This window comes from Sarcophilus harrisii, chromosome 5 (genome assembly GCF_902635505.1).
Source record: "Sarcophilus harrisii chromosome 5, mSarHar1.11, whole genome shotgun sequence".
Classification (NCBI taxonomy): domain Eukaryota; kingdom Metazoa; phylum Chordata; class Mammalia; order Dasyuromorphia; family Dasyuridae; genus Sarcophilus; species Sarcophilus harrisii.
In genome coordinates, this window is record NC_045430.1 from 15229969 (window position 1) to 15372585 (window position 142617).

At 46.0% G+C, this 142617-nt stretch overlaps 2 protein-coding genes across 5 annotated transcripts; both read left to right on the plus strand.

Moving 5' to 3' along the window:
* The first annotated feature begins 37915 nt into the window (after positions 1 to 37915).
* On the plus strand, positions 37916 to 115038 carry MYH9 (myosin heavy chain 9). Of its 2 annotated transcripts, XM_031938143.1 has the most exons (39): positions 37916 to 38018; positions 67702 to 68053; positions 73186 to 73342; positions 84086 to 84113; positions 85542 to 85635; positions 89559 to 89651; positions 90207 to 90270; positions 91189 to 91287; positions 92087 to 92230; positions 93151 to 93246; positions 94047 to 94165; positions 94840 to 94992; positions 95461 to 95634; positions 96558 to 96731; positions 97226 to 97340; positions 99194 to 99387; positions 99641 to 99762; positions 101060 to 101129; positions 102187 to 102347; positions 102748 to 102856; positions 103278 to 103409; positions 104438 to 104644; positions 105351 to 105488; positions 106070 to 106193; positions 106655 to 106826; positions 107400 to 107612; positions 107894 to 108038; positions 108423 to 108629; positions 109882 to 109986; positions 110150 to 110302; positions 110817 to 111065; positions 111175 to 111387; positions 111682 to 111894; positions 112187 to 112348; positions 112455 to 112796; positions 112952 to 113160; positions 113256 to 113364; positions 113450 to 113622; positions 113727 to 113844. In XM_031938143.1, the coding sequence occupies exons 2-39, from the start codon at positions 67721 to 67723 to the stop codon at positions 113842 to 113844; spliced, it is 5883 nt and encodes a 1960-aa protein (XP_031794003.1). In that variant the 5' UTR covers positions 37916 to 38018; positions 67702 to 67720. The 2 variants fall into 2 exon arrangements, with proteins under 2 accessions (XP_031794003.1, XP_031794004.1); XM_031938144.1 differs by lacking the exon at positions 37916 to 38018 and having other exon boundaries at positions 67721 to 68053; positions 113727 to 115038.
* A 12281-nt stretch (positions 115039 to 127319) lies between these two features.
* LOC105750685 (apolipoprotein L3) lies at positions 127320 to 139717 on the plus strand. 3 transcript variants are annotated; one of them, XM_023504464.2, is made up of 2 exons: positions 127320 to 127502; positions 138819 to 139717. In XM_023504464.2, the coding sequence occupies exon 2, from the start codon at positions 138832 to 138834 to the stop codon at positions 139615 to 139617; it is 786 nt and encodes a 261-aa protein (XP_023360232.1). In that variant the 5' UTR covers positions 127320 to 127502; positions 138819 to 138831; the 3' UTR covers positions 139618 to 139717. The 3 variants fall into 3 exon arrangements, with proteins under 3 accessions (XP_023360232.1, XP_012406117.1, XP_012406118.1); XM_012550663.3 differs by lacking the exon at positions 127320 to 127502 and adding an exon at positions 134811 to 135058; XM_012550664.3 differs by lacking the exon at positions 127320 to 127502 and adding an exon at positions 135080 to 135594.
* The last annotated feature ends 2900 nt before the right edge of the window (positions 139718 to 142617 follow it).

A 142617-nucleotide genomic window follows, 5' to 3' on the forward strand; every position in this document is an offset into this window, starting at 1 on the left:
ATTCAATAAATGCTTGTCGAACTGAATAATCTCCCCTTCTTCCTTATTTGTTTCCTTCCCACTTGACATTCTGTCATTCCTATGAATTGACTGCCTCCCTTTCCTCCTCTCACTCACTCACTCATTCACTGGGACCTGGGGCTATCGGGACTCTAGTTGTGGTGGGGAGGGGGGGTGCAGAGAGATGAATAAGACCTAGTGTCAGATCTCCAAGAGCCCACAATTGGCTATTGTTTTCACTTTTTGCCCAGTGAACACAGAGGTGATACTATTTCTCCCATCGACTGTGAAGATTGTTCCTGAGATGGTGAGTGAGGTTTAGTGAGGGCGAGTAGGCGGAGCCTTGGGGGCCAGCCTCCCCAGCCCTCCCCATTCACTTTGCAGCTCTGTCATCTACCCCTAATGCCTCCATATAGAATGGAAGCTTTTTACATGTTTTCTCCCCCCCCCCCCCCCCAAGGCAATTGGGGTTAAGTGACTTGCCCAGGGTCCCACAGCTAGGAAGTGTTAAGTGTCTGAGGTCAGATTTGAACTCAGGTCCTCCTGATTTTAGGTGCCGGTGCTCTATTCATTGCACTATCTAGCTGCCCCAGAATGGAGGCCTTTTAAGGGCAGGGACTGTGCTCATTTTGTCTTCCTATGCCCAAAGATACTCAGTGAATCGTTGATAAATGTTTACAGATTGGGAAACCTCCAGTAAGTCACTTATTTAGCCTCGTGGACCCTAGCTTTCTCACCTACAAATGTTCGAACTAGATAAAGGCTCTGAACAATTAGGCCAATTTGGCTGGAATATAGAGACTGTTGGACTGAATAATCAGCTTTGAAAGGTGGGTGGGAATAATGTATGATCAGGCTGAAAATATTCTTTGGAGCCAATTGGTGACGGTTTTTTTCTTGTTTTCCTCCTTCTTTTCTTTCTTTCTTTCTTTCTTTCTTTCTTTCTTTCTTTCTTTCTTTCTTTCTTTCTTTCTCTCTCTCCTGCTCTCTCCAGCTTTCTTTCCCTCTCTCTCCCTCTCTCTTCCTTCCTTCCTTCCTTCCTTCCTTCCTCCCTCTCTCCCTCCCTTCTTTCCTTCCTCCCTTCCTTCCTTCCCTTTTCTTTCTTTCTTTTGCTTTTTTTTTTTTTTGGCTATGGCAATTGGGATTAAGTGACTTGCCCAGGGTCACACAGCTAGGAAGTGTTAAGTGTCTGAGGTCAAACTTGAACTCAGGTCCTCCTGACTTCAGGGCTGATACTCTATCCACTGTACCACCTGGCTGCCCCTGGTGAAGGTTTCTTAATGCCAAGCAGAGGAGTTTTTATTTTATCTGAATCAAGAGGGAGCCACTGACACTTCCAAAATAGGGAAGCACCACGGTTACAGCTCCTTTTTAGGAATGGTTCTTCAGCAGATGGTAGAGTATGGATCAGAGAGGTGAGAAGCTGGATGTAAAGGGACTGATAGAAGCTGTTGGAATAGTCCATTCTTTTGTGGCCTCAGCCTCTGCCCTTCCTGCCTTTATGGCATCCTGGACACAGCCTCTTTTCACTCAGCTCCACAGCAAGAACTTCATCCCTCATCTCTGGTACCCACAGCTAACACTACATTCCATCGAGTCCCTGAAGACTGACTTTCTCTGCTGTTTTATGAAAGAGATCTTGCACAAGGAAAAGTAAGAAGGGAAGTAAATTTAGAGTGATAGTGGTAGAAAGGGAGAAGAAAGGAAGAGAAATATTGGGAAGATGATTGGAAATGGAGAAAGGAGGCTGGGGAGGAAGGGAAAAGGCTAGGAATGAGTCTGTTTTACCCCTTGGGTGACTGGGAGAATTGTGCCAGAAATAAAGATGGGAAGGGTTGGGGGTATGTATCCTGTTTAGGACATGTTTAGTTTGAGATACCTACGGGATGACTGCCTCATCTCGAGATGATCCCAGACATCTCTCACTTCCCATTAATAACCTGTTGAGCAATCTCTGAAGACAAGAGAGGAAACTTGAATCACTCCCACTGGTTTCTACATGCCTGGGATGCTGCAGCTGCCACAAAACTGTGATCTCAAAGGGATGTGGTTAAATGGAGCCATAGTCTTAGAGCAAAGGATTCTGGGAAATTATAGACTCAGAAGCAGCTTAGAGATGGAAAAGCTTTTTTCCATCTAGACCCCGTTTGCACATCACTAGCATCTGGGAAGTGAGGAAGCTCACACATGGCAGAGGTGGGGGAAATGAGGCTAAGAGAGGGCAAGGGACTCGGGCACAGTCACACAAAAAAGAGTCCAAGTCCTAGGACACCAGAGGAATGACTGGCTGGCCTTTAGCCACTGCCTGTGGCTCTTCCCTGTGCAAGATCTCTTTCATGAGACAGCAAATAGTCAGTCTTCAGTGACTCCATGGAATCGAGTGTTAGCTGTGGGACCAGAGATGAGGGATGAAGTTCTTGCTGTGGGGCTGAGTGAAAGGAGGCTGTATCCAGGACTCCATAAAGGCAGGAAGGGCAGAGGCTTGAAGCCACAAAAGAAGCAGTGAGGGAAAGGGGAGGGGAAAGGAAAAGCTTGGAAGAGGAGAAGGAACTGGAGAGAGAAAGAGCCTGGGGGAGAGGAGGAAAAGAAGGAAATTTAGTGGAGGGAGTTGTGGGAAAGAGAATATTGAGAGGGGAAGATGGGAGAACAGAAGCAATGGAAAGATGGTGCCTGAAGAGTAGAGATTTTCACTCTTTCCCCTTTCCCTGCCCAAGTATCCTTAGTGTCAGAAAGGGGTGAATGGAAAGCACACTTCAGAGCAAGAGGTAGAACTAATGAAGTCTTTCCTTTGACACAAACTGGTCATATGATGCTAGTTTGGAATTTTGCTGAGTCATTGTCAGTCTTGTCCAACTCTTTGTGATCCCATTAGGGGTTTTCTTGGCAAAAGCACTTGGAGTGGTTTGTCATTTCCTTCTCCAGTCCATTTTACAGATGAGGGAAACAGACTGAAGTGACTTGCTCAGTCACACAGTTAATAAGTATTGCCATTTCCTTATCCAGCTGATTTTACAGATGAGGAAACTGAGGCAAATAAGGTAAAGTGACTTGCCAAAAGTCACATAGGAAGAATCTGAGGCTAGATTTGAACTCAGGCAGAGAAGTTTTCCTGACTCCAGACCTGTCACTGCATCTAGTAGATCACCTCGCTGTCCCTATGATGCTAAGCAAATCCTTTAAACTTTCAGGGACCTAAATAATTCTTAAAGATAAGTAATAATAAGGTAGAAGCTTTAGTAATAGTAAGGTTACAGGGCTTTCCTCAACAGGATCTCCCTAAAGAAATGTAATCCTAAATCGAGGCCAAAAAGAAACTCCCCAAATGATAATTCAGTACCTGGCACATAGTAGGTGCTTAATAAATGTTTAGCAATTGATTGGATATAGAGGGAAGGGAAGGAAACGGGGAGAGAAGGGAAGAGAAAAAATAGGATTGGGGCAGAGAAAGGGGAGAAGATATTGGGGGGGGGGAGAAAGAAACAAGAAATAGGAAATGGGAGAGAGAGAGAGAGAGAGAGAGAGAGAGAGAGAGAGAGAGAGAGAGAAGAGGATTGGGAGATTGGGAAAAAGAAGGAAATGGAGAAATAGGGAGGTAGGAATGAAAAACATTTTGAGGCAGAGGAAAGAAGGGAAGTAGAAAAAGAAAAGGGGATGATCTGCGTGACGACAGAGAATGTGTAGATCATAGTTTAAGCAGCAGGATGGGATGGGGAATAAAGGGCCAGGCTTGGGGAAGGAAACTCTGGATTCAAACAATGACCCTCCGTTGGCTCTATGACATTTTATTTCCCAGAACCCCCAGGTAGATGGTCAGTTGCTCAAAAGTTACCAATCCACATTGATGACTCTACTTAGAGTTTACTACATCTGTGGAATCACAGGTTTGGACATAAAGAAAATGAAAAATCAGTCTCCACAGACTAGGAGCGAGGGACCAGGGACATTGGCAACGAGCCTTTCAATTTCAGAAACTTCCCTTTGGAGCTTGTCCATCACCGGGAACTACAGGACTTACAAAGGTCATTTTGTCTTTCTGACCTCATTTTCTACTCTTGATCAATCAATTAACCATCAAGTATTTATCGGTTCCTATATTATGTCAGCTATGTGGCTCAGCGGGTAGAGTGCTGGGCTGAGTCAGGAAGATTTGTGTTAAAATCTGGCCTCAGATACTAACTGTGTGACCTTAGGAAAGCTATTTAACCTATTTGTTTTAATTTACTGGGGAAGGAAACGCTAAACCAGTCCGGTATCTTTGGCAAGAAATACCCACGGACAGAATGGTCCATGGGCATAAAGAGCGGGACGTTACCGAGTGACCGAACAACAATTATGTGCCAGTCACTACTGAAGGAGATGGAGTGAGATCTCTAAAAGGCTGTTATGAAAATCGAGTAAGGCTTCATCTACCCCAGAGTTGGAGTAGGCCTGAAGGTAGTTCTTGGGCTCCGACCCAAGGACATGCGTCCTTCCCCTTCTTCTTCCATGACATCATTTTCTACGGACCTCAATCAAATACGGACAGCTATGTACTTATCGGTCAAGGTTCAATTTCTGGAGTTTAGAATTTAAGACCCTCAGCCAGTGAGGATGAGGGTCAGTGGTGGGAGGGTATTTGTGTGGGGGGCCCTATGTCCAGAAGTGCTTCCTCCTTTCAATTGCTTGGAGGGAAGCCCCTCTTCTCACAGGAATGGGTAATAAACCTTGGTTTTGCTCCTAGAGATATCTCCAGCTTTTTTATTATATATATAAATATATAAAGAATATAGTATTATATGATAGACATAAATATATTATTATATGATATATATAGAAATACATATTATATGATATAATATGTATCACTCACCATGAGATGCAATCATAGAAGTGTCATAGTCCCTGCCCTCAAGGAGTTAACATTGTCTGGGAGACAAATGTGTCTGAGGGGTAGAGGTGGGTCCGTCCCCTTCACCTGTGATGTTCCTGCCAAGCCAGACCACTCTCGGTTTCCCACATCTGAAGCTTCTCCCTCCAAGGCAACCTTCCCCCAGCCCCTTCCCTCAGCTTCCAATGCCTCCCCTCCCCCTTGGTTTTCTTAGAATATTTTTTCCCTTGTTCTGTGCTTTCTTGACATCCCAGTTGACCTTCTGTTCTGGTTTTTCTTACTCCTCTCCCTGTCTTTCCCACCAACTTCTATCACAGCTTTCCCTTCCCCTCCCCCCAGCTTCTCTCCTTATTAGATCAGAGACTAGAGGAAGAAACTTTAGAACCCAAGCTCTTCATTTTTACAGATGGAGTAACTGAGGCACAGAGGATTGAAGAGATTTGCTCAAAGTCACACAGATCATGACAGACCAGCCGGGGACCGAACCTGGGTCTCCCAGGGCCAAATTCAGTGATCTTTCCACGGCTAATTCATTGGAATCTGGGACACCCTAAGCACTTACTAAGTGTCTTTGTTGGACTGAGCAAAGCGGAATGGGTTCGACTGGGTGGATAGACAGCCCTGGGGCATTGGGTGGTGGGATCCTGGGAATGAGGGCGGTGGAGGGCTGGGAAACAGCCTAGGAATGGGGGAGGGGTTTTTCCTCTTTGCCTTGTCCTTCATCTGAGCAAAAAGAATGGCCCTGAGTCCCTCTTAACTCAGGAATCCCAAGCATTTCTTGCCACCGCTAAGAAGGGGAGGAGGCCTCCGCTCCGAGGCTGAGAAATATTTGCCAAACCACAGAGCTGGGAGAGGTCTGAGGGGAAACTGGGGTCTGGAGCGTGGGGGCCAGAGATCCCAGCTCTGATTACCATTTCTCCAGGAGGCTTTGAAAAGAAAGTTATTAATGGGAGGGGGAAGGGAGAAGGAGAAAAAAAATCCCCAAAGGGCCCAGGGAGGATGGAGGACGAATGGAATGTCCGAAGAGGAAGGGGGACCGTTTAGCCCAACACTTTCATGTTATGGGAGGGGAAAGTCAGCTTCGGAGCGAGGAAGGGGCTTGCTAGCTGGGAGCTGGGCCTAGGATGGAGTTTTGCTTGCTCTTGTCTGCTGCCCCATCCTTGCCCCGAAAGAAGGAAGGGATAAAGGGAGTCATGTCTTGCACAGCCTTGGCTGATCCTAGACAGGGTGGGGGCACTTCCCATGGCTCTCCCATGGCTCAACACCAGGTGCAACTGTGCTCTGATGGAGTGAGCACTGGATAAGGAGTGAGGAAGGCGCAGCAACTGTGCCCGGTACTGGGTCCATCTGACTTCCTTTGACTATGGGAAGCTTGGATTGGGTAAGAGCAGGAGTGACTTCCTCAGCCACTTAGGGCTCGGAGCTCTTATATCAAGGGATTCTAAGGGGATGCCCCATTAAGAACACGTAGTGGGTAATAGAGGGAGCATTGGCCTCTGGTCTACAGAGATCTGGGAGGTTCAGGCTGGGATCTGGAGTTGATAGGCAATGGGATCATAAGTCCCTTATCAGGGAAAGAATAGAGGTGTGAAAAACCAAATGTGTGTATCTGAGGAAGAAGGGGGTGGAAGGGAAGGAATGAAACCATGTTGGAAGCCGTCTGTAATGGACTCCCCTAAGGACGAGGAGGGAGCCACATGATGGCCAGAGAACTAGCTGAGGAAGAAAGGCGTGGGAGAGGACTCAGATTCCCTTGTGTCCAGATGCCTGGATGGGAAGGGAAGCCACACTTCCCTTTGGAGTCTCTGGGGAGCTAGCACTGTCAAAGCCCAGCTGCTCCCCTTTTCTCCTGGTCATATGTTACAGAAAGGACACAGAAAAGAGAGGAGAGGAGAAGAGAAGAGAAGAAAGGGCAGGAGGAAAGGAGAGGAAGACAAGGGAAGGAAAGAGGAAAAAGGAGGAAAGGAAAAGGAGAGAGGCAGAAAGAGAGAAGGGAGAGAAGAGTATAGCAGGGAAGGAGAACAAACCATGTGTAGGAGAAAAAGAAAAGGGAAGAAAGATAACAGAGAAAAAGAAAGCAAGAAGAGGAAAGGAGGGAAAGAGAAGATGAAAAGGAAAGGGGAGAGGGAAAAGGAAAAAGGAAGAAGAGAAAGAGAAAGAAGGAAGAGAGAAGAGGACAGCAGAGCAGAAGAGAGGAAAAGGGGATGGAAGGGAGAGGAGGCAGAAAGAAAAAAAGGGAGAAAGAAGTAGCAGCAGAGAAGGAGAGGAACACAAGGGAAGGAGAGAGGAAAAAGGAAAAAAGGAATAGAAGAGAGAGAAAGAAAGAGAAAGAAGGGAGAGAAGAGGATAGCAGGGAAGGAAGAGAAGAAAGAAAAAGAGAGAGAAAGAGAAAGAAAAAAGAAAGAAAGAGAAAGAAGGGAAAAAAGAAGATAGCAGAGAAAGAGAGAGGAAAAGGGGGGAAAGGAAGAGAAGAGAGAAAAAGAGAGAGAAAGAGAAAGTAAAAAGAAAGAAAGAAAGAGAAAGAAGGGAAAGAAGAAGATAGCAAAGAAAGAGAGGGAAAGGAGGGAAAGAAAGAGGAAAGAAAAAGAGAGAGAAAAAGAAAGAAAGAAAGAAAGATGGGAAGAAAGAAAGAAAGATGGGAATAAAGGAAGGGAGGGAGGGAGGAAAGAAGGAAGAAGGAGAGAGAGAAGACAGGAGGGAAGAAGAGGACAATAGGGGAAATTAGAAAAAGGGGGAAAGGAAAAAGAGAGAGAAGAGAGAAAGAAAAAAGAAAGGGAAAAGAGAAGGGGGGAGAGAGAAGTCAGCATCTTTCTCTGGGATCAGATCGCCTACACCATCCCTCTGGATCAGGGGTCATGGAAGAGCATTGATGAGATAACTGATACTAATTTCCTCAAGAATTTCTTTGCTGATTCTCTTCCTCTCCCATTCTGCTCCAATCTGGCTCCTATAACCAGGGGTGGAGGGAACTGAGAATGTTTAATTTGGAGAAGAGACGACTCAAGAAGGACTATGACATGTTCTAACGTTCTGTTACAGGGGAGAGGGGATAGATTTGATGTGCTTGGTCCCAGAGGACAGAAGTGGGAGTGAGGAGTGGAACTTCCAAAGGGGAAATTTTAGAGTTGATGTAAAGGAAAAACAAAAAATCCAGAAACATCTTTTACTCAAAACTGGTCAAAAGTGGACCAGGCTTCCTTGGATGGTAATTATAATAATAAAATCATAGTTAACATTTATAGAATTCTTACGATATGCCGGGTACTGAGCTAAACACTTTATAATTATTGTCTCACATCATCATTGAGCTATCATTTTATATAGCACCTATTATGTGCCAGACTTTGCTTTATGATTATTATCTCATTTGATCTTCACGACAACTCTGGGAGATGGCTGCTGTTATTATTCCCATTGTACAGATGAGGAAACTGAGGTAATGGGTTAAGTAATTTGCTCGGGGTCATATAAACTAGCAAATATTTCTGAATCCAGAGACATTTAGGTATCAGTGGATAGAGTGCTGGGCCTGAAGTCAAAAAGACCCTAATTCAAATATGGCCTCAAATGCTCCTGGGCAAGTCACTTTAATCTCCCCCTTAATCCACCAGAGGAGGAAGTAGCAAACCCTCCAGTGTTTTTGCCACGCAGTGGGTACCTCCCTTCCAGACCCCAGAAACCAGCCCTTCTACAGCTTAGCAGTTGGTCAACCATGATGGAAAAATGAACATCCTCCTGATGAAGAGCTCGTCTGTCCTTAATGGGCCTCCAGTGACAGACAGAATCCATCACCCAGTCATCATTGAGCACTGAGCACTGAGCACTATCTACGTCCCACAATAAGGAAGACTCAGTGGAACCTTTTAAAATCTGAAGCCCAACACCCTCCCACCACACTCCAAGGTATTTTAAGGATCAGATTTTATTCCTCTGGCAAGGAGGAGGCTCGAAGGACCTTGTTAACAACACATAACCATGAGTCGAGAAGCGTTAGGTCTTTGAGACGCATCCACTGGATGCAATAAATCCAGGGCTGAGCACACTGGGTGGGGACACACTAAGAGCCCCACGCGCAGTCCATGTTCCTACAGTCCTTGGGGCTGAGAGAACCTCATCATTCATTGGAGGAAATTCTCTTTGAACTCAGCAACTCAGAGGAAGGAAAGAGAGAGAAACTGGGGCCTTAGGGCCTGAAATTTGGTGATACAATCTTAGGTGGATTGTATAGATGTGTTCCTTATACAATTCATTTTATTTTTTTTCTAGTAAATTTGTTCGTTTTTAATACACGTTACTTTATGAATCATGTTGAGAGAGAAAAAATCAGAACAAAAGGGAAAAATCATGGGAGAGATGAAAAAACAGAAAAAAAGAAGTGACCCTAGCATGTGTTGATCTACATTCAGCGTCCTTGGTTCTTTTTCTGGATGCAGATGGCGTTTTTTTTGTCCAAAGCCTATTGGGAGTGTTTTGGATTGCTGAACCTAGTCTTTCATAGTGATCGTCGCCCAGTTTTAATGCAAGCAATTTTTTTTAAAAAAGAATGAGAATGCTACAGGTTGAGGCGAAACTCCAGTTGTTGCTATGGCTAAGGGGTATGGGAGGAGCCAGGAAGGAGAGGTGCCAAGAAATGGCAGCCGTGCCCTGACAATGCTAAGAGTGCCGTTGATGGTTAAGAGCAGAGTCAAGGCTCTTGGCAAAGAAGATGGAGTTGAGAAGCTTTGTAGGAGGCAACCTTATGGCTCCTTAGAGAAATCAGCAGTGCCCTGGAGGCCTCTGCTGCACTGAGAGGGAAAGGGAAGTAACTAAGGGAGTAAATGATATGTTTGTTACATTATAGGTAATAGGAAGGAGTACAGAATACAACCTGTTGTCGGTATTAATCCCTAACCCCTTTCGGTGAGAGGCCAGATCTGTCCCTCTCTGAGTTGGGGAGGTAGTTGGCGAACACTCTCAGGAGGCATTTGGGTGTGGCAGCCATTTGGGAACAGTTTAATGCTTAATCAAATTCCTTACAGTTACCTTGCCGTGGTAGAAAGATACATAATTGGGGGAGTCTCGGAATTGTGGCTTTGAATAGACAGCTTCCAAAAAATTCCATGAACTTTGGCGTAAGTGAAAAGGGAGCCGTCTTTCCCTAGGGGTCGAGGCTCTCCCAGAGAAAAGCAACAGAGTCCCTGAGCTCCAGTTTAGGGGCCTGTTGGGGTGACCAAATAGAGAAGAATCCCCTACTTAGGCCCAGCTCAGCCGCTAACTCACTGCTTGAAGCGAAGGCATCTTTATCCATCTCTTCATCTGTGAAATGAGGGGTTGGACTACTCATCTCAGTGTCTCATTGACAAGAAACAGTTAAAGGATGAAATAAACCCCAGTAGAATCAAGGGCAAAGACATTTTCATTCAGAGAGAGAGTGCTGGAGGGGCCAGAAAATGGGGGATGTGTGTGGGCTGAAGGCTTCTGGGAGAAACAGGTGCTTGTCATTGAAGGCCTGGCCAGCTAAGAGCAGAGGGGCTCTTTCTGGTATATGCAGGATATGCAGAGGATGAGGGGATAGACAGAAAAGTGAGAGGATGCTGAAAGGACAGATTGTGAGGAGGGCAGAGAGAACACTGGTGCATGTGGGGTACCTGATACTCTCCCTCAAAGAGAGCTACATTTGAAATCAGAGAATCTAGGTTTAATCTTGGCTAGGTTGCTTACTATTTGTATGATCTCAAGTCACTTCCCCTCTCTGAACCTCTAAGAAAACTCTATATCTAGGATCAAAATCACAGGCCCAGGCCTTAACCCTATAATATATGTATATATATATACCTGGGTATACATGTTTCCCCTGATTAAAAGCAAGTGGGTTAAGCTCTGTGTGTCTGTGTGTGTGTCTGTGTGTGTGCATCTTTCTCTCTGTGTGTTTCTGTGTCTCTCTGTGTCTGTCTCTGTTTTTGTCTATCTCTGTGTATCTTTGTGTGTTTCTGTGTCTCTCTGTGTCTGTCTGTTTTTGTCTGTCTCTGTGTCTCTCTGTGTGTCTCTGTCTGGCTGGCTCTGTGTGTGTGTGTCTGTGTCTCTCTCAGTCTTTGTGTGTTTGTGTGTGTCTCTGTAGTCTCTTTGTGTCTCTTTCTCAGTCTCTCTCTGTCTCTCCCTTTCTTGAATACAGCAAATAATAGAAAGATTTATATGAATTGATATAGCATGAGTTAATCAGGTCAGACTAATAGAGGAGTATATATATATATGTATATATTTACATATTATGTTAAATAGAGAGATAACTTTGTAGCTAGATAATAGATGAACTGACTTCTGTTTAATTCACTCTGTTCAGTTCATATAGCTTCCAACTCTCTGTATTCTTCATTTATTCAAGTGCTGTAATTCTGCCTTACATTTAAACATCACAAATTGTTTGTCAAGAAGTTCACCTCTCTGGTATGCTATGACTTATCAAGAACTTTCCCCACAGTTTGGGGGAGTGAGGACCAGGATCTTTACTTGGGGGTTGGACTCAGTGACCCCGGAGATCCTTTCTAGCGCTAAATCTATGGCCCCACGCTATTATGATCCTATCTTAAATGACGAAATTGTATTGTAGCTCTGAGAGGGGAAGTGGTTTGACGGAGTCGGCCCTGACTGCAGGTCTCAAGTGCCCTGTACTGCACCCAGCAAGGCTTCCTCCCCTTGGGTGGCTTGACCACTCTACACTGGATGTTAAGAAACTCCCTTGAAAGTGTCCCTTTTGGAAAGGGACCTGTATGTGCACGAATGTTTGTGGCAGCCCTTTTTGTAGTGGCTAGAAACTGGAAACTGAATGGATGTCCATCAGTTGGAGAATGGCTGAATAAATTGTGGTATATGAAAATTATGGGAATATTACTGTTCTGTAAGAAATGACCAACAGGATGATTTCAGAAAGGCCTGGAGAGACTTACACGAACTGATGCTGAGTGAAATGAGCAGGACCAGGAGATCATTATATACTTCAACAACAATACTAGATGATGACCAGTTCTGATGGATCAGGCCATCCTCAGCAACGAGATCAACCAAATCATTTCTAATGGAGCAGTAATGAACTGAACTAGCTATGCCCAGAAAAATAACTCTGGGAGATGACTAAAAACCATTACATTAAATTCCCAATCCCTATATTTATACACACATGCATTTTTGATTTCCTTCACAAGCTAATTGTACAATAATTCAGAGCCTGATTCTTTTTGTACAGCAAAATAATGTTTTGGTCATGTATACTTATTGTGTATCTAAGTTCTATTTTAATATATTTAACATCTACTGGTCATCCTGCCATCTAGGGGAGGGGGTGGGGGGGGGTAAGGGGTGAAAAATTGGAACAAGAGGTTTGGCAATTGTTAATGCTGTAAAGTTACCCATGTATATATCCTGTAAATAAAAGGCTATTAAAAAAAAAAAAAAAAAAAAAAAAAAGAAAGTGTCCCTTTTCCTCTGCCATTCAGCCAATGACAAATCAGGAACCCTACTCAATCAGGCTTCAATTCTAGTTCTACTTCTGTGTCTCACATCCAGACTAAGAAAGTGACCACAGTTTCTTTTCAGTTCACTGTCTTAGTCAAAAATGGGAAGAAGTTTTGGGGTGAAAAGGGAAGAAATGAGAAGCATCTTCATTGAGTGTCAAGATAGTGGCTAGGTGACTCAGTAGATAGAAGAAAATAGCTTCAGATCCTGGCATTTATTGATACTATATTTACGGTATATATCTGGGTCCTCCTGGAGTCAGGAAGGCTCATCTTCTTGCATTCAACTCTGGACTCAGATACTTGCTAGCTATATAACCCTGGAAAAGCCACTTAATCTTGTTTACCTCGGTTTCCTGATCTGTCCAATAAACTGGAGAGGGAAATGTCAAAACTCTCTAGTATCTTTGCCAAGAAAACCCCAAGTGGAGTCATAAGAGAGTCAGACGGGACTGAAAACAACCCAAGAGCAATACTACTGTTTGGAGCCTGGGGACACAAAGACAAAAATATCATAGAGCTGCCCTCAAGGAGCTTTCATTCTATGTACAAGGCACTGTGCTATGTGCTAGCTTATGTGTTCCAGCTTCATGTGCTAAAGCCGGAACAGAGATAGACAAGACCCCTTGACCTTGAGGAGCTTCTGATCTAGTACTCTAGTCCACACAACAAGCATTGATTAAGTGCCTACTATATACTAGGCACTTTGGGCTAACTATTAAAATACAAAGAAAGGCTTCAAAACCAGTCCTGCCCTCAAGGAACTTCTGATCTAGTACTCTAGTCAACACAACAAGCATTGATTAAGTGCCTACTATATACTAGGCACAATGGGCTAAGTCTTGAAAATACAAAGAAAGGCAAAAACCAGTCTCTGTCCTCAAGGAACTGACACTAATGATAAAGCACATACAGAAATAATATAACTGGGTACCATGAGAGGTATGATCAGAGTACCAGGGGAGATCTGAGGAGAGAGAAACTACTAGTCAGGATGATTAGAATGATCAAGGAAGTCTTCCCGGAGGAGTCAGCCAGCCCCTGACAGGGTATGTAGGATTTGGGTCACACAGTAATTTTTTAAAAATTAAAACTGCTTATTTTCAAAATATATGCATAGGTAATTTTCAACATTCATCTTTGCAAAACCTTGTGTTCCAATATTTTTTCCTTCTCTTCCTCCCACCCTCTCCCCCCAGATGGCAAGTAATCCAATATGTTAAACATGTGCAATTCTTCTATAGAGATTTCCACAATTATGGTGCTCAAGAAAAATCAGATCATAAAGGGGAAAAATGAGAAAGAAAACAAAATGCAAACAAACAACAATTTTCATAAAAAGATGAAAATACTATGTTGTGATTCATCCACAGTCCCCACACCCTCTGTCTGGGTGCAGATGGCTCTTTCCATCACAAGGCCATTGGAACTGGTCCGGTTCATCTTGCTGTTCATTGTATAATCTTGCTGTTGCTGTCTCACAGTAAGTTAAGAGAGATAGGTACCACACAGACAATCCCACAAACACCATGAGCCTATTTGTAGGACTTTGGAAGCAGACCTAAAGAAGCCTCAAACCAATGGCCTCATTTGATAGATGAAGAGATAGAGGCCCCAGAGGCTGTGACGTGTCCCACATCATACAGGTCCCACTCCAGACCAAGATTGCACCCTAGGACTTGGGAATCCACCTCTATTGACTAGTTGCTATTCCTTGCTGCCTCACGCTCACAACGGAATCTCTGAGTAGACAGATTTGGCCAAAGTCACAGAGCTAACGTGGCCTACCTGGGAGTTAAAAGCAGGTGCTCATCTTACAAATCCAGGGCTCTGGCCCATGTTACCCTGCTGCCTCCCCTCATAACGGCGATAATCAAAGACTCATAATTAGATTTTTGGAATTGTGAGAGCCCAGGGACTAGACCTGAATCACAACTTATATCTATAACTTTCCCCTATGGAAAGAAGGAAGAAAGAAAGGAAAAATAAAAAGGAACAAGCATTTATACAGCATGCTCGTACATGCCTGTTACAAATGTACTTATGTGCACGTTACAAATATCAGATATCAAACCAGAGCAAGTTTAATCCATCTTCTACATGACAATACTTCTACTACTTTAAAAGTGCAATTCTGCCCCTACCCCACCTGATTTCCGCCCTTTTCCAGCCTAGAATTGCCTCTTTCTTCAGTTGCTTTTCACAGGGAGCGATTTCCATTCCCCTCAGCCTCCTGGTCATTGTTTTATGGATACAACTCTGTTAATTGTCAGTACTAAAATGTGGTGTCCAGAATTGGCTGCTAATCTCAATGTGGTCTGACCATTGTGGTCTGCCTAGGACAGAGCACAGGGACTATCAGTTCCCTCATTCTGGATGTTAGGTCTTTTTTAGCAACATAATTTAAGTTCACATGAACATTTTTAGTTGTTATATCACACTGCTGATTCATGTGGAGCTTGTAGGGAACTAAATTTGGCTCTTCTTCCTATGAACTACAGAAGGTCTGTGTCTAGTGTGCTGTTGATGTTGTAAACCCAAATATATTTACTTTTATTTAATTTCAGCATATTAGTTGAGGCACAGATCCAAAATGGTTAGATGGTTTTGGATCCATCCCCTCTATGATTTATGATATTCATATATTTGATAAGCACATCATCTATGATATCTTCCAAGTCACTGATAAAAATGGGAAATCAAAGAATGACACGACAGAGCCTTCTGGCACTCTATTAGAGATACACTACTTAGGTTCACATCATTCTCTTAACTGCCATTCCAATGTCTAGTTGGTTCATCAATCAAGGATTTATCTAAATTTAGTATCATCCAGTCCTTACCTCTCCATCTTATCCACAAGGAGGTTGTGAAAGAATTTTGTTAAATGTCAGGTTGAAATCCTGACATATTATTTCTTTAGCATTCTCCTCTCCCACCTTCACAAAGGCTGTTAGTTAAGGGCTGGAACAGGCTCCTATCTAGCTGTTTGATAAATTTCTTGAAGGGAGTTTCAAGACCAATAAATCTCCTCTTCCCTGATTCTCTCTGCAAGAAGTAATTCTTTTTTTTTTTTTCTTTTTAAAGCTTTTTATTTTCAAAACATATGCATGGATAATTTTTCAACATTGAATAGCCTTGTATAGCCTTGTGTTTCAGATTTTCCCCTTCTTCCTTCCACCCCCTCCTCTAGATGGCAAGCAATCCAGTAGATGTTAAACATGTTTAAATCTATGTAAAATCCAATATGTATAGACATATTTATACAATTCTCTTGCTGCACACAAAAAATCAGATTAAAAAAAAAGTAAATGAGTAAGAAAACAAAATGCAAGCGAACAACAACAAAAAGAGTGAGAATGTTATTTTGTGATCCACATTCTAGTTCCCACAGTCCTTTCTCTGGGTGTAGATGGCTCTCTTTGTCACAAGATCATTGGAATTGGCCTCAGTCATCTCCTTATTGGAAAGAGTCATGTTCATCAGAATTGATCATCGTATAATATTGTTGTTGCCATGTACCATCTCCTGGTCCTGCTCATTTCACTCAGCATCAGTTCATATAAGTCTCTCCAGGTTTCTATGAAATCATCCTGCTGGTCGTTTCTTACAGAACAATAATATTCCACAACATTCGTATACCACAACTTATTCAGCCATTCTCCAACTGATGGGCATCCACTCAGTTTTCAGTAAGAAATAATTCTTCCTAAATGAATTATTTGTAAAAAGTGCTTAGCACAATGACCACATAGTAGGTGCTCTATAAATGCTTATCCCTTTCCCTATCCTTTTCCTTTCTTTTCTGATCCCTCATTTCTTTCTATTTGAACTCCCCCATTCATTCTTCAAATTTTAACTCATAGTATAGGGATTTGTATATGTCTCTGTCTCTACTTAGATTTTAAGCTTCTTGAAAACAGAGACTATGACATTTTTCATCCTGGTATACCCCTAACAGTTGAGTAAATATTAAATTGAACTGAATTGAACTATCCAATCTAACCACCCAGTAGCCATATTTATAAAGTATTCCTATCATCTTAAACCCAATAAAATGGCAAAACCAGCAAAAAAATAATAACTTTGGTGAGGGGAAACTAGAATTGTAATGGATGATTACTGAAAGAACTTAAGAATGTACAGATGTTTTAGAGGGCAGTATGGTAACATGTAATAAGAATCACAAACCTGATCATTTATTTCAACCCAATGACTCCATTTTGAGTATGTTATCCCCAAGAATATCATAATAGAGGGAAAAAGTATCTATCTGCATGAAAATATTCATAGCTGTTCAATTTATTTTGACCAAATTTTGGAAACAAGTCATGTATCCAAAACTTGAAGAATATTTCTACAAATAGTTAGTGATATATTAATGACAAGGTATATTGTATTGACATGAAGATGATGAACATGAATCATACAAGAAAAAAAAAATGGAAAGATTATACAAAATGTTGCAAAGTGAGATCTGCAAACCAAAACTTTTCAATATATCAAGACAACTAGATAACAGACTTGGAGGGGGAACCAAATAAAACCTTTTCTTTGCTTTTTTGCTAACTGATTTGCTTCTGCCCTTTTAAAGGTGATTGGTTTTCTATAAGATTTTTTACTCTTCCACCTTTGTTGTCACTTGCCACCCAACTCTCACCTGTGGTTCCAAAAAGTGTCACATACAAAATAGTACACACCTGTATATGTGTGTGTGTGTGTGTGTGTGTGTGTGTGTGTGTAGAGACAAAAATGTATACACACACATCATATACACTCTCTCTTTTATTTATTTTTTTTTGGCAAGCCAATTGGAATTAAGTGATTTGTCCAAGGTCACATAGCTAGTAAGTATTAAGTATCTGAAACTGGATTTGAACTCAAATCCTCCTGACTTCAAAGCTAGTGTACTGTGTAGCTGCCCTAAAACTGTCTCTTTGGATAGGCTAAACCAAGTTAAGGGTAACTGAGGTGAGGTGAGAGGATGTCTACCACAATCACTTGAAGATTCCCCCTCCATGAAATAGGCAGAAGAGAACAATTTGTTCCTACATGTATAAAGGTGGCTGAAGCAAACCCTTACAGCTTGGTCAGACACAAAAGATACCAAGATCATCCACTGCATCCCAGATCGTCACCACTCATCTTGAGTTTTGTTCTGCCACCGAACTCTGATTACTCTGGAAGAGAGAATGATGCTAACAACTATGGTACTCTGTCTCACTTAAATCCAATTCATACATTATGTCATTGATCTTTGAAAATGAAAGGCAGACACCAATAACAAGTGTCCTTGGATCCTTCTTTGATGATGTGCTTTTGTTAATGGTGATTAATTTATAACAAAGCAAACTTTTTCTTAAATCAGGAAATGAATTAGTCTGAAATAACTTCAATCTTAATGAATGGCTCAGAATAACCACCCCTTCTTATTGATTGAACAGTCAATCTTATTGATTGTTTCAGCCCACTAATGTTTCCCAGCCTTGCCTAATTGATTAGGCTATTAGTGCTTCTTTCCTTTAGTTTATTTCTATTCAAGTGCCCCATGTAAGGGATAGCACTTGAACTGGTTCCCATTAATGTATAGTTTAGTATGAATGAGTTTTGTTATTATTTTGTGTTAGGACCAGAATTCAACAATGAGTAGGAGACAGGGATTGGAATTATAATTTATTTTTTAAATTTGGTTTATTTTTTTCTGATTAAACATGTATATTAACTTTTTAAATGCAGATTTCTTTATGAATCATGTTGGGAGAGAAAAATCAGAACAAAAGGGAAAAATCATGAGAGGAAAATAAAGAAAAAAGAAATGAATATAATATGTGTTGATTTACATTCAATGTCCATAGTTCTTTTTTCTGGATGCAAATGATGTTCTCTAGCCAAAGTTTACTAGGTTTGCCTTGGATCACTGAACCATTGAGAAGAATCAAGTTTTTCACAGTTGATCATCATACAATCTAGCTGTTATTGTGTACAATGTATTCCTGGTTCTGCTCATTTTATTCAGCATCAGTTCACGTAAATCTTTCTGGGCCTTTCTAAAATCAGCTTGTTCATCATTTTTATAGAACAATAATATTCCATTACCTTCATATATCATAGCTTATTCAGCCAGAATTAAAATTTCTTCATTATATAGAGTTTCTACACGAGGAAGCTCCTCATTTCTTATTCCTCCTCCTTTTAGGCTGGCTCTTTATCTATACTACCATGTAGTTTTTTACAATCAAAAAAGTAGAAATTGAATAGGGGAAAACTGCAAAGTCCTTTACTTGGGTTCAAAAAATCAATTGCACAAGTACAGACAGGAGGAACTTTTAAGAAAAAGAACTAGAGGGAATTGCAGAATTCAAGCAAGTCAACTGTGTGAAGTACCAGTCCCCAAAGCTCATGTGATCTCAGGCTACACCAATAGATAGTATTCAGAAAGAAGGAAGTGATAGATTCACTGTCTTCTGTCCTAGTCAGATCCCATCTCCGATACTGATTCTATGTACAAAAGATCATGGCTTTGATAGACTGGAATATTCCATTGGGTAGCCAGGTTGACAAGAGAGCTGGAGATCATATATCTTAATCTTAGCTGACATTTAAATGGTGCTTTAAGATTTATGGAATGTTTTACATACACTGGATTGCATATGATCTTCACAACATTCTGTGATGGGCACCATGGACATTTTTGCCTTTGTTTTTAAAATGGGGAAACTAAGGCTCACTGAAGTTAAGTGATTTTTTCATGCCGTATAGGTATTTTCAGAAAGAGGATTCAATTGAAGACCTTTCTTTCCTCTAGGTGACAGGTCTTTCTACCATATCATGCTGTCATCTTTTGAGAATTGGCTGAAAGGGTGGGTGTGTTTAGACTGCAGCTATAAGTCATGTGAATGTGCAACTCTTATGCTAGGCCTCGTGGCTTTTCCCGGGAACTAATTTTTCCCCCTTCTATATGTGGAAACTGCCGGGACAGGAGGTAGGATCCTGAGAGGTCTGAGTGACTACCTGTCAGATATGTCGTACTAGGGCTAGGGCTGTGTTTTAGTACAAGCTCATTAGGTCCCATTCCAACTATTATTCTGTGATCCTATGAGACTACTTGGGGTTCACATATCCCCATTTCTGACTGGGCTCTGTCCTTCCTGTCTTTAGAATTGGAATCCATAGTCAGACAGCAGGAAAAGGAGACATTAAATCTCACAGGCTGAGCATACCTACTTTCCAAATGCTACTTCAATTCTTACCCTCCCACACTACCTTAATCAAGTTTTGTCTTAGAGGGCTACCTACTCTCTCTAGAAATCTGCACCAGATACCACCCCCACCCCCATCAGTCCTCCCAGAATTCACAGCTGAACAATTCCCCCCTCACTCACACCATGTCACACTCTCTCACACTTTCTGATTTGCTATAATCTCCAGACATCATCTCTGAAACCACATTATATGTGATTTTCTGCACGCTCACACTCTACTCTCAACTACATACCCGTCCCAAATACCCAAGTCTTGGCTTTGTAATATAGCTACTCCATCAAATGCTCCTGATTAATATCAAGCAGCTACGAGACCAGAAGAGCATCAACATATGTTGGAAGTCCTCTGGCCCCAGCTCAATCCCTTCATTCTACAGATTTGAAAACTATAGATCTTTTTTACTCCAAATCTAATGTTTCTCTTGACCAAACCATACCTAATTGTTATTTCTTCAGTATTCAGAGTCAGCATATAGAGGATATATTATTCAGTCTCTGTCTATAAGTTGATGAAGGACTGTCTTGTGGAATAACATTGAGGTTTGTGCTATTCAGTTCCAGGTGCAGGTTTCTTGTAGGAATTAAGGACGAAGTTGTAGAAAGGCAAATTTCACCTCTAACTCCCAACAACTGAAGGTTCTCCAAAGTAGAATGGACTGTTTCAAGAGCAAGTGGATTCTCAATCACTAGGGGGAATTTCTTATTTTTTTTTCCTATCAGATTTGTATATATTTCACATTCATTTATATGTTTATGTGTTGTTTCTCCTTTTAGAATAGAAACTCGTTAAGGGCAGGTACTGCTTTGTATTTTGCCTTTGCATCACCTGTGTCTAGCAAAATAGCTAGCATATAGTAGGTATTTAATATATGCTTGTTAGTAAATAGTCCCTGAGGGATTTATAGTGGAAATTCAATACATATGTGTTGGGGATGCATTATAGGAATTCTAGTTCTAGAGCAAGCTGGATCAAATGAACTCCCTTTCATTTTCTGAGCTTCTGAGATTTTTCTTTTAAGAGGAGAAAGAAGGGAAGCAGGGTCAAGGCACTGAGGCTTGAGGAAGGGTATCAACCAGAGGAGGAAAAAAACACAGCTTTGGTAGATTAGCTTTACCTTTCCTAATTTCCTAGTTTGGGCCATGGGCCGCCCACCTGGCTAGCCAGCCTTGGGGCTCCTGGGAAAGACTGAAATGGTCCCCACCTGCATGGGAAAGAACAGTTTGCTACTTTCCCAATGCCTTTGAACCTCAGGGGTACTGGGCTTTGGACAATTTAGTCTTGGCAGACCTCACTTCCCACTTCTAGGGAAAAAAGCTCCAAGAGTTTTGTGGACATTAAACAGCTTTGTGCAAAACCACCCTGGGATGCATTCAGTGAGAATGATTTAGAAACATATGGATCATATTTCTCTAGAAGTTAGAGACCCTGAGTAAGAACCTCCAGGCACAATGTGGCTAAGGCTTTGTCAAACCCAAGCTGCCTTGGAAATCATTTGGGGGGACCTAATACAAAGGGTCAGTTTCCTTCTCATCTCAATTTACATTGTCTTTTCTTTTTTTCCTGGCATCCCTCCCCTTCCAGGTCCAGCCTATGAGCAAGCTCCTCCATTAGTCTTCCATGGCCACCCCAGTCCACCATGATCTCTCTTCTCTGAAGTCTTAGGACATCTTTCACTTGGCCTGAGGATATACCACCTCACCCCATTATCTATGTTTCAGCTCCCCAACCTTGCAATGAACTTTGGAGGATACGGGGACCTGCCCTTCTGACTTAGTACACAATGGGATCTGGATGATGTTGGACTCTGGTAGATAACAAGATAAAATCAGAGCTCTGACTTGGAGGGGCCTTAGAGGCCCTTTACTCAAATCTCTTATTTTACAGATAAGGAAACTAAGGCCCAAGGATATTTATAGAACTAGAAGTTACCTCAAAGACCTTCTAGTCAACCTCTCTCATTAGGAAACTGAGACCCAGAGAGATTAATGAAGATATTAGGAGATTAGAAGATTGTAGTAGATAGAGAGCAGGAATAGATCTGATCCAATCCTCTCATTTGAAAGATGAGATTGAAATCCAGAGCAGAGAAGTAGAGATGGTAGAATTTAAATACAAGTTCTCTTATTCTGGGACCAGTATGCTTTCCATTGGGTCTCCCTTCATTTTTCAGTGTCTCCATGTTTTCATTTCATGAACAGATGCTTTCTGATATCTCTTCTATCTTTAAAAAAGTCTATAAGTTATGAATCTCTCCTTGGAGCATCTTTTGATCCTTGGGATCTCGTATAGTGCTTTTGGTCTCTGGTTAGAGGAATGGTTCTTGGATTTTTCATTGTTATTGTTCAGTCTTTTCTTTTTATCACGAGTATTTTTATTAATAGACCATTAGAAAAATAATCGTGATGTGATGATCAATTGTGATAGACTTGGTTCTTCCCAACAATGGGGTGATCCAATAGACTTGGGATACAAAATGCCATCTTCTTCCAGAGGGAGAACCGTGGAGACTGAATGTGGATCAAAGCATAGTATTTTCACCTTTTTTGATTTGTTTGTTTGTTTGTTTATTTGTTTGCTTGCTTTTTCTTTCTCATGATTTTTTCCCCTTTGGTCTGATTTTCCTTGAATAATATGACAAATATGGAACTAGATTTAAATAGATTGCACATGCATAACTTATTTGTTTGCTGTTTGCTGGGTAAGGGAGGGAGAGAGAAAATTTTGGAACACAAAGTTTTATGCAAATGAATGTTGAAAACTATCTTTACATATATTTGGGGAAAATCAAATATTATTAAAAATGAATATTGAAAACTATCTTTACATGTATTTGGAAAAATAAAATTGAGGGAAAAAATTATCATGGCAGAGATCTTTAGTTCATTCTTCTAATAAGCCTCTTGATCTGGTCTTCCCTGTTACCGGAATCTTCAACTTTATTTATTTTTTGCTGACATAATTGGGTTAAGTGACTTGCCTAGTCAAGTGTTATCTTAGGTCAGGTTTGAACTCAGGTCCTCCTGACTTCAAGGCTGGTGCTCTATCCACTGCACCACCTAGCTGCCTCTGGCATCTTCAACTTTCACCAAACATATGGTCTTTTTTTTTTTTTTCATTCTGCCCTGTGGAGAAGGTAATTTGAAGGGTCACAGAAAGTCGTTGGTAACTTTGAAGTGCTTGCCAGCAGTGTAAATGTCACGGATCAAGTCCTCCGTGAAGATAATTCCATATTTACCCAGATATTTTGCAATAAGATCATCATCAATCAGGATAAGTTTCTGTTTCTTGATCTTGCCATAACCATATTTGTAAATCAAGTCATCCACAGACTTCAGGTTTGGGCAACCCCATGCAATGTATGGTTCTACAATCTTCAGCACATTGATACAAGCCTTGTTACAAGTTTAGCAAGTGTCATTGAATATTTGGTGAAGACAAAAAAGTTGCAATTTTTTTTGACCTTTAACCTAACATCATTGATATTAATAAGAGATCAAAGATCTCTTATTCTGATCATATAGTTGCCACTTTTATATGCCATTATAACTACCCAGATTCTGCTTCTTTACATGTCTATACACTTTATGGTCGGCTCGAGCTTTTTCATAGATATATTTTCTTTGTATTTATGGAGTTTTAAAAATAGGCATCTTCTTCCTAATATAATAACCTAAATAGCCTAAAAGGCATTTGGCCTTTACTATTGCAAAAATCTTTCACTTTTTCAGAAGGGACTCTGAAACAAATGGTAACTTCTTTTCTTCTGGGCCTGCTATGATTCTAGGTGGAAGAGAAGCCCATTTAAGATTTTCTTGACAAAGATACCAGAGTCATTTACCTTTTCTTTCTCTAGTTCATTTTATAGATGAGGAAACGGAGGCAAACAAGGTAAATTGATCTATCTAGGCTCATGCAGCTAGTGTTTGGGGCCAAATTTAAACTCAGGTTTTTCGGAGTCCAGGCTTGGCTCTCTATCCATTGGAACATCTAGCTGTCTTTAGAATAGATGGGAGAAAAGGGTGTTTCTAATCTTAGTATATATATACATACCCATACATATACACACACATGTGTGTAACACTTAATAAATACTTGATTGACTAATTAGTCTGTACACCGAAAGGTAGGATGATATGATCCCTAAAGTCCACCCCCATTGTGATCAATGACAAATGTCTGTCATGGGAATAGACCAGTAACTAGCAATGGACAGAATGGGCTTTGTCTCAGGGCAAGAAAATCCAGAGTATGATGGAATGTTTGTGTTTCTTCCCCAAATCTCCTCTGACTTTTGCTGATATATGATACGAATGCTCCCAGTTTCACCTCACTGTGGTTCTCTTTTGCCCCCTGCCTTCCCCCCGCCCCATTCTCTCCATATCTTGGTGTAAATTCAAGACTCTCTCCTAGCTTGACTGTATCTGTAGTAGGACTGTCCTTTGCCACCTGCTGATGTTCCATCACATAATATTCTATAGTGTCTCATTCTCCTCATGACTGTTTTTACTCCAAGTGAAATCATTTCTAGTTTCCACTCTTGGTAGAAAAGCCAATAAGACCTCTCTTCCCAGATTTCTGCTTCATTCAATAAATAATTTATCTAATACCATGCTCGGTCCTGGAAAAACACACGCAGAAGGATAGCTCCTGTCCTCAAGGAGGATATTTTCTACTGGGGAGACAATTTGTACATATCTTTTTTTAAAAGTTTTTTTTATTTTCAAAACATGCCCATGGGTAATTTTTCAACATTGATCCTTGCCTAGCTTGTATTTCAGATTTTCTCCTCCTTCCTCCCCATCCCACCCCTAGATGGCAAGTAATCCAATATATGTTATACATATTAAAATATATGTTAAATTCAATGTGTAAACATTTATACAATTCTCTTGCTGCACAAGAAAAATCAGATAAAAAAGGAAACAAAATGAGAAAGAAAACAAAATACAAGTGAATAACAACAAAAAGAGTGAAAATGCTATGTTGTGATCCACGCTCAGTTCCCATAGTCCTCTCTCTGGGTGTAGATGGCTCTCTTCATCACAAGATCATTGGAAGTGGCCTCCATCATCTCTTAGACAACTTATACATGTCAAGTAATATTCCTTAAATGTGTCTAAAGCAATGTGCCAATTATTGGTGATACAAAGAATGAAACAGTTTTGGTCTCTGGAATAGCTTAGTAGGAATATACAAACTATGTACAAAGTAACTTGGGGGGGTTGAGCGTTGGAGAAGACGAGGGGAAGCCTAAAGGAGCAAGAAAGTTTTAGGTAGGAGCTGCTGTGCCTCAGCTGAGCTTTGAAGAGAATTAGGGACTTTAAGAGAAAAAGAAAAGGAGAGAGAGAATTCCAGGCTTGGGCAGATGACCTGTATGAAGAAGATCATAACAAATAAAGAAACAAATAAAAAATGACAGCTATAATTATAAAACACTTTAAAGTTTGCAAAGTGCTATACAAATACCATCTCATTGGACCCTCCCAACAAGCTTGCAAAGTAGGTTCCATGATTGTTCCATTTTACTGATGAGGAAACTGAGATTCAGAGAGGGTCACATAGCTAGGAAGTATTTGAAACTATTCTATCCAATATGTTGGGAGTTGAGAGATGGAGTGTAGAGGAGGTAAAGGGTATGTACCTACATAAAGGATACATCAGGAAATGTTGGTAACATAAAAACAAAAGATATTGATAAAAATTTACCTTTAAAAAAAGCTATTTTGCCTGGATTATTCATGAAGCAGGTTGGGAGGGGTGAGTGCCTTCTATGGTCTGGGCCCTGTACCAGGTACAGGGGTCTGGGGGTTAAAGTTCCTCTACTCTTTGGCTTCTGTTAGACTGTTAACCTTGAGGTAGGGTCTGTTTTTGCCTTTTTTTTTTTGTAGTCCTAGTACCTAGCACAGTAGGCACTTAATAAGTGCTTGTTGATGTAACCTGACTCGACTCCAATCTAGAATGGGATCTGATGGATGCCAAGGCAGTGCCCTGCCCCACCCAAGCTGGGTGATGTCCCGTCAGGGACAGCCCCTGATGGAGGAGGAGGAGGCCTGAGCCCCGGAGCTCAGCGGCAGAAGCCTTTTTGCTTGTGACACTCCCCGGCATTGCCGAGACATGTGGTTTCTGTACATAAGTCTCTGTGGTTAGCATTTAGCAATGTACTTTCATCTCTGAAGTAAACATTTTTTTCTCTCCATTTTTCTCTATATCTCTGAATATCTGATTGACTGCAATCCAAGGGCCCCAGAAGGGCAAAAGTTCTCCTTCAAACATGGCTTAGCAGATGCTCTTTACTAACATAACTTTCATCCTGGTCAACATGACCAGCTTTAGGCTCCCAGGGATTATATTCCTCTGGTCCTTTCAAAAACAAAAACAGCTGGAGAAGCACTGTACAATTTGTTCCAGTCGCTGTTTGGGGCCTAAATAGAGCAGTATCCTAAAGCATCAATGATCTGGGGACTTTGGGTGAACAACCCCTAGGCAAAGGGACTGGGGAGCTGGAAAAATCCAATCGCTGGCTTTAAAAAACAAACAAACTTAAATACAGCTCACTAAATAGCTGTGTGAGTCCAAACTAGCCACTGAACCTCTCTGAAACTTCATTTCCTTGTCTGTAAAATCAAGGCTCTTTCATTCATCACAGTTAGTGTGTTTTGTTGAGAGTGTAGAGCTCACTGCTTGGCATGTGGTCCCGGTCCCAGAATGGGAGCCACATAATGGAAAATAGATTGATTAGAGAGTTTATAGTCCCCTGTGGATTGTCTGCAGGGCCAAGGAAGGATAGGAGGCAACCTAGCTCCCTCCATTGATGTATCTCTTTGCAGCCACTGTGGAGCCTAATTCATTAATGGAAAGTGAAGTTGGAGCAAGGGGGTCGCTGTGTAGGAGAGTGATAGCCAAGGTTACTGAGAGAGAAACCAAGCTTGGACTGGGTGGAAGGCAGGAAGGAAGGAAGGAAGGAAGGAAGAATGGATGGATGGATGGATGGATGGATGGATGAAGGGAGGGAGCAATAGATGGATGGATGTAGGGGAGAGGGAGGGAAATGTGGAAAGATTAATGAATGAATGAATGGAGGGATAAATAGATGGAGGGAAGAAAGGAAGGGAAGAAGAAATGGACTGATGGAAAGAGAGAGGGAAAGAGGGATGGAGGCATGGATGCTTAGAAGAAGGGAGAGAGGAGTGGCTGGATAGATGAATGTAAGGAGAGAGGGAAGGGAGGAAGAGGTGGTTGGATGAAAGAGACTCTAATTTTACAATCCCAATGACCTGGGAATTATGAGATAGATTCATTGAGAAGTAGTTTTATATAGAGTCATAGGATGGTAGATTTAGGGCCAAAAGTGACCTCAGAGGTTACCTAGTCCAATCTTTCATTTTAATGGACTAAGGCCCATGGAGATGAAATGTTTTCCTAAGGTCCCATAGTTAGAAAATATCAGAGCTAGGATTTGAACCCAAATCCTTTGGTACCAGAACTGGTGCTCTTATTATATTTTACTGCCTCCAGAGAAGGCTGGTCTTGAGGCCAGAGTTTGGAATAGGGAGGTAATCAGAGAAGTGAATGAAGGCAGACTTCTGTGTTAGGGAAAGGTCAGGCAGGCTCCTTATAGCCTAAGAGTGTGATCTCCCTTGTTTTTCTGATACTTTGGCATCATGGGAGAAAAACTGGAAGGCAGGAAGACTTGGTGTGAATCCTGACCCTGACACTTAGTAGCTGTAAGACCCTGGGCACATCAATCAGATTCTCGCAGCCCAAATTTCCTTGTGTAAAATAAGAGTTAAATGATCCCTGTTGCCGCTCTGTTGGCGGTTGTTCTAAGGTACAAAGAAGGAAATATAAGTAGTGGGTTTTTCAAATATGTACATGTGTACACACACACACACACACACACACACCGCTTATTGATGATATGAACCTGATCAAATCCTTTAACCTCTCAGTGCTTCAGGAAACTCCTAAGGACTATAAGAGGAGGTCAACCTGTGTTGGGAGAAAAAGTTTGCTCCCTGTGCCATTGAGATGAAAAATCCAATCCTCATCCCTATTTTTGTGTCTGTTCCTTAGCTGGTCAAGGATTAGTTTACCCCTTGTATGTGCCAGAGCTGTGAACCAATGGGGGTGGAGAGAAATGAAGGCATTGATAGGAGGTATCGGACTATAGATGAGCTCAGGAACCGGATTGGGTACCGAGTGAAAGAGTTTGGCCAGGTCCACAAAGACAGCTGCTGAGTCCTTCTCCTTACTGGGACTCTGCGGCCAGAGGAATGTGACTGGTGAGTCACCCAGAACTGTCCAAATGGAATCCACGGGCTAAAGGGGTCAGATCATTTCCTCAACTGAGCAAGGGCCTCCAGGCTCCTCAGGGCCACTCAAGGATGGACACCTCATTCCTATAGAAAGCACTGACATAATCCTCCGGGTCTTAATGTGTTTGCTCCAGGAATAAAAACAAATCAATGAGCTTGGCTGAGAAGCCCCATCCTGGCATGTGGTGGAACCAGGTCACTTAAAGACACACGATCCTATCAACCAAGGACCCTTTCTGAGGGGTGACACTATCGTGAAATCATCCTTCCAAGGGGATCTCGAGGAGATAGGAGCCTGGTTTTGTGCTATTCACAGGAAGTCCCTGATGTTCTCAATCCTGAAAACAAAAGCAATTTCATGTTATATGAATGAAAAACTAATTTGTGCTCCACAGCAGAGAAAAGGGTAGCCTTCATCTGCTCCTTGGAGAGCTCTTCTCTCCCCATCTGGACAGCCCCATTCATTCTTTCTAGACCAAAGTATGTTTGGATGTGGGTGGCCACCACCCACACTGTGTGACCCTGGACAAGTCACTTAAACTTTCTGATTCTGTTTTGCTATCTGAAGAATGGGGGATAATACTAGCTGTGGTATCAATCTAACAAAGGACAGGTGGTCATCTCACAAAAGTGGTAGGGAGGGGAGAGACAGACAGAGGCAGAGAGACAAAGGGGGGGGGGAAGGAGGGGACAGGGACAAAAAGAGAGACAGGGAAAAAGAGAGGAGGAAAGAGAGAGACAGAGACAGAGAGACAGATACCGAGACAGAAACAAGGATAGAGAAGAGACACACAGAGACAGAAATAGAGAAATTGACAGAGAGACAGAGACAGAGAGGGAGGGAGAGAAAGAGAGAGGGAGAAACAGAGAAAAATGGAAAGAGGATGAATATGGATTGAAGTCCAAAGAATAAAATGGATTTGGAGTCAGGGTACCTGGGTTCAGATCCCAGTTCTGCCCCTCCCTACTCTGGGTAGTGCCCTTTGCTGAGGTTTAGGTTCCCCCTCTGTAGAGTGAGGGGGTTGCTGGAGGCAGCCTGGTCCAGTAGGAACAGCACTGGCCCTAGGGCTAGAGGGCCTGCATTCTGCCTCTGCCTCTTACTACTTTGTGATCTTGGGTGAGTCACAACATTTAGGGGGCCTCTGTTTCCCGAAACAATGTATCTGAAATCCCTTTCATCCCCCAGGTTTTCATCCCAGGGATGATGCTATCATCCATAGGACCTTGGGAGGATCTAGCTCCAAAGCCCTAATTAGGAAGTTAGCTTTGAAAAGGAAGAGAGGTTCTTCTTCTTTGGTGAGAAGGTAGTAGGAGGAGGAGTTAGATAAGAAGAAAGTTGAAGATAAGCGGAGATTTGAGGTCCAGAGGCCACCTTGGCTCTCCTTCATCTCTGTAAGTGGGAGGTGAGATCATCAGTTGAGAATAAAAGGGGCAGGTGGGGATGGGGGCTTGAGGACAGTGCAATAGATTTCTAACAGCTGCTTGGGGAATTCAATAGAATGTCAACATGAGATAAATAAGGAGCAGTGAGCAGCTCACAGGACCCAGCTGAGGTTAAATAGCATAAATTTGAGTGGGCACCATCAGCAGGGCCTTGATGACCTTGACCAGTAATGTTAGATGGCCTGGGAAAAGGGTCAGAGGAAGCAAACAAGGGACCCACTGGGCCTGGTCAGCAGCAGGTCCAGAATATCAGAGGGTCAAGGAGGAATGGGATTCCTTGAGTAGACTCAACCAAAAGTCATTTCTTAAGTCTCTGTTTTGTACCAGGCACTGGACCGGAGGCTAGAGAGGCAAAGCAAAAAATGAAACAGTCCATGTCCTGGAGAAACTTATATTCTATAGGGGGATATATGTATAATATATACATGTATTGTAGAAATGGCTAGCCTTGAGTCCCAAGCTACAGAAAAGCACTGCTCTGATAGGGAAATAGGGAACAAGGAATAAGCATTTGGTGACTTATTTGCTTCATCTTTTTTTAAAATCATGATTTATTTATGACACTCATTTTTTTTAGCATTGACATTTTTCTTGAACTCCTTTTAAAAAATTTAATAGTATTCTATTTTTCCAAATACATGCAAAGATAATTTTCAATATTCACCTCTGTAAAACCTTGTGTTACAGAGTTTTCTCCCTCTCTTCTCCTCTCTTCCCCTCCCCAAGATGGCAAGCAGTCCAATATAGGTTAAACATGTGCAGTTCTTCTAAACATTTCCATATCTGTCATGCTAGACAAGAAATCTCATATCAAAAGGGAAAAAAAAACACAAGAAAAAAAAAAAAACCAAGGAAATCACCACCAACAACCACCACAAAAAAAAAGGTGTTGTGATCCACATTCATTCCCCACAGTCCTCCCTCGGTGTAGATGGCCCTTTCTATCCCAAGTCTATTGGAATTGCCTTAAGTCACCTCATTGTTGAAAAGAGCCAAGTCCATCATAGTTGATCATCACATAATCATGTTACTGTGTACAATGTGTTCTCTTGGTTCTGCTCATTTCATTTAGCATCAGATCATGTAAGTCTTTGCAGACTCTTCTGAAATCATCCTGATCATCAAGAAATAACTAGCCTTGAGTCCCATGCTACAGAAAAATCATGCTCTGGTAGGGAAATGGAATAAGGAACAAGCATTTGTTGATTTTTTTTTAATGTTTTCTTCATTTTTTTAATTTTTTAATCATTATATATTTATGCTATATTGATATATTTTGATATATTTATACTTTTTAAAAGATTTCCAAATTCCCTCCCTCCAGCCCTTTGAGAAGGGCTTTTGAGAAGAAGTCACTGAGAAGGCAATCATTATGATATCAATTATACATAAGAATAAGCATTTATTAAGCACCTACTATATGCCAGCACTTTAGAAATATTATCTAAATATCTAAAATAATCTGGGAAGGTCAAGGGACAGAGAGGAGTGAGAAAGCAGAAAAAGAAAAAACCAGAGAGGACCATTTCATAGTCTAAGGCAGGAATCCTCAAACTTTTTAAATAGGGGGGGGCAGTTCACTGTCCCTCAGATTGTTGGAGGTCTGGACTATAGGAAAAACAAAAACTTTATTTTGTGGGCCTTTAAATAAACTCATAGCCCTGGGTGAGGGGGATAATCATCCTCAGCTGCTGCATCTGGCCCTCGGGCCATAGTTTGAAGACCCCTGGTCTAAGATCTGAGAGTTGGGATGGCTTCAAGTGATCAAGAAATGTAAAGTGGGCATGGAGCAGTGGTCCTTGGGCTTCAGGAGCAACTATAGAGTCCTCATGACAAAATGGTTATGAAGTTTCTGATTTGGGGCTCTGTCCAATTGGATATGGGCTGGAGTAAAAATAACTGTGATCCTAGGATCTAGAGTTGAAAGGCCCACGGAGGTCATCCAGTTCAGTTCCCTTCATTTTACAGAAAGGGAAACTGAGGCCCAGAGAGGCCACATGTCTTGTCCCAAACCACATATTAGTAAGGGGCAGAGTCAGGCTTCAAACTTAGGTCTTCTAAATCTAGGTCTCTTCCCATGATGCCAGCCTGCCTCTCCCTCACCCCACGTAATCCTGGACCTTTGGACCAGACACGCCTCTGCCACATGGACATCACTAGAATAGTGTGGCATGTTAACTCTTTCTCCACCTTAAACAACAACCCTACCGGATGTGGTCTTATCTTCCCCAACTCCCCATGAGATGAACACTGCTGTCCTCTGCTCTGCCTTTTTTATTTCCTTCATTAATTTCTTACTATTTTTGCCATTTGTTGACACCGAAGACATTTAGCCATGAGTCTCTTTCATCATATTTGCCGGCACCTCCCTATCTTGACCAAGACATTCTGTGGTTTTGTTACAATTTCCTTTAGTTAAAGATCGCAGAAATGGAAGTGAGTGCTTCTCTTGGGCAAGATGAGAGCTTCCCCAATTCCTTGCCTTCCTGTTGCCCTTCTATGCACCTGTGCGTAGGGACAGAGGTATCATGTGCAACCTTAGCCATAGCTGCCCAAGAACTTCTAATCCATCCTTACCTTAAACTGCTCCAACTCCCACTCTGACTTGGGGTGATACATCTTTTCCCAGACTGCTCAGTAGCTTCCCCCTCATCAGAATATGGGCTCCCTGTCCATGTTGGCCCATTTTCCTTTCCTTCCTTCAGTGAGCTATTTGCTCATGGTAACAGTACAGTCATTACCGGTGCCACTTGCCTGAATTGGGTGACGGTCAGAAATGGTTGAAATTTGGTGTCACAATATAAATCCCAGTGTTCTTGGATCACAAAGTTTGGAGATGGTAGGGACATCTGTCTCTGGTTAAATGCTGGCTATACCACTTATCAGCAAGGTAACTTCGAGCTAAGATGCAATGTAGACAGATAATAGAGGACTGATCATTTTTTGCTTTTCTTTGTATCCCTAGCACTTAGCACAGTACCTGGCACAGGGTATGTGATTCCTTTTTTTTTTTTTTTTTTTTAATTTAATAGCCTTTTATTTACAGGATATATGCATGGGTAACTTTACAGCATTAACAATTGCCAAACCTCTTGTTCCAATTTTTCACCTCTTACCCTCCACCCCCTCCCCCAGATGGCAAGATGACCAGTAGATGTTAAATATATTAAAATATAAATTAGATACACAATAAGTATACATGACCAAACCGTTATTTTGCTGTACAAAAAGAATCAGACTCTGAAATATTGAGGGTATGTGATTCCTGAGTTTATTGGGGAAGTGTTGGGAATATCTGACTTATCGGCTGTATGATCCCAGATGATTCTCTAAAACTATCATTTATGGACCACTCACAGATCTTCATAAATAGTTTCCTCACTAGAAATCCACAGAAATGAAATTCCAGATCTAGACAGAAACAATCCAAACCAAAGTGTTGAGACACTTGCCTGCTTTTTCTGTAGCTTCTCTGGCTTCAAAATAAAGAAGTTGCCCTAATATTAGATCTTGGACTGATTGGATAGGTCTCCTTCAACGCCAAAATTCTGTGATCTTATTGACCAATCTGAGTGTAGTGAGGGCCTTCTAGAGTCTGTGAACTTGCTGAAAAAACCCCAACATTTTGGTAATTATCTCACTATAATTGGTTCCCTGAATAATCCTATGGGATTTATTTTATGCACTTAAAATCATGATCCTGAGAGGGTTCCATTGACTTCACCATATTGACAACCCAAGGGATCTGAAACATAACAGAAGGTAAAGAGGGAAGGCCAGCATTAGGTTCCATATGTCTAGACTCAACTCCAGAGCCCTTTTCTGCTTGATATATTCTCTCATTATGACAATCTTCATTTATCCATTAAATCAATTGATTTTACAGGGATCCCCCTTTTGGGGATCTGGATATTAATGAGTTAGGGTTTCCATCCTCAAGGAGCTTATAATAGAGGAAAGAAGTTCAGTTTGATACCCATCTAATGGGGGTGAAAAGCAAAGAAAGGTAGATCTGAGGAATTTAGAGGCTGACTTGACCTGGGCAGTGAGGGAGAAAGAAGCAGGCAACAAGGACTGCGGAATAGTAGAGTGGTTAGAATAGCGGTGTCTTTGGCAGAAATAGGGAAGTCAGTGGGAGGAGCAAGTTTGGGGAAGGAAGAGAAAATTGAATTTGAAATGCTGGGATGACATCCAAGTATTCTAGAAATATTTAGTGGGTAACTGGGAATGTAGAACTGGTGTAAGCTGAGCATATTCATTTGTGAATCATTCACATAGAGATGTTAGGTGACTCTTGGAGCAAAGGAGTCTCTTCTTTTAGGGAGAAAGACTCAGAAAGAGAAAGAGATAAAGAGGCAAGAGAGAAATAAAGAGTTATAGAATTTGTAAATTGGAGATTTGAGCAGTAAAGGAACCAGACCCATCCATGAAAAGAATCCCTTGTATACTAGACCTATTCAGTGGACTCTGAATATCTGCTTAAAGATTCCCAAAGAGGGCACAGCTCTCACTGGAGAGAAACCAACAGAAAGACTTTGGGAGGTCCATATTTGGGGGAGTAGGGAGTCCAGCAGACAGAGTAGAATCCAAAGCTCTGCTTTCATTTCATTCATGTTCCCCTTTCCTTGGGTCTCAATCAATGGCTTGCCAAAGAAAGCTGAGTGATCTATCTCCAAAGCTCATTTTTTGTCCCTGGATCTAAGTTCTCTCATCTGTAAAACGGGGAAGTCCCTTCCTGGTTCTAGATCTAGAATTCTGTATGGCTTGTTCCTTCTAGCTTATCTCTGCATGCCTTCTTGCTCCTTTCATCTTTCCATCTGTGCTCCCCGACCTAGTTTCTATAGTCATTCTCTTTTTCATGAGGGCAGTCTGACATCAGGGAAAGAAAGGAAACCTTTAAGTCCTCAGAGATCTGGTTCAAACCTTAACCCCGACACATTAGTTTTGTGACCATGGGCAAGAAATTTAAACTCCATTTAAAAATATTTATTTTCTCTTTTCTTCTGTTGGTGCCATCCTTTCATTTATTACTTGAAATTTTCTTACCCTAGAGGTCTCAGCCCATGAAATGGCTTCTTTTGATTCAAGTTTCCTGTCATTCCATCTTTTCCAATTCTATGTTCCTTCTGAACTTGGTCTTTGTTATTATGACCTCCCATCTCTTGATTTTCCTCCATTTCCCCAGGAAGACTCATAATATTTTATTCTTCTAAGCTATTTTTTAAAAATACCATTTTTTTTCTCCAGCCTGTTGCCACCTTTCCTTCTAAGGTATCGCTTCATTTCTCACCTCCTATGCTGGCTTCACTTCTAGAAATTCATAGTCTATATTTAGGGACTCCGGTGTTTTCCACCCACTCTGTCCTCCCTAGTCTGACTTCTGGTCCCATCATTCTACTGAAACTTTGCTTTCCAATCACTGATGACCTCTCAGAGGGCAATGGGGATGTAATGGTTAGAACTCGTTGTCTGAGTATAAAGACCATGAATCTGGATTTTATCTTTATGTAATGCAACATTTAGTATCTTTCTAAAAGTTTAAGTCATTAAATATAAAGTTTTGTGACTAACTTTAAGGGGATTTTCATTTCAGTTTTAGTTTCTTTAGTTGTTTTGATGACTAAAAATAGCCTTTATTATTGGATAGTCACCAAATATTCAACTTTTAAAAAAACAAGTAAAAATCTGTCAGTAAACACCCCCAGGAAATGTCCTGGGATTACCTCAGATCATTTTTAAAATAAGGGGTTTGTTCAGAGTCCCTGATTTGCCTTGAGGCTCAGCTCAAGTGACACTTTTGATAAGAAACCTTTCTGGATTCCTGCATTTACTGTTGTCTACTCCCCCATTACCCAATCACCCTATATCTTTTTAGATCTACCTGGAAGCATTGTCTCTGGGCTTACTTCCCTAACTCACTCTGTGGTTGATTGAGACCCCACACTTCTTATTCTCACTTCAAGGTTCTAGAAGTAACCCCAAGGGGCTGGCTTTCTAGTGTCACTGCTCACAAGCCCTTTACAATGTGCTTCCCCTGGATCAAGGATCCTCAAACTATGGCCCGAGGACCAGATGAGGCAGCTGAGGACTATTATCCCCCTCACCCAGGGTTACAAAGTTTCTTTATTTAAAGGCCCATAAAACAAAGTTTTTGCTTTTACTCTAGTCCGGCCCTCCAACAGTCTGAGGGACAGTGAACTGGCCCCCTGTTTAAAAAGTTTGAGGACTCCTGCCCTGGATTATTAGCCAGAATGAAATTCCTTGGTAAAAGGGGGCTCATCTGTGCCTCCTTAGCCACTAGACTATCTTAATTCCTAGAGACTTTGCTGTTTTATTCAAATAGCTTGCTTCCAGGTGTGTATGGAATTAAATCTTGATATATCATCCAATTATCAAAACATTTGATGCCTCTTAAATTAAGGGTTTCTTGGCATTGTTCACACTTATGATTGATCGATCTCTTAAGTGTCTGGGCCTTTTGAGATTACATTGTGTTCAAGGTGGACACAGAAATCTAAAGTTTCTGCTTTGGAGGAATTTCTATTCTGATTGTTGATCAATCCTGTCTGCATCTAAGGGACTCCATAGAATCTTCCTGGCAAAGATACTTGAGTGGTTTGCCATTTCCTTCTCCAGTGAGTACCCATTTTACAGATGAGGAACTGAGACAAACAGGGATTAAATGACTTGCCCAGAGTCGCACAACTAGTGTCTGACCGATTAGAACTCAGATCTTCCTTACTTCAGCGTGGGTGCTCTATCCCCTGCACCCCCTAATTGCCGCTAATTCTAATGGGAATGAAAACATATGAAGGATGCGCAGAATATGAAATGTCCCAAACTTCGGGGATACCCATTATGATACAAAATGAACACTAAGTTGTCTTGGGACCCGACGACGTCTCGGGGATGTCTCCCTAGGGTCGCATAAGATCAGAGGACAGATGCCCGTGTAACAACTGGAAAGACAAGAAGCGGTAAGGTTTGGGACGGCTTTCTTTCAGGGCCACCCAAGCTGAGTAAGAATTCGCGTTTTGTCCTAGTGGTAATAGGAACTAGGTGGTAGCGGTGACAGGGCGTCCGTCCCCTTTAGGAAGGCCCCCGTTGGCAGCTTGGTGGGGGTGGACGGGAACGAGGAGAGCCCCAAGGCAGGCGGCCGCCGATCAGTGAGAGGTGCCAGTACTACAGGGGCTGGGACTTGTGGCAGTGGAGAGAAGGGCGCGCGTGGGAGGGTGGGGAGCAGGCGAGGACCCCCCGACTTCTGAGTCTGGGGGCCGGGGCTGGCAGTGACCGGGAGCACTGAGGAGGGAGAGTTGGGGTCCCGAGGTGACGGCGGCGGGCCGGGAGGAGAGGGCCCGGCCAGCTCCGGGGTACACCCACAGGGAGTGAGCTGGGCAGGGCTGATGAATCAGCGCGGGGCACGGCGGAGGTGCCCGAGGGAGATGGGACCAAGGGCACTGGATCCCCGTGGCTGGGGGGAGGGCGGGGTGGGAGGCTGAGGAGGCTGGGAGGCACGTTTGGCGTTTTCCCCGAGCGCTCGAAGGTGAGGTCATGTTCCGGGAGGATGGACAGAGAGGGAAAAGGGGGGCTGGTGAGACTTGGGTTCAAACCCCAGTCCCGGCTCGGCCCCGCGCTGGCTGGGGGACCCTGCCCCCTTCCCGCTCGCGAGCGCCGACTTCATCATCTGCCAAGGGGGCACACGCCACTTTTAATTGGCAAGGGATCGTTAGAGACCCTGCTGCCGGGACCATCCCCCTGGCGCCCCTCTTTTTGGGCCAGAACCATAAAACCCGCCCCGGGCTCCTGCACCTCCCTTCGCCCGCCTCGCCCCTTCCAAAAGCCGGGAAGCTTAGCCCGAGCCGCCGGTTCCAGGGTTTCAGAAGCCGGCTTCTGGTTGGCTCCTCCTGCTGCCAATCACCGTCCTCAAACCCGGCGGTCCGTTGGAGACCCTTTGGAGGGGCGGGGCTCCCGCCTAGAAAGGTGGGAGGGAGGGTGAAGAGAGAAGGGTGGGTTGGAGAGAAAGCCCGGTCCCTCTGCTGGCTTCCAACGCCTCTCCCTCCTCCCACTCGGTTTTCATGGGTCGCATCATCTATCTATCAAACGCCAAAGAGGGTCGCTAGTGGGCAAGTTTAAGCAAGGGGGCGGGGCCTCGGAGGGTGAGGCGGCCGAGGGGAGGGGAAAAAGCGAACCGAGTTAAGGAAAAGCCCGTTCCTTTGGCTTCAATCGTCCCGCCTCCTCAGCTCTCCATTGGCCGAGATGCCCTTCCTTCGGCACGTTAAAAGGCTGTTATTGGGTACGGATGACTCGGGGGCGCGGCCCAGGCCGAGCGGCTCGTAGCGCATTGGGCGAGAACGGCTGGAAGGCGGGACTGGGCGGCGCGGGGAGCGGCGAAGCTGAGCTGGGCGCGGTGAGGCGAGACGCGGCTAGCAGAACACTGCCGTTCCTGGGCAGGCAGGCCGGGCACAAGGCAGAACAACCCTGACCCGCTGGCTGGCTGGCGCTGCCGGCCTCGCTCGCTCGCTCCCGTCCGCCTTCCTGTTCTTGCAGCGCGCCGTCGTCCCCTCCGCCTGAGCGCAGGTGGCAAGCCGGAGGAGGCACACGGAAGCGGCCGGACGTCCGCTCGAGGGACCCGCTCGGGCTCAGGTGAGCTCGCCGCCTTCTCCGAGGCCAACGGCGGCTCCTTGCGCGCGCCGGGGGGGGGGGCGCGCCCGGGAGCTGGGCGGGCGGCGACGAGGCACGCAGGAGTGCGGCGGCCGCGGGCGGGCGCGAGCTTGGTTCGCAGCCTCGGCGCGCCCGGAAATGGGGTGCGGGCGGGCTGCTGGAAGGCTGCCCTCCCGGGGCGCTGCGGGGGCTCCCCGAGGGCAGGCTCTCCGGCCCCGGGGGGACGGAAGTGCCGCTGCGCCGAGGCTGGGCTAGCTCGGGTTCTGGGAATGGAGGGTCCAGGCTGGAGTGGGGACGCTCACCTGGTGGGTGGGAGGTGCCCCGAGGGCCGAAACCCCTGCTGCCTCTTCTCCTGGATTTCCCCCTTCTCTCTTGTTCTGTCTCCCCTTCTTCTTTCTCCCCTTTTTCTTTGCCTTCCCCCTTTCCGAGGTCTCCCCTTTCCTTTATGTCTTCCCGTGTCTGTCTCCCCCCTTTCTTTCCCATCTGTCCCTTTTCTCTCCCTTGTCTGTCTCCTTTTCCCCTTCTTTCTCACTCTTCCCCTTTTCTCTCCTTTCTGTCTTTTTTTTCCTTTCTCCCTCTTCAATCTTCCCTTTTCTTTCCCCCTTTCCGTCTCCCCTTCTTTCTCTTCTGTTTCTTCCTTATTTCCCATTCAATAGGAGTCCTTATTAATCACCTCCCAGGTCCCGACCCAGGTGAAGACAAAGACCAAGTCCCTGCCCTCCAGGAGCTTACTTTCCGTTGACTTTGGCCTGGGAGTCTGGACCCTCCCTCTCTCCCCTGCGTCCCTTGGAGCCAGGGGGTGACTCAGTTTCCCGGAGTTGCGGGTCCTGGTCTCCCTCCCCTCCTGCTCGGGAGCTCGCCCTGCTCTCCCTGCAGTGGCCGCTTCCTGGGAGAGCCCCGAAGTTGGCCAAACTTTTTCATCCCTGGCGGGGAGGGGCGGCTGGCCGGGCTGCGGACTGTGCCAGGGGGCAGCCTGGGTTCTGGGCGCTTTTTGGAGTTTGCAGGCCATGCTTGGAGGTAACGGGCAGTCTGCAGACCGTTGGCAGCTGTCAGGTTTAGCTCCTGAGTCAGAGGCAGACAGCCCTGCTCGCAGACATTACTCTGAGCTCAGCCCTGGTTTCCGCCCTCCCATCGTGACTTCCTCATTCGCTTGGCTGCCTTCTGTGGAACCAAGAAAGGGAGGGTGGAGGGAGCTGGGTGTAGTTGGGCCGAGGAAGGGAGTGGGAGCTGCAGCTGCCCGAACCTGGACATTATCTCCCTAGGCGCTTCTTGTGCCCTCGGACCCTTGCTTTGGTCTGGAGAGGCACTGGGGATAAAGTGTTAGCACTGGGTTCTGCCCGTGAGCCTTCCTTACCTTGTCCCAACTTGCTCTGAGTGAGGTGCAGTCCTCAACTCTGTGCTCTCTCTCTCTCTCTCTGATCACCTTGCCTAACGGAGGAGCCCACCCATCTTTTGTGGCTCAGCCCTGGGCTGATCTAAGTTTCCTCCTTCCTGTTTGTGCAACTGTTTGGGGCTTTTTTTCCTGATTGCCCTCTCCCCTCCCCCTCCCCTTCCCCTCCTGGGCCACACCCTGTGGGGCTTGAGGGCAGGTCCTTGGTGAGCCAGAAGCCCCTGGTAGGGGAGGAGGGAAGGGAAGCCAATTCCTGTTGGGATTTTAGTGTCTTTTTGTTTTTTCAAACTGGGGTTAAAAAAAAAAAAAGTCATGCTGGATAGAAGGCAGAAAAGGTCTATTTGGTTAGGTCTCCTAAGCCGAGAAAGGTGCCTTCAGAGGTTTAGCCAGTCCTGCAACAAGTGGGGGACTAGAACAAATCACTTCAGCCAGGCCTAGAAGTTTGTATTTTGTAGCACATGTTTCCTACAGAGAAACACAGCTGTTTGTCCCCAGCACTCACTCACTCGCTTTCTGCTAGGTTCTCATTGACATCTTTTCCTGGCTTTGAAAGTAACAGGATGCGTCAGTTACTGTTGAAAGTAGAGACCTGACTTGTTCATCCTGTAACAATGTGGCCAAGTTTGATTTTCTGGGAAGCTGAGCAGTTACTGATTTGTCTTGCCTTTAAAACAAACCAGAAAAACCCCAGAGGAGTCAGATTTTAATTTTGACCAAATTTTCTGGCTTGACATCCGTGGACTCTGTAAGATAGTCCTTGATCTCAAGGAGCTCATAGACAGACTTGTGTAGGGGAGGACCTCGGAGCAGCCTAGCACCCCCACTCCCCGCTTCTGCCCAGTGGTAAGCATGTAGTCATAGAAGCTTCATGAGAACCTCTTATCCTTATGGAAGTTCTGGGAAGGAAGAGCCCATTTTTGGTTGGGGGAGGGCAGAGTGTGAGAAAGGAGAGTAGAGGAAGACTTCCAGCACGTTGAAAGCTTTGCTAACTGAGGCAAGTTTAGGTCCAGTCAGAAAGTGAAGAGTCATTTAGTAGGTAATTGGGGGTAATTAAAAACTTCAAAATCATGCCTTATAATTTTAGAGCCTTTATGACCGCAGATGGCTGGCTCACCCCAGGCTGAGTGTGACAGTAAAAAGCTGCCCTTTTCAGCAATTTGGGAGATCTCTCGCCTCGTTAAATGCTGGTGTTGATCGATCTTGGGCACTTTGGTTTGGAAGTGGATTTGATGCCTTGGGCTGGGAGGCCAAAGAAGTCAGTCCCAGGTTCTAGTCTTTAAACAGAATGTATGAAAATGGGCTCTGAGCACAGAGTAAAATGAGATAATGATAGTTACCCTGCTACCTGCCTCATAGGGCTATTGTGAGAAGCAAATGGGATGACTCATGGGATAATTTTTTGTAGCCACCATTGGCTGTGGAAATATGAGCCAGCATTTCATAAACTCCTAGAAACGGAGCTTTGGGTCCCAGATCATTCTGGTTTTGATCTGTTGAGATCCAAGCTGGAGAGCAGATGAGAAGCTTTAGTGGTTCTAATTGTGAGCTATTATGGAGACCCTTCTTAAGGAAAAAAAAATTGAAACTTGGCTTTGGGCCAAGGGTATCCAATTTATTCTCTTCTATGTTAGATGTGCAGATTAATCCCAGTTTGCTTATTTTGGCTTCTTTTTACTGGGCATCATGATGGAGCCTGGTAGAATATTGCTGGAAGCCAGGAGAGGCTTGCTTCCTGCAGTTTCCTTTCTTGCTAATCCTTCAATGAAGTACCTTAGGACTGCCCCAAACCAGCTTGACATTTTTATTTCAAAAGGAGAGGAGGAGTTGCTAGTTGTTTTTCCTCTCAGCCTAGCCTCAGCCTTCTCCAGAAAGAAACAAAAAGGGGTGAAAAGCCCAATCCTACCCACGCCTCCTTCTGAATCTCATGTTCCAGAAACAGCGAGAATAAATAACACACATCTTGGTGGTTTCAGAATTGAATGAATGTCCCTAATTCACTGTAAAGCAGAAACTCTTGAGGTGCCTAGGACAGGAAATGCCCTAGAAATCCTCCCTTTGTTTGGCTCGGGCCGGGCAGTGGGGGTCTCTTGGCCTTCGCCCTCGGTGGAGGAGCCCTTCTTCCTGTAGTGATCTTGGCCAGGGTGGGGTCCCTGGCAGCTCTCAGGTTTTGCAGTGGGGGATGGTCTTGGGATGGGGAATGGAGCTCACTCCCTAGTCACTTTTTCATAAGCACAGAAAGGGAACACTGGAAGGTTTTACTGACTTCATTTTGTAGTTGAGTAAACTTAGATGAGGTTTAAAGATAGCAAAACCTTATTTGTTCTTCAGATCCAGGATTTGAACCCCATCTTCTGCTTTCACAGTGTCGTGTTGTCAACATAATTGTAGCAGCCCTTAACATTTTGTTTTTGCAAGGCAGTTGGGGTTAAGTGACATCCAAGGTCACTCAGCTAATGTGTTAAATGTCTGAGGTGGGATTTGAACTCAAGTCCTCCTGACTTCAGGGCCAGTCCTCTATCCACTTCTGCCATCTAGGCATCCCTGTAGCACCCATTTAGATACATTTTTCCTTTTGGTCTGCAGTGTTTTCCCTCAGTTTGAGGGATCTCCTGGCATGGACAGTTGCTCCATTGAAGTGAATAACTTTTCCATAATCCCAGAGCTAGTGTGTATCTGAGGCAGCACTTGAATCTAGATCTTCCTGACTCCGAGACGAGGCCTAGCTTTCCTCACAGAAACCCTGCTGGGAGACTATTCAGGAGAATAACTTTATAATACACAAGTCACCATCTTTGGGCTCTGTCCCATGCCTAGAGTGCATCTCAGTCTTCTCAAGTCTCAGCTAAAATCCCACCTTCTACAAGAAGCCTTCCCCATTCTCCCATCTCAGATATGTCCAGGTTATCTTTTATATAATTGATTTATACACAATTGTTTTCACGTTGTTGCTCCCCTATTAGATCATAAAACCTCAGAGGCAGGAAATGATTTTTACCTTTTTTGGTATCCTTAGAGCTAACAGTGCCTAGCCTTTAGTAGGCACTTTATAAATGCTTGGCCCATAGTAGGTAATTAAAAATGTTCATTATTCTGATTTCATTGCCTGCCCCATATTGTTGATTTACAATGATATCTTGGCTTAATGTTTGCAAAGCATTTCTCCCAACAATCCTGTGATCCAGATATTTTCTCCATTTTACAGATGAAGGCACAATGTCTGAGAGGTTGTGTTTTGTTCAAAGGCACAGTGCTTAGAGATACTGAGGATTTTAAATCCAGGACTCCTGTCTCCTAGTCCACTTCTTTTCCTCCTCTATTGGCAGGCTGTCTGTCTTCTGTGCCTTAGGCCTGCTTTTGCTAGGGAAGTGGATGTTTCTTTAGTTTTTAGTTCAAAATAAAATCTGTTACAGACTGGGGACATAAGGGAACTACAGTATGTTGAATTCAAATCCCAACTCTGGTAATTAAATGAGCTGGATGACCTGACATGTCACCACATGGACCCCCCATTTTCTCATTTTTAATAATTCTCATTCCCTTCTTGCCTGTATTCAGTGATTTGCATTTCAAGGATCTTTCTCCACTAATGCAGGAACTATTTTGTGCCAACTTTGTGGATTATAAAGCCAAAAGGGAATAAAACTTAGAAATCTGCTTTCTGATTGTCAGTGTGTGTATGGATGTGAATGTGTCTGTCTGTCTCCTCCATCCCCTCCTTTCCTGTATTTTTTTTTCATAGTATTTCCTAATAAATTCTGTCCTTTTACCTTTTCCTCATCTTCACTATGAGGGTAATGAATGATTGATGCCTTTTCTTTGCTACATAGGAAAATGAAAATCATTCTATATTGTCTACAACAGTTCAAGACTTTTATTTTTAGTCAGTTTCCCTAATGGGTTTTTTCCTGCCTCATATTCCATAGCACTTGAGGGGGAGAGGTTGACTAGGCAATAGAGATGGCTCCACCTCCCCTAAGTCGTTTTTAGCTTTACTTATTTGCATCCCTCTAATATATCTCCTCTTGCCACCCTTGTCTCTGATAGACTTCTGGCTGCCTGTGGTTTTGTACCCACTCTATTAATAATCCTTGAATAGAAAAGACTGTTGAAGGGTTAAAAAAGTTTTTATTTTCAAAATATATGCATAGTTTCCCAACATTCACCCTTGCAAAACTTTGTTCCAATTTTTTTCTTCCTTTCTCCCCACCTCTCCAGGACAGCAAGTGTGTGTGTGTGTGTGTGTGTGTGTGTTAAACATGTGCAATTCTTTTACATATTTCTACAATTATCGTGGTGTACAAGAAAAATCAGATCAAAAAATAAAAATGAGAAAGAAAACAATGAGAAAGTTAAAATGCTGTGTTGATATCCTTACTCAGTTCCCACAGTCCTCTCTTTGGGTGCAGATGGTCTCTCCATCACAAGATCATTGGAACTGGCCTGAATTGCCTCACTGTTGAAAAGAGCCATGTCTGATCCCCTTCTTATGTCAACAGTCACCTTGATGGGTTAGAGTAGGGGTCTTTCTATACTGTGGACCAATTGTGTGGACAGTCAGGCTGAGGAAGCAAAGGGAGTCATCCTCACAGTCATGTTTTATATGCACCAAATAAAATAGGATTGCAAAGGAAGCCAATTCTATTGAAATATAGCTATAAAAATATTTTTAAAAACAAGTTAGCATACCCCATGGTTAAGAAGCCTTTTCTTAGTAACCCTAACAGTGGGGTAGAAAAGCCGAGTTTGGCAGGTGGGGGACACTCCACCCCTTAGGGAATTATAAGGATGAGGCATCCTTTCTACTGGGGCTATATTCCCACAGAGGAGTGTTTTGGCCTTTGGGGGAGGAGAATGACAAGAGTCATTAGTAACCCCTTGAGACTAGAGGTCTCAAATTGAACCTGCACTCGCCATCAAAAGAACCTTTAGAAGGCTTGACTCCAGAGTGAGAAGCTCTGACAAGCTCTTGCTAAGATCTCCATTCTTAGATATGGCGATAACCCCAAGAAGGAATGATGGGAGTAGCTCATGCCTGACTGATGCATGTCTCTTTAAAAAGGAACTTAGCATTGCTCAGTTTCATATTCTGACGTCAGGGCAAATGATCTCCAGCCTGCCCTGATTGAGTGTCCTGAATGCAGATAGCAGCATGCCAGCAGCCGGCTTGGGTTCTGGAATCCATTGAATTTTGTTTTTTGCTGACTCAGAAACTGGGTTTGTTGTTTTTATTTCTCCTTAATTTGACCTTTTTTTTTTTTTTTTTTTGAAAGGCCTTACCTTTCTCCCATTCCAATGGCTTCCTCTGCTGATCCCCACCCCCTCTAATCTAATCTGCGTGTTGATATCACTGCCCTCAGGGACTTTACATGTCTGATGGTCCTCTGAGGAATTTAAATGAGTGTACTTAATTCAGAAAAATTAACTCTGGGGCTTGGTCTCCACGGACCCCAATGTGTTATTTTCTCTTTTCTGATTTTGAGCATGTTTAGGGCCTTCATTCTCTCACCTCCACTCTCACTCGGAAGGTATCTGAATTTTGGGAAATCATTTCTGGATTGAATGATTCTCAGATTTCCCGATTTAACAAATTTGAGATAAATGTGTTAAGTCCAGGCTCTTAATCTTTGGGGATGGAAGAGGCTAATGTGCCTCCGAATTCTTTCCAGTTGGATTCTGCCTGTTTGTTAGAGCTGGGATTCCCATACCTTAGGGTTTTCTAAGCAGTAGGAAAAATTGGTGATCTTCGATGAGGAAACTTTTCCCAGCTTGCCACTGTGGGGTACATTGAGAAACTGACCTTTTGAGGTCAATATTCTGAGATAGTTCTGGGACTGTCCCCAGACTTCACACTGCTCCTGGTTTTTAGTGATTTAAAAATGTTTGCCCCATTGGGTAGTGAGGAAATGGTTAGCCACTAAATGTGTCCTGATCAGCTTGTTCTTTTCCAAATTAAAAATTGGTTCTTGGTCCTAATGCTGCCTTTGCATCTAGCCTCAGATAACTTTTTTTTTTTTTTTTAAGTTTAAATTTATTTGAGAAGCTTAATTAATAGAATATATGTTAATTAGTATCACCAGAAAGGACTGGGTTGAGGACAAATAATTTCCAGCTCTATTCTTGGCATTCTGTTGTTACTGAACTTTGCTTACTCAGCAGCCATTTATTAAAGGTACTGTCCTGTGGGACTGTCAATGTGCAATTCTGAATTAGTAAGACATGGGTGATCCTGTCTTCAGGTGACTGGGTGAAGTCACAATTCCTGAACTTCATTTTCCTTCATCTTTAAAAAGCAGCTAATAATAATAGCACTGACTTTACAAGTTGTGAGAGGATTTGGGAAAGGATCTCTATAAAGAATTTTGTATTTAAAAATCATCTGATTTTTAATCATCCTCTCATTCTACTTGAGTGAGTGTGTCAAAGATCATTCCATCTGGTTTGCTGACTCTTATCAAGTTACTTTAGATTTTCTACAAAAGCAAAAAAATGCCTTTATTTAGTCATGTATGTTCAGAAGTCTGGGTTTCCTGTGTTTTTATGAAGTCATTGGTTTGAAGAAAGCAGCTTCCTGTCTGATAAAGGACTGAGGCACTTGAGTGGCCCCATTTTATTGGGGTAGCAGTGAAAAGGATTGTGGCTCAGTGGCAGTTTTCCCAGGAGGCCCTGATCTTTTTGGTGCATGTCCTCAGCAGTCTATAGTTTTGAGGATCCAAAGAATTTTGATGCCACCAGTCCAGTATTTCTTTATAAACTTCACCTCTTCTGACATCCCAGTCAGTCATTTGGTGTACATTTATTGAAAATTAGATGCAAGGCATTATGAGAGTTGCTGAAGGACATAGATTGAGAGATGCTATTTTAAAGAGTATATGGTGCATTTGCAACTGAAAAAGAAAAAAACCTTGTTATGCAGCAGTTACTTAGGCAAGTACTTTTTTAGGAATCCAGAGGAGGGAGAACAAGGTGCCTCAATTTCTCCTTTGTTCTAATCTTTGTGAAAAAGCTGGTTATATTTTTTAGGGATTTTTTTTTGGTGAGGCAGTTGGGGTCTAGTGACTTGCCTGGGGTCACACAGCTAGGGAGTGTTGAGTGTCAGAGGTTAGATTTGAACACAGGCATCTTTTTTTAATTTTTAGAGGCAGTCAGTGTTAAGTGACTTGCCTAGAGTCTGAGGCTGGATTTGAATTCAGATCCTTCTGACTCCAGGGCCAGCGCTGTCTCTACTGTGCCACTTAGTTGCCCCAATATTTAATAATTTGCACTGGCCTATGTATCATGCTCTCAGGCTGACGGGTCCCTTCTCCCTTTCCTAGCCAAACTTCTAGAAAGGCTAAGCTAGACTAGAGGTCTTCCCTTCTAAATTTCTTCCTCTTCATCTTGTGTAGATTGTCTCCAGAGGCACCTATAAGCTCTTAACTCCTCAGACCAAAGACTTTTTCCCAGACCTCTCTGTTCTGGATCTCATCAAAACTTTTGCCCTGTTGAACATCCCTTGTTCTGTGTGACACTTTTTCTCTTGACATCCGTGCCACCACTTTGTCTTGGTTGTCCTGTTTTTCTGATTCTTTCTTCTTAATCTTGTCCCATCTTCATCATCCATTTTCCATCACTGGCCATCTCCCAAGACTCCATTTTGGACCGTCTCACTTTGCACATTGCTTCGATAATTTCATTAGTCTGTATATTTTCACTTACATCCAGGTAGAGGATTTTAAAATCTGTGTATCCAAACTTGATCTTTCTCCTGCCAGACATCTTTATCTGAATCTCACTTGGTGTCTTGGACTTGTGTTCAGAACAGCTCACATCCGTCCTCTAACTCCTCTCAAACATTCTGCTGTTATTGTTCATTATACATCTTCCCATCTGTACAACTTTGATCATCTTTGGTTCTTCCCACTTTCCCCCAAATTTGCTCATTCTCTCTGCCTTCTTTGGTATGTTTTCTCTCCACTTAACCACCTAGTTGGTTCCCCTCAATTCACAGTCTCCAGTTCATCATTGATTATTAATGTTCCTAAGAAGTAAGTTAACCATTGTCTCTCGCCTGCTGAAAGACCTTCATATTCTCCCTATTACCTTTAAAGGTATCTACAGCCTTACTTCTGCTTCCTTTGTCAGACTTCTTCCCCTGCTGTCTGTTCCCACCTCCATGTTATTTCATAAGCTCTTTCTTCCATGCTTGAACCTGCTCGCTCCTTCTCACCTTTGCCTTGGGAGCCCTCCTGTAATCAAACCAATCTCTAGAGTCTTCTCCTGAAATTACTGTGCATTTCTTCATTTCCCTCTGAGAGAATATGAATTCCCTGCTGGCAGGGCTGCAGACTTGAGGCACAATGCTGTGCACTTGGGGTTATTGAGTCATTTCAGCCATGCCCAGCTCTTCATGACTCCATTTGGTGTTTTCTTGTCAGAGATACTGGAGTGGTTTGCCATTTCCTTCTCCAGCTCATTTTATAGATGAGGCAAGCGGGGTGAAGTGACTTTTTCAGAATCACACAGGAAATAAGTGTCTGAGGTCTTCTTGACTCCCAGCTGCCCTCTTGCTTTACCCTTAGAAGAGCCTTAACAAATGTTTCTTAATAACTCGTGGACTGTAGTCTGCAGGGAAGGGAGGAGGAATAACTTGCAGCAGGCCCTTGAATAGTGGGCAGGATTCAGACTTAACCGGTCCTCCATAGCCAAGCGGGGCAGCCTCATCAGCCTCCTTGGTTGGATTAGGTGCTGATTAGGCCTCAGTTGCCAATTTTATGTTGTCCCATAACCAGACAGACAGTCAAGAAGCATTTACCAAGTGCTCACTAAGGGGATACAAAGAAGACCCAAAAAATAACCCCTCTCTTCGAAGAGATTCTAATAGAGGAGAGCACATGTAAATAGGTAGGCACAATGAGATTGGAAAATAACCTTAGAGGGAAGTGGGAAAGGTCTGATGAAAAAGGTGAAGTTTCACTGACTCTTGGAGGGAGGGAAGATGGAGGCCGATGGGGGCGGTACGACATTCTGGGCATCAAGGCTGAGACAGGAGATGGAGGGGTGTGTGGGAGGCACAGCAAGTCAGACCAGTCTAGCTGGATCATAGAGTGCAAGAAGGGGCCAGCTTGGGAAGCTTCAAATACCAAACTGAGAAGTTGGTGTTGGAGTCTGGAGATAATAGGGAGCCACAGGAGTTCACTGAGCACAGGAGTAACATGGTTAGATGTGCACTTTAGAAAAATCACCTTGGCAGGTAGATAGCAGATGAACTGGGCTGGGGAGAAACCTGAGGAATGAAGGACCAGTCGCCAGCCTGGCATCAGTGGGGCTGCGGTTTTTTCGGGCCCGGATTTGTACAGAGTAGTCCTCCTCACCACATTCCACAGGTCTGAGTGCTCTTGCTTGTCTAGCCAGTAGGCATCTGTCTGCAGGGGGATATCCGTGGAACTTAACTGGTCCACTCTTCTGACTACCTTGTCTCCTATGGTTGGAAAGAACAGCATTTTCCCATGGAAGATAGAGGAACTGTTTCTATTAAAACTTAATTTATTCATTAAGGGCATTGACTTGTTTAAGAAAGTTGTTCAATTGTAACAAAAGTAACAGAGGCCGGGTTCCTGTTCAAAGGTCTGGGGCATGATCTGGCTCCTCCATTGAGGAGCAGTCTGAAATGTCGGATGAAGTGAAAGGGAGGGAGTGGGCTGCGCTCTCTGTTCAATATTGATTCAAGGCACTTAGTAAATTGCCAACACCTCCTAAGAGATTTCCTGTCTGTTGGCTAAGCCCAGCCCTTTAATATAAGGATAACCAGAGCAGATGGCTGGCTAATTCCATCCTCCCCTACTCCCTACCCTGTGAATGATGGCAGTGTAAAGGTCCACCCTCCAAATTCCCCTTTTGTTGACAGTCTGGATCCCAGAGACCTCCTGTGGATTGCTTCTGGGACCTCCTTTGAAGGACTGGGGTGAGGGGGCAGGGGAAGAGAACGGGTATGTCTCCGGTCTTCTCGGCTCTAAAGGACCTTGAGCTTGAGTTATTTGTAGGATACTGGGCAGAAAGCAGCTCCTGTTGTCTTTTTAGAAATGCTTCATAGACCAGCTCTTTATGCAGATGAAAATGGGCAAAGTTGTCTTTTTTCCTTTGTTTGGGAAGGCTGCTGAAAGCCTTGGGGACTATTTTCTTTTTGGCATGGTGTCACAGCGGTGTTTGATGAAATCTTTCTTAGGTTGAATAAGAAAGTGACTTTTTCCTTCTAGAGATTGGTTAGTTTTTTGGGGGAAATTCAGCTCCTTTGTGCCTTCAATCAAAGGAGAGGATTCCAGAATCTTAGAGGACATATATTCCAGTGGAAGGAATTCTGGGCTCTGGTTTAGATCTGATTGTCATTCTGCCATCCACTATGGCCATGGCATTTGTTAAGTACCCAAGGCTCATTTTTTTTCATTTGTTAAAAGAGATAACTCTCAAGAAGTCCATCCCCAGACCTTGGGAAAGGGATTCTATTCCAGGTCCATTTTGCAGTTGAGAAAACCTCAGGGAGAGTCAGTGAGTTGGTCAAAGTCATACGGATATCAAGTGGGATTGGAACCCAAGTCCTTGAACCAGAGTTCTTTTCCCTGTACCACCATGTCTCATGAACTAATTACTCAGTCTTTTCACTTCTAGGTGCCTTCTAGGCAGAGTCATAGGATTCTCTGAGAGACAATAAAATGGAAGGTTTATGTCACCAATGCATACTCCAGAACGAGAAAGAGGCTCCATGTCACAAGCACAAAGACAGAAAGTGTTAGTTACCCATTGTGCTCCTTTTCTAGGGTTTCATCCTGAGGGCCAGAAAATCCTCATCAGTCGAGTATGGTAGGATCTTGGGAGGCAACGTGATGCTCTGTGACTGATAGCCAGGAAGATAGTCACTGTGACAATACTATTAGGACCAAGAAGGTGAAGCAAGAGAGGCATGAAGAAGACAAATTCCTGCAACAGACTTGCTGACCACTCCTCCCCCTCCTCCAACGTGCATAGTTGCCCTCATGTCTATACTTTCCTTGTGGGTTAGGGGATGGGAAGAACAAAGAGGGAAGCAAGAGAAAGAAACTTTGCTCTTGCACAATTTGGGAAGAGAGTTTCCCTCTTGCCTTAAAACTTCTCATCTTCAATTTCTCCACTTAGGGAGGAAATTTCTTAAGCATTTGCTATGTGCCAAGCATTATGCTTAGGTGCTTTACAAATATTATCTTAGTTGGTCTTCACAACAACCTTGGGGGGGTGGGGGTGAGGTGGATGCTTTTGTTTTCCCTATTTTATAGTTGAGGAAACTGAGGCAAATAGGGTAATGTGACTTGTCCAGGGTCAACTATTGTTAGATATTTACATAGCTAGTAAATATCTGTAGCCAGATTTGAATTTAGGTCTCCCTGCCTGCTGGTCCAGTGCTTTATCCACTGTCACCTCACTGCTTTAGAAGACTTCCTTCCTGTTTTCCTCACTTGATGTTTAGGGACCAACTTGCCCTTTTATTTAAAAAAAAATTTTTTTTTAATTTTAAAGTTCTATATTCTTTCTCTCCCTGCCTCCTTCCCCTAAACCATTGAGAAGACAAACAATATGTCATTTATATGTGTGAAGTCATGCAAAATATTTCCATGTTAGCCATGTTGCCATAAGCAATAAAAAAACAAACATAAAAGGGAAAAAAGTATGCCTTACTGTGCACTCGGAGTCCATCAGCTCTCTGGAGGTAGATAGATAGCATTCTTTGTCATGAAGCCTTTAGAATTGTCTTAGTTTGCTGGATTGCTGAGAATAGCTATTCACAGTTGATCATCATACAATATTGCTACTATATATTATCTTCTGGTTCTGCATCCTTCACTTTGCATCAGTTCATATGTTTTCCTAGGTTTTTCTGAAACTATTGTGCTTTATGATTTCTCATAGCACAATGGCATTTTATCACACTCGTACCACACCCTTTTTTAGCTGTTCCCCAGTTAATGAGCATCCCTTCAGTTTCCAATTTTTTGCCACCATAAAAAGAACTGCAATAATTGACCAACATCTTACACCCTATACCAAGAGGCAATGGAAACTGAATGAGGATCGAAGCATAGTATTTTCATCTTTTTTGTTTGTTTGTCTTTTCTTAATGTGGTTTTCCCCCCCTTTTGGTCTGATTTTTCTTGGCACAAAATGACAAATATGGAATTATGTTTAAAAGGATTACACACGTATAACCTATATATTGAATTGCTGTCTTGGAGATGAGGGAGGTAAGAGGAGGGAAAAATATTTGGAGCATAAAGTCTTGCAAACACAAATGTTGAAAATCATGTGTTTGGAAAAATAAAATACTATTGAAAAAAGTTTCTATAAATCTTTTTTCCTTTTCCTTTTTTCTTTGATTTCTTTGGGGTGCAGACCAAGTAATGGTATTGCTGGGCCAAAGAGTATGTCCTTTGGGCATAGTTCCAAATTGTTCTTCAGAATGGTCAGACCTGTTCACGACTCCACCAGTGATGCAATAATGTCCCTATTTTTCCATATCCTTTCCAGCATTTATTATTCCTGGTATGTGTGAGATGGTTTCTCCGAATGTTTTAGTTCTTCATCAATAGTGATTTGGAGCATTTTTTCATGTTTGCCCTTTTTTAAACCCACAAATGGGTTAGTCATGTCTGGATGCTTTTTTCCCCCAGAGAGCACCAAGAAGCTGTTACTTCTTTTTTTGTGAGAAATGAGAAATACCCTCTGAATCGGGGAAAAGGGTGACATTGAGAGCTGGATTGGGGCTTTTATATAGTGTTATATAGGAGTATCGTGTTAGATTATATATAGATAATAGTGTTATATGGGAGTATAGAATATTGGAACTTTGGAGCATCCTGGTGGGTGATTTATACCAGAAATGTCCAAATTCAATTAGAAATATATTATCAATATATAACAATAGGTATTCTATGCTAATATATAGATAATAAATTCTAGTTTGCTATACTAGTAAATTCAAACTAACCCAGTCATCCCCTTTGGGCCTCCTATTGACTGAGAGAATGTAATCTGTGTTTTTATTTCCCAGTTGCTTTTTAATCTGATTTTGGCTGTGCAGGAATGTCACCCTTTTGATAATCACCTCTGCCTTAGCCTGGAGAACAAAGACCATCACTAGAAGGATCCCTCAGTTCACTGTTCTTCATTTTATGGGTGAAGACCCAGTAGAGGAGGGTGCTTTGCCTGTGGTTAATCACAAAACTAGTAAGTGGGAATCAATAGTGCAACCCAGGTTACTTGATTTCCAGTCCAGAGCTCCATCCATTTGTGTCAAAGCTTATCTAACCCTTTCTTGTTTTGACTCATTGGGCTTACGCCATCTTTTCTTCCGTTATGATTGAGGCTAGTTGCCATGATTTCTTCCTACTCTGGCTGCCCATTTTGAGGTTTGAAAATTAAGTATTCACTTGGTAGTATAGTGGAGAAAGCTTTGATCTTAAAGTGAAATCCCACATGTAAGTCTTAAATTTGATAAGTCATTTAAATCAATTTTAAGTCTCATCCTCATTTTATATATGATGAAAGAAACTAGTGCTGCCTCTTTGCCAGTTATTGTGAGAGAGATTTTGTTTAAAGTATTTTGTAAACCTTTGCATATTACCCAGCATAGTACACATAATCATGCTTAGCAAATTAATTGATTTTTCAATGCATCTGAAGAACTTTTTCAGTCTTGAGATGAAAGTAGTTTGTTTCCCTTGGATTCAGTGTCTGGAGGTGGGGAAGGAGTGAGAAGATTTGGCTTGCCAGAAGCCTCCCGTCTTGTACAAATAGCCACCCCTCTTGTGTGTCTTGCTCTCTAGAGATTAATAGAGTTCCATCTGTCTCATCCTGCAGGCCCCCTGCAGAATAATGAGCCGGAAGGCCTCTTGCAGCAGGGGTTTGCTACTTGTTCTGCGTCCTTAAGAGGGAGAATTTTATTTGTCTTGATTTTAGAGTGACTACCAAGAATGTGTTCTCCCCTCTGAAAGTTCTTTGCTTGTGGGCACATCTCCTGTTCTTCTGAGGATGCCTCTGCTTGTGCTAATGAGAAACAACAGTCCCTCAAGGGGATATTGGTCCTGATTGTAAACTTAAATTCGAGTTCCATGCCCAGACATGGGGTGGCAGCCCATCCCTGTCTTCTGACTGTCTCACTCCGACTTTTCTTTCCCTTCCCTTCCTCTTTTTGGCCACACACCTTCCTCACTGTGCTGCCGGAATGATCCTTGGCTATTTATTTCCCAGACCTTGTGCATGTTACTAACTTTATGGCCCCACTATAAAGCACAGCCCTTTGTGTTCAAGCCAAGACTTGTCTGGTTGCTCAAGCCAGAGAGGAGACTAAGACTCTGCCTTACGTTTAAAGGGACCCTCAGCTTGTTAGGAGGCAAGTCTTCCAAGGGCAGGCACCCTGCTAGAAAACCATCTCCCAGAGAGCTTTACTGTTGGACAAAGCTCGACTGCTCGCCCACTGACTGTTTCCTATTTACTGCTGTGAGGAGTGGGTGGGGATGGGCCAAGCAGCAGCCATTGAGAAATACCTCATTGTACTGGAGGTGCTAACTGAAGAGCCAAGGCCCTTCTGAACCAGAAGGCCCTCGCCCTTTGGGAGTCCATCTCATCTGGGCTTCCTTCAGTGTCCTCCCCAACTTCCTGAGCAGCCCTTGTCGAAAGGAAGAAGTGATTTTCAGATCCAGTTGAGCAGACAGGTCTCTGGGGGTGAAGGGTGAATAATACCGCGATGATTTTTTTTTTTGGGGGGGAGGGATAAGTGAGTTGCCCAGGGTTACACAGCTAGTAAGTGATAAAAGTCTGAAGTCAGATTTGAATTCGGGCCCTCCAGATTCCAGGGCCCTGGATAAGCTGTGCCACCTAGCTGCCAAACCCCCACCCCCTGGTGATTATTTTTTTTTATTTAATTGTCCTTGGGTGAACTAGTGGTTGAAGTTTCTTGTGTTTTGGTTTCTACTAGGAATTTAAAGAATGTTTTGGTTAACTGATCAAGGTTAAAGGGAAGAGATCAAAGCATCTAGCTGGAGTATTATCTGATGACTTTTGTCTGGTCAGAAGTTCTTGAACCTGACCATAATTCATGGCAATCTGATAAGGACTTGTTCCATTTCTGGCCAGACTGAAGGGAGTGGTCCAGCTCTTTGAGTGAGTGGAAAAGCAGGGTGGGGAGAGGAGTGTAGAAAAGGGAGAGAGAGACACAATGTCTTTAGCTTGGGTGTGGGTAATAGGATTTAGCACTTGAGGAGGCCCTCTAGATGATCTATTCTTACCAGATAACTGAATACACTCTGGCCTAAGGCAAAAAGTACCTACTTCAGTCAGTATTGGTAGGAAGTAGAATTTGAGCCCTGATCTTCTGACTCCAAATTCCGCCCTCTTCTATTCCTCTGCATTGAAATAGACTATGCTCCTAGAGGGCAGGGATGGGCATTTTCCTCTTTGTTATCTCTAACACTCAATCCCAGACTTTGCCAATGTTAACCACCTTGGATCTGAATTCTGATGGATGTGGAACAATTGTGAGGGCTGTAACCATTCACACAGCCATTTTACTCTTGATCTCAGTTCTGCCCCAGAGATGCTCTCAGCATAGAGTTTTCTTTATTGCATGGGTCCCAGTGGAATAACCAGAAGACATTCTTCAGTCATATCTTCCTGATAACATCCTTATTTCTCAGGAACAATTCTTTTTTGGTTATGGTTGGTGGTCCAAGATGTGCCTCTTTGAATTCTTTGGTGATTGTCCTGTCCTTTGACTCTTAGACATCCATTGGGAAAACATTGTTTAGAAGCTTGAGTCAATGATGTCCTGAGACTGGGAATGGACAATAAGTGTGACCTGCAATTTATGGGGAGAGAAGGGTCTTGGAATGTCATTGGGAAATGGCAGGGTGACTTTAAGACTTTCCTTGAAATACTGCTGGCTCATAGTAGACTTTACTTCTGGACCTCAGGGAGGCAATTGGGCAAAGTGATCACCAAGGTCTTCACGCTCTGTATATTCCTTTGAAATATGAATCTCATCCCTTAGTGCCTCCCCAAAGGTTTCCCTGTCCTATTGTGGGTCTTATTTAAATGAGAAAGTTTTGCTTTCAGCCCCTACTGAAGCCCTTCCCTGTGCTCCCAGGTATCTCTTCAGTCTTTTCAGGACCAGAGTGTGATTTTGGCTGTGGCCATAAATCATTCTTTGCATGTAGTAAAGCAATCAGAGGCAATATTGTGCTTTTGGGTGGAATGACCTGCCTTTGTCCTTCAAGCCCATGAAAATCTCCTGGATTTGCTTTAAAGTGAGCAACCTTCTTCAAGAAAAAGAATGAAGAGGGTGGGGAGAGAGTGTTCTGTGGGCTCTTGCCCTGTGAAGAAGAAAGCTATAATTCCATTGGTATTGGTGACTCCCAGCGGGGAAATGCCCCCCACCTATTCAAAGCAGCAGTATCTCTGTCTTCTTGGCTCTGAGTTTTGTGTTCACAATCTAAGCTTGACCATCTACTATACCTGCTGCCAAGAGAGAGAGAGTGAGTGTGTACACTTGTGTTCATGTGTTCTCTCTTCTGCTGAAAAGTAATCCTACAGTGTGGGGCATTCAGTGGATATTTACTGTCATGTCCAGGACATTCTCATTATTTCAGCCTCTTTAGGCTGAATCTTATATACTCAACATTAGCTGAATTGCAGAAAGTTGTGCTGTCAAACCTGGGAAGTCCATTTAGTCCAGCTACCCTTGCTCTATAGATCTGGACATCGACCTTTACAAAGGAAATGACCTGCCCAACATTGTCCAACCCAGCAAGAGGTAACCAGCTCAATCCATAAACCCAGGGCTGCTGGCTACCAACATTTCACTTGACAAAATGGAGAATCCAGAGGCATGAACATCCCAGTAGTCAAATATGGGATTTGGTGGGGTTTTTTTCCTCCTTTTTCATTAACTATATTGGAGTCCAGGCATACCCCAAATCCAGACAAACAGAAATTTTTTTTCTCTCCTCTCTTTATTAGGTACCTAAAAGAGCCATGAACCAGGCTGTAATTTATCCCAGCTTTCACCTGTGCCAGCTTGGTCTTGGGATACTTGAGAGGGATTGGTTTAGAGACTGTTCTTTCCAAGACTTACCTTGACCAGAAGGTAAACTTGGAACTTCTTTGCTTATTGCCACATGTGGCTTCTTGGTAATAGCACCAATGGCCGCAGTAGCAGCAGCTCACCCGTGACTGTTTACATAGTGCTGTCCTCAGAACCAGTCTGTGAAATACTAAGTTGCAGGTATTTCACAAACAAGGAAATGGGTGAAATGACCTGCCTAGGCTTACATTAGAGCTAATAAATATGAAAAGGGAGGTTCTGACGCAGCTCTTCAGGCTAGTGCTCTTCCCACTATATGATTATTTATAAATTTGACCCTTAGATTCCCTCCACAGGTTGGTCACCAGCTGGATTTTGTTATTTTATGGTTTGGTTTTGTTACCTAGTTTAGTTGGTATTCAACCAAAAGGATTTCTCCAGTTCATCTAAAGTTGTTATTATTACTTTATTATTAAATAAACATGCAAAATTTTTATCTTTACAACAAACCCTAGGAACTATTGATTATTATGTTTTACAGATGGGGAAACTGAGGCAGATAGTCATTAAGTGATTTACCCAGGGTCCTTTGATTGTTCTATCCACTGATCCTGCCCCCTCCCCCTCTTCTGGGTTTTTAATTTGTAGGGATAGTCTGAAAGATGCAAATAAGATATAGACCCTGCCCTAAAGGATGTATAAAACCCCTTTGTCTTCTGTTACCGGATCTTAAGATCTTCTGTTGAGATCTGGACCAGGCACAGAGATTTTTTTTTTTTTTTTCAGTCAATTTTCCCCCTCCCTCCCAAAAAGGGAAAAAAATAAAAGGGAATTAACTTGCAAGTGGTTCATACCAAAGTGGACATTTGAATCCAAGTGCTCTGACCCCTAGTCCAAGGCATTTTCTTCTAGGATTGTATGTTTGCTTTAGGTCCTATCTCATTGTTGAACTCTTGGATTATCCATATTGTTTGTGAAATTGTATTTTTGGGAAATGTGAGGGATTATTGTTCTGATGGTTTGTTTAAAGCAGGATTTGTTTTGTAGTTGCCATCCCCATTGAAAAAACTTGGCTTTCATTTCCCTCCTGGGTATAGCCATTGACCTGTTTATGTTTTGACCTGTGAATGTGATTAGAAGAACAGAAGACCTCTTTCATTAACTGTGTGAATTGAGAGTGTCATTTACCTTCCCAACTTTAATTTCTGAAAGTTTTCCATCCATCCTTAGGACTGTTCTTGTATCACCCTTAGTTGAAAATTGATTTTCCTCCTCCTCCTGTCCAGTAAACCTGTTAAAGTAAAAGAAAAGAAGCAACTGTGCTGTTGAGTTTCTTATGCTGCTTTTAAAAATATTAATTATTTAATTTAAAAATATTGAATTTATTTCATTTAGTATTTCCCAATGAAATGTAAAAGAAAAAAACATTGATTTTTAATGTATACATGTACACATGATGACATATCAGCTATGTTGTCAAAGTACAATAGTGTTCTATCTCACTTGTTCAGCCATTCCTCAGCCATTTCCAATTCTCTGCCACCATATTTTTGTACATGTAAGTTCTTTTTCTTTGATCTCTTTGGAGATGCAAAACTACTAATGATATTCTTAAGCTTTTTTTTTTTTTTTTTTTTAAATAGAGGAGGGGACTGTATCTGTCCAATCTGTCTTAGAGGGTTCTTAGGGCCATTTTGTGTATACATGTATTTGTGTAATTGTGTCACCATAATCCACTGTAAATATAAGAGATTATTATTACCCACTGTTGCTTTACTGTAGTGATCCTTATGAAAGTGGAACATTCCACAGTCTCTTCTTTCTACTTGGCCTGACTAGCTGGATGATCTTGGACAACTCACAGCCTCCTGGGCCCACCATTTCCTTTTCTGCTAAGTGAGGTCTGAGGAAACGCCCAGAGGTCCTTTCTTGCACTTTGATGATTCTTTCCCGTGTGTCCAGCCAGCACTGGAAGGCTCGGACAGCTCCGCCTTGGCCCATAGACACAGCTTGTGGCAGCATATGCATCTCCAGTTGAAGTTCTTGCAGAATTCTGGGGAAGAAGTTGTCTTTCTTTGGTGGAGAAAATTGTATTTTAGACAAGGCTATGTGTGACTCGAGGCACATCCCAAGCAGATTGTTGGACAGTATAGGGAGGGAATCAGTGTTAGCATGAGCTGGTCTGAGACTGAAAGAATTCTTCCTGCCTTTAGCACTTAGTCCAGCAGTTTTATAGAAGAGGAGGTTCAGAAAGGTAAAATAAGTTGCCCAATCTCATTTAGCGAGTCAGTGACTACTAAAGCAGGATTCAGTCTTTGGTTCCAGCTTCTTAATTCAGTGCCTGCCTACTCTCCTATGTTGCCCAGAACAACTAGTTTCACTTTATTGGTCCTGTCCCTTTTTAATTAAAAAATAATTGAAAAGAGATCTAGTGTGTGTCCAAGGAGTACAGTATGAGGAAAGTGTTGAGCTTGGTGTTGCTCCAGTTTGTCCCCCCTCAGTGGGACTGCTCAGCCCCCACCACCCTTGTCCCTGGAGAACAGTTGATCTAGAAAGACCTGAGGGATGGATTCTAGTAGCTGTGTAATTATGTCAGCAGTCAGAGAAAAGGGGACGGTGATCTTAGGGTGGGCAGGCCTTCAGGGAAGCCACAATGCTGCTATTCTCTGTTGTGGCAGATGATGTCAGGAGTTTGGTTTGGGGCACCCCTTTAGAAAGGACAATGATGAGCAGAGCAAACGCAGAAGAGTGGCCAGGCTGGTGAGTGAATGAAGCCTCTGGGGATGGTCGATCCATTTTGTTTTGAGGCTGAGCCTTTAGGTGAGTTATTTATAAGACGTATTATTTATTTGGCTTATTACTGGGGCAGACTAAGGATGGAACCATTCAGTAGAAGGTGCAAAGATGTGGATTTCTGCTCAGCTTAGGATAAAACTCTTCAACTAACAGAGCCTTGCCTTGGGGCCTAGTGAGAAGTACTCCCTTGAGATGTGGTTGACAGAATATGTGCTTCCTGTAGGCTTTAGAACAGATGATTGAGGAGAGCCTGTGTCCCTCTGTCCTTCTGTCATCCGTTTGGTAATAGAGACAGATGTCTCACCTGCAAAACAAGATCTAACTTCAGGAGGAGCCTTTGATTTTAAAATTTAGTTTTATTTGGAAACTAAGGTGGTTGATAGTACGGTAGGACCCAAACCGTGAAGGCTGAGTGACAAGTAGTGCTAACCAAGTTCAGTGAGCACTTAGCACAGTGCCTGACATGAAACATCCCTTTCCTTCAGTCACAGACTACTATCATCAGGCAGTTGGGTTTGCCCTGGCTAGCAAAAGAGAGAGGCCTTGTAACATTGTTTTCCTCTTTCCCCTTGGGGAGAGCAGAAGCCCACCCAGCAATTAAGCCCTGATGGGTCATGGGCTGGATAGACAGACCTTCCCGGTAGCTGCTTTCTCTTCTTAGATCACGTGATAAATTTTTAGCCATCTTAGTGTCAACTCGGAAAAACCAATTGGCTGCACTTTCCAGTTGAGGCAGCTGCTATATAATTAAATCTCTTAAATATGTTTTTTTTTTTTTTTTTGCATCGGGTTTCAGCAGAGCATACTCAGATGCTTGAGAAAAGAAAAACTGTTCTCTCAGCAAAATGAGGGGAAAAGGATAGCTTGGGGATCAGAAGGGACTGAGTGGGTCCCCCCATTGTGCTCTCTCCTTCACATGTTGTAGAGCAGGGTCTGGGTTCGAATAGAATTGTCTGTTACTTACATAACCTCTCTGGATCTGAGTTTCTTTATCTAAGTGAGAGGATTGGATTTCAGTGATCTCCAAGGTGCTTTTCAGCCTAATCTTATGATCTGCTCTCTTTATCTGAAAGTTGACTTTTCTCTCTCTTTTGAATCAGTGTATTTACTTAAAATATCATCTGACTCGGGGCAGGGATTCGGCCCGGGCCAGGTGTACACAGTGTGCCGAGGTACCTACAGATCAGTGTGGCTGTTAAATAGTAACTTTGCAGCTGAAATTCCTTAAAACTTACTAAGCTGAGACAACCCATATAAGGTAAATGATGCAGGAGGTGGGGGTGGGAGGGGTAGGCTGGTGTGGTCTGTTCTTTCCAGTTTGCTGGGGTTTGTTTAAGGGAAGAATGTACTGTTTGCAGGCTTCCCCCTCCCCCCAAGCCAGTAATGAGCAAGAAGTACATGCAGCCATGTGGATGGGAAGCTATTTTTTCAAGTCCTCAAATGAATCCAAGGTGGGGATGGGACCAGCAGGAAAATGGGGGAGAGAAACAACAAGAAAATGAGAGAAAATCAAATGAAAAAAAAATGGGGCCGGGAGGTTGAGGGGTAGTGTTTTATTGGCCAAGTGCCAATATCTGGGAGCAGACATGGGGGAGAAAGATGAGGGGCTGGCCCCTCAGAATCAGAGAGGGTTCGGGGCAGGAGGAAGCAATAGCAGCAGACAATAGGGCAGCTTGGAGAGCTCATAGCTAGGCAGGTGAGGACAGCACTGGCTCATTCTTCAAATAGCTCACCAATTAAAAGCAAAAGTCAGATGTTCAGTGCCAAGCCATTTATTCGATCAGCAGAAATGCTGCCTTTTGGGCTCTACTCTGGAGAAAGTCGGTCGACCTGTTGGGAGGAGAAAGGTGGACAGTTCTAACAACAACAATCACATTGGGAGGTTACTGACTGGAAACAGAGCAGGCCCCTGGCCCGGCTTGGAAGTGCTACCCTTTGGGATCCTGCTTTCTAGTAGACAAAGAAGTAGGTATGTCCAAGTGTTGGGACAGAACAGGCCTTCACTTCCCCCAGAGAGGGTCTTGACCCATTACGGTGTGCAGCTAGAGAGGAACAGACACAGATGCGAATGGAGAATTGTCTTGTGTGTCCCTCCCGGGCCAGTTCTGTGCCTTGTGCCTGAGTGCTGTGCTCAGTGTTTGCCAAAAGAACTGATGACCTGCTTGCAGAGGGAGCAGCTTAGTGACCTCTAAAATGCCTTTCTGGTGTGAATGGAGGCTCTGCTCTAGGGTCCCACCCCCACCCCGCCTCTGAGAGATTGCCCTGCATTCCTGGATTTTGAGTCTTATCTTGTTCCGCCCCATCGGACCCTCCCCCCTTACATACCCACCTGCACAGGAAGTGGGCTAGTCATGGAGCTAGAGGAGCTAGAGCTAGAAGGGACTGTCCTGCCCAGCCCCTTCCTTGTCCAGGTCAAGAAACCGACTCTCTGGGAAGTAGGACTTGCTTAGTGGTCACCCAGGCCGACCCACGCCTTCCTCCAGATGGGAGTGTTCTCCCCGGTATCTTGATTATCTCCCCCATCCTCAGGCTCCCAATGTCCCAGGGAGGAGATGGAGTGAAGACACTTGCTTAGTCACAGAAAGTGTTTTGAATTCATTCTTGTGTGTGTGTGTGTGTGTGACAGACCTGATGCTCTTCAGCAAAGGAAGGTGGCCATGTGAGAGGATGGAGAGCTCCCCGTTCTAGTCATGGATGGTCTCTAGAAATGTTCCTTTAGTGGAGATGAGTCATGAGGAGTCTGTCTAGAGCCGTTTAGTGAAGGAGGAGAGACTTTTTAAGCCCCAGTGCTAAATTCCTCTCTTGCCTTTCCCCAGTCTGGCTTTCTTATCTGCTAAACATCAGCACAAAGAGCTTGGAATACTGCTAATGGAAACAAGTCTGAACTCCTTCTCCAAGCAAACAACATTCCTGAGGTGGGGGTGCTAGCCAGGGCCCTCTCCCACCATCCCCTTCCCCACCAGCCTCCTGAACAGCTGCTCCAGCCCCTCCTTCCCGCCCTCCCACTCCGGGGTACAGGAAGAAGGGCTGTCACCCCCTACGGCCCTACCTTAACAGACCTCTCTGGAGAGCTGCCAGAGTCCAAGTCAATGGGAGAGGAGATTTTGATGGGTAGGCCCGGCCCTGCACATCCGTTAGCTTCTTTGGGCCTCCGGACAACCCTACCCGATGGCTTAGGCACTTTTACTGGTGAGTCTCGGTAAAAGGGACTGGATATGTTGAAATCATTTTAACACAAAACAAGCAATTTATCGGTCTCGGACAGAAAGTCGATTTCCAGCGTCATAATGTTCCATTTTCATGACCACCCATAAATGACTTACAGTCATGGGATTTTGAGCTCCAGAGGGTCCCTCTAGTCTAATTCTTATTTTAAAGATGTGGAAACTGAGACCCCGAGAGAGACTCCCCTTAGGAGTTGAACTGGAGCTTAGCTTCGGAACCCCAGGCCCATTGTTTGTTCCATTAGTCCCTGCCCCCTGGTGTTTTGCTTAATGCAGGGAATCAACCAGATTGGTAACATTCACATCTCCCGTATTGAAGCACATTTGACTGAGCAGACAGTGGAGTCTCTGTAGCTCTTAGCTTTGAAATTGTGCCCTTTTAGAAGCCTCTTGTTTAAAACCACAGACATTCTAGGTCCTGTTCTCTCTCTGGTCCCAGGGAGCTCCCTCTGATCTGAGACAGCATAGCCAGTCTGTGAATGGACAGATTCTGGATTATGTATTTGTCTTTTTAAAAAATACTTAAACATTTCCCCTCCTGACCTGCTTTAAAAATAATAATAAAAGATGTTTCTTACAGCATAAGAGAGAAAGAAGCAAAATTCCATGCACAGGCATGGTGGGGTGTGGTTGTAGAGCACCAAGTCAAGGGGGGGAAATGTGTGTGTATGTATATGTATGTATTGGGCTGGAAGCAGTTTTTCGGTCAACTCTGTTCCTTGGAATTGCATCATTTCCTGAGAGTTCTAATTTAGCTTCTGGTTGCATCCTGCTCAGTTATGGCCTAAAAAGGCAACTGGTTTGGTTTCTTGGAGTTGGAATTCTCTGCAGGAAGCCGAGAAGGGGCAGTGAGAGCAGAGCCCTTGCCTTGGCTAGCCATCCTCAATACAGTGGCAGACAATGAGCACTCCCCCGCCCGGCCTTGCATGGCTGTTACTGTGAAGCGCCACATACGCAAGCACCTTTTTCTGATCTGAAATCAGAAAGGACTTGCTTATTTGGAAAGATTTTTTTTGATACGGGGGCCCGTTCCCTGTAGGTAGGAGTTTCGCCCCTCCACTAGATTGGGCCTAGCATTGGAGGGGACGTGGTGTGGAGGCAGAGCCAGTAGTCGGTTCAGCATTTAGGAAATTAGTCTTTTGGCCCTTTTACTTTTCCCAAAACCCTCATTAGGATGACTGCTTCATCCACCAGCATCTTTGAGGGTAGGTGGACTACTAACCAATCTTGTATGGGTTTCCTCATTTGAGTTAAGTGAATCAGGGCCCAGGGCCCCAGTGAGTCAACTGCAAGGGTGGGGCTGTGACCCTCAGTCAGCCTGGGGCATGTGCACCACTGTTATCTGTGAATTTGAGAGATTTATAACCAGCAGAGCCAGCCCGAATAGAAGCCCCATTATTCCTTGGAAAGCCACCGGCCCAAACCCAGACCCAGCGTATTGATCTTGGCACTACTTGGGAACCACGTCATCCCAGAGAAGTTATTTGTTGCCCTGTCCTTGGACTGGAAAAGTCCTACCAAGCTGTTGTTTAATTAAAAGTTCTGATTGTGGCAAGCAAGCCAGTGGCCTTGTGAACGTCCATGCTCTGCTAACATCCCTTTTGCCCCTTCCCACTAAGGGGAAGGGGGTTCTTTTGGTCTCGGTCTCTGGGAACTCCCCTGGAGGTTGGGACCCTGGTGGGAGAATGGGGATAATGGGTTCTGTCCCCTCCCCCCCTTACAGGATGTATTCTTTTCAGGCTCTCGGCATTTGTTGGATTTATCAAAAGTAAACAGTGCAGATATTCGAACTGTAGCTCTTCCAAGATTTGGAGGAGGGGAGAGGGAGGTTCTGCTGAGGTATTGGGGGCAGGAAGCTCCACAGAACGCTTCCCCTCAGCCTAGTGTTTATAGCGGTCTTGGGATGTTTATGGATTTCCAGGTGCTAAGCAGCTGAAGGCAAGACCAGAATGGTCTGCTCCAATTCCTAGATTAGGGAAAGATGCAGAGGCCCTCAGAAAGGCAGCATGTGATGTCATGGAGCCAGTAGCATGGCAGGAGGGTTATTTTCCATCTAGGTTCATCTGTGTTTAACATACGGTGTTAAAGTTCATCACTTTAAGAAAGCTGGTTACTGGTTACTCCCTGTTTGGAGAGGGAAGCATTCCTTTTGGTCATAAAACTACTAGTGACCATGAAGGCAGAGACACATAGTCTCCTTTCCCCTCCTTCTGCCTTATCCCTTCAAGGCCTGCTCCATCGATGCCTTCCCTGTCTGCCTCAGCCAGCGCTTTTTCTTAGACTTTGTTCACTGATAGTGCCCAACTGGATCTCGGGTCTCACTGTGTGCTCACCAAGCACTTAGCACAAGGCCATACACAATGCAGGGGCCTAATAGAAATTCTTTTTCGAGGTCTTTACACAGATGGCGGCCTGTTTCCTTTCCTAGGCACGAATGTGACCAGGGACCAATCAAATGTTTGCTTAAGTGCTGTAGATGGCTTCCAAAGAAATAGATTTTTTGACCCCAAGGGAGGAGGGTGCTCAAAAGTCAATGCTTGCCCCCATTCCCCCCACAAGAATCTGTAAAAACCTGCGTGGGTCAGATCCCACGTAAGCTCTTAGATGTCCATCTTGATAGACTAAGGGAAAACCCTTAGTTCTCTCAGTTTTCTTCCTAAGTTTTGGGTCTCTGTGGCCTCTGAGTCTGGAAGCGTTTGGGATGAGACGACTTGGGATTTGAATCTGCTCAGAGCACTTGGGGCGGATTCACTTGAGCTGTGGACGCCGATCTGGGGTGTCAGCATTCCCTGTGGCTGAGGGTGGGCTTGGTCACAGGTGTAGAGCCGGAGGACCCTTGTTGGTCATGGGGTCCTGGCTGATCCTTTTGCTGATCAGAAACCTGAAGCCCAGGGAAGTGAAGTGAGCCATCTGCCTGAGGGCATTCAGGTGGAGCCTCCTACTGTGGCCTGAGCTTTTCCTTTCCACTGGACCCTGATGTTGTCTTGGTGTGCAGACACAGGTCCGGGGAGGTTGAGGCTGGGGGGGCCAGGGGGTTCCCAGGGGCTAGAGCTGGTTAGCGTGGAGAAGACAGCACTGAGCTGCTGCCAAGTGTTGGGAGACTTCTCGGGGAACAAGGGATGTGACATCTCTCCCAGGTCCCCGAATATCGGGGGCTCTGAGGGTGGTGCCAGCCTGGAGAATGTCCCAAGAGATATCTGCAGGAGGCAGCTTTGCTGAGCCTCCAGAGAGAAGTAAACAGTAAGGGGATCATGAGGATAGAGCTGGGAGGGAGGGGAGCTCTTTAGAAATCGAGTCTTCTCAATTGGCCCGTGAGGAAACTGAGGCCCAAGGAAATGAAGTGGCCGGCTCTGACTCACCCAGGTGCTGGAGCAGGAATTCTGACTGTTGTTCCTGTGCCGTAGCGGGAGGGAAGTTGGGAGCAAAGGGCAGAAGATAAATGATCGGCACTGTCATAGATTTTGTGTCGTGTACTATGTGTCACGGCCTGAGCTAAGTATTCTAAAAATCTGACCTCATTTGATCCTCACAATAACTCTTGGTGCTTTCACAATTGAGGAAAGTTTCCTCAACAGTAGTTGAGGCAAATAGTAGGCCAAATAAAGGAGTCTGAACTTGAATCCAGGTCTTCAGTGCTTTATCCCCTGGGCCCCAAGTCCTTGGGCAGCCAAGAGAGCCCAGACATCTCACATGGGCCGCGATGGTCACAGCTGAGAAGAGAACCTAAGTTTCTTGGCTTTGTGGCGGGCAATCAAACCAGCACTTGTTGGGAGCTCTCGGAAGGGATTGGAGAGCTCCCAGCTTCATTCTGCTGTGTGTGGGCACCAGAACACTGTCTAACCCACAGATTGACCAGTGCTTTCTGTGTATACCAGGCTGACCTCAATGATGTGTCTGTTAAGCTCTTAAATGAGCCACACTAGCATAAAACTGTGTTGTCTTCACATTTGCCCACTGCCCGACTCGCTGGACCAAGGCTTAGTTCTTCAGGCATGGCTTGTGGATCTTTGTGACTGATTTTGAATCTGGGAGTGAATGAAATGGGATCTTTGTTTTCTTCCCAGAATAAGGAGGCTCAATATGACAGCAACCTCATTTAGCCCAATAAGGGATTCCAACATCTTAAGTTTTCTGCTTAATTAGAACCAGCTCTCTTTCAGCCCCTCCTCTTTTTGGTTCATAAAATTTCCTAAAATGTCCTGTGCCCATTTGGGATCCCTAGTCTTGGGCCTTACCTCATAAGATTTTAAATGCAAAATACTTCAGAAACCTTAAAGTACAGCATAATTGAGAGCTATTATTCTGATGAGCACAGAGGCCCTTTCTTTAAAAAAAAAAAAAAAAATTAACTTAGGCTGGTTGTGCGAGGATGACCTTCGGGGAGCAGTCTGTCTTCTGGGGAAAGACATGCATATTAATCACACTTTGCTTCAGAGCTACAACATAAGGCCTCTCTGGGTATCATGATGTGGTAGAATACTGCAGGAGCCAGCATGGGCCTGCTTATCTGATCTATACCAAAATCGGAGTAATTGGTTTCACTTTTCAGTACATACCTCTCCATTTCCATTCAGAAAGAACTCTGAGTGTTATTTGTGGATCCTGTTTTTGTTTTGTTTGTTGGCTTCGGTATGTTCAGCATAATTTATATTTCTCTGACTAAGCATCCTTTCTGAAAATGGATTTTTTCATTCTTCAATCCACTTTCTTTCTGAAAGTGTTTCCTTCCCTATTGTTCCAAATCATGCAGAAGATCTACTGTGATCTGATCCAAGTTTATCTAATCCTGATTAAGAGCTAGACTTTGCTTTATAAGCTAAATAACGCTAGTAGCTTCAGTGGTCTGTGGTGACTTGCTGTTTCCACAGGGAGACTGCAGAAAGATTCTGGTTAGTTGAGAATTTGCTATAGCAAGAGACAATTTTGTCAGAAGGGGTGTGGTGGAAAGAGCATTGGCTCTGGCCCTCACCAGGACCTGGCAGGTCGCTGAATTCTCTGCCCTCGTGTTTATTGTGTCCGCTTCACAATGTTGTCACAGGGATGGTGGCCTGTGAGCCTTCTCACAGTAGAAGTGTGAGTGCTCCTACAGAGGCCGATGGGAGCTTGCGTCGGTAGCTGGATCTCTGATGAATGCTGCAATATCTAATATCTTCTTTTCCTCCTTCTGTTTGGCAGGTCCTAGGTAGCAAGCAAGATGGCCCAGCAAGCTGCTGACAAGTATCTCTATGTGGACAAGAACTTCATCAATAACCCCTTGGCTCAGGCCGATTGGGCCGCCAAGAAGCTGGTCTGGGTCCCTTCTGAGAAGAATGGCTTTGAGCCTGCCAGTCTCAAAGAGGAAGTGGGTGATGAAGCCATCGTGGAGCTGATTGAGAATGGGAAAAAGGTCAAAGTGAATAAGGATGACATCCAGAAGATGAACCCCCCAAAGTTCTCCAAGGTGGAAGACATGGCAGAGCTCACCTGCCTCAATGAGGCCTCCGTGCTCCACAACCTGAAGGAGAGGTACTACTCGGGGCTCATCTATGTAAGTACTTGAGCTGAAATCATTGACTTCCCTGTAGAAAGTCAGAACTGATGACAGAGTAACTCGTGCCCTGTAGGACCTTGGGAGACCCTTTAGCCATTCGGGCTTCAAGGAATGGGGACAGATGCTTGACCTTTGGCATTAAAACTCTCTGGAATGTTTTAAACAGTGTCCTCTTACAGTAAACAGGAAGCACCTTCTAAACCAAACAAACTGAGACAGTGACGTTTATGAGGTCTTCCCATCCAACAGCTAGGTTTCTTTTCTCTTAATTGTGAGGCTGCTGCCTGTACCCTAGTCTGATGGTCCTTTCCCTGGGGTCTTGCCTTCTGCCCCTCCTTTCTCACTGTGGGCCTGCAGGCTAATTCCTCATGAGCATCCGTTGAGTAGATGACTGAGTGACTCAGATATCAAAGTAGCAAAATAATCCTGGATTCATAGGATTATAGGAACTTTTTTGCTTCCATTCTTAGATTTTTCAAATGAATGAACTGAGTCCCAGAAAAGAAGCGATTAGTCTGTGGCTTCTAGATGGGTTTGGATTTACCTCAGAAAAAAACACTCTTAAATTGAATTTTTTTAAAAAACTAAAGAAAAAAACTGAATTGAAGAAATGGGGATTTCACATTGCCCTCTGGTATTATGATCCATCTAGGCTTTTAGTCTTGTCACCGGGACAGTCTTAATGGAGAATGTATGTCTCGTCCCACTCTGACATGGGTTTTCAGAGCAGCCATCCAGTCACTTAGGACAGTTATTAGCTTTGATAATTCTGAGCCAGAATCTTCAGATTTAGAGCTGAAGGGAAGGAAATTGAGGTATCATCTCTTCCAACACCTTGATTTTCTTTATAAGTAATTTGGTGAATGAAGGTCTTTTGTTTATGTCGAGGCCCTGTGTGGAAATCCCCACCTTGGCCTGTAACAAAGACAAGCAGTCACATACAAATGTGGGGTGACAGCCAAGTCTTACTGGGCCTTTTCCCATAGACACTTAAGTTAGAAAAGGGAAGTGATGAGATCTGGGACTTGCCTGAGTTCCCCCAAGGGGCTCCTGGTCAAACTGAAATTAGAAGGAGGATGAGGAGTCCCAAGCTGGCATCTGCATTCTGGGCCCAGCTCTGTCACCTAGAGGGGGATGACCTTGAATTGAATGAGATCAGCCTTTACTTTCCTCATCTGCAATATGGGAATGCCACTGGTTAGTCTGAAGAATTGCAGAGTGGCTGTATAGATGTTATAGTCCGAGTGGACTTAAGTTGCCCCAGGAGACATATTTTTAAAATGTGGCCAACATGAGATTTGTTTTGCAAATTGGTTTCAGTGTCCTTCTCCCCCGCCCCCATTGATGGAGGGAGAATAAAATAGATTTTTGTTGATTGAAACAATAAGATTTAATTTATTAAAAAAATAGAAGTTACTTTTTATGAGAAACTGCTTTTTCTCATTCTCTGACCTTTTTTTCAGAGGGCTTGTGTGCTTCCAACATTTCATGTTTTTGTTGACCAATACTAAACACGTCTCAGGGTCTTAATAGAATATTAAACCCTGGGATTAGATCCCTGGATTCCAGCTCTGCCCCTAAGGAGTGAAGTCACTTGGGGACCTCTGGGAGCTGTTCTTGTAACAGCTGGCTCTGGACTTGGATGTGGTCCCAGGCACTTAGTGTGAGCCTGGACAAGTCACTTCACCCAGCTTGCCTCGGTGTCCTCACCTGTAAAAGGAGTTAGAAAAGGAAGCAGCCGTCCAGTCCGACATCTTTGACCAAAAAAACCCAAATAGCTTCATGAAGAGTCGGCACAAATTGTAACATCAGAGAGCTTGAAGGGTCCTTAAAGATCCTCAAGTTCAATCCTAGAGATCAGGAAACTAAAACCCAGAGAGGTTAAGTCACTTATCCTAGCAGAGATCGGACAGGACGATCGAGACCTTGCAGTGTCTGGCAGTGCTACAAGGACCAGGTGTGAGCCATGTACAGATGGGGTCTATTGGGGCGGGGAGGGGGAAGCATCCATGAGGTCGCTGATGTGCAGCATTCTGGGTAAGGACATTTCCACCTACACCGATCTCTGCAGGCTCTGGACTGGCCTGCTCTCCTTGAGGTGATAAGAAGAGATCAATAAAATAATATAATAAGATAAAATAAAAAAGAATTTGCCATGTGCCTATACAGAATATCCCAGAAGTCTTAGTACAAGCTTTAATAACTTCAGAAGTATAAGTGCTACAGGCTTACTGAAAACAATGCATAATGTGAGGGTAATTGGTAAAATACTGGTAGGTTCCTGAAAGTGCACATGCCACCATCTTGTGTTATCCATCACTGGATAACTTTCAATACAGTACTATAATAATAATAATTTATTGTTATTAATTTTATAATGTTATGATATTGTTAATGTTATTCTTATTGATAATAGTAACCCCATTGTGTGCCATGTATTGGACTGGATGATTTATTGTTATTCTTTTTCATAACCACAACAATAGCTGGCATTTATATAGCATTATTGTATGCCAGGCACTGTACTCAGTGCTTTGTAAATCTCATTTCCATCTGACTTGATCCTCACTAGAACTCCTAGAAGTTATTCCTTTTATCCTCCATTTGAACCTTTTGAACATTTGAATGGCCTGATACAAACAGAGGTTAAGTTTCTCCTTAGGGACACAGCTGGATTTGAACTCCGGTTTCCCCGATTCTAAGCCCAGAGCTCTATTTCCCCTGCACCATTTAGGATTATATTTGTAATTGGAAACATCATCCAGAGAGAGCGGTTTCAAGGCCTTTACAGCCAGGTCATTGTGACCTTGCAAGAGTCTCCTGGAGACGATGATATGCCCGAGATGGTCAGGCAGGAGCCCTGTCCGGAGGGGCAGCTCCCTGGCCCCAGTGGTCCCTTGTTAGGGGGTGAAGGGTTTCCACGGCCCCTTGGCAGTGGAGATGGCTCCATGTGGTTAGTGGGAAGGTTTGGGGCTCCAGGGACTCCATTTCCCTCACTTTCCCTCAGGGGCTCCTGGCCTCTTCTGGGCAGCTTCGGACTCGTAGGCTCCATTGAGTGAACCTTGGCACCTCTGCAAGTCTTGGGGTTTTGTGGAGGAATAACCGGATCCTTCTCTGCCTTGGACAGATGGAAATAAGGCTTCTGTGTCTGCCACGCTGTGACGGCCACAGGAGGTCGGGGCGGGTTTCTCTGGCTCTTGCCATCATGCAGGTTCTTCCAATCTTTCCCTGCCCCCTGCCCATGCTTCCCTAGTCGTAGCTTTAAATGGAGACGGCACCTGGGCTCTGGATAGGACTCCGCCATAGACTTTGACCTGTTGGAAGCATCCCTGGGCACGAAAGCCTCTGGGTCTTGCTTTGTCCCACCCTTTTCTGTGGCCCTCGAGGCCCTGTGACCAGGCAGGCTAAGCCCTGCAGCACGAGGGCCACTGGATGCTGGCGAGGAACAGGAGGCTTCTCTTCCCTGGTGCTGGAGGACCCGCCTCCAGGTCACACAGTTACTCAGTGTTGACTCAGGAGTGCCCGGGTCCCACAAGCGGAGTTCTTTCAGCCAGTTCCAAGTGTTGACGAGGAAACTCTTCCCGTTGCCTTTAAAGTGTTTTGCCCTCACCGCTGGCTGCCATGATGGCACGCGTAGGGGCCGGCGCTGGGACCGTGAGTTCGCTCCGCCATGTCCCTCAGAGAAGGCCACTCTGCTCCTGGCACCTGCAGCCCTCAGGCCCTCACACCCAACCTGGGTCTACCTCCCCCCCAGGCCCAGTGTCCTTGACTACCTTTGCCCCTGGGGATAGCTGGTCACTTGTTTCCCCCCCAGCTTCCTTCCTCAGGGAGGCTCGAGAAAGCCGCAGCAGAGAAGATTCCAGGGGATGTTGTTCCCATTAGGGGAGGGCCTAAGTGGGTGTGGGGCCCTGGGCCCAGGGTTTTTCTTAATGGAGGTATAAAGCCTGGGGGTGTTCTACAGGAGATGGGCCCCAGCGGCTCTGCCCAGCAGCACGTCCTGGGGCTGGCGGCCCCCACAGGCGTTGTAGGCCCTTCTGGGCCACACCTGGCGAAGAGCTGGCAGGGGGTCCTTGGGGCCTAGGCCTGCCAGAGTCCCCTACGCAGGCTAACAAGGATCTGCTGCCAGTCTGGGGCCAGGCCGCCCCTGAAAAGGCCCTGCAGGGGCATGGGTTATCGCTTCCCAACCCAGGGAAAAGCCCCCAAGGCAAGGAGAAGCCTGTTATATTGCACCAGTTTGTTTTCTATGTCTTACAATAGGACTCTGAGGAAGTGCCTACAGTTCTAGGCTTGGAATTAAGAAAACTTGCCCCAAGTCCTGCCTTAGCTTTATGACTGTGGGAAGATCATGCAGCCTCTGTGAACCTCAGCTTCCTCATCTGTGAAATGGGAGTAACAACATTTTCTTCCTAGGAATTACATGAATTAATACATATTACATATCAAGTGCTTTCAAAACCTGGAAGTGCTGTGTAAGCCATTGGTACTTTATTTTCAATTTGACCAATTGCATTATTATTAATTTTTTTCCCCTGAGGCAGTTGGGGTTGAGTGACTTGTCCAGGGTCAAACAGCCAGGAAGTATTAAGTGTCTGAGGGCAGATTTGAACTTGGGTCCTCCTGCCTTCAGGGCTGGTGCTCCATCCACTACACCACTCAGCTGCCCCTGCATTGTTATTTTTGAAGTGTGTATATGATGCACAGGTTTGCATACAATGACTGGAAGATTCAGAGGGAGGAGCTGGTACGAGGCCAACTTTGGAACCAAGGAAGGAACCACTTGGGCTTTGGACATGAGGGCCTGAGTGGGCCAAAGAACTGAACTGGTGTTTGATGCTGCATCTTTCCATGGCTAATCTAGACGCACCCCAATCTTCTTGGGGAAATAGCTGTTACAGGAAGAAGAGTAGATTTGACTCCAGAGACTTGGGGGGGTTGAAGGCAGACCTGATCCCTTTTTCACTCATTTTATTTTTCCACTCAAAGTTCTTGTGAAGAAAACTCCTTGCTGGCCTTGAAAGCACGGGGTGTGTCGTGAAATTTCAGAGACTTTACACTGTGCTTTGTATTTACTGCTGCCAGTAAAATTTGAAGGGGCTCGTCACTTACTGTTGTCCTTTCCTTTCGTTCAGACCTATTCGGGCTTGTTCTGTGTGGTCATCAACCCTTACAAGAACCTGCCCATTTATTCTGAAGAGATTGTGGAGATGTACAAAGGCAAAAAAAGGCACGAGATGCCCCCTCACATCTATGCCATCACAGACACCGCCTACAGGAGCATGATGCAAGGTGAGCGGTCATGGGATGCTGCTTCTGCTTCTTGGGATGCTCCTTAGGGCGGGGATTAATCTAAGTGCTTCCTGGCTTTTAAATAGAGAACTCCTCCCCCCCCCCCCCCCCCCCCCCCCCCCCCCCCCCCCCCCCCCGCTTCCTCCAAAAGTACTGGTGGCTGAGCAGTGCATCATGGGAGGACCACAAACCCCAACCAAAGTGCGAGACTGAAGTATTCTCAGCACCGCTGATGGTATTTTAGCCTCCGTTTTCCTTCACGTCATGCTTTTAAAAAGCTTCCTTCCAGATTTTAACCTAACCTAAAGCTTGCATGTCTTGTAGTGATACTTTTCCATATCATATATGAAATCCTTCTAAATGTAGGGGCTAGGGTAGGGGCTGCCTTTGCCAACGAGCTAGGATGAATGGAAGCCGTTGGGTGGCCCATTCACCCCTTCACTGGGGGAATATGTGCCGTCACCGTGAGTTCATTGTGGAGGAGCCAGATTTCTCTCTTTTCTCAGCAGGGAAATGCAGCAGCCTTATTCCCTAGAATCAATTTCTGATTGCTCAAACGTTTCCAGGGGTTAACCCACAACTCTGCTTGGTGAGGGGAATGGGTGTTCCTTGTTTACCTTGCCCTGCACAAAGGCGTGAGAGGGAAGGAGCCTTGTGTTATGGCCTCCAGCTTTCCCCTTGGTAACTCTGCTCAACCAAGGTTCAAATCAAACTGGACACCTCAGGACAGAGATCTGTCAGGGATTCTTTAAGGGGAAGGCAGAGGGAGAGAAACATTTGTGGGCAGAAAGAAGTGAAAGTTTAATTCTTAATCCAGACTAGAAGCTGAATGGGTGGCTGATGAATAGAGAAAATCATGAAATTATATCAGATTTGTGGCCATTCTGCAGATGAGAAACTGAGCCACATAGAGTTAGAGTGTCTTAGAGTCACAGCTGATAAGTGTTTGGGGGAGTTAGTAGCAACCTCATGCTTGGTAGGACAGTGGGTTTGTCTGAAGAGAGTTTCCTCTTCCCCCTTTTTTCTGTGAATTAGAAGACCCAGCCAGGGAAGAAAGGGAGGTGGAGGATGTTGCCAGGGGATGGATTGTTCTGGTCACTTGGGATTTTCCTTTAGATTTGATCCATTGTTTCCAAAAACAGTCTGGCAATTCTCCATGCTCTGAACCCTGACCTGCCCTTGATACTTTAAGGCTCCTGGGGCCTGCCCTCCTTCCATCAAGCTCCTGTAGAAGTGACTTCTGTGTACATTGTATTGAGATACCAGAGTCCCATAAGGCTCGGTTCCGACTGAGGGGGGGCTTCATCTCACCTTTTCATCCCTATGTATTCCTCACTGGCCATTCCTATTGCCTGGGCCCTTATTATATCTCTGCTGTACTGGAAAGAAGGAAGGAAAATGAATTCAGCTTTTGATGCTGTCATTATCTCTTTAACAGTTAAAGACAGGTTAAGGGACGTGCCCAGGTCACATAGGTCATAAAGATCCAAGGCTGGTCTTCCTAACTCTAGGTCCAGCTTCCTCCAGAGCCTTCTCAATTCAGATCCTCCACTGGTAAGCACCTTCTGTGTTTGCCAGGGTCTGAAAAGTGGCAGTGGCTGCCTTCCCGGCTCTTGCATTCTAAAACAAAGAAGGATCGTTTAGAGGGGAAGAGAGCCAGCCCAGCTTCTTGTCTCTGCCCCTAGAGGTGTGCTGTGGGCAGTGTCAGCAGCCACTGCAGCCCCTTTGCCGGGCAGCTGAAATCCCTGCTTCGCCCGGTTCTCGGGGGCCCCCCGTCTGCCTTTGGGCTGCTTTCTCCCTCCTCTCAGGAGGCCTTTCTTTCTTTTTCTCGGCTATTTGAATTTTTCTTCCCCTTTGCCCCCGTCTGGAGCCTCTCCTCCAAGATCCTTCTGCCAAAATCCACCTCTCTGTGAGCACCTCCCTTCCATGTTACTCTCCCTTCGGGGTTCCTTGGTTTCCCCAGCAAGTCAGAAAACTTTTCCCTTGCTGTGTTGCGGTTATTCTGTCCCCCTTGGGTGTTCTGTTTGTATTCCTGTGGCTCTTGAAGTCTGGGCTGGGGCGGCCTTTGTTCCCGCAGCACCTGGTGTTCTTGTGTCCCTGTTGTCTCTCCGAGCACGGATGGAGACGGAATCCCGCCAGGCGAGGCTCTTTGTGCCCTGTAGTCGGGCCTTTCTGCATGGACAGGTCTGCGGGTAGGGCTCCCCTCCGAGACGTGGTTATTACTCCCGGTCATCGGCAATGGCCAGCATTCCCTGCCACCTGCTCTCCAAGAGCTGTATGCAGCCTTGGGCCTTACAGGTAGATGCCTTCGACGGCTGACTTGCTTCCGGCCTTGCCTTGTGCCTTTGAGTGCCTGTTACAAACTCTGATGGAATGTTTGATGTCAGGCCTTGGGCTTTCCACAGGAGGGCTTTTGACCCTCTGTTAGTGTCTCCGGTGTTAGGGTGTCCTCGAATTGTGATAGAGCTGCCTTGGGAATTTAGACTGAAGTCTATCAAGAGAAGGACTTGTTTTGAAATTCCTGTGTTATCTCTTGGAGCCAGAGAATCCCTAGGTGAACAAGGATTTGCTCTGACAGATGAACGGGGAGCTGAAGAATTTGACCCTGCCTCCCCTCCCCCTTATCTTCTCCAGAGCTGCTGAGTGGAAAAATCTTACATGTTAATTGGTTTGGATGCCAGATTCTGGCCAATTCCACTGGGCCTATGGTATTTTAATAAGCATTCTGCACTTCTGGGGGAGAGGCAGCAAGGGTCTGCTTTCATTCCTGGCTTATGCTAATCCAAGAACTATTTAACCCTTTGCTCCGTTAATCCACTTCCCTTCCTCTCCCCAGACCGCTGCTCTGTGGTGGCAGCTGAATGGGAAGTGGTCAGTTCCTAAGAGTTTGTGCAAATATTTCTCTGCCAGTGTCCACACGGCACTCAGTGACTGACTTTTTTTTTTTTTTAATAAACATAATATTATAAAATGTCAAGAGTTGGAAGGATTCTTAGAAATCTCTTTGCAGCATTTAGAAGGAGGCCCAGAGAGATTCAGTGAGTGTCTAGTGTTACACAGTGCATTATTGGCGGGCCTGGAATTCAGACTCACATCTCGGTTCAAATCCCTTTATCCTTGAGACACAAGGGTATGCCGTTTCCTCCACACTGGGTCTAGCGGTCCATTGAGCGTTCCCTTTTGGATTCTCCTTCCATTCTGCTCGGGGGGCCACAGCCCAGGAAATGCTCCCACAGGATACCTCGGTCTCAGAGCTGTAGGAGAAGGGAATGGAATGACTTTCCTCCTGCCATCCATTTATCTCCATTCTGGTTGGCAGCCCCACAGAATTGCATCTTAAGGATTCTATCCAACGAAGCATTGGTCCCAGCCCTTGATCTAGAGAACCACTTCAAGGACTGGCCAGCATACACTTTTGGACAGGTTCACCGAACCTCCCTAGTTGGCTAGGATTGGGGAAGGAGCAGGGGGTAAGGATGACAGCTGCAGGAAGCCACAGATGTGATGACTCCACTTAAGCCTAAATGTGCTGGCCAGGCGGCTGTGTGGGAGCTGCAGTGGGCACTGCCTTCTTGACACAAAGGATGCACTGTGTGCTGAAGCACCTGGAGTTAGGCCCGCCTTGCAGTGACTCTACAAACAACCCCTCCAGAAAGGGTAGGGGGTACCCTTTCCTGGTCCATGTGGCCTCTCTGTTGCCAGGCCTAGAAGGCTGCCAACCTCCCTAGAGCCAGCTGCTGGCTTGTTCTAATACCAGTCTAGGAACTCTGGAGTCTGCCTTGGCTGTAAGCACCCTCCAGAGCCTTCCCCTTCATTCTCACATCTTCTGTCTCTTCTTCCCCCTCTACTCCCCACTTCCAGTTTTTTAAAACACAGCTCCTGGCTTCCCGTGCCTCTAGAAGGGATTATTTTTATTTTCTGCCAGTTGGTGCCTGAGCTAGTGGCCCATTTTTCATGTCACTATTTCATGGTCTCAAGGCTTAGAGATGTCCTTGAGTACATGTGGTCACTGCCTATTGGTCTTTACTTTTAAGAGCTTAATTGGAAATGCATCAAATTATAAGAGTGAGAAAATGTAAATTCTCACCTAGCACAGGGGAGGATTTACACCTGGCTTCCAAACCTGGAGAGGCTCACCTCCAGCGTGCCCACAGGGATGAAATTTTCAGCTCCAATAAGCAGTTTTCTGAGTCAGGCAGCTGGTTTACTGATGAGCATTAATTAAGTATCTTCTGTGTTCCAGGAACTGGTCATAATATTAGAGATACAAAGGAGAGAAAGAAAGACACAGAGAAACATCTAAGGAGTTATTTGCAAGATGACAGTAGAGAGGGGGGAAAGGGAGGGAGTATTAGACAGGCCTCCTGCCAGAGGAGCTGGAGATTCTTCACAGTAGAGAGTGTAATACTTTTTGGTGACACATTTTCCCCCAATGACATAATGATGGAGGTTTGAAACGAATAACCGCCACCTACTTCGTCTCCACAGACACAAGAATTGGCTGGAGGCAGGTCTCCTTTGGCTGTAGCCTGGAGCTTTTAGGTCTGTGCCATCTAGTTGCCTCTAAAGTGGATTTGGCTTTGTGGGGCAGCCAGGACACTTAACACTTCCTAGCTGTGAGATCCTGGGCAAGTCACTTAACCCTAATTGCCTTAGCGTGCCCTCCCCCCTCCCCCCCAAAAAAGGGAAGATTTGGCTTTGAGCAGACAGTGTTTTTATTGCAGTTAGCTCTGTGCATCCTGTCTCTTATAGAATTTAATTGGGGTGCTTTAGAATAGTAATTTTTAGAAATGGATCCAATTTGTTTTTTTACAAAAACACTCATCAGCTACTCTTAAACAAACCCACCATTCGAGGAAATCCCTTAGCCTCAGGGGCCTAGAAAGCATCTCCTTGAATAGCTGCTCCTGGTGGATGTGTGGTGAGTAAAGCAGAGACAAGTCTGTTAGACACCAGCACGTGGCCCTGTCCATCTGACCTGAGCTTTGTCCCCTCCCAGTGTTTGCTTGTTATTGGTTTTTTTCAGGTTGACATTGTGGGCCGTACGCTGGTGGTTCTGCTTGCTTCACTCTGCATCAGTTCATGGAAGTTTTCCCATTTTTCTTTTAGTTCTTTGCCTTTATCAACATTTCATTACATTCATGGCTTATCCAGCCATTGTGGCACAGTTTTTTCTTCTGTAGAATTAGATGTTGGGACTAATGATCTCTCCAGTTCCTTCCAGTGCTCAGTTATTTTCTTATTTCTCTCTCTTCTTCCCATCCAAAACAGCCAGCCCCTGAAATGTTCCCCATTCCTGTACTTTTCCCTCCTTGCCTCTTCATTTTTTTTTCCTTGAGTTTTCACCAGCCAGGATTCTGTAGTAAGATTAATGTGGCTAAAGAACTGTGAAGGCTCCCGATGGTGCCTGCCTCCCCTCCCCTACCTCCAAGAGAGCTTGGATTCTCTCCATTATTATTTGCAGCTTTTACTCTTCCTTCCAACCTAATAGATGAAGCTTTAGAAATGGTGCCCTCATCCATAACGCTAAGGGCGATTAGGGACTGTTCTTGGGTCAGTCAGTAATTGTTCTCCATTGTCAGAACAAAATTCTGCTTCTCTGAAAAATTCTCCAGACTTGGTGAGGAATAATGCTCTTGTCAATTCCAGACTTAGTGTCTCTGTGTCACCTTCTGGTGGGTAAATGCTGTGTTTTGGGGATCAGGAATGCCTTTTCTCAAAGAGTACCAAAAAATCTAAACTGTTGAGAAAAATATACTTTTCCCAGTGAGAGACAGCTCAGAAACCAAGATGAGCTGGAGTGATCTGTGTGTCCCAGAAAGCCGTGTCATGGTGTCAGTCTTCCCCGGCAGTCCAGCTTCTGGGGTACCAGGGGAGCTGTGGGACCCAACCTGTCACGCTTGTTTCCTACCCAGCCACTCTCTTGGTAGCTTCTGGGCCAGGTTTGCCAGAAGTATTATTGCAGCTTCCTTCTCCTTTCTTAACTTGAACCTCTGCCCTATTGTTTAATTGTTCTTCCCTTTTACTCCTTCCTCAGTGGGTGGAACTCTGCTCCTTGGCCCACTGCCAAATGCCTTTGCTTCCCAGGCTTTGGGGTCCCCATTCTGCTGCTAGGTTTCCACTCTCCTAAAAGGAGCACTTCTTCTCCCTGCCCTTGTCATGAAATCCGAGCTGCAGTGAAAGGGCCTTGGATTGCCAGTGACCTCACTGCACAGTTTGTTAATACAATGCAATGCAATTATCCTGTCCTATCACCAGCGGGGTGGCAGATCCTCTCTGACCCTCCAGAGGCCTGGCCTGGCCTGGCCTGTGAGTTCACTGAGGACCTGTAGCATCCCATCTAGGCCCTTCATTTCCTCTTCTGTATCTATTACTGAGAGCTCATTTGTTCCACTTGAGGCCTGAGCAGAAACCCATCCCTCTCCTACACTTCAAACATGGGATATTCTGCCTCTGCTGAACTTCTGGTTACTTCTGGGCAGGACTCGCCATCACGAAGCTCTTTTCCCTGAAATCCTGTTTATCTCCCTGCAAAGCCACCTGTCCATGCCTTGCTCTGCCCCGCGGGGCTGAGCCGAACAGCCTGCAGTCAGCCTTTCACATGACGGTGTTTCCAAAGAAACCATCACAGCCCATTCTGAAGTCTTTATTCCATGGTCAAAACCACTGCAGTTTCTTCCTTCACTTGCTTCTGGGGGGCTGCTGCCGCCAGACCCCCTCGTTCTCCTGGTTCACCTTCTCTCTGTTGAACTCCACCTTAGCAGTGTGTGTGTGTGTGCCCAGCTTTGCTCACAGACCTGCCAGCAGAGCCCTTGCCCACATAACAGATCAGTAAGAAAAGGAGACAGGACAGACTGGGGATGATCAGATCTCTAGAGGGGTTGCCCTCATTTCAGGAGCTCACAGATCCATTGAATGCACTTTAGAAATGTTGCCTCTGACGTAATCCAAGCTCATCATTTTAAAAAATCAGAATCTATTTTTGTTCCTCTCAGAAAATCTGGATGGCTTTCACCCTTCTCTTTCCCTTTATCCCCACTCCTCTGTCCCTACTTTTTGGTCCCATTGCTTTGGTTTGGACCATTGAGAATCAGACTCTGAAATATTGTACAATTAGCTTGTGAAGGAAATCAAAAATGCAGGTATGCATAAATATGGGGATTGGGAATTCAATGTAATGGTTTTTAGTCATCTCCCAGAGTTCTTTTTCTGGGCATAGCTGGTTCAGTTCATTACTGTTCCATTGGAAATGATTTGGTTGATCTCCTTGCTGAAGATGGTCAGCTCCATCAGAAATGGTCATCATATAGTATTGTTGTTGAAGTATATAATGATCTCCTGGTCCTGCTCATTTCACTCAGCATCAGTTCGTGTAAGTCTCTCCAGGCCTCTCTGAAATCCTCCTGCTGGTCATTTCTTACAGAACAATAATATTCCATAATATTCATATACCACAATTTATTCAGCCATTCTCCAACTGATGGGCATCCATTCAGTTTCCAGTTTCTGGCCACTACAAAGAGGCCGTCAGGCCCCTTTAGAGAAGGGGGTGGGGCCTAATGAAGGAGCCTCCCTTTGCTAGGATGGGGAGTGTGGGAAGCTCATGTTTTGGATGGTCTGAGGAGTGAGGACTCAACAGGGCTCTCTCAGCCGGAGCCGGGACCCCCACTTGCTCCTCACACTAGAGACGATTTCAGTCCCCGGCACTTAGTAGGCACTTAATAGCTGCTTGTTGGTTGGCTGACCCCAGATCAGGTCAGCTTCGTGCCATAACAGAAGGCCAGTCTCAGAGCCCAGTGACAATAGCAATAATGGCCCCCTTTGTTCTCCTAGGACTTGTTGTCTTAATGGGCCCCTGGGTCCTCGGGTCAGCCCCCCCCCCCGTCTCCTCCCAGAGCAGAGAGGCTGCTAGGCCGGGGCGGGAGGCCTGGGGGGGCTGCTGGGAGCTGGCTCACGGGGGTTTGGGCGAGCACTCATCTCAGCTGGAGTGGGCCCACCCCCTCCCCCCCACCCCCCATCCCCCATGGCAGAGCCCCGCCAAGCTGTGCAGGGATGGTCACCATTTGGTCTCTGAATGAATTAGTCATCGGCAGGCCTGGGAGCTGCTGCCCTAGCCCTGTCTGAGCCACGCTTGCTTCCTGTCAGCACTGACGTCAGGTTCTCCGTAGAGCCGGGCTTGCCTTTTATGGACGCGAATGGGTTCCAGAGCTGGGCTCACAGACGGGGCGAGGAGGCCCGGGGTGAGGAGGCCCGGAGGTTCCATTCCCCTGGCTGCGAGGGAGACCGGCACCTGGCTGAGGGGCCTCCCCCTCCCCTCCCGAGCGCCCTGACTCACCGCCAGGGGTGGCTACCTCACCTTGAGGCTCAGCCCTTGCGCATTTGGGGGTTTAGTAGCACAATTGCAAGCCTGATTGTCACAGAGGGGTAGGGGCTTGTTCCGGCTCCTTAATCAGAGGAAGTTCAGGCCGTCTCCTGTAAAGGCGCTTGGGCCTCCTGCCCCTGCAGAGAATAGAGAGGAAAGAGAGTGAAGAGATGGGCCAGGGCATGGGGGCGAGCGGGACCCACATCCCCAGGGTCCAGACGCCCCGGCAGGGCCCGGACTGAAGGCTCCTCCCCAGAGCATGAGAGCCTGAGGCAAGACGCAGGGAGAAGTGTGTCTGAGAAAGGCAGGTGTGGGAAGAAGCTCATCGAGGGTCAACATTTGATTAAAAAGGAGCAGGGTTAGCTTGGCCTACTAGGTATAACAATCAGGCGGGGGGGGGGGGGCGGGGGGGGAAGAGATAGGCCAGCAAGGCCCCTGTTAGGGGAGGGGTATCTGTGGGAACTTGGGCCCAGTAGGAGGGTGGGAAAGACATGCAGCATCTCTGATGGAAGGTCTGGCCCAGTGAAGCGTGTCAAGGTGTCGCTGTGTTTAGAAGCTTTTCTGGCTGGGGCAAAGGGTATGGGAGGAGGCAGCTAAGGAGCCCCCCCAAACCTCCTCTTGGAACATGCCCTTGGGCTCAGACTGCCAGACTTCCTTCCTTTGCTCCTCCCTGTTTCCTTTAGGGCAAATCACCCAGCAGAACCACTGGGAAATGGCAGTATTTTTCTATCTCTATTAAAAATCTTTAACTCTTAGAAAAACCCTCAATAAACCATTGCTCACCCTATTACCTGAAAAGAGAGAACTTGGAGAAAGGAGACTGAAACGTGCTTTTGAGATCATCCCAAAGGACTCTCGGAGAAAGGCAAGAGCCATTAGAACCCTTGGATCCCAAAGTGCCGGGTTCCTGGGCCGAGCCTGGGCAGGGTGGAGTAGGCAGATGGGCTCCCCCCTTCTCCTTCGCTCGACACCTGAGGCACAGCAAGGGAGGCTGATGGCTTCTGCAAGGGCCCACTGAGGCTCAGAAGGGGAGCCTAGCTGGAGCCGGCGAAGCCTTTCTGGGGCCGGCTTCTGACTCCTCCTTCATACAGTTAGAATTCCAGCTCTCCCAGGGCTGGCCCTCAGCAGCATGGGGAAAGCACTTCCTTTTATGGGAGCAGTTAGCGCCTGCCTGTAGCCGGGCTTGCAGGTACTTGCAGATACATTCCTCTGGGCTTTGGAGACGATGACTAAGCAGGCCTGCCCCAGGAGCAGACCCCAGAAAGGGGGGGCCGGTCCCCAGGGAAGCAGGGCCTTTTGGTCTGAGAACCGGGGCCCCCCTTATTTCTGATGCCATTCCTTAGAGTGGAGGATTGTAACAAGATTAACGTCCTCCCTCCCCTCTCCCCCAGACCATCTGCAGAATTATCGGTGGATTGGGATTGAAGTGATGTTGGGGGGGCCCACTTAGCCCCTTTGCCAAGGCGGCTGCTCAGAGCTGTTGTTGTCAGCCATCTGACTCCATCTCCCGAGGCCGGTGCAGGGGACCGTTGGTCATTAATGCCATGCCTGCCCGGTTGCCCAGAGCCACCCAGGAGGCCGGGCCGGGCCTGGGGATTCCAGGAAGCATGTCCTGTGGCCCAGCTCTACGGGGACCGCCCAGGAGAGAGATGAAAGGGATCGCGGCCGTACCGGCTGTGCCCATTAAGCAGGCATTAGGGAGCAGGGCCCATAACCATTCCCACCAGGGACTTGTGGGAGGTCAGGGAGCTGTGGCTCCACTTAGCATAAAAGGAGTGAGGCTGTGGAGGTTAAAAGTGGGAATGGGCCACGTGAGATGGGGACACAGAGGGAGCAGCCTGACCCCTAGTGCAGAGTGCCAGGGAAGCCTCATGCAAGACTTTGCTTCTCTTTAGCCCTGCCCTTAAGCCTCCAGGCGGGGACCAGGCCAAATAATGCCCTTCTCCTTCTCCTGGAGTTGGCATAAGGCGGGGGGGCAGTTTGTTTGGGGAAAATGTTAACACCCAATTTAAGTCCATGGCTGCAGGTGGAGCTGTATTATCTCCTCCGGGTTTCTCTTGCGGGTTCCTAAGGCAGGATTGGAGGGAAATTCTAGGCCACCGGGTGGGTAATATGCCCCAGAGACAATGGAAGCTTGCCTCGTCCCTCACTCAGCTCAAGTCATTGCCAACCTGGAGTGTCCTCCCAGCGGGGACTTGTGGCCACACTTGCTTTGGCCGCAGCCCTGCAGCCCCACTGGCCCGGCCTGGGAATGCTCGGAGACCCCTTGGTCCCCTCACATTTGGGGGAATGGCGGGACTTCCTTTCCTTGAGTGAATAAAGGGCTTTTGTGGTGAGCGGAAGCTCATTCTGATCTGCCTCACCCGTTTCCTTTGTTCCAGATCGAGAAGACCAGTCCATTCTGTGCACGTAAGTGGATTTTTGTTGTTTAAATGTCCGATGCTATATTCCATGTTTTCTTCCTGACCTGCCCCATGTTTGAGAAGGAGCGAATTTGTGTGTCACAGGAAGAAGAATTACTCTCCCTTCTGGAATGCTTTTGATCTCCCCGATTCCCAGATCCCTTTTCCCAAGCGGCAGGGCTTAGCTTCGAGTTTATTTCCAGTTGGGAATGTCGGTTATCTCACAGTGGGGGATTTAATGTATTTGCCGTCACGGAGACGCGGAGGACGCTTTTAGCTGCAGACAGAGGTCTGCTTTCCCTGGGCAGGAATAATTCCCGATTCCCCAGGCCACAGTGCTGCCCCCTTCCAAAACGAAGGCACGCTTCTTACTGAAAAGAGTTAATGATCTAAAACATCTTGTTTTTAATCCATGGAAACTTTTGAGGAACTTAAACAAGTTTAGGTCCCTTTGACCCCTTCACTCTCCCTCCCACCCCGCCCCCAGCAGCTGCCTGTAATTCATTCCTAAACGATTTGGATGTGAAAGCTGCCAAGTGACCTGGCCGTGCTATGGACCCAAGTTGACTCCTGCCAGGCCTCCTGAGGACCATGGGAAACTCTGGAAGCAGGGGTTCCGCAGAACGGGCTTGGCTGTGGCTAGCAATGCGGTCATTGGGGGAACTGGGATCCCATGGCCCGCCTTCCTAGGCCAGGAGAGGAGATTCATGAATGTCTGAAAGAATGGCTGTGGGCACTATAGGGGACTGGGGCTGAGGGGGGGAGGGGACGGCCTGAGGAGTGGAGTGTGTCACAGTAAGGCCTGGGCCTCGGACCTGGGACTCTCCCAGTGACTGCCACCATGACCCTGCTGCCAGTTTGATGTGATGCCCTTCTTAAGGTGGGGGCGGAACAGAAAATAGGAAAGATGGGATGAGATCAGCAAATGCAACAATATAGACAGATCATAGAGTGGGGAACTCTGCTCTCCTGGAGTCTCACAAGACTGTCCGTCAGGACAGAACTCAGAATGAGTGGACTAGAGGGGAAGGGACAAAGGACCCTGAAAGAGCAGCTTGCTCCAGAGAAGGGTTGAGAGGGGAGGAGAGGAGTGAAAAAAGTGCTCTGAGCCATGACTAACTAGGATGGGAAAGAGAGAAGGGTCAAAAGAAGGGGAGAAATGAGTAACTCCAAGAATCTTGGTCCCCGGGTGATGATCTCAAAACATCGTGGTAGCAGAACCATTGGCAGGGTCAGGGTAGACTTCAATAGGAAGGGCATGAGAACCCAGCCCACTCTAACACTCAGAACCCTGAGCGCGAGAGAAGGGAGCCCCAGGGTGCACTGGGAGATCCCACCCAACAATTGGCTTAGCCGGGTGGGATTGGGGAGGCTGGGAGTGTCCTCCAGGAGGGTCTGCCACCCGCTTCAGAGCTTCCTTGGATCTCTTTGTCAGGGGGGAGTCGGGAGCTGGGAAGACGGAGAATACCAAGAAGGTCATTCAGTACCTGGCCTATGTGGCGTCCTCACACAAGAGCAAAAAGGACCAGGTGAGTCTCTTCTCTGGCTTTCCTTTGCTTCCCCTGGGGCAAGTGGTCAGGGAGGGCCCATTGGCACTGGCTGGACCCAGAGTCTGCCCGTGATCTCTGGGAAATGTGCACCGAGGGAGCCACACTTCTTCTTCCCATGTCCGAGGGACCACCGAGGCGCCATTGGGGGAGGCCCAAGTTGGCCACATCAGTAGGGAGCCCTTTTGGAGAAATTGCTAGACTGTGTGTGACCCTTCCTAATGAAGGCCTGGCCCTGGCGCTCAGGCTATTGGGGTGTGTGTGTGTGTGTGTGTGTGTGACATTTCCCAATTTATTCTTCTCTACCTCCCTCTTCTGGAGGATCACCCCTTATAACAGTCAAACAGACGCAAAAGCAATTTAGAAAAATTAGCTAAGATTTCAAAACAGGATAGTCCAGACCCTGGGAGTCCGTGGCTGGTGACCCGAGTTGGGGGATGTGTGTGGGGCGGTGGAAGGGGGGGGGCGGTTGTGGCCACGGCAGCTCTCAGCGGTGTGTGAGCCGGTGGGGGAAGACGAGCGATTGTATGACGGCCTGGGCCCCGCTGGACACCTGGCTGAGGAGCTGGCCCTCCCATGCCAGGCTGGGGTTGCTGGGCGGGCGTCGGTTCCACCCGGGCACTTCGGAGTCCTGCGCTAATGCCAGTGGGGGCTGTCCCCCCAGGACAAGAGGCCACCTCGAGAGTTGTCTCACGTGCATTTTTTCCCCCTCCCTTGATGGATTATGGTCGAACTCGTCAGTCGAGTCCTCGCTAGGTGAGCCGCACGTTAACTGCACGTTTTGCACCAGGAATGTGTGTTCTCCCCATCGTGTGTCCTGATTTCCCTGATCGGCTTTTCACTCCACACCGTGTCACCTGCAACTAGAATGAATCTCGTGGACCTTGCTCACTGACTTCAGAGGGGAGGTTGAAGGCTAGTTTGGTGGTTCAGTGACTGCTTTTGTGCTCGGGAGCCATTACTGCCAATTGGTCCCAGGGCCTTGTGAGCCACACTCCAGGCCCCTTAACTCAAAACTTGGCCTAGCGCTGTCCGAAACGTCCCTCCCCTGGGACTGAGCCCAGCGGGATCACGGGGACGTCACCAGCAGCATCCTTCCCCGCTCTGTCGTGAGCAGCTGGCGACGGGAGCTGCCCCTTCCTGGAGGCTGCCGTGACGGCGGGGCCACCTGCAGGGCAGCCTCTCCCTCTTGGGGTTGGCGGTCAGTCGTGAGCATGACTGTGTGTCTCTCTCTTTCACGAGCACCCACATTTCTGAGCTAATTTAGAAGCCGCCGGGGCCGGTGGTACCTCGGTAGCCATCACGGTGTACTTGGCTACTCATGATAGTAGACATCCTGGAGGGCTGTGTGCAGCATCTCCATTAGTGAGGTGCAGGGGGAGGTGTCTTTGCATGCAGACCTGGGGTGTGGACACTCTAATGGCCTAATGAGAACAGACTTTCTGGAACTGAACCAAGTGGAACCTTCTGGGTGCCAAACTCTGCACGACTCTGATGGTTTTTCCATGGGGTGTTAGTGGTTATATTTAGAAACTCTCAAGTTTCCTTTTTTTTCCCTCTTTCCCACCCCACTTTTATTTTCCGTTTCTCACTTTTTTGGAGGTTTATTTTTAAGATACAGACACAAGGTTGGGGGCTTGGGTCTCCAACTCTGGTTTGTTGTTGTCTTTTTGTTTTGTGTTTGTTTTTGTTTTTTCACAAAAATTCTTGTTCCGGTGAAATAAACTGTTTCACGAATCCCAGGGGTATGCCCTCCCTAAGGGGGGCTGGACTTTGGATTCTTCTGCCAGATGGGAATATGGGGGAGGCGCTAGTCAGGAACAGTTTGTGTGGTTTGGAGGAATCGGGAAAATCTTCCTAGAGGAGATAGAAAGTGGACGTTTCTGAGACTCCTTTCATTTGATGTGGACTGGGCCTTCAAGCCCCATTGGCCCTTAGTGAGCGTCTTGTTCTTTGGTTGGATGAACCTACTAAATTTTTCAAGCCAGTGCTTCAGATAGTCTTTTTAAGGAAAGACCTATTGATTTATGCCAATTGATCGATCCATCTTTCTATTTGCCAGTTACCTTGTATGAACCCAGGGGCCCAACTCCCACCTGCATGCAGTTGCCTGGGCCCCCGGGGTCCAAGCGGGCTTTTCCCTTTTGCCTTTCTCTGGAGAGGAAGATATGGTGGGAGGTGGGAGCTTGGCCCTGCAGAGCTTTTCACCTTGGCTAAGCAGGCTTTCCACCGTGTCCTCGTGGCACCATCACCCGGGCGCAAGCTCTGTCTTTTGAGAAGCCGTGAACTTAAACAATTACGAGCTCTTTTTAATATATTACACTGAGCTAATTGCATTTTAAAATCTTCAGCATGGTTAATTAGATCTAAAAAAAAAAGCCCATCAATCAGTTGTTGGGCTTTTCAGTGGCCATTCCTTCTGCCCTTAGAGTGGGAGCCCTTGTGGGTGCTGAGCCGCCTTTGCATGGCCACGATCGTGGGCCTTGGAGCTTCCTTTGGGGCAGCAGAAGGCGCGGCCGCTGAAGGGGGCAGGGGCTCCCGGAGCCCACCCTGTGTCAGGAGGAGGAGTGAGGTGGCTTCTCCAAGCCCCGTCCCCAAGGCCGGGGTCAGTGGCGTGGGGGTGAGGGGGAGTCGGCTAGCTGTGTCTCGGCTGCAAGGAACATCTGGGCAGTAGCGCTGCTCTCCTTTCTATGCCTTGTGGTCTGGCCTGCTGGCGATTCTTCATGGGGAAGGCGTGACGCTGCTAATCCACGTTGTCTGGAAAGAAAGGTCTCTCTGGCTATTTCAAGAAATCCTGGCCCGAGTTGTAGCCGCCTTGACACATTGTAGGCGGGTACAGGTCTGTTGGCTCTTAGCGTTCCTAAGCGGGTTTGCTGCCCTCGTGCATCCGGGTGCCGTTTGGGGCCTGTGTGTGTGGTCTGCTTGGCCTCTTCTCCACAAGGGACCCGCCCTGGGCCTCTCCTTCAGTACGGGCCATGGCCTGGCTCACGCAGGGCTGCCGACCCGGAAAGAGGTGGCAAGAAGGGGAGCCAAGGCAGCCCTCTAACCCACGGGCAGCTGTCCTTCTAGGTGAGCAGCAAGTGGCTGGCCTCCATCCCCAGTGAGGGGGTGCTTGGGGCAGGCAAAGGGGGCCGAGCCCGGACCAGAGGCAGATGGGTGACCTGCGTTCTTGGTGCTTGCTCTGGCCTCTGAGCTGGGGGAAAGCCTGGCAGGACCTCTGAGTCACCCTGAGCCGGCCTATTTCTTGAGCTTTCAGATGGACATGATAGAGAAGCTGTGCCCTCTAGCTGGCATTCTTGCTTGTAGGTGGGAAAATCCATTAAAAATGGTCGGGGCCATTGGTGTTCCTGCCCTGTCGTCAGCTCCTCCGAGGATCCTGCAGGCCAAAGCCTGGCAGGGTCCTCGGGCTGCTTGGAGGATGCCCACCAAATGTTCTCTCTTACCACCTGCATGACGCAGGCCCCTCTGGGCCTGAGCTCACTCTTCTGAAATGAGATTGTGACTCCTGGGTATCCCCCTGCCCAGAGGGCACGTGGGCACTCTCCCTCAGCTAGGTTGGAGGTGAAGAAATTTGGTCTGAGGCTGAGTGATTGGCCAGGGCCCCCCAGTCTCAGTCTGGGAAGGCACAACCAAGAGACGCCGGAACCAGACAGAGCTGCCTGGTACTGGGCCAGAGAGGGCCGTGACCCGTCGTTCTCCTTTTGAGTCAGTTGTAGGGGGCCACACGCTTCTGCGAGTGTCTGAATCTTAGGGTCTCCTTCTGGGCCAGCGGCTGGCAGTGCCTACTCAGTCGCAGAAGCATCCCCGCAGGAGGGGTCCCTCGGGCCATTGAGGCTTGGTTCCGAGGGGCTTGTTGAGCCCATCACTGTCACTGAATGTGACCATTTCCCTGGGTTGCTTCGCAGGGTGAGCTGGAGCGGCAGCTGCTGCAGGCCAACCCCATCCTGGAGGCCTTCGGTAATGCTAAAACTGTGAAGAACGACAACTCTTCCCGATTTGTGAGTAGCCCCTGCCCTCTCCCGCTTGGCCGCCTTCCACAGGAGCCCCACTCCTCCCTGCTGCCCTTCCACCCACCCTGCTGTTGTGTCCCCCATTTTGGGGGCTGTGCCATGTATACATCCTCCATCTCTTGCCACCCTTAACACGGGCCTGTGAGAGACGGCTTGGTTTGCTGGAGCCAGCCACCACTGTTCTTCCCCATTCAGTCAGAAGTCCTGGCCTCTGGGGGCTTTTAGGTTGGGAAGGAGAGTTGCCCAGCCCTGGTACCTACCGAGTGTAGTTCTGATACTAACTCCACTTCCCGGAAAGACTGAGAGCCTCTTAAATCCACATAAATCTGATTTCTTAGAGGCCAGCAGGGGCTGTGGCCGAGAAGCCGGGTAAAAGGGCCATGTTCCCAGGTTCTTAGCCTGATAGGGATAGAGCTGAGCCCTCTCAGTACTGCATGTGAGCTGGGCCCGGCAGCAGAGTGGGCTCTGCCCACTAGCGTGAGGTGACCAGAGTACAGGACCCAAGGGGCAAGCTCTCGAATTTCTCTCTTTATCTCTCCTCAGGGCAAGTTCATTCGAATCAACTTTGATGTCAATGGCTACATCGTGGGAGCCAATATTGAGACTTGTATCCTTGCTGCTGATTCTTTCCCCGAGTCTGAGGTGGATTGACTCAAGCCTTAGGAGGGGACTTCCCTGTTTATGCCGGACCCTCCATTCCAGGGGCCTTGTCTCCTCTCTGGGGTTGGGATCCTAACCAGGGCAGAGTTACTATTGAGGGTTTTATCAAACGCTTCAGCAGACAACAAAGAAAAAGTTTAGAAAAGCAGAAATGCAGAAATACATAAAAAATGTAGTTTTAGATCATATCAGCAACATATCTTTTAATACCATAAAGATAAACAATTTCTTTTTAAAGTTAAAATAAGTAGAAAGTTAAATTTTACCAAAAGAACATGAAAACCAGCCAAGGACGCAAAAGCTAGAATTTTTACTTAATACTGATCTGCATATGACCTGTGTCCAAATACTTAACCCAGTCTTACCTTAAGGTACTATAAACACCTCGTAAAAGGAAAAGAGACAATTCAGGGAGGGCCAAAATTTTACTCTGATTTTCCTGATTTTTGTTTGTTTGTTTGTTTGTTTCTTAAAAGGAGTCTGGTAGAATAACAATCATGATATATATTTTGAGTTTGGTTGCTCATTGCAGATGCTGGCTACAAGCTAACCTCAGGCTTGGCCACCATATTGTTTTCAGAGCTTGAATGAGCTTACTTTGAAACTGTTTCCCTTCTCCCCTAAGGCCATGATAATCTCATAAATTTTTTGAGTTTCTATGAGAAAAATACCCTTTAAATTGCTCAAGATAGTGCTGTGAAATAAAAAGAACAATTTCTTAAAACCTCTAGTTTGGATAGACTGGATCTTAGGTGATTTCTTTTGAATTTTCTACATAATGCTTTTTCCTGATGAAGTTGGAATGCTGTAGGGAGCTCCCCTTCCATTGCATTTTACCCAGAATAGTTCCTTGACATTTTCAAAGACCTTTTGGAGAAATCGCGGGCCATCCGTCAAGCCAAGGAGGAACGGACCTTCCATATTTTCTACTACCTGCTCTCTGGGGCTGGAGAGCACTTAAAAAGTGAGTTGTTGGGAGATGGAGCGGGAAATGGCAAAGGCAGGAGAGGCAGCCACAAAGGCCCAACCAAGAGGGGTCACCTTATATTTTCAGAAGTGTGATCTTTTAAGGCTAAAAATAAATCTGATCTTGATGTGTATAAGTCATATGTGAAGATTCACAGAGAGTTACCTTGGGGGCCTGGGCTTGTCTTAGAGTGGCCGACATGCTGCGTTTCCCCTTCTACATTGGGCCTAGAAAGTAGCAGTTGCTTAGGTTTTTGGCGCCCTGTTTTTCAGTTCCTGGTTCTCTTTGTGCACAGGCTAGTGCTATAATAGCACACATTTACTTACTTTATTTTTTAGCCTTTTACTTTCAAAATATATGCATAGATTTTTAACACTGACTCTTGTAAAACCTTGCGTTCGAATTTTTTTCTCCTACTCCCTCCCTTAGACAGCAAGTAATCTGATATATGCTAAACATATTCTATTCTTCTGTACATATTGCCACAATTATCATGCTGCACGAGATAAATCAGCCCAAGAAGGAAAAAAAGACAAAAAAGAAAACAAAAGCAGCTCACCTTTATATAATGCTTGCTGTTTGCCAAGCGCCATGCTCCTAGGGGGCTTAGCAGAGCTTCTTGGAGAAGCGAGCTCCATGGTCGTGGTCAGAGAGATCATTTCCGTGCCAGGGTCCTGCTCCCTCCTTGCTGAAGGAAGGGCTTGGGTCAGGCAGTCTCCAAACGTTCCTTGCAGCCCTGAATCCGAGACCTCGGGTTAATTCATACGTTTTTGCCTTTTCTTTGTCCCCTTTGCAGCCGACCTGTTGTTGGAGCCATACAACAAGTATCGTTTCCTGTCCAATGGACACGTCACCATTCCCGGCCAACAGGACAAGGATATGTTCCAGGAGACCATGGAAGCCATGAGGATCATGAGCATTCCTGAGGAAGAGCAGATGGGTACGGGCGCGGTTGGAAACAAGGAGGGCTTTAGGCTGGGTCCACTTTAAGGGGTGGAGATGGAGGAAGAAGTAGGCGTGGCCTGTTGCCATGGCATAGCAGCATTTGCACCATCAGCAGGGAAGGGTGAGGCTGGGGGCCCAGGTACTAGGACAGTGTGTTCCTTCCCTTCTCCTCCCATCCTGCTCCCATTCTCTTTTCTTGCAAGTGTCACTGTAGGCCGTGGCTCTGTTGCAGCTACTACTGAGCTCCCCAGAGGCTGTCTTTTGAGGAAATTAGAGAATTTGGTCTCTGTTTCAGCTGAGTTGAATGGAAAGGAGGCTCCCTGGGCCATTGGTATTCTTAGCATCTGAGTTCAGAATAGGAGGCATTTGCTTTTCTGCCAAGAGAGAACTTTGTGGCTTATTGAACTACAGGGGAGTGAGCACTGGGCATTGCCCTACTGGCCCAGGGGAGGTTCCATCTAGTAGTCCGGTGGGTCGTTTTGCCCCTGACTTGGCTTTGGAACTTCAGCTCAAGGCTGCCCAGCAGTTGTACAGGGGAGATAATGCATGTGGCTCAGGCACTTGGGGTAAGAGGGCTACTTCGTGTTTTGAGGCAGTGATTGTAAAATTTGAAGACAAGGGAGATGGCTTTTGGCCTGTAGCGTGGTCTTCCTGGAGGAGGTGAGAAGATGTGGCTCCCGAGCTGACCTGGGAAGCAAAATGAAGATTTCATTGAGTGTAGGGCAGGAGGGATCAGGTCAGGGAGCACCCACTCATCCCTGGACCGGTGCCCTGACAGCCTTGGGAAGTCTCTCTTCCAGCTGACCTGGCAGGGTGACTGGGCTCAGGGCTCTGCCCGAAGGAGGCTCAGCAGGCCACATCCTGGTTTGTTGGCATGTCTCAGCTCCTCACTTAGCCTTTGTGTCCCTCTCACAGGCTTGCTGAAAGTCATCTCGGGCGTCCTTCAGCTCGGCAACATAGCCTTCAAGAAGGAGCGCAACACTGACCAGGCCTCGATGCCTGACAATACAGGTAAGAGACCCGTGAGACGCCGGGAAAGATTTGCCTGCTGCCGTGTAGCCCCTTGGCGTCCTGCTGCCCCCAGAGAGCCGAGGAACAGAATCTTGTTGTATTTAAACTTGGAAGAAAACATTTCCCAAACACAAGGACTATGAATAGAAAAGGAGACAGTTCTTGCTCTCTGAAAGCCCCCTGTGATTAGCAGAGACCACACATGGACAGCTAGAAGGGCAGGTGACAAGGTCTGGGTGGTGGGATAGGTTGGGGGGCATTCAGGGCCTAGAGGGCAGGGAAGGTGCTAAGGCTTGGGAGCCTGGTCACAAGCAGTAGAATTATTACCTCCACCTTGTCCCAAGCCTGTGAGCATTTAAGTAGCTCAGGGAAAGCTCAGCCAAAGAGAGGCTGCCCCTCGGGGGTGTGGGCTGTACTCTGGTTGGTCTGGATAGACCCGTGATGGTGGGGGACTTGTAACATGGGGTCAAGTGCCCCCTCTTAAGCTTAGATGCTTCTCGTACTTCGTGCAGAGTTTTAGGATCAGCACCTAGAGGTTTACCTCTGTGTCTCTTTAGTTTTCAGAGGCACAGAGTGTGATCAAGCCTCCTGAGCCTTTGTTCAGGACCCGGGTCTCTTATGCTGGAGGCCATGTGCCCTAGTGGCTGGGAGGGCAGGGGGCTGGCCCGTGGCGGGAGGGGGGAGGGCCTGGCTCCCGTCAGGCACGGAACTGTCCTACTCTTCCCAACCGTCCCCCTCATTCTGAGGGTTTAACTTTTGTTTCTCTTCTTGACTTGGTCCTGGTACCTGAATGCCTACAGCTGCCCAAAAGGTTTCCCATCTTCTGGGGATCAATGTGACCGATTTCACCCGAGGCATCCTCACTCCTCGAATCAAGGTGGGACGAGATTATGTCCAGAAAGCCCAGACCAAAGAACAGGTATGTCCTTCCCCTCACAGCGCCTTGTAACAGATGGTTATTGAATATGTCCTTTTAAAAACATGAGATTCTTAGCAATATCTTTAGTTTTTACATTTACCCCTGTCTCTAGTTCCATTCTTCCCAGAGAGGCCCACAGTTTGGCGGGTTTTAATTTGTTTTTTAATAAAGTGGAAAAAGGGGGAGAATACATTGGAAAAAAAAAAAAAAATGAAAAACAGAGGCAGCGTCCCACTTCCCTGGATGTGTTACCTCCCAGAGACACAGGCCAGGCTGGTCTTTTCTGAGCAAGGCAGATGTGTTTTCTGAGACAGGGGGAGTGAGAGGGAGTCAGATTGGCCCATGCCTTTAAGCCGAGACGTGGCTGTGGGACCATTGTGGCTTCTACCCACCGCACCACTGCCCCATCGTATCCTGATTGAGAGCAATAAACTACTCGTTCCCACTCTGGGACACTGAGACACTGAGGAAGGTTCGATTCCTCGTACTCAGTTTTATTGGTGGTGTCACTAATTGTGAGATGAGTAAGACCCAAAGGTCTGCTGTCGGGGTCACCAGGGAATGAACACAAACGCACACACACATGCACACACATGCACGGGGTTCATGATGGTTGGGGAAGCACACTCAGTCACTTTTTCAGTGGACTTTCCCTCCCCTCCCTTCCTTCACAGGCCGACTTTGCCATTGAGGCTCTGGCTAAAGCTACTTACGAGCGGATGTTCCGCTGGCTGGTGATGCGCATCAACAAGGCCCTGGACAAGACAAAGAGGCAGGGGGCCTCCTTCATTGGCATCCTGGACATCGCTGGCTTTGAGATCTTCGATGTGAGCCTTTCCCCATCGTTATTGTAGCCCGAGTGGCAGCTGGGTTGCACCCCTGAAATCCCTGGGAATCCTGTAGTTTGGATGTGGGCTAGATGCCCGGCCCCCCAAGAACCTGACATCCTGCCATGCCCAGTCTTGGCAGTGATGGGGGCATGGTTGGGAGGCAGGTAGACCCCTCTGCAGGGCCTGGGCCCCCTCACCCCATCAGGCTCATTCTTGGGGCTCAGGGCCTGACTTCACTGACCCCATTGATCTAATTCTTGGGGGGTAGAGCCTCATCTCACTGACCGTTCTTGGGGCTCAGCCTAGTCTCACCCACCTCATAGGCCTAATTCTTGGGGGGTAGAGCCCCACCTCACTGACCATTCTTGGAGCACGAGGCCTGGCTCACTGAGTCATTCCCAGGGGCTGTGGGGGTAGCCCTTGGGTTGCCCCGGCCTCACCACCTTCTTGTTGGCCTCCTTGCAGCTGAACTCCTTCGAGCAGCTCTGCATCAACTACACCAACGAGAAGCTTCAGCAGCTCTTCAACCACACCATGTTCATCCTGGAGCAGGAGGAGTACCAGCGCGAGGGCATCGAGTGGAACTTCATTGACTTTGGCCTGGACTTGCAGCCCTGCATTGACCTCATCGAGAAGCCCGTAAGCAGCTCCCCTCCATCCTCAGGGGTCTGTGAGGAGCCTAGGACAAGCCTGGGCAGCTTAAGGGCTACCAGGCTGGGTCAGTTAACCTTAGCCATCTGTAAGGTGTGACCCGCCCGCTGCTGTTTGTGGAGTTGCAGCATCAGATAGGTACCCCCTCTTAGCACGAGCTTCCTGATGGTCTGATTCCTGCGCCTGGGGCCGAGTATCTTATTTGTTTGTCTGTAGGAATGCAAGTTTGAGCCAGCCAACTAAAGTCCAAAGTTTTAGGTCCCAGTGGAGACCAATAAACTGGCTGGTCTTGGGTCTTTAGTCACTTGGCCCCGGCCATGGTCATGTTCTCTCTGTAACCCTTTTGTAACAAGACATCTCTCTACCAAAGATCTTTGTAGTAAAGAGTCTAGATGACCTGGTCCCAATTGTGAGCCCTTAGGTTTCCAATGCTTCCTGTTCCTATTTGTGTGCAAAGCAGGCTTTTCTTGCACTCTTAGAAATTGAGTCACTTCCCTCTAGATGAGTAAGTATTTGAGGTCAGGCCCCATGACTCTCGACTAGGCCGTCCATTGCACCCCTACATGTGAGGCTGAATGAAACTTAAATTTCTGGTTACCTCTACTATCCATTTATACAGACCAGTTTTTTATCCTCTTCTGGAGTATTGAGCAGGGTTGTTGTTGGTCTCGAAAACGTGCCCTTATTTTTTTGTCCTCCAGTAAAGCTTGAACTAACTCGAATCATTTAGGAAATTTATTTTTCGATTAATAGACCCTCCTGATTCTCATTAAAATCCAGATTCCCTTGTTTTCAAGGTTTCAGTTATCTGAAAATTTATGATGTCAGACCAAGTTCTCAGTGTGTGATGGACAACTGGTTTCTCCCACTTCAAAGTCTGACTCTTTTGCCCTGTTCTCTGCTTCCTCCAGGCGGGCCCCCCTGGCATTTTGGCGCTCTTGGATGAGGAGTGTTGGTTCCCCAAAGCCACGGACAAAAGTTTTGTAGAGAAAGTGGTACAGGAACAGGGCACGCACCCTAAATTCCAGAAGCCCAAACAGCTGAAGGACAAAGCTGATTTCTGCATCATTCACTATGCTGGCAAAGTAAGTAGCACTGTGTCTCTCTCTTTGAGGGGCTGTTGAGAGGGTATAGCACAAGACCAGGCATCCTAGGCCCAAGGAGGCCCTGCGAGGTTCAGGAAGAGGCCCTGTATTTGGGCCCAAGCTCACCTGACTGGTATATGATACTGCTGTCAAGGCCATGTGTGTTCTCCTGCTTAATCACACTTTATTTGAGACATTCCATCCATCAGGACTAAATCTTACCATTTATATGTCCCAAGAAACTTCAGTTTTGCCCCCATAGGGAATATTTTCCGAGACATTTGGCTAAGGCCATCTCTATGGAATACATTTCCTCCATGTGACTTGAAGTTCCTAATGGTTAAATTCTCAAGCATGTGATCATTCCCAGTTTCTGCAGACCAGCCTTGCCATGAGCACACACATGATCCTTCTGGTCTGGGTAATGGCTCTCTCTCCAGTCGCATCTATTCCCAGGCTCCCCGTTTCTTATGATAATTGAATCCTTCTTTCAGGTTGACTATAAAGCTGATGAATGGCTGATGAAGAACATGGACCCTCTGAATGATAACATTGCCACCCTGCTCCATCAGTCCTCAGATAAATTTGTCTCCGAACTGTGGAAAGATGGTACGCCCTTAACCCTCTGGACTTGTTCACTCTATGAGATCTGGTTACTCTCTGTCTGAGGGCAGAGTCTCCGGACAAGATTTGCTGCTCAGTATCTCCAGCCCTTACCCACCTTTCTAAGTAGTTTTGTAGTTGCTTCTGGGCAAGGGAGAGAGGGTTCCTTAGATTGAGGTTGTGTCTCCCAGCAGCCACAGACTGCCAGCAGGCCAGTATCCTCCTCCTCCTCTCCCCCCCCCCCCATCCTTCTCTGTATTTGGCTGTACACATTCTCTTCAAACGTGGGGATTTTTAAAGTGCCTCTTAATTTTGTTGTTGGTTTTTCCTTTTCTTTGTCTTGGGTTTTGCTTTAATGTCTCTGTTCCAGAGATGCAGAACACTCAGAGAGCTTATTTCTATCAACATTTTCCTATTCTTCATCTAGAACCAGGTGACTGGGCCACCCAGTGTTGCGCTGTGTGTATGTGTGTATGTGATAGATTCTAGAGCCATGCAAAAAATGGAATGAGAGGAGGGCTCCATTCCATTGGAGCCCTTCGCAACTTACCTTTGCCCTTAGTAACCTCCTGGCCCCAACCCCCAGACTGGAGAAAAGCTAATTCCTTCCCTGCTACCTTCCTCAGTCAAATAGATGCTGAGTCTAGATGCTTGTGGAGTCCATGCAATGAAACTGTTCCCATAGTGCCTTTAGCAAGGAGCATAGCTGTTGCACTGCTTGGATGTCAGCAGACTTGCAGCACCCTGAGCTGGGCGGTGAGGGGTGTGTGGGGAAGTACCTGTGGCTCTGAGCCCTTCCTTAGCTCCCATGGGCAGTCTGGGCCCAAAGGGAAACAGCTCAGTCCTAAGAAGCCTTGGTGAGTTATGTAGAATGGGCTTCCTTAGGTCCATAAAGTCAAAATTCCCACTGTTTTAGGTAGCTGGTCCGGAGCTACCAGCCTCAGCCATCTACACAGAGACTGGAGGGACCCATGTTGTCACCAGGAAACTTGGTGGGGTGTCCCTTTCCGACTGTTCGCTTGGGCGCCCAAAACAAGTTGTGGCTGCTGCTTTGTAGTGCAGAGTCACTTCTTCCTCTGGAGAGGAAGTGGTTCGCAGCCCAGAGGCACAGTCTGTGGAGCCTGTGCTTGGTTCTGAAGTCTGTGGAGAAGCTGGAGAATCCCCAGAGCTTTTCACCATTTATTACTAGTCATCCTACGCCATGTGGGTTTCTCCCATATCCTACTTCCCCAGAACTTCATCTGTTTTCTGATTTTAAGTTCAACAAATTCAGGTGAGGAGGCCGTGCCCAAAAAGCACAGAGTAGACAGGGCACCCCTGGGGGTCATAGCCATTGGCACATGGGGCCAGCCTCCCAGCCCAGTGTCCTTCAGTCCAGTCCCATTTCAGCTCCTAGTTTAATCTAACTTCCTAAAACGGCAAGTTGAAGAAGGGATGATGGTTTTCTGTGTAGGTCAAATAAATAATACATCTTTGAAGGATTTCATTTACGTGCCATTAGCCATTATCGAGCACAAAGCTAAATTATTGTAGTCAGACTTCTCAAAAACTTGGACCTGCATTAGTGGTTTTCCTTGATTCTAGATCCCTGTTAGGAATAGGAACTTCTAAAGTGATTAGAAGAGAATTTTCAGTGTCTCTTAAGCCATTTGGGATGATTAATCTGGCAGAGATGAAGACTGGTGATTGCTCTACTGCCCCAAAGATCAGATTTGCATGAATTCTGATCTGGGAGATCTGCGTAAAGACAAAGCAAAAAGGGTCTTGCTGCTTCCTGCTGTCGATCATTTTTCAGGCCTGAAATGCTGTGTCTGCTTCTGCTCCTGCTATTATTAATCTCTTTTGCATGCTCCCTGCAGTCGATCGCATCATTGGACTTGATCAAGTGGCCGGCATGTCTGAAACGGCTCTGCCAGGTGCTTTCAAGACCAGGAAGGGCATGTTCCGAACGGTTGGACAGCTCTATAAGGAGCAGCTCTCCAAGCTCATGGCCACCCTGAGGAACACCAACCCCAACTTTGTCCGCTGCATCATCCCCAACCACGAGAAGAAGGTAAAGCACTTCTCTTGGGGAGAAAGAAGGCAATGGGGCCTTAGTTAGGAGACAGACTCTTTCTGCCATTACTCTTCCTGACTGGCTTTGCAGACTCTTTGAGGAGCCTCTCCCTGGTTCTTATAACCTATTGTAACTAACTTTAACCAAGTGGGATTCAACTTCTGAGCCTTGCATACCGTCACCAGCCTTTCGACCTGTGAAGGCCCCCTTTTTGTTCCTCCTTCTCAAGTAGCATCTTTTTCTTTTCCAGGCTGGCAAACTCGACCCTCACCTTGTATTGGACCAATTGCGCTGTAATGGTGTATTGGAGGGAATCCGGATCTGTCGGCAGGGCTTCCCCAATAGGGTTGTCTTCCAGGAGTTCCGGCAGAGGTGAGTTTACATCAACATATGGGTTAGAAATGGCTTGCTGATGTACTCTGCACATCCATTCTTTGCCATACAGTTTATATGGTCATTTTACTATTTTATTGAAAAAGTTAAGGTACCTGTATTTGGTCTCCTCTCCCAGTAACTCTGAATTAAAGTTTTGGAACCTAGAAAATATCCATAAAGGAGGGCCCAGACATGGCAATTCTTCCTGAGACTCTGATCCCTAATTAGCCCTGCTCTCTGGCATCTGTGGGAGCAGTGAAAATACTGACTTTTCTCTAGCACTACTTAAAAAGAAGTTTTCTTGATGATTCTCTTTTTCTAATAGTTTCATGATTATCTTCCTTGTATGTAGCACTTAATAATATTTAAAGAGGGAGAAAAGTCAGCAAAATGATTGATTCAATTGATTAAAACATGAAAAAGTCCATAATGTGCAATAAGATATGGACAAGATGTGGACCTTCCCCTCCACAAAGGGGTAGACACTGGAAATATCCACTCTTCAGGTCCTGCCTGGTCTTCATTGTCTCTTTATTTTTTCGGTCCCTCCTTATTTCCATTTGCATTGTTGTGGTTATTGTATAATTTGTTTCCTTGGTTCTATTGACTTCCTTCTGCATGTGTTCATGTAGCTCTTCCCAGATTTCTCCGTATTCACCACACACATCATCATTAGATTTCACAGTTTGCTTAACTATTCCCCAATTGATAGAAATAAGTTTTGTTTCTGGGTCTTAGCTGTCCCCCCAAATTCTTCCATGAATACTTTGGAAGCATATGGGATTCTCTATTTCAGAGTATGGACATAGTCACTTTCCAAAATAGTTTTTGCCATTCCACAGCTCTGCCAACAGTGTGCTCACCTTCCCATGATCCCTCCAACATTGACTGTTGCCATTGGGGGCAGGAGGGTCAGTTTTTATCAGTTTGCAGGTTGTTTTGATCTGCATTTGTCACACTTTTTTTCATGTGATTGTGAAAACTTGACAGTTCTTTTGAGAACTGTTTGCTCATATCCTTTGACGACTTAGAGAATGGATACTGTCACTGACCTGTGAAAGGGAAGGTCACTCGCCATTCCTGTGCTGAGCTTTTGAATCCCATGTGAAGCATCTGCCATAGAGCGTGTTATCTGAGATCTTCTGATCTTTTTGCATTGGGAGATTTTTTTTTTTTTTAATATTCCTTTGCCACAGTTTGGAAAGTGATTTCCATTTCCTGCTGTTTTCATGGAGTGCATCAGAAATGAGTAAAATTTCTCGGTCATTAGGACTAATGTGTCTGTCTTCTTCAGATATGAGATCCTGACTCCAAATTCAATCCCCAAGGGCTTCATGGATGGAAAACAGGCGTGTGTGTTGATGGTAAGCCAGGCTGCTAATTCCACCTCCTCCATCCTCTCTGCGGGTTGCTATGCTCAGGATGCCGGTCAGACCGTGCCCATTTCCCCTGCTCTCCCCTCCTGGGAGCCGGGCAGAGCGTCAGTGGTGACGGTCCAGTAGATGGCATTGCTCACAAGGTGGCAAGCTGGGCCGGAGCCTTGGAGCTCTCTGGTCTGAGCAGACTGAGGGGGAGGGAGGGAGTCCAAGGGCATCCAAGGGTAGCGGCTGGGCTCTGAATCCACGCCATCTCTCTGAGCATTACTGTCTGCTGCTGGCTACCGGGGTTACTTAAGTGGTTTCATACGTTTGGATGTTCTCAGAGGGGAAGAAGTAGTCCTGCCCTGATCCTGCCTGTGGGACAGACAGGCCCAAGGGCTCATTGGACATAGACTGCATCTGCAGGGTGGGCTCGGCAGCTGCTTATCCCCATTAATGCCCACTTTGGGCATAAGCAGCAGGGTAGGCACTGAAACATGCCATCCCTCCCTCCCTCCCTCTCTCTCTTCCTCTCTCTCTTTCCCTTATTCTTCTCCTTTCTTCCTTCTTTCCCATTCCTGTCAGACAACTTACTTGAGAGTTAAATGGTAGCAGTGAGGGGTGTGCCATGGCTACAGGATAGAGGGGAGGAGGGGGAGTTCCCCCTGCAGAGCTTGGATCTGGTGGATGCCAGCAAAGTGTCCTGGAGACGGGAAAGGAGGTGGCCCGTAGCTTTAGCTGCCCCCGGCCTGACCCTCTGGTCCCTTTAGCAGGACCTCCAGTATTTAACTGTGGGCCTTTTAATTGGGCAGAGGTATCCTGGAACATTAGGGAAGGAGTTTAGGGGGTCTCTGCCATCACAGACCTCAGAGGAGCCCTTTGTCCTCTCCTCTCCCCCCATGCTGGCTGTGTATTTCCCTACATTCTCTACCCCTTGTCCTGCTCCCTGAGCCTAGGAGAGCAGAGAAGGGCAAAGGGCATCTGCTGAGCTGGGCGTCCAGAGACGGGCCTTGGAAGCCTGGCCATGGAGGGAGTAAATAAAGCACATTCTTCTCTCCTTTAGATCAAAGCCCTGGAGCTAGACAGCAATCTGTACCGCATTGGGCAGAGCAAAGTCTTCTTCCGGGCCGGGGTGCTCGCCCACCTGGAGGAGGAGAGAGACCTGAAGATCACAGATGTCATCATTGGCTTCCAGGCGTGTTGCAGGGGCTACCTGGCCAGAAAGTAAGTGGCCTCTGTGCGAGCCCTCCCTCTCCATCTCCCAGCCCCTGCTCTGTGAGCCCTCCCTCTGTGCAGAGTCCTCCCTCCTAAGAGCATGTGGGGAAATAGTCCCAAAGGCCCAGGAGACCTCTCGTGGAGGTCACTGCCACACGGGCAGCATCATGACACTGGTGTGGTGAGACGTTCACTAGTCTTAGGCCCCGTGGCAGTGACCCCATACCATAGAATCAGGCCGAGGGCCCTGTCCAGCCCCTCATCACAGGGAGGAGGAGTCTGGGGCCGGCCCCCCCTGGCTGACTCTGTGCGGAGCCCTTTCATCATTGAAGAAGGAAGCTGGGGGCTGGATGTGTCCTGTGGGGGTCTGCCTCCGGGGCCACGGTCTTAATCTGTGCTCTCCATGTAGGGCCTTTGCCAAGAGGCAGCAGCAGCTCACGGCCATGAAGGTCCTTCAGCGCAACTGTGCAGCCTACCTGAAGCTGCGGAACTGGCAGTGGTGGCGCCTCTTCACCAAGGTGGGCTTGGGGCACGTGCGGGTGTGGAAACTGGCTCAGCCTGGCACCCCACGTGAGATGCCCGTGGGGCCGGACCCTGCTTGTCCCTAGTCCTCCTCTGGGATGAGGGAGACGGTCAGCACGTGCCCCTTCCTTGTTCCTCTGGTGTTTAAATGGGTCCAGGATCAGGCCTTGTCACCCTGCTTGCTGAGGGCTCGTCCCCATCTGGCTGCAAGGTGACGCAGAGGCCGTGCTGCTGCCCTGGGTGGCAGATGTGTCCGCAGTAATGAAAGGCAGCTCTTCAACGCCAGAGAATTAAATGTCTCCGGGTGTATGGGGAGCAGAAAGCCCTCAGGCTCCTAGCCTCTAGCAGAGGAGGGCAGTTACTAAGGGAGTCCCCAGTCAGCGATTCTCACCATCCCCTCCCATTTATGTCTATTAGGTCAAGCCCCTGCTGCAGGTCAGCAGGCAGGAAGAAGAGATGATGGCCAAAGAGGAGGAGCTGGTGAAAGTGAAAGAGAAGCAGTTGGCTGCTGAGAACCGTCTTGTGGAGATGGAGACCCTGCAGTCTCAGGTGGGTGCCCGCGGAGCCTCCGGGAGAGGGCCCATGGGCCTCTGGCAGCACCTGTGGCTTCCCTCCTCGGCAGGCCTGTGGCCCAAGGCACTTCAGCCAAGGCTTGCTGAGTACCTGCAGCACTTCCCTTTTGATGGTTACCCCCTTATTTTCCAGTTTGTTTTTACTATCACAACAGCTTTATATATTGCTGTTCTGTCACATGTTTTCAGCTATTTCCCATTTGATGGGTATCCCCTTAATGTCCAGTTCTTTTCCACTATAACTACAGTTTTCTATATTTTTGTACATGTGGATCCTTTTCCATTAGTATCTCAGGGTTAAAAATTGTTCACAATTTGTGACTTTGGGAGCTTAGCTCTGCACTGCTTTTGAGAATGACTCTCCCAACTGCATCAGTCGGTCCCTGATGGTCCTCCCCATCCTTCCTACATTGATCATATGTCTCCTGGGAATCTCTGATCATTAGTGATTTGGAGTGTTTATTCGTGTAGTTTTTGTTAACTTGGGATTCTTTCTGGAGAATTTCCCATTCATATCTTTGACCTTTTACCAGCTAGGGAATGACCCTAAGCTTTTAAATTCATATCAGTTCCTTCTAGGTCTCACATGTGAGATCTTTGAGAGAAACTTTTGTAAAGATTACCCCCTCCTTCCCCAAAACTGTTTCCTTTCTCATCTTAATTAGATTGGTCTTATTTATGTAAGTAATATTTTTCTCTCGAAGTTTTCTAGTTTTTAACTTCAGGTTTTCACATTCTAATGGGGAACTCTTCCTGACTCAGTGGATCTCACTCACAGCCCATCCTTGGGCAGCTTCCCCTTGTTGATGCCCCCCTTCACCATCTCGGTGTTGATTCAGGGTTTGGGGGCCTCCATTAGAGAGACTGTTGAGCAGATGGAGGTGCTGGCTTCCCTCGCAGCTGGGAGTTCAGGCCGATGTTAGAGAACTCCCTTCCAAGGACGGACATTGTAGGATGACCAGAACCGATTTCCTGGAACTGACTCTGGCCGTATGTCTTTGATAGTTGATGGCCGAGAAGCTGCAGCTCCAGGAGCAGCTCCAGGCCGAGACGGAACTGTGTGCCGAAGCCGAGGAGCTGCGGGCCCGCCTCACTGCCAAGAAGCAGGAGCTGGAGGAGATCTGCCATGACTTGGAGGCCCGGGTGGAGGAGGAGGAGGAGCGCTGCCAGCACTTGCAGACCGAGAAGAAGAAGATGCAGCAAAACATTCAGGTGGGGAGCTCTGGGTCAGCTGCTGCCTCTACGGGGTGGGAAGTAGGGTTAGAGCCCGGGGAGGGCTTTTTGACTGAAGTTTAACCCCTACCGTGTGCTGGGGGGATCCAACCCCTGCCCCCAAGGAGTTTCCATGGGCATGGAGAAATGAATGAGAAGGAGCTGGTGATATTCAGGATTGTATCTGAGCTGAGAGGGTCATCAGAGGCCCTCCCCGATGTTTTACAGAGAGGGAAACTGAGGTTCTGAGTAGAAAAGGTATTGGCCCAGGGAGTCAGATGGTAGCAAGGCTGGGACTCACACCCAGCAAGTCCCAAAAGAAAAATCATTGTCATTCGTGATAAGAATTTTTAAAAAGAGAAAGAGAAAAGAGATCATTAAAAGCCGTGAATACCCAAAGGTCTGAGGTACCTGTGGACTGCCGTCTATAGAGGAATGTGGGTCAGGGTCTGGCCTGCTTTGTAAGGAGCACTTCCTGCAGCCTGGCAGCTCAACTCAGCAGAACATGACCCGGCCTACCCTGCTTGGGGCTCCCACCCCCCAAAAAAACAAACAAAAAAACAGCTTTAGAAGACTCTGCAACTTGTGCTGGGCTTCCCGTTCCAAAGCTGGGACAGGAGCTTTAGAAAATTTGATTGTGTGCTGACAGGGTAAGTCCTGGGGATGAGGCCGGCCCTCCCTTCACTTTGTCTTGGGCCCCTTTCAGGAACTGGAGGAGCAGCTGGAGGAGGAGGAAAGCGCACGGCAGAAGCTGCAGCTGGAGAAGGTGACCACAGAAGCCAAGCTGAAGAAGCTCGAAGAAGATCAGATCATCCTGGAAGACCAGAACTGTAAACTTGCCAAGGTGAGCAGATGCGGGGCACTGCACCGGCCCCTAGCTCAGGTGGGCACGGGGAGGCCCCTGCAGGAGGCCTGGCCCAGGCTGGGGGGAACGGGGCCTTCCCTGCAAGACAGGCGGCTCATCCAGAGGTGGTCTCTGGGAACAGCCGCGTCCAGGACACGAGAGACCAGCGAGAGCCACGTCCGTTGCCACCAGACTGGCTAAGGGGGCCTGGGCTGCACAGGACAGCCATCTTTAGTCACATGAAAGGTTTTCCTGCAGAAAAGAATCTCATCCCATCCTGGGAAGGCAGCCTTGCTAGCTCTTGGGCCTCCTAAGGTCACCTTGGGCCTCATTTGGTCTTATTTGGCCTTTTGGGGACTTTCTGGGCCTTGGACCTCAGGCCTCCTTTAGCTTCTCTGGGCCTGGGCCTCCTTGGGCCTTGGACCTCGGGCCTCCTTGGGCTCCTTTAGGCCTCCTTGGGCCTTGCTAGGCCTTGGGCCTCCCTGGGCAGACTTTCTCGAGGACTTCTCTAAGGTCTAGAATATGGTGTCTCTGGGGCTTGGCCAAGGACACGGAGCTCACGCAACCCTTTGTCTCTGCAGGAGAAGAAGCTGTTGGAGGACAGAATCTCGGAGTTCACCACTAACCTCACGGAGGAGGAGGAGAAGTCCAAGAGCCTGGCCAAGCTGAAGAACAAGCACGAGGCCATGATCACGGACCTGGAAGGTGAGCTGGGGAGGGCACTAGGAGGCCCCATGGACCGCCCTCCCTGCCGCACTCGGCCCCAGAGCTGTGCATGATCTGGGATCAGATCGGAGAGCAGCAGATGTCCCTTCACTTCTCTCCTGCACAGGTGGGCCGCTGCCTTAACCTACAGGGGTCTCTCCCCTCATTTGTGAAATAGAAACGGCAGCGTTCTCCCTCCTGGGCTTCTGTGTGTTAAAGCGCTCCCTTGCATGCTGTCCTGTCCAACATGCAAAGCTGCTCTGTGGTTCTCATGAGGGTCTAGAGGAGGACTCTGGCCTCCTATTTGCCTGAGAACCATGTCCAAGGGGATCATGTGTCCAGGAGGAGCGGGGCAAGGCGCTCCCAGAATCCCAGACAGGCCCTGAGCCCACATAGCGCTCGCCATTGGCCGTGAGTCTCATGGCTAGAAGGATCCCATCGTGCCTCTCCTTGATCCTCAGAACGCCTGCGCAGAGAGGAGAAGCAGCGACAGGAGCTGGAGAAGACCCGGCGCAAGCTGGAAGGAGATTCCACGGACTTGAACGACCAGATTGCGGAGCTGCAGGCGCAGATCGCGGAGCTGAAGATGCAGCTTGCCAAGAAGGAAGAAGAACTGCAGGCGGCCCTGGCCAGGTGAGTGCGGGTCCCTGAGCCCACCCCAGAACCTGTGTACATTCAGTGAGGACTTACACACTCGCACAGTGCCCTGAGCCCTTGGAGCCAGCCCAGGGGCCTTGGAACCACCCAGCTCCTTTCCAGGCACTTTGAATTGAATGGAATAAACCACGGCCCCAAAGAAAGACTACAAGGGAGAGGAGAATGGCCTGAGGGAGGGCCTTGGAGGAGGAGGAAGTCTCCCTGAGCTGGGAATTGAGCAGACAAATGGGTGGGGGGGTGTTAGGGACTGGGAGCAGAGGGGAGGTTCCTTCTAGACGTGGAGACAGGGACCAGATGAGGAGCCTGGCTAGCCAGTGAGCGCATTGGGGGGACTGGACCACCTGGGCTGGGTAAAGCAAGCGGTACCAGGGTACCTTCATGTAGGAAAGGGCAAGTCCCAGCCCATATTGGGAGCAAATACTGATCTTTGCCACCTCCCTTTTGGTGCAACATCTTGGAGGGGTGCCGCAGCGGGGTCTGGGGCTTGTGCCCTCTGCTCCGTGGGTCCTGCGGTGCCCTGATGTGCTGCTGCCCTTGTCTCTTCTGCAGAGTGGAGGAGGAGGCGGCCCAGAAGAACCTGGCCCTGAAGAAGATCCGCGAGCTGGAATCCCAGATCTCCGAGCTCCAGGAAGACCTGGAGTCTGAGCGCGCTGCCCGGAATAAGGCTGAGAAACAGAAGCGGGATCTGGGCGAGGAGTTGGAGGCTCTGAAAACAGAGCTGGAGGACACCCTGGATTCCACCGCCGCCCAGCAGGAGCTGAGGTGGGCAGTACGGCCTTGCCCCCTGGGCCCTCCCCCTAGCCATGTGCTGGGTATTGCTCCCTGTTCATCAGAGAGGGCGCACTGGGGGAGAAGGGCTGGGGACAAATGGGTGGCCCCATGGCTGCCAAGGGACGGGGCCGGGGACATGCAGGTGGCTCCATGGCGGCCAAGGGACAGGGCCGGGGACACGCAGGTGACCCCATGGCTGCTAGGGCACAGGGGCCAGGGACAGTAGCTTGGCCCCCGGACCCCAGGTAAGGGATGAACCTCTCCCTGTCCAGGTCAAAGCGGGAGCAGGAAGTAAACATTCTGAAGAAGACTCTTGATGACGAGGCAAAGACGCATGAAGCCCAGATCCAGGAGATGAGGCAGAAGCACTCACAGGCTGTGGAGGAGCTGGCTGAGCAGCTGGAGCAGACCAGGCGGGTATGCAGAGCCCAGGGGACACCGGAGTCTGGAATGAGTCCTCACATCAGAGCAGGGCCTTTACCGCAGGCCCCGGGGCCCTGATGGAGCAGCTCTCCCTCCTACTGCCCGTTCCCTTCCTGAAGGGGCCGCCCAGTACAAGAAGCCAGGGGGCCCTGAGCTCTGCCCCAGCTAACAGGATAGCCTCGGCCCCTGCGGAGGACGGGAGGTCCTGGCTGTCCCATAGGTAGCCTCTTGGGAGGCCTCTTCTGACTCTTGGGTTCCCCCAAATCTCTCCGTGAGGCGTCCTTCCCCCTGGCCAGAGGGATTCTGTGAGGCTGCTGGTGATCCCAGTTGGGCCCTGGTTTTGGACCCATCCTCATCCTGATTTCTCGCCTCCCCCAGGTGAAAGCCAACCTGGAGAAAGCCAAGCAGGCGCTGGAGAACGAGCGCACGGAGCTCTCCAACGAGGTGAAGGCCCTTCTGCAGGGCAAAGGGGACTCGGAGCACAAGCGCAAGAAGGTGGAGACGCAGCTCCAGGAGCTGCAGGTGAAGCTCACCGAGGGTGACCGGGTGCGGACGGAGCTGGCCGACAAGGTCACCAAGCTGCAGGTGAGTGCACCGGGCTGGGCCTCGACCGGCTGCCGCTCCCTGCCCTCCAACTGCCCCGTTGTCGGCCTCCTTGGCCGCCCTTCTCACTTGGGCCCCTTTGCCCCCAAGCTGTGGCTCTGTCCTTTCTCCAGGGGTCGGCCGGCCCTTCTTCCCCTTCCCCAAGTCTGGCTTGTTAGCACTTCCCCCTGAATCCAGAGGCCGCTCCTGCGCCCTGCCCAGCACTCCCTCATGGGCGTCCCCAGGCCTTTCTCCATGACCTCGGCAGCCCCCACGGCTTTGACCATTATCTCTGTGCTAGTGACAGAGTGCTGGCTGCCAGCCCCCTGCCTTGGGATCCCATTGGCGCCTTCAGCCCCGTACGTCCCAAACTGAAATTGGTTCTGGCCTAGAGGTTGCAGCTCCCTGGGTGTGTCTCAGTCATCTGGCCCCACCGCCCCTCACCCTAAGCTGTCCCTTCCCAATACATCCTGTATCCCCCGTCCTCTTCACTCCGGTGGGCAGCACCTTGTTTCAGACCCTCATCCACTGATTGCCCTTGCCACATCTTCCCCCTCTCACTGCCTCCCTACCCTCCTGCAGCTCCTATAGGGTCCTTCCTGTTTGCTCCCAGTTACCCGACCTGGCGTGCTGGGTCAGGCTGGGCCAGCTCTCTCTCCTTGCCTTTAATTCCCGAAGCTGCTCTGTGCCTGCTACATTAACTTACGCTATGGGAATGCTTGCTCTGGGAAGTCAGGGAGATAACCGACCCGGCGTGCTGGGTCAGGCTGGGCCAGCTCTCTCTCCTTGCCTTTAATTCCCGAAGCTGCTCTGTCCCTGCTACATTAACTTACGCTATGGGAATGCTTGCTCTGGGAAGTCAGGGAGATGAACAGGAAATGGCATTAGGCCGGCCTCGAGTCCCACTTGTGCCATATCATGAGCAAGTTCCCTGGTGGGGATTGAGGCAGGGAACTTCTCCTAGAACTGTGTACCCCAGGGGAGCCAGAGCTCTAGGCCAGGGCTCTTTGCTCCCTCCCACCACTGTAAAAAGGGCCCTTTTTCTGTATCGGGGACCTTGCTTTTCAGTCCCCATTTATATTGTACACAGTAAAGCAGCTTTCTGCACTGGCCACATCCAGACACACAGGGTGTTTGCTGCAGGAGCTTGGATTGGTCTGTGACCCACCTGTGGCTCTTGGGGAGATGTCCCCCTGGTGTCTGGATGGGGCAACGGGGATGGGCACTCACTCTGGGCCCTTCTTTTGCCTGGCAGGTTGAGCTGGACAACATCACGGGCCTCCTCAATCAGTCTGACAGCAAGTCCAGCAAGCTGGCCAAAGACTTCTCGGCTTTGGAGTCTCAGCTTCAAGACACTCAGGTGAGTGGGTGGGGTGGGCTCAGCCCCCTCTGCCTCGCTCTCGATCTTGTAGAGAGAGCCACTGAGGTGCAGGGGACAGAGAGGCCCTGGCCACAGGCTTTGTGAGGGGCATAGGCTCGCCTCAGCACGGCGGCCATCATGGCCTGTCTCTCCTGGTGTGCAGGAGCTGCTTCAGGAGGAGACTCGCCAGAAGCTGAGCCTGAGCACCAAGCTGAAGCAGACTGAGGATGAGAAGGGCACCCTGAGGGAGCAGCTGGAGGAGGAGGAAGAGGCCAAGAGGAACCTGGAGAAGCAGATCGCCACCCTCCATGCCCAGGTAGGGGGCACGGATCGGGGGAGGGAGGGGTCAGTGGCCACGATCTATGCTGTTGCTCTCCGTTCGCCACGGATCCTCAGTCGCCTCTTCATCCCCCACCCCAAAGGGGAGGCCTCTTAGCCTGTAGAACCATAGCCCCCTGCTCCCCACAGACGTACCCCAATGTGGAGGCCCCGAGAGCTTCTTGGTCTGGGTGGGGCTTTGTTGGTTTGTTTCTGAAGTCCCTGCCCATCAAAAGAGGCTGGCTTTCCTTTATTTATGGCCCCCAGTACGGAGATGGGAGCTGCCTCGGTCTCCCTGGCCTTTGGCCTGCCCTGGTCTCTGGCTCTGGCCCTGACCACCCGGGGCTCCCACAGACTTCTCAAAGACAGAGGACGGTGCTGGGTGTGAAGTCAGGCCTGGCTCCATGGGCCAGGAGGGAGGGCACTCTTGGGGGACGTGGCTGCCCCCTCCCCCAAGCCCACGTGGGGCAGCAGCACTGAGCTCGCCCATCACACCTGTGCGCCTGCCTCAGGTGGCCGACATGAAGAAGAAGATGGACGATGGCGTGGGCTGCCTGGAATCGGTGGAGGAAGCCAAGAGAAAGCTGCAGAAGGACCTGGAGGGGGTGAGCCAGCGGTACGAGGAGAAGGCCGCGGCTTACGACAAGCTGGAGAAGACCAAGACGCGGCTGCAGCAGGAGCTGGACGACCTCCTTGTGGACCTAGATCACCAGCGGCAGATCGTCTCCAACCTGGAGAAGAAGCAGAAGAAGTTCGACCAGGTGGGCCAGGCTGTACTTCCTGTGGGGGAGGAGTGGGGCAGGAGTGGGGGGAGGAGTGGGGCGGCACTTGGGGGGGCCCATGAGACACTGACGGCCTTTCCCCTCCCAGCTCCTGGCTGAGGAAAAGACCATCTCGGCCAAGTACGCGGAGGAGCGCGACCGCGCCGAGGCCGAGGCGCGGGAGAAGGAGACCAAGGCCTTGTCTCTGGCCCGCGCCCTGGAGGAGGCCATCGAGCAGAAGGCCGAGCTGGAGCGCCTCAACAAGCAGTTCCGTGCCGAGATGGAGGACCTGATGAGCTCCAAGGACGATGTCGGCAAGAGCGTGAGTCCCGGGATACTCTGGTCTCCCCGGTGCCCCCCATGACCCCCGAGGGCCAGCCAGGTGCGGCCGACCTTCCCGCTCTGAGCCCTGGGCGTGTCCCTGATTGGCCAAGAGTTAAGGTGCGCTTCCTGGCAGAAGTTGTGCCAGTGTGTCAGCGCCTGGCCGTCTTCCCTGAGGCCCTGATTCTGGCCCCCAGCTGCCCCTGCCCAGATTTGCGATCCCCCGAGCTCCTGGTGGGGGGTTGCTTGGATGCGTCGGAGGACCTCCGCCCTGAGCCCCAGCCTCGGCCCGCAGGTCCACGAGCTGGAGAAGTCCAAGCGGGCCCTGGAGCAGCAGGTGGAGGAGATGAAGACGCAGCTGGAGGAGCTGGAGGACGAGCTCCAGGCCACAGAGGATGCCAAGCTGCGGCTGGAAGTAAACCTGCAGGCACTCAAGGCCCAGTTTGAGCGGGATCTTCAGGGCCGCGACGAGCAGAGCGAGGAGAAGAAGAAGCAGCTGGTCCGACAGGTAAGGCCTGGCCCGGGCCTCCCAGCCAGAATGGGGGGGGGGGGGGGGGGGGGGGGGGGGGGGGGGGGGGGGGGGGGGGGGGTGTCAGTGTCTGCAGCTGCAGGCCTCCTGCCCCGGCCTGTGACAGCCAGCTAGCCCCGCATCCTACTGGGGGGGACCCCCTTCCCTTGTGATTCCCCACTTCCGCAGCTTGGCGGCCCTCCCCAGGGGCCGGGGTGACTGGGGCCCAGGCCGGGTAGCGCCCACAGGTCCGCCGGGGGAAGCTTGGCTAATGTTGGGTGCGCCCCTCAAGGTCCGGGAGATGGAGGCCGAGCTGGAGGACGAGCGGAAACAGCGCTCCATGGCCGTGGCTGCCAGGAAGAAGCTGGAGCTGGACCTGAAGGACTTGGAGGCCCACATCGACTCAGCCAACAAGAGCCGGGACGAGGCCATCAAGCAGCTGCGCAAACTGCAGGTGAGGCTGTGTGGGGCATGGGGGGCCCTGGGAGCTGGACAGGGGCCGGGGGCAGGGCCAGGCCGGCAGCGGCCACAGAGCCTACCTTCCCGCTCTGGCCCCCTAGGCCCAGATGAAGGATTACATGCGGGAGCTGGACGACACCCGGGCTTCCCGAGAGGAGATCCTGGCCCAGTCCAAGGAGAACGAGAAGAAGCTCAAGTCGATGGAGGCCGAGATGATCCAGCTGCAGGAGGAGCTGGCGGCTGCCGAGCGCGCCAAGCGCCAGGCCCAGCAGGAGAGGGACGAGCTGGCGGACGAGATCGCCAACAGCAGCGGCAAAGGCGCGTTGGCGCTGGAGGAGAAGCGGCGCCTGGAGGCCCGCATTGCCCAGCTGGAGGAGGAGCTGGAGGAGGAGCAGAGCAACACCGAGCTGGTCAACGACCGCCTCAAGAAAGCCAACCTGCAGGTGGGTGCCGGCGGTGACTCCGGCCCCTCGCCCCTGGGGGCCCCTCGCCCTGGGAGGCTCAGCCCCCTCATCCCCAGGTAACCCTCACCCCAGGTGGTCCAGTCCCCTCATCCCCAGATCACCCCTACCCCGGGCATCTCCCCTCTCGCCCTCAGATCGACCAGATCAACACCGACCTGAACATGGAGCGCAGCCACAGCCAGAAGAACGAGAACGCACGCCAGCAGCTGGAGCGGCAGAACAAGGAGCTCAAGGTGAAGCTGCAGGAGATGGAGGGCACGGTCAAGAGCAAGTACAAGGCGTCCATCACCGCGTTGGAGGCCAAGATCGCCCAGCTCGAGGAGCAGCTGGACAACGAGACCAAGTACGGGCCCCCCCGGGGCTGATGGGGGGGCTTTCCCCGGGGCCCCGCTGACTCCCCACTGACCCCCCACTGACCCGCTCTCTCTCGGGACGCAGGGAGCGCCAGGCGGCCTGCAAGCAGGTGCGACGGGCCGAGAAGAAGCTCAAGGACGTGATCCTGCAGGTGGACGACGAGCGGCGCAACGCCGAGCAGTACAAGGACCAGGTGCGTGTGCGGCCCCCGCCACTCCCCCCACTTCTCCCCACTGCACACCTGCGGCCTCCCGTGACCGCCTCTCGCTGCCCTACAGGCCGACAAGGTGACTGTGCGTCTGAAGCAGCTGAAGCGGCAGCTGGAGGAGGCCGAGGAGGAGGCGCAGCGCGCCAACGCCTCCCGCAGGAAGCTCCAGCGGGAGCTGGAGGACGCCACGGAGACGGCCGACGCCATGAATCGCGAAGTCAGCTCCCTAAAGAACAAGCTCCGGTGAGGCTGCGCGTCCGGGCCTGGGAGGGGTGCGGGGCCAGGAGGGGGCAGGCGATGGGGGCCCCCAGGCCCGAGCCGTGCTGACGCGACCTCGCCCCATCTAGGCGTGGGGACCTGCCCTTCGTTGTGCCCCGCCGCATGGCCCGGAAAGGCCCCGGAGAGTGCTCGGACGACGAAGTGGACGGCAAGGCTGACGCCGGGGACGCCAAAGCTGCCGAGTAGGAGCCCCGGGTCCCGGGCCCCTGGGCCACCCGAGCCGGAGCCAAGCCTGCCCGCCCCCTGCCCCTCCGGCCTGCTGTGATGGTGCCCCTGCCCCGTTCCTCCCCTTTGGTGCCTTACTAAAGGCCCCCCCCGCTTCCCTCCTCTCCCCGATCACATACCAAAGAGCCCAGGCTTGGGGCCAGAGCAGGGCTCCAGGCCCGCTCCCCCGAAGCACGGGGCCCCCACACTGCTGGGGCGCAGGGGGCAGGGGACATGGTTTTCTATTCATCTATTTTTCTTCAGATTAGAATTTTGGTAGGGCGAGCCCTCAAAGTCCTGGCGCCCCCCACCCCCCAGCCTTCTGCCCCCACCCCTGTTCCTCCTTTGCTGTTGGCAATCACATGGGGACACCTCACAGCCCTGCCTGGCCCCACGAGCCCTCCCCAGACCCCGGGGTCTGCCCAGCAGGAGAAGGGGGTTCGGGGTGGAGTCAGGATGGAGAAAAGGGACAAGACGGGAAGCCCCCAGGAGCCGCTGCCAAAGTCGTCAGCCCCCTTCCTGGTTCAAGTGCAATGATGATGCTCCTGAGGAACGCACCGGCCTGGGGGGTCCCACCCCACTTCTGTCTGGCAGTGCCCGACAGGCCCAGGGGCAGGCCGAGGTAGCCCGCAGCTCCCTGGGGCTTTTCCTAGTAACTCTTGGGGACCAAATCTCTTTAATGGTTCAAGGACTCTTCCCGCCAGTCTGGCTGCAGCCAGAGGCCCGCCCTGCCCCTTCCACACCCCATCTCGACCCCCGCCCCCCTTTCCTAAGGGAGCAGCTCATCTGCACCCAACACACCCTTAGCCTGCACAGCCTCTCGTCTCTCTCCAAAATTACGGAAAGGTCTTTGTCACTGCCTCCCCCGGGCCGCGGGTCTGGGCAGCGGCCGCATCTTCTCCACCGTACACTGGTTCTGGACTTAGCTGTATTCTTAACCGTACCGTGCGTGTCGCGTTACTCAGACTTACCTACCTATGAGCAGAGAAAACTCCAAACATCCTCAGTCCCACCGACCATGAAATATATAAAGCTACATTACGCCTAAAGCTCTGAAGGCCCCCGCGGGCTGCCCGGAGGAATTAATTAAAGCCCCGCCCGTTTTTTATATAAGAAAAGTGCCTTAGTGTATATTGCAGCCACCACGAGCTTGTCAATAAAGCACCATGCGCTGCAGACTGTCTGGTGCGTGTTCTGTGCGCGCGGGGGGCATCCGGGGGCCTCGCTCCAGCCCGACGGCGGCCGAGAAACCCGGGGCAAACCTGGGGCCCGTGGACGGGATGCTGAGGAAAATGGTGAACTCTGACCTGGAGCTCCCGCCCCATCTTTGGCTTTCTGGGGCTTCCTCAGAAAATAAAGATGGTGGTTAGTCTCACAAAGAAAAGGCCCCATTCCTGGTGATTTCTGGGCCCTGGGGCCCAGCCAACCTTCACTCCATTTTTAGAGCCCTGTCTCCATCTCGAGGGCCGGCTCTCTCAGTTCACTTCATTCACCATGAAGGATCGTCCCCGGACATCATCGGGGGTGTGCAGGTCCCAGAGTCCCAGAGCACCCACGGCCTGGGTGACAGGGATTACACGTACTTAAAGCACATTTGGGGGTGGTCTTGCTCTTCCTGCCTGAAGGGGACACAAGGTGACCCGTTGGATCTGGGAGAACCTAGTGCTTGTTACTCCGTTACTTCCTGTTACTCTGCTTTCCAGCCTCAGTCCAGCTGCAATCAACTATTAAGTGCCTGCTGTGTACTAAACACTGCCCCGGGCCCAAAGAAAGGCAGATCCAACCTTGCCTTTAGAGGACAAATTCAAATGAAATTGGGAAGGGGATGGAATCCAGGGAGAGTGGACACCCTGATCAAAGAGATTGAAGGAGGGAGGGAAGGAAGGAAGCAAAAAGGGAAGGGAAAGAAAGAAGGCAAGGGTGGGGGGATTTCATGAAGTTCCTGGTCCCTGAGCGCTTTGTAACATCCTTGAGAAGGGGCTGCCATTATCTCAGCTTTCTCAGTGGTTTGTGATCTCATGGATGTGGCTTTGATTCCTATTGGTATTCCCTCAACTTAGAAACCTCCAGGGGCTGAGATGGTACAGAGGAGGATGAGGGGCAGCCCTTGGGACACAGCTTTGGCCAATAAGCGGGGAGCAAACTAGGAGAGATGGCCAGGGAGCTGAAGAGATGGAGATCAACAGCATTCTCACCAAAACCCTTGACTCCTGGTGTGTGGGGGGAGATGGCTTACCGAGGGAAATCCCTGTCCATGATCCTTTACCAGGGTGTGAATTTTCCCACTCACAATCTCTCCCCCCACCTTTTTAAAGCTTTTTCTGTTTTTTTTTTTTCCTGAGTCATTTGGGGTTAAGTGACTTGCCCAGGGTCACACAGCCAGGAAGTGGTAAGTGTCTGAGATCAAATTGGAACTCCTGACTTCAGGGCTGGTGCTCTATCCATAAGCTGCCCCTCGCTTTTTATTTTAAAAACATGGTTCACATATAATTTTTCAGCCTTGACCCTTGCATAGCCTCGTGTTTCAGATTTTCCATTCCCCCCCCTTCCCCTAGATGGCAAGCCATCCAATATAGGTTACACATGCTAAACTATCATAATCCGTTTTTGCTTGAGATATTTTAGGTGACCCTAGATAAGTAGCTATAAAAAATAATATAAATATAAAAAGCTTATATTCAAATATTTACTGATAATAATTATAATTTGTGACACTCCCACCTCCCCCAACATTTAGGTACGAGACCCCATGTGGGTCACAAGCCACGGTTTTCAGAAGCTGGGCTCTCCACCATTTTAAATGTCCAAGTGAATTTATTTGGAAGGGCCCGTAGGCCTCGGGAAAACAGCGGCGTGTGAGTGTGTCAGAGAGCATCGCGGCGTTACGGGACGTGACCAGATGAGACACTATGAAGGGCTCTGCAAATCGTAGTAGCTGATATTTGTGGAGCTTTGTGATCAGCATCAGAACCCGGAGATGCTCTAGAGCAAGATTTCTTAACACTTTTTTGTGGGTGTCCCAGATAGATGGCAAGCGAGCGAGTGAAACCTGCGGACCTTTCTGAGAGAATGGCTTAAATACATGAAATAAACATTTTGTGGGTGCCAGGTGAAGAATCCTTGCAGATGGTGAAGACTTAGAGTCACTCTGGGATGACCCTTAGAACGGGGGATGTCAGGGCTGGGAGGGGCCTAGAACAGGGGATGTCAGAGCTGGGAGGGAGCTTAGAACGGGGGATGTCGGCTGGGAGAGTCTTGAGGACAAGGAATGTCCTGAAATGTGAACAAAATATTGTTTCCCCCTTATATGCTGCTTATTTTATTTAGTCCACATAAACCTTCATGTCTTTGATCGTTTTTGCATCCCCAAAGCTCAGCACTTGTTGAATGCCTATTGACTGACCTTCCCTAAGAACCATTTTATATAAAATGCTTGATAAGCTCCAAGATTTTGACTTGGGAATGAGAAAAAACGAAAGTAGCAACATAGTCCCTCCCGGCATGAAGGCTCCAGGCTTCCTTTGGAGTTTTATGTCATGGCCCTTCTCTTCACTAAGTTCCCTCTTCCCCACTCTCATTCTCGCCATCTTTTGGCTCTGTGCATGTGAGTGCATCGGGTCGCCCTGCCTGGGACCTTCTCTATTCGTCCTGACCTCTGCCTTCAAGGCTCAGCTCAGCTGCCACTTCCTCCACGAAGAAGGATCCATCAGCTAAAAGTCTTCTCTCCATTGTGGGTACATAGTCCATCCTCCCTAATAGTCTAAGGGCAAGAAATATATTGCTTTTCAACTTTGCATGCAGAAAATGTTGCAACTTTATTCAATTAAACATTAAACTCAGGCCCCTCCCAGCCCTGACATTCCCTGTTCTAAGCCCCCTCCCAGCTCTGACATCCCCTGTTCTAAGCTCCCTCCTAGTCCTGACATCCCCTGTTCTAAGGTTCCTCCCTGCTGTTACAGTCAGTGTTCTAAACCCCCTCCCAGCCAACATTCTGGTCCAAGTTTGCTCCCATTTCTTCCATCCCCTGTTCTAAAGTCTCTCCCAGCTTCATTCCCTATTTTAAAGTCACTCCCGGCTCTGGCATTCTGTTTCCAGCCTCTTTTAAAGGCTAAAGGAGCAGGAGGGGCCCCTCGGACCCCAGCTCCCCCAGCATCTCCTCACCCCCACAACGTGTTCTTTTGCTCAGTCCTGTTTACCAGAGGCAAGCGGCTGGCGAGCCGGGCCATGGTTTCTCACAGACCCAGGGTTGTGCTGAAGGGTTCTCTTCCTTCCAATGGCTCCCACTGGGATAAGTCATGGTGAGGAAGGGCCAAGAACAAATGGGAAATCATTGGGGAGTGGCCAGAGCCTAGGTGGAGGTTGAGGATCAGGGATGTCTGCTTGGAGCTTATGTAATAAGTCACTCCATGGCTCTGAGTGGAACCTACCTAATAGTGCCAAGACTTTGACTTGGGAATGAGAAAACAAAAGTACCGACGTACCCTCTCCCTGCACTGAAGGCTCCTTGTCCCTTCAGGCTCCAGGCTTCCTTTGCAGTTTTATTTCACATCCCTCCTTGTCACTAAGTTTCCTCTTCCCCAGGCTCACTCTCGCCATCTTCTGCCTCTGTGTCTGTGGGAATATCGGGTCGCCCTGCTCTGGGACCTTCTCTGCTCCTCCTGACCGCTGCCTTCAAGGCTCAGCTCGGCTGCCACTTCCTCTATGGAGGGGCCTTCAGGCAGAAGGGTGGTCTGAGCTGTTGGAGAGGAAATCTCGCTCTTCCAGAACGAGGCCCCCAAGGTCCCTTCCATCTTTGAAATTCTCTTGTTCTATGGTGACTTCCTGGATGAATTATCTCCTGAGTGGGTCTTAAAGGAAGGCAGAGGCAGAAAGAAATGGAGGACAAAAGGGGCTTTTACCCAGTATATAAGAGAGGATGTCTATCTGGAGCATGTCCAAGTTTCCCGGATGTAATGAGCAAAGGAGAGGTGGCCGGATGGGGCACCATGGAGCGCTTAGAGCTCCATTAACCATCAAAGGCGTCAGGGTCATTCACTGCATCCCGGGCCCTCGCCAGGCATCCTGACTTTGGTCTTGCCATTGAATTTTGATGATTCTGGAGAGAGTTCAAGGCAATCTCCATCAATATTTCAAATGATCATCCATGACATTGAGTCTCTGAACCAGCAGCGGGGTTAGGGACCGTAGAACGAGGCTTCGTCTTACCAAGATCCCGGGGGAGCCCATGTCTCTCCCAAAGTCTCAGCAGAGCCGAGGACCAGACTCCAAGCCTAATTCTGTCATGTTCGGGTCCAGTCTCCATGTTCCTCTTCCTATACATGTCCACTAGATGGAGATCTGAACTTGAGAATGGAAGAGTTTGGCTCCCTAATTTATGTACAAAGTCGCTGCTGGAAAAGTCACAGAAAGTAGAAGCTTGGATTCTGTAGCCACAGATCCACTCATGCAAGAGCCTTAAGGACCAGAGGCCCTAGTTTTACCAATGATCGGGGCCAAGGAAGGGAAGAGATTTGCCTTTACTAGTTCCCATTAGCTAATAAAGGCAAATACTTTCCCTTTCTTGGATCTGATCATATAAATAATATTATTTATATAATTTTATATCTTTTCATATAGATAAATCATTAGAAATAATAACATTTATGTAATTTTATATATTCACATATAGATAAATCATTATAAATAATAACATCTATATAATTTTATATATTTACAAATCATTATAAATAACATTTGCATAATTATCTCTATTTACATATAGATAACTCATAAATAATAACATCTATCTAATTTTACATATTTACACATAGATAAATTATTATAAATAATAATATTCATATAATTTTATATATTTACATATGGATAAATTATTATAAATAATAATATTTATATAATTTTATATATAGATAAATTTTTATAAATATATATCATATTTATGTAACAATATTAATAAAACAGCAGATCCAAGCTTCCAATGTAGACCCCCCCCGACTCCAAAAGCCCATATTCTTCCCACCGTTGTCATGACCTGAGCCAATTCCCCACCCCCTGAACTACCGTTGTGGTTATCGAGACATTGCCTCTCATTGGCTGAGTCAAACTGGCTTTCCGAGAAAGCCACCAGAAAGGAAGAACACAGCTCGGCTACTTCCTAGAATATAAACTCCTTGAAAGCAGAGTTTTGTTTTGTTTTTTTGGGTTTATTTGCTCTGTTTTTATACCCCTAGTACTTGCAGAGTGACTGGCAGACAATAGGTAACAAGCATTTATTAAGCACTTACTGTATACCGAGCACTGGCTAAAGCATTAGATACAAATAGGAGCAAAATGACAGTTCCTGTCCTCAAGGAATAGAGGAAGACAACATATATGGAGAACTAGAAAGCGAGTGGGGAGGAGAAGTCCTCTTCATGATGTTGGGTCGTCTGGAGAGAGAGAACAGCCAGAAAGGGAATGGATCGTAACCAACATATAATAAATGCTTGGTGAGTGACCAATTGGCAATGATCAGGGGATCATAGATTCAGAGCTGGAAGGATCTTGGAAGTCATCCAGTCCAACCCCCTTATTTTTCAGATGAGGAAATTGAAGGTGAGAGGCTAAATGGCTTTCCCAAGGTTATGCACCTAGCAAGGATCTGAGGCAGGTGATCCCAGGAGCTGGGCAAGTCTATTGGCCTCTTGCCAAAAGATGATGTAGCAATTCTGTATTGCCCTTCCTCCTCCATGGCTGGGATGGAGAATAGAGTGATAAAGAATGGAACACGGAGCATCATGGAGGATAAGCTCTATGGGAACTGTCTTTTTGCTCCTATTTGTATCTAATGCTTTAGCCAGTGCCTGGTATACAGTAAGTGCTTAATAAATGCTTGTTACCTATTGTCTACCAGTCACTATGCAAATACTAGGGGTATAAAAACAGAGCAAAAAAAAAAAAAAACAAAAACATAGTCTGTGCTCTCCACCCCAAGTTAGGTTATTAAAGGAGCTTGTCACCCTTTGAGAGGCTTCTGGCACCAGTTCTTCATTACATGTTCAGCAAATGTGGAGGAAATTTCCCCTCTCTCATTCTTCTTCTGGCCCCTGGCTCCTCACCCTGTGACTGGAATTATTTTATACACTGGATAAAATCTTCTGAAAAAAGTTAATACTTTAGGGGAGAGTTCTCTAAAATCCTAATTTAGAGTAAGAGGGAAGAAGATAGATAATAATCTCTCTTTTGGGGGTCAGACTTCTCCAGGAAGGAATCCTGTCTATGTGAACTCTTCGTGGGAGGAGTTTCCTGGGTCACTTGTCATTTTTTTTTTTTTGTGGGGGCAATTGGGATTAAGTGACTGCCCCAGGGTCACAGAGCTAGGAAGTATTAAGTCTCTGAGGCCAGATTTGAACTCAGGTCCTCCTGACTTCAGGGCTTGTGCTCTAACCACTGTGCCACCTGGCTGCCTCCTCATTGGTCACTTTTTTAAAAATTAAAGCTTTTTATTCACAAAGCATACGCATGAGTAATTTTTTCAACACTGACCCTTGCATAATAACCACCTGCCGCAAATTTTCCCCTTTTTCCCCATCCATCTTCCTCCCCAACCCAGCAGGCAGTCTGATACATGCCAAATATGCCGAAATTCATGCCAGATCCAATATGTATGTATATATTCACACAGCCATCTGGTGTGCAAGAAAAATCACATCAAGAAGGAAGAAAAAGAAAAACTGAGAAGAAAGAAACAAGCAAATAATAAGAGAGAATGAGAATGCTATGCTGTGTTCCATCCTCTGTTCCCATAGTTCTCTCTCTGGATGTAGATAGTCTCTTCATCACTGCACAATTGGAACTAGTCTGAATCATCTCATTGCTGAAAAGGGCCACATCCATCAGAATTGATCATCGTATAGTATTGTTGTTGCCGTGTCTAATGATCTCCTGGTTCTGCTCATTTCACTCAGCATCAGTTCGTTTAAGTCTCTCCAGGCCTTTCTGAAATCATCCTGCTGGTCATTTCTTACAGAACAATAATATTCCATAATATTCATATACCACAATTTGTTCAGCCATTCCCCAACTGATGGACATCCATTCAGTTTCCAGTTTCTAGCCATTATAAAAAGGGCTGCCCCAGACATTTTTGCACATGTGGGTCCCTTTCTGGGATCTCTTTGGGATATAATCCCAATAGAAACACTGCTGGGTCAAAGGATTTGCACAGTTCGATAGCTTTTTGAGCATAGTTCCAAACTACTTTCCACAATAGCTGGATCCGTTCACAGTTCCACCAACAATGTATCTCACTGGTCATTTCTAAAGAAGAGTGTACAAGGATTTGAATCTACAGGCTCTGAGCAACTACGGATCGGCTCCGAGTCCTCAATGCTTCCTAGAATCTCATAGTCAGAGATCAGATTAGCCAGCACCATGTTTGTTTCACACAAAACACGGTGAAATAGAAAGTAGAAATAGATCCTTCATACACCTTCTTTAACATCCCTGACAAATGCTCTTCCAGCCTCTGCTTAAAAATTTCCAGTGAATGATGGGAAAATCCAAAGGGTCATGTAAAGTTGGATATGACTAAACAACAACAATGTTTGCTTGCATAACATCAACAGAAAGAGTGAAAATGCTACTACCACAAAGTTTAATCGACATTAATTGGTTAGCCATTAATCACTGGCTGTTGTTGTGGAGAGTACACTGGAATGGAGACTCCAGCCATCGCAGGGTGTTCCTAAAACCCTAGGAGGGGAGATGTAAAACCTGTCTGAGCAGTCAGATTGTTCGTTGAATGGGATAAGTAGACAATAGAGACGCCATAAGCAACAGAAATGGGATTTGAAAGCAGAACAGCACTCTTCACATGTTGCCGTTCTGTCTCCCATTAAAAGGCTTTCATAGACCTTTTTAAAAATCCCATAAAGTAGACTTGGCTCTCCAAAGCTAATGCATGAAGCTCTCGCCCTCTGATCTTTTCAATGAAGTTCTTAAATCTCCCTTTATAGCTCCCAAGATGGCAGCTCAATCCATGACCCTGAAGTAAAATTCATTGCTACCTAAATGTTCACTCAACAACAAAACAACAAGAAAAGACTAGGGAAGGAGTGGTGGTCATGTTTGGTTCTGTCAGCCCGTTTTATTCTATCGATGTCATAAAATGGGATTAAACTGGGTCGCCTTAGAAAATCCTCGTGCTAGTAGTAGAAGTGTGAGAAGTATAAAAATTAAGCCTCTTTCTTAGAGTCTCTTGCTAAGAGTCTCCTTGGAGTTTGTCCAAACTCCAGAGTAGCGGGTGATTACCCTGGTGCTGGGTGCTACCCAGCATGGACTTGAATAACAAAGAATCTGGCATCTTACTCGTTTTTTCTCTGCACGCTCGGACATCTGCAGAATACGTCAGGTTATTCCTGCATCTCTGCTCTTTCTCTATTACGCATTCTGTGATTTATTATTTCTATGGCTCCCCGCCAAAGACCCCCTAACATCCGGCCCAGAAACCGGCTTCTTCTTGTTGCTGGGAATCAGATACAGAAGAGTGATTTCCCTCATTGTTTGCTCAACCATTTGGAATATATTATTATTGGCAAGTCAAGAGATTATTGGTGGAGAGGGAGAGAGGAAGTAAGAGAGAGACACAGAGAGATAGGAGAGAAAAATAGTGAGCCAAATGTATTATGGGGGAAGCTTTCTTAATTCTTTTCTACCCCGAACTCCATCCCTCACCTGGAAGCCATGGAGGTATTGGAGGGAGAGACCCTTCTAAGGTTATTGTATCATCCCCAAATGGCAAGCCCTTCAGAGACAAGTACACCTCCCTGGATATGGCTAGGTAGAAGTTCTTCGTTACTGTGCACTCTGTAAGTGATGGTCACTGCTGTATAGATGAAGAAACTGGGGGGTCGAGTGGACTTTGCCCAAAATTATCCAGGTAGGAAAGGAGAAGAGCTGGGACATGGGTCCAGGTCCACGGACTCCCGATTGTGCCATGCTGTGGGTGAAAACTGCAGGTCGGTCAGGGGAGGGCTTTTGGTGCAAAGGTTCCTGGGTAATGAGAAGCCACTGAAAAATCTGGGGTGAAACAGAGAGGGATGGAGGGGATGGAGAGAGCAGATAGAGCACTAGGCCTGGAGTCAGAACTCCCAATCTAGCCTTCAACATTTACTATGTGGGTAACTTTGGTTATATCACTTCTCCCACACTGCTTCCAAAAACCAAACAAATGAGAAAGACGTCAGGAAGATTGCCTTGGGAGTGATGAGAAAGGAAGAACAAAGGGGGGAAACTGAGGCAGGCAAACTAGTAAATACTCTGCTCTTGACAGCAATAGCTCAGGCAAGAAATGATGTTGTCTGTGAGGGGAAAGAGAGTACAGATAATAACAGCAGCATTTGTAGAGTGCTTTAAAGTTTGCAGAGAGCAAAGGCTAACTCATTTGGTCCTCACAGCAACTCGGGAAGTAGGAAGCTTATTCCTACTTTGCAGATGAGGAAGTTGAGGCTGAGAAGGCAGGTGACTTGCTGGTAAGCTCTTGAGGTTGACACCCATCTGGAGAGCCACTTAGCTCCCCCCTCATCAGAAGACCCTCAGCAAGTTATTGGATGTTCAGAGGAAGAAGTCCAGGATGACACCGGACGACCGTGAAGACACTGGCGCCATTAGCAGAAGCAGAGACATAAAAATGAAGGACATTATGGCGGCTCTCAGTGTTATGATCTCATTCTTCCCCGGCTTTTTAGCCTTACAGGCCCCTGGGCTCGGCCCAGAAAGCTTTGGGAGCCTGGCCTCTGGTGACAGATTGCCTGGTCAAGTCGTCCCAGAAATGATGGCTCTGGACTCTCAGAGCCAAGCCTCATTAATTATTCATCTGGTAGTCTGAAGATGCAAAAAATACCTCTTCCAGAGCTGACCTTTCCGCCCCCTCCCCCTTGCCCTCATGTCAAACCTTCTAGAAACAGCAGCAGTCCATTAGCGGGAAATATCCCTGAAGAGTCAGGAAGGCTTAGCGTAGGAGTTCTGGGAGTGTGGTCTGTATGTACGTGCACATGCACATTATATATCTCTATATACAGAGACACACACTATTAAAATTCTATATCTATGCATATACATACACTACTAAAATTATAGATCCTATATATATAGACACACACTTAAAATTATGTTTCTATACACATACACACTATTAGAATTATAGATATACGTATAAAAACTTAAAATTACATATCTATATAGATACATATACACACACTATTAAAATTATATATATACAAATAAATACTATTAAATTATATAGTTATACAGATGCTTATACACACACTATTAGAATGCTATATCTATCTCTATGTATACATAGAAATACTATTAAAATTATGCATCTCTACAGATGCATATATATACTATTAAAATGCTATATCTATATACATATAAACACTATTAAAATTAGAAATCTCAATATATGTACACACTATTAAAATTACGTATCATATATACATAAGCACACATTTAAAATTATGTATTTATACATATACACACTATTAGAATCACACAGCAGATTTGTAGGTGATGCCTGGTGGGAGTGATTGAAGATTGAGGCTTAATTATGCATAATCAGCAATATCAAGGAATTAGGAGAGCTCAGAGTTGAGTTGGTTCATCAAGAATCAAGAGGAAAGTGTGGAGTGGAATTGACTTGGGAGACGACTGAGGCGTCAAATGATTGGAAGTCACAAGGCAGATGAAGAGGATAAGGGAGGACAGAGGGAGAAGCAAAAAGCCAATAGATTATTGTCGGGGGAATTTCAAAATTCTTGAATGGTACAATCTGGGGCAATGGCAAGATCAAGAGTTTGACCGTATTTGTGAATGATTGAGATGGAAGAAAGGAATTGTTCATGGAAAGTCGGTAAGTTGAGGAACCGAATGATTAGGGTGTGGGGTTTTTGGTGTCAATATATATGAAAAAAGGAATTGGGGAAGAAAAAAATTGTGAACCACACATGAAACTCATGAAAGATGGAAGGAAAGTGACCTGAGGATTTATAGACAACAGCTCCCGGGATCTTAATTGGGTAATAGATATGAGTAGCATGAAATCCAAAGGAAGAGAGATGATTGAGAGAGAGCTCTAGGAGAAGAAGTGGAAGTAGCAATGGAGAGTATTTCAACTGTGATCCAAAAAGAAAGAGTAATTATTGCCATCACTCCTGGAAAGGGTAGCTAGGAAGGCTCTGTCATTAGGGCGAGCCAGGTTTCAGTAATGGTTAGTAGATGGAAGGAGTGGGAGAGGAAAAGATTTAGACTAGAAGGAACATTGTTGCATTTGTATACATACATACATGCATACATACATACATATATATATATACATTGCACACACTTAAAATTATGTATCTATATGTATACTATTAGAATACATACACCATAAGGAGAGCTATTATCAACATTTATGTACATGTGGGTCCTTTCCCTTTTTTTAATCTTTGGGATACAGATCCAGTAGTGATATTGCTGGATCAAAGAGTATGCAGTTTTATAGCCCTTTGGGCATAATTCCATAAATTGCTTCCCATTATGTTGGCTAGGAAGAAACATCCCAAAAGAAAGATGGAACAACTCAGAGGGTGTTAGAGAGTCCCAAAGGGAGGTCTGCTCTCTTGCTGCAAACCCAAGCCCCCAGTTGGGATGTACAGAATCTATGTTGCAAAAAGAAGCAATCCTCCTTTTGATTTCAGGTCTATCATCTCCTGCCATGTCCATCCTTTGAGTGCAGAGGTATGGCGCCCTTCAGTAAATGATGAACATTCTCACATCTGGTCATATCATTCCTATCCCAAGGACACTAAACTCCTATAGTCAAATCAAAGGGCTGCCCATCCGTCGGGGAATGGCTAAACAAATCGTGGTGTATGAATGTAATGGAAGACTACTGTTATATAAGACATGATGAGCAGGTGGATTTCAGGAAAAATTGGAAAGACTGATAGGAACTGATGCTGAGCGAAGGGAGCAGAACCAAGGAGAACATTGTATACAATAACAGCCACATTGTGCAGATGATCATCGTTGATAGACTTTTCTCTTGCGATGATCCAAGACAATTCCCAAAGACTCATGATGGAAAATGGTATCCATGTTGTGAGAATGAACTATGGAGACTCAATGCAAATTGAAGCACGCTATTTTCATTTTTGTATTGTTGTTGTTTTCTCTTTCTTGTGGGTTCTCCTTTTTGTTCTGATTCTTCTTTCACAACATGACTAATGTGCAAATATATTTGATATAAATATATGTGTATAATCTATATCAGATTGATTGCCATTTTGAGGAGTTTAAGAAACATGCATCTTATCAAGAATTCTAGTTTTGCTTTCTTTTTTGAATGTCGGGGTCAAAGGAATAGCCAATTGGATCAGCGCACAGGTGCTCACCCAGTTCCCAGATAGAGTATATCTAAGGGTGTTGCCTCCGTGCCCATCCCTGCGAAACTGCCAGAGCTGTTCCTAGCTACAATCCAGATTCAATTATGTGTTGATATGATCTCAAGATTTGGGAAATCTTCACCCTGCTGTGAGAAGCAAGCTGAGTGATTTCCGGAGCTGGAAGGAGAAGCTGGTCTAGCCTTGGTGGGTCCCCTTCTTCGCAGAAGAGACTAGGTAAGACAAAGCACAGCTGTTCTCCCCCGGGGTATTATTTTAGAATGGGAGGACTGTGCACTTGAATTTACTCTTGTTGGGATCCAGTAAGATGAAGGGTATGACTTTGTGGGAGCCAGGCGGAAAGAGTTTCCATTATGAACTCTTCAAAGTTTATTGATTAGAGAGACAAATATATATACCTCAAATGCTCATAGACTTGATCCAAAGTATACTCTTTGAAGTTCCTATAGTTTTCTCTAACAAACAAAATCTACTAAGATGTAAATGATTAAGCCCCGGATCTTGGTTAATTAGACAGAGATACAAATAGTTGAGATACACATCAGGGTAAAGTTTATCATACCATTGTCTCCAGTGTCTTTCCTTTAGTCTCTATTGTGGGCTCTTTTTCCTGTCCTAAATTCAAAGGTCTGCCTTTAATCCAAAGAGCAGTGTTTGCATTTTGCTTCAGTCGCTAGATTATTAATTTATTATCTTGACAGGCAGTCTCTACTATTTCAATAAGAAAACAGTGTTTTGGTGAGCCAAGTTACTGTAAGATTCAAAACCTGGAATGGATTCTTGCTTCCTGGCCCTCTACATATTCTTATGTTTTTCCACGCCCAAGGGGAACAATACTACCCGGATGGTGGGGCGACCAGTGCCACAGACATAGTAATTATTTTTGTTCAGACTCTTTTCAACATTGGTCTACCTGCAGGCCATGACCAAAAAAAAAGAGCCTGGATAGCATCCTCTCCTTTAAATATACTCAATTTTGAGATCAATTCTGGTTTGTAATAACTAAATGTCCACCACTTATAAGCTGTAGTAAACCAAACATTATTCCAAATTGGGCAGACAGACCCATAAAATCCTCTTTTTCTATTAGGGCACAAATACTTACAAAACTACTTAATTGTGTGTGACTAGTCAAGTTTTTGACAGGCTTCAAACTAAATTGTTGGGTAGCTTCTTCAGTGATGTTTACCCAGCTCTTAACCAGATATCCTTCCTCCTTAGCCCCAAATACTATAGTAGTAAGGGAGGAGCACTAATACTGTATGATCCTCCTCTCCCCAGGATCAATAAGTTCCTTCCTGACGGCCCACTCAGCCACTAGGTAATCTAGGGTCCATTCACTAATCAGTTCCAGTTTTCCCCAAACAAATGGGGCTCAAAGTCCTTTGGGGTATGGGATATTGGTTTTATCTTTTAAAGCTAACTCCTTCTGGGAACGAGCATAGAATTGAATCCCAGGGTCCCAACTTTGAGGGATGGTGACCTTAAGGGCCAGGAACTGGTTAAAGAAGCATCCAGTGAACTTTGAGTCAGGTCCCTGAAACTAGTTGATACAGTATATAGTGCTTATCATTTGAAGGTGAATTGAATTGATCAAAGTCTAAAAGAAAACAAATCTTCACAAATGAAGGTTAGGGATGATATCATCAAAAGGTAGAAACATGTTTGTACCACAGGACGTAATATAGAGAGAGTATCTCCACATTAGGAATAATTTTAAATAAAATTGATTTTCCCATTGACATAACATAAAATAATCCACAAGTTACATCCATCTAAGAAAACTGATTGCACTAAAATTCTCTTCTCTGAGCTACACTGAAGATATTTCAGATTTAATTTCAATAATTAATAACAGGAGGGTCCCACGATCAGTTGTATCATTTGTTTTTATAAGGACTTATTTCTTATAAGTATATCTACTAAGAGTCTCACACACACACACACACACAGATCCTAAATAATAAGTATTGCATCGATAATAGTAAGAGATTCATCACAGAAAATTTACAACTTGCTATCTAAGGAGATGGTTTTAAGTCCAACATTCTTGCTTTCAGATGATCAGTAACCAACGACCAAAGACTTGGGATGCAAAATTTAACAAATGTTATGAAACATTGCTCAGAGTAAAACATGTTCATTAAGGTGACTTTAATCCACCGATTAATTAACTTTATCAGGACAACAAAGTTTACCAGATTTCACTTAACATCTTTCAATTGTTTTTCTTCTCCTTGAGTTTAAACCTGTCTTGTAAAAAAAAGAATCATTGGAAATCATTTCTATGTAACAAGCTTATAGTTTCCCAGTAAACCCATTCCTTGTTTGAGAACTATATAACCTAAAACAAGCTCTTTTCCTACGTTGCTGGACTTGCTCACAAAATGGTTTTAAGAAACCTGCCAAGTTTACAAATCCCAGAGAAAGGGGCTGAACTTGATGCTCCTACCTGTTCACCCCTTGTGGGTTTTGTTCTTTAGCACATCTCCCAAGATTCTGTGAAGAGGGAAATGGAGGTATATATCCTCAGATCTCTAGGTGAATAGCTCTAAAATGTAAAACCAATCCAGATAAAGTTTTCACTTTATTCCCACCTTTCCATCCAAAGTAATTAACAATTGTGCAAAATTTATGAGCCATAGCCAAATCATTTTAGCTGTAACTTCTCCTCAACTTACAAGCAACGGATAGAAATATTGAGTTTTCTAAATAACAGTTACAAAACATTGCCTATAATAACATGACAGAACTTAAACATATTTTTCGCAAAATTCTAACTAGATATTTTATTCAAACTCAATTATCTTTTGGTTGTTTCCCATTTCACACAAACTTTTTCTATTTTTGTAAGCTAGGAAAGGATTAAGTGCCAGTTTTTATACTTGAAAATGCGGTATATTTCACCTTGAAATTTTCACTGACATAGCCCCAAAAGCTTTTTTTTAAAGATTTTATTTTAAATTTAAATTTTAAAAATAAATATTTTATAAAGCTTTTTATTTTAAAATTTTTTTTAATTTAAAATTTTTTGTTTTTAAAAAATTTAAAAATTAAAAAAATTATATAAAATTAAAATAAATTATATATGTATATTTTAAAAATTTAAAAATTAATTAATTAAAAAAATAAATTTTCAACATTGACCCCTGCATGGTCTTGTGTTTCACAAGACTTCCTTCCCCTAGATGGCAAGTAATCCAATATATGTTATACATATTAAAATATATGTTAAATCCAATATGTGTAAACATATTTGTGCAACTTTCTTGTTGCACAAGAAAAATTAGATCAAAAAGGAAAGAAAATGAGTAAAAAAAAAAACAAAATACAAGTGAACAATATCAAAAAAAGTGAGAATATTATGTTGTGATCCACATTCAGTTCCCACAGTCCTCTCTCTGGGTATAAATAAGGTTGTTTATTGCCTGAGTTTTTAATCTGGCAGCAAACTGCTTTTCTGTTTTCCCAAAAGTTTCCAAACTCTCAAATCCCTTTCTGCCCAAGCTCCTCTCATTCCCTTTCACATACATATCCCTTTAGTAGACTTCTGCTAAAGCCCCTTCAAAACTGCATGTGCCATTTCCTTCTGATTCAGATACTTCTCCTACTCTTTCTCTCTGTCTCTGTCTCTTTCTGTCTCTGTCTCTTTCTTTCTGTCTCTCTCTCTCTCTCTGTCTTTCTCTGTCTCTCCTACTTACCCATCCTTGAAAACAGTGGGTCTGAAGAAAGAAACTTCCTTTCCTTCTCTGTCTTAGGACAACAAAACTTTTCATCTTATCAATTGCTTTTACAATCAACCTTTCTTGTCAGGTGCTTTTAAACATTTTTTAACTTTTTGTAAAATTTAACAACTTCATTTCAATGACGTAATTTCATTTTTGTAGACCCAACATGGCCACAGAAAAGGGTAGACCTTTCCTTTCTGTCTCTTTAAGAATATTTCTTTGTTTAAGGGAGAAAGCAAAGCAAACCTTAAAATTCAGAATATAGGCAATAGCTAAGTAATCTATAGCACATGACAGAATTTTAAAACAGTTCACACAATCTTATAAATTGCACAATATATAATTTAGAGGGCAACATAGCACCTTAAATAAAGGAGATATTAAACATGCACCTCATTAGGTTGAGCAAGGAACTTTTGCTTTAAGCCTTGGTTTTTGACTTCAAATCAAATCAAATGCAGGTTTGAATTTCTAGCAGCAATTCTTCAATGTTAAAGATTAATGCACACACATTTCTAAAAATCTTATGCTCCTATAAGCAATTTTAGTACATATCAATTAAAAGTGATTCGAATCATTCAATTGAGCATCAGATTTCTGATTTAAATGTATACAAATTTATGTTGTTTTTTGGAGAACACTTTTTCCCTTTTGCAAATCAGGAGAAATGTTAAATATGTCAGTTTTTATTTCAAAAGGTTTGAAACTTAAAACTTTGTTCTCCTAGATTCCCCAAATTTGTAAAGTCTCAGTAAATTGTTTGAGACATGAGGTGGTGCTTGAAACCTGAGAGATATAGGATTGAGGTTTTTCCAAATGACTTTTGGCAAAATGGCAGTGACTCGGGTCTTCCCAAGGGCCTATTTTTAAAATTTTCAATTTCTTCTTTCTCTATTCTGCCCATAAATTCACTCTTCCTTCAGTTATGAGAAAAGAAAGTGTTTAAAGTGACAGATTCTGCTTAGTGAGCCCATCCTGACTTTTCCAAACCATGTGAAAAGCAGTTTCCCATTTAGGGGGAATGAAGGGGAGAGAAGATTGCTTGGACCTCCCATCTAGGGAGAATAAACAAAAACATACATATAACCTTCTACATATATAGAGACCCATGGGAGGATTTTAGACCCCTAGGGGTCAAGGATACAGGAAGTCCCCATCTTTATGGATTGGTGTGCAGGGGTCCAGAACCAGGGGCTTTGACTGGGTCACAAAGGGAGAAAAACTAAGGCAAGAGGGCATATCACTCTTTTCAAGCTTGTATCCTGGAGTCCACGTTTTTATCTCAGGAAAACAACTTTTAAGGAAATGCAGGTTAGCCTGAACCACAAATAGCCTGATTCTTTACCTGCAATCTAGCTCATAAAGAAAGAGAGATAAACAATTCTGATAAATGTGGCTCTGTTCAAAATGAGATGATTCAGACCAGTTTCAATGGTCTTGTGATGAAGAGAGCCATCTGCAGCTAGGAAGAGGACTGTGGATCACAACATAACATTCTTGCTCTTTTTATTGTTGTTTGCTTGCATTTTGTTTTCTTTCTCATTTTTTTTTCCTTTTTGATCTGATTTTTCTTGTGCAGCAAGATAACTGTATAAATATGAATGCATAGATTGGATTTAAAATATATTGAATCACTTGCCTCTAGGGGAGGGTGTGGGGGGAAGAGGGGAAATTTTGGAACAAAAAGTTTGCAAGGATCAGTGGTGAAAAATTATCCTTGTATATGTTTTGAAAATAAAAAGCTTTAATAAGAATAATTTAAAAGAGAGAGATACAGAGAAAGAAAAAAAATGCATACATTTTAAATTCCTCATCTTTCTTGTCTAGTACAGGCTATATCTTCCTTGGTACTCTCACATCCTCCCTTAGGGGCTATTTTGGAAGAGTATCCATAAGGGTTTAATACTCTTCCCTTGTTTTCCTTGATGTCTCTTAAATTTCTATTATCCATCTTACTTATTTGTCTGAGATATTTCAGACCTCTGTAAGATGCCCCAATCAATAAAGGCAATACTAGATAGTCTACTTTCTTATCCTTGGATTTCTCTTTCCCTTCCTGATTTCCTGGATTCATCAGTGGTCTTACTCACTGACATGGTCCTAGATTTCCCGAACAGTCCGTGAGCGGAGATGCTCATAGCCTATCCATGAGACTGTTGAAATTAACAGGGCCTGCCTCCCCATACTTCAACAGCAGCAGCTCCCTACTCAAGATGTCTGGATCCTTGATGAGCCCCCCATTTATAAAAGACGAGAATCTTTCCAAGAATTCTATTGACCCACTGACAAAGCCAGGAAAGGATTTTATTTACATTTTTGCAAGAGCAGATGTCTAAGCTAATAAGTGTACTTAAAATCAGTAAAACATATTTTTTCATACCCTTGTCCCTAAATCATAGATTTTTCCCTGATTCCCACATTGGCTGGGAACTGTTCTTGCCCCCAGCCAGGGAAGCCAAACTTTATCATCTTCCCAGGATACCAAAAAGTCTCTATCTAAATCACCTACTTCCCCCCAGGTGAGTCTCCACTCATGATTACATCTCCCCTTGATGTTCACCACATTTGGACATAGTTCTGAGATGGCAACTATTGTGTTCTTGTGTGTGCTGGGGAAAGCACTTAGTTTCCAGTTCATCTCTATCAGATCTTTTCTAACTCCCACTCTCAATCAGTGTAATACTTCATGCCTGGGATGGAGAATTCCTATTCACTCTGGACAAATGAGATCCTGGCTAGCTAGAAGGATGTTTGCAGAAAAACTCATTATATGATAATTATTATATATTATATTTAGTTATTATAATATATTATATTACACTAATATATTAATAATGAATGTATTTATATCAATTAATATGTCATACGTTATATGTATTGTATTATTATAATACTTCTGAGGCAAACAGAGAAAGACACTGATGGGATCATCTCAGCCTTAAATAACCTTTTTGTTCAAGTGGACTTTTGATTACAGTCCCACCCCAGGTGGAGGTCTCTTGAAACTCCACTTTCTTGTATCTATTCAAGCCAAGTTTTGCTGTCAAATCCCCGTGGTAAAATAGAGTCAAATCCTCTATAAAAGATCTGCTCATAATATAGATCTTTGCGAGCTCATTTTATGGTAATAAATCCTTTTTAGGGTTCGCCCTCCATGGTGTCCTTTTCACGCTCCCCATCCTCTTTTGGGGTTAGTCTGTTAACTTTTGTATGAATTCAGTCCTCCAGTCAATGCCATATTCCTTGTTCTAGCTATCCCCTTTTAGAAATCTAACTTCTCTTTGAATTTGGCTCACTCTTAGCAGTGTATTAAAATCTTTAGTCCTTGATTTGGAAGTCTGTGCCTACAAATTCTTTTGGGATGACTCATGATACCGATCCATAACCCCAATATACTTTTGGGGTCTAATCCTGTACTTCATCATTTTAGTGGCTAACCCCATCATTCTGATAACCTAGTATGGGAAGGGTCTGATTGTACCCTGTAACCTTGAAATTTTGATGGCTCTGTGCAGACAAGGACGATCGGAGATGGCCCTGGATGTAGTGGGAGATTTTGACCTTTTTAAGCTAAGGTCTCTGACTGATGTTTGACTGAGGTGATACCCCTTTGTAGGTAGCAATTGAGGCAAAAAATGGCCTCTTTCACCTCGTCCAAAAAACAAAACAAAACCAAAAAATCTAGGAGGGGAAAACCCTCAAGATTCTGGCCAAAACAGAAATAATTGACGGCGCACAAAAGGAACTGAGTAGCCCCTCCCTTTTAGAAGTTCATATTCTTATTGGATGGTGAAGGAAGTGATTAGGATAGAACACTACCAGAGAAGGAAGTGGAAAGTGACAGAGGCAGTAGAAAACAACATTAACACCAACCAGGTTACCTACAAGAGTTACTCCCGATCAGGGAGAGTGAAGGGTCCAGCTTTGGACCCATTGTCAGAAAAACCATCTCAGGGATCGAATGAAAACAGAACAAATTAGGACAAACGATCTGGAAGGAAGTGACAAGAAGAAGTGGTATTCATCAGGCCCTGCCTAAGTTGAGTAAGTTGTATGAGTTTCAGTTTTGCATTTGCTTTTCGCTGATTAGCATTCTAGGAAATGAAGGGCCTTTTGAAACCCTACTTTTGACTTTGTCTTGATTTACTTTTACCAACTGAATTCAAGTTTGGGTTCATTTGGGGCACCTGCACCCCACTAGTAGTTCTCTCCTTCTTCCTTTAAATGTTATTGATCTCTAGTCCGGGGGCTGGCTGTCTCCTGGCCTGTCACCCCCATCCTCTGTAGTGTACGGATGCAACATCTCAGTAGGATTGTGACTAGATGGAACCTGCTTCATTGCAGTGTTCATCAAATACATCCAATTCTTTGATGTCTTGTTTTTGAGTCCTCTGGAGGCAGGACAAAAATATTTCTTAGAGATAGGGTCCATCCCATCCTGCTGGCTGGCTGAATAGATCTTGGAGAACATTTATGTTCAACTGTGGGGTTTTTTGGTGCCTTGCCCCCAAGACGATAAAGTCTGGATTCCCATGTAAGAAGGGAGTGTGAAGCTGCTTGGGAGTTTTCTTAAGGTCCAGGTAGGATGACTCTGTGTGTTTGTGTGTGTGTGTGTGTGTGTGTTGGGGTATTTTTAAAGCCCTCGCCTCCAGCTTCTCTGGATTTAATAGGAGCTGTTAGAATATAGAAGCTGAAATCTGGTTAACCTGGAGGAGAGGCCGGTCTGAGCAGACAAATGAAAACTTCTCTCCTAGTTCTCAAGAAGAGGTTTTGTTTAGTTTTAAATCTGGAGAAGAGAGAGTTGTAGACTTTGTAATGCAGCCTGCAGTCTCCCTGACCTTAATAAGTAAATCCCTTCCTTAACTTCCCCATGCCTCAGTTCCCTTCTCTGTAAAATGGAGGGGCTGGACCAGATATAGTTCTCAAAGGCCATTCCAGAGTTATATCTATAATTTTGTAAGTCACTGACTGTTCTGGGATTCACTTTTCTCCTCTGTAAAATGAGTCGGTGGGACCAGCTGCTTCCGATGTCTCTTCCTGCTCGGGATCTAGAAACCTCTGTCCGAGGTTGATCAAGGAGCTCGTGCTCTTCCTTTGCTCTCCCAGTATCGATCAGTCTAAAGTGTAATTCCAGACCTTGACCTGTTTGCCTGGCAAGTTCAGCAGCCACGGCTGACATCCCTGGAAGTCTGGGATTAGTCCCAGCCTCTGATAAGTTTCAAGGGCCTTCCTTATTATCCCTAATGAACATATAGTGCTTAGATTTTTCATCACTCTGTGATAAGAATCCTATAATTAATGCTATTTATTAATTTTACAAGCATTTATCTTTCTCTTCCCAGCCTCCCTCCTGCAAACAATTTAAAACAAAATATAAAAGGAAAACTCTGAGAGCAAATATATGGAGAGCAGCAAAATTAATTTTCATAATGTTTGCGTCCAAAAAATGCATGTTTCATTTTGAATTTTAAGTCATCACTTTCTGGTAGGAGATGGGTTCCAGATCTGGTGATGAGGCCTTGTCCTAGGGGCTTAAGTGTAGATAGAATTGGGGACAAAATTTGTTTCTTGGAGTTTCTCAGGGAAACTGAGAGGAAAAAAAATCCGAATTTGAACTGAAGGCCTGGGTTTAAATTCCATCTCTCTTTTAAAGTTTTGGAACTCAAAACTTTAAAAAAAAAACCCAAACATTTAAAATTGTTTTTACATGTTATTGGGGAAAACAAAATATTTTTAAAATCTACATATTTCAAGTATATTATATATAATATATTATGTTCATATATATTACAAGTATATTATATATAACATGTGGATGCTGTATTAGTATCAATGTGTGGATAGATAAGTAGATAAAAACATAAATTGATATATAAAGGAGGGAGAGAGAATTTGGAACTCAAAACTTTAAAAAAACAAATATTAAAATTTTTTTTTATGTGTTGTTGTGGAAAATAAAATATTTTAAAAATCTATATATTACAAGTATATTATATATAATATATTATGTTCATATATAATATTACAAAAATATATATAACATATGGATGGTGTGTTAGTATGAATGTATGGATAGATGAGTAAGTAGATAAAAACATAAATTGATATACAAAGGAGGGAGAGATAGAATTTGGAACTCAAAACTTTTAAAAAACAAATATTTAAAATTCTTTTTACATGTTATTGGGGAAAATAAAACATTTCTAAAACCTACATATTACAAGTATATTATATACAATATGTTATATTCATACATAATATTACAAGTATATTATATACAACATACTGAGTTTGTATTAGTTTGCTTTGGTCCTTCTGACCATATTTTATCAATTTCATTAATGTGGGAATATCTCGGGATTGTTTTAATTTGTTTTTTTCTTCCTATTAATAGTCTGGAGTCCTTTTTCAGATGGTTGATGACTTGCTTCTCTTTTAAGTTCTAATTTTTAAATTTTCTTTTAAAAAAATCACGATCATCAGTGATGAACAGAACCAGCTACACCCAGCGAAAGAACACTGGGAAATGAGTGTGGACGACAACATAGGATTTACACTCTTTTTGTTGTTTGCTTGCATTTTTGTTTTTCTTCCCTGGTTATTGTTACCTTTCTAAGTCCGATTTTTCTTGCGCAGCAAGGGAACTGTACAAATATGTATACATCTATTGTATTTAAGATATACTTTAACATATTTAACATGTATGAGACTGTTGTTGTTGTTGTTTGCTTGCATTTTTGTTTTTCTTCCCTGGTTATTGTTACCTTTCTAAGTCCGATTTTTCTCGCGCAGCAAGGGAACTGTACAAATATGTACACATCTATTGTATTTAAGATATACTTTAACATATTTAACATGTATGAGACTGCCTGCCTTCTAGGGGAGGGGGTAGAGGGAAGGAAGGGAAAAACTGGAATAGAAGTGATTGCAAGGGTCAGTGTTGAAAAATTACCCATGCATATGTTTTGTCAATAAAAACCTATAATAAAAAAAAAACTCACTGGAAATTAAATTGTAAAAAATCATGATCATGAATGTTCCTTCTTTTGCCGACTGCTTATTCCTATCATTTTATCACTTACTTTTTGGGGAATGTTTCTTAGTCTTATATTTCTAGTATATTATTCCCATGCTCTTCCTATATCTCCAAGGGAGAACCATGGATATATAGCCAAGGGAAAAAAAGATATCAAGAAAGACTGGGGGGAGGAGCAGCTCCCCCCACCCCAATTTAATGGAATCAAACAATTCTATTAAAAAATAACAAAGTCTGGAAGTGTCCAGGAGAAAGTTCCTCAAATACAAAGAGAAAAAGAAATTTGATGATTCTGCACCCATCAGAAAGCGCATAAAGGAATGGAATAATGTGTTTCAAAGAGCAATGGAGGGGCAGGTAGCTAGGTAGTACAGTGGATAGAGCACCAGCCCTTTAGTCAGGAGGACCTGAATTCAAATATGGCCTCAGACACTTAATCCTTCCTAGCTGTGTGACCCTGGGCAAGTCACTTAGCCCCAATTGCCTCGGGGGAAAATAATCAAAAAAGGATCAAATGCTGCAGAGAGGATAAGAAGGTAAGTGACCTCAGAAAGCTGTTTCCAAAAAAATTCTAGGTATGGGAACCATATACCAAAGGGTTAAAGAGTGAGAGGTTGTTGAGGAAGCAGAGGCAGGAAGTTGAAAATATTGTTCCTAGGCGTTTGCCAGAGTTCTTTTCTCTGGCAATGTTAGAACTCGATAGAAAAACAGATGTTATTTCCCATCGCCCAAACAACCTCGTTATCCTTTGACTTCTCTTCTTCACAGGGCTGGTACCTGAATGCTGAACCCTGAACCCGAGATGGATGATTTTATTGATGACATGATATACAAAAAACTGCAGCGGCATAAACTGGAAAAGATGCGGGGGAGGCTTTTAAAGATAAAGCCGAAACTAGAAAAGTTTTCGCAAGACCTTTGTTTCATGGCAGACAAAATCGACAAGATTCACAAGGACTGCACCATTACCAACGTAGTGGCCAGCTCGGCCGGTGCTGTCTCGGGCGTCCTGAGCATCCTGGGGATTTCGCTTGCACCTGTCACGGCGGGGGCCAGCTTGGCCCTCTTTGCAACTGGGTTGGGATTGGGAATAGCTGCTGGTGTTACTGGTGTTTCTGCAAATATCGTTGATCACGTGAGTCACTCCCAGGGGAGGAAATATTTAAACGAAGTTAAAAAATCAGATGCGGCCATGAAAGGTCTAGCTAAGGAAGCAAACAGGCTTATAAAGGAGGTTACCAAATTCTTCCCAAAAGACCTCTCATTCTCGGACAAGGCGGCCTCGAATTTTGGGACCTGGAGACTTGGGGCAGCTGGCTGTCAGTCCGCCAACGCTTTTCAGAGAGCTGTATTGTCCATGTCTAAAGGAGCCAGGATAGGGGGTTCTGTATTGGTGGGAATTTTTGTTTTACTGGATGTGGCTACCATTGTGAAAGATTCAAGACATCTGTTAAAAGGGGCTAAGAGTACAACAGCAGCAGAATTGAGGGAAAAAGCTCAAACTTTGAAAGAGAGGCTGCAGGAGCTTTCTACGCTTTGTGAGGACCTCCAGGAAACACTCAATTGATAACCTCAAAGCAGTGGGCCACGGCAGAGGGTCTTTGGAGGGGAATAAAAAGAACCTTAAAATAGGCTCAGATTTGTGGGAAATAGTTTTTGGAGAGAAAAGAGAAAACACAAAGACAATATATGGTCTTTAAGACCAAATATCTGATTGGGCCTCTTTGGGCCGCAAGGATTGAAAGTTGAATCGGTCCTTTTACTTCAGTTACTGTAATTGTCTTATTTTACACCTGGAGGAAGGGGTGGCCGAGAGAAAGAAATATGAAGAGAAAAGAAAAGAGAAAACATGATAACTTTATGCATATTTTAGTTAATTGGAATGAGATTTCCACTTTTTATAATAGCCTCTTCAATTCTATTATATACCTAGTAGTTGATTTTTGAGCGTTTATTTGGTAATTTTCAACTTTGCTAAAGCTATTGTCTTAATTAGTATCTTTGCTGATTTTCTAGGATTTTCCAAATATATTGTCATGTCTTCAGTAAATTGTGAAATTTTTATAATTATATATGACGTTTTGCATATATCTTTATATGGATGCATATATATACATGCACACATATGCTTTCAGAACTCAATAATTATCAGGAAAGTCGACATCTTTGCTTTATAGCTTTATCTATAGGAAAAGATTTAAATAAGTGCATTCCCATTACAGATGATGTTAGGAACTCTTAAACACTGTAGTATTTTTTTAAATTATTATAGCTTTTTTATTTACAAAATATATGCATGGATAATTTTTCAACACTGACCCTTGCAAAACCTTCTATTACAAATTTTCCCTTCCTTCCCACCCCCTCCCCTAGATGGAAGGTAGTCCCATACATGTTAAATATGTTAAAGTATATGTTAAGTCCAATATATGTATACATATTTATACAGTTATCTTACTGCACAAGAAAAATTGGATTTAGAAAGAAAGAAAAAACTGTAGTTTTTTTAAAAGTTCCTCTATACCTCTATTTTATAAGGTTTTTTGTTTTTTTTTTAGCATAAATTAGTGTTGTCCTTTCTTAAGGATTACAGAAAAAGCCTTTGACAATCACATGGTTTTGGGTGTTTTGAGTTTTAATATGATTAACTATATGGATTGTTTTTCAAATGTTGACCCCTTGTATAATTCAACTTGGTCATAGTGAATGAGTTCTTGGTCTATTTGATAAGACTATGTTTAAATATTTTGAATCATGATTAATGATATTGACTTGTAATTTTTCTTCTGATATTTATCTTTCTTTGGTTTAATGATTAGTGCTATAGTTGTCTAATAAAATAAGTCTTTCTTTTAAATACAAATTTGGAGAATAATTTGTGGAGTGTAAATAGAAATTTAAAAGTTTGATCCAATTCTTTTGTGAATACTTGAGGACTGAGAGATTTTTTTCCCTTTTAGGAAATGGAAATCTTAAAATAATAAATAATACTTTAACATTTGAGCATATACGTTTGTTACTGATATTGGTTTGTTGTCTATGGTTCCTTCAACATAATGGAGCTTCCTTGTATTTTCCTTTTTTATTTTTTGGATGTTTTTGCTTTGTCAGATACCATTATTGCAGCTCCTTTTTTGGATTCATTTGATGCTTAGTAATCACACCCCTCCTCCTCCCATTCCCTCAGTTTTAGTCTGCATAGTTCTTTGTTGATTGTAAGATTTACATTTGAAAAAATAAATAGAATTTATCAAAACTATCACTTTTTCATTTTACTGGAATGTTTAATCCATTCACATTTAAAGTTATGAATTAGTTTTATATTTTCCTCCATTTGATTTTAATTTTTTTTTCAGGCTATGATTTTTTTTCCTCTCTTTTCTTTTTTGTAAACATAGTAGTGTTGTCTCCTCGGTCACTGTAGCTTAATCTATTATCTTTTTGCCTTTGAATTTTTGTTTCTTCATTCTTTTCCCCCTTTGCTTTTATCTGGCCATTTAATTCTCTCCCTTTTTATTTTTGTCAGTTTCATCTTCTTCCTTCAACTAATCTCGGTTATTAGTTGTTTTTATTATTTTTTTTTTCCATGGAGAATTTCTTTCTTCCACTCTCTTTACTATCTATTCTCCCTTTATGATTAGTCCAGACCTTTATTTTCTGGTTCATACTTATATACTTATCTAGTTCCGTTATACTTTCCATATTCATTCTGGAATAAAAATTTCCAAGGTACCCATTTTTGGCTCTCCCATCTAAGTAGTCTTTGTTGATGCCCTATAGAGCTCACCCTACCTCCTCCCTTTTCCATAGAGTCTCAATCTCAGAAAAATACCAATTTTTCCAGCTGATAGAGAGGATGTTGCCCATGGCATCACCTTCCCTTCACACCAAATGTTCCTGATTATGCAGCCTGACCACCTTCCTTCTCCATTTACCTTAAAATGCCTTCCCAGAGTCCCTGCCCTTTACTCTAACTCTCATAGGCTTCTGTTGCCCCAGGATCTCTGATCCCCATTCCCCATTTTCTAAGACAAATAAATAGTCTTTTAAAGTATCAAATTCCCACAGAAACCATTTAGTGTGAGGTCTCCATCTCCCTTTATGGAACATCTCTTCATCTATCTGTATTCACCAGTGCCATTCCCTCCCATCACCAAAACAAGGCCTTTCCCTTTCTCTTCTTTTTCAGTTCCTCTTCTTATCTCCTCATCCACTCTTTTGAAAGCCCTCTCCTCTTTCTGAGAAACCACAGAAGTCAACTTCCCCTATTTGCTTGACTTGACCAGGGTACATAACACAGTCCTTTCTGTTCTCCTTTTGCCCTCCCTCCTTTGCACCAACCCTCCCATTTTACAAACCTCCCCCCCCACAAAAATATCAATGTACCTGTAGATGTCATATGGTTCATTTCATAGTGCCCAAGACCTGCCTTTTCAATATTTCCTCCTCTCCACCATCATGTGCACTTGACTTCTGCACAATCCCTGTGTATATTTAGAAAAAGGCCTCTTACTGGTCTTTCTGCTGTCCCTCTATTACTGTCCTTGATTGTTTCTGTTTTTTGGGG

Bases quoted from the DNA above. Each gene is read 5' to 3' on its own strand.
- MYH9 (XM_031938143.1), top strand. From the start codon at position 67,721: ATGGCCCAGCAAGCTGCTGACAAGTATCTCTATGTGGACAAGAACTTC. The intron at 94,166-94,839 runs GTATGTCCTTCC...CTTCCTTCACAG, and splicing joins AAGCCCAGACCAAAGAACAG to GCCGACTTTGCCATTGAGGC. The intron at 110,303-110,816 runs GTAGGGGGCACG...CGCCTGCCTCAG, and splicing joins TCGCCACCCTCCATGCCCAG to GTGGCCGACATGAAGAAGAA.
- LOC105750685 (XM_023504464.2), top strand. From the start codon at position 138,832: ATGCTGAACCCTGAACCCGAGATGGATGATTTTATTGATGACATGATA.